Below are 113,976 nucleotides of genomic sequence, written 5' to 3' on the forward strand. Positions count from 1 at the left end.
ACCATTGAACACATTAACACTGGCATATTCTGAGACCTGGTTCTGTTCCACCTCTCTATACCCTGAGTTAGCAATGACACCAACTCAGCTCAAGACAAACACCTCTGAGTATTAGTCTGCCCAAGTTACCAACAGCTGGAGACTACAAACAAGCAGGTCATAGCGTTGCTATGCTACTTTAATAGGCACTGGACGTGTTGTGGCCCACTGCAGAGGTGGATTTCAGCCCTTCTCTTTTGAAAAGAGAGGTGTGTGGGATAAGCAACCTTAACAGTTTGGCTCTGACAGGCTCAAACAAATCATCGACTGTTCATCCATTCCTCATTAGCTCTCCAAATTTCTTGACACGCTACTTTTATTCGGTGAAAGGACTCTGATTTTCCTATAATTTATGCATTTGGTCACTTCGTCATTGTTCAAATATGTATTTTTTTTGCACACCTCTCTCATCACTCCCTAATCTGTTTTACCTCTTTGATTACCTTTAATTTATCCCCACTCTCTGTTTTTTTCCTTCCTCTGTCAAAATTGGCTTACTTTTTCTTTTGTAAAAATGATTTTTCCCCAGTTATTCAATTATTGATTTTTCAGTATACCTTTTCATGACAGTGTATTTATTTTCTTCACCTAACCCGTTATTTTTTCCTCTCATGTCCTCTGGCCAGTCCCAGGGACAGACACCTGTTTTTCATACTCTCTCTCTCTCACTCTCCTGCTCTCTCTCTTCCTTTCAGTGAATATATCCTATATATGTATCCTATATATATATATATATCCTATATATATCCTATGCATCTGTCCTTTTACTGCCAGCCACCCTTGAAAAGGAATGCTGGGCAATCTGCTGATCTGCTATTCAAATAAATAACAGATGTCTAAGTTACTCTGAGGAGAGTTTGTGTTGTATGTGTGTGCTTCACTTTGTGCACATTTTCTCAGTCTTTTGAGTGAGCACTGAGCCTGCTATCCTGTAAAAGTTATCAGTAATATTCTTGGTGCGGTAGGTCTCAAGGATAGTGCATCCAAGGATGATTCAGAGTGAGGCGCTGGTATGAGATCTTTACTAAATATCCACAATGTCCACATTTCACCAAGAAAGTATTAATAAATAAAAATTCTGAAACTAATCTATCCACTGTAATCTCATTCCATTTCATTGAATAGGCTACTAACCAAAACTTGGCCGTCAGGCAAATACCAGAGAGCTGGACACAAGTGTGGAGCAACTGACGAGCTTTCAAATGACAATTGGGTTACAGTACAAACTGGATTCTCACAGGACTCAGATAGGATACAAACAGGATACTCAGAGACAGGTGGGGCTAACAATGAACAGGATTACCAGAGGACAGAGTAGCAGGACGGAATTCTAGGATCAGGTAAGTAAACGCTCAGTAAACACATTAGGAGAGTAGACTTCACAACAAGCCAGTTAAACAGAGGGAGTTATATAGAGGGGGAAATCAGAGGGAAACAGAGTGAAAGCAGGTGAGAGGGACGAGGAGTGCTCAGACTGGTGATTAGTAAACTGCTGAAAGGCTGGGACTGGCGAGGGAGGAGACGAGGTCGTTACATTGGCTCAGACATTTTGTTTTTATGGTCTTAAAGAATGTTCTCGATTCAACTCTCTTACGTCACATGTATTGGATTGGCATTGTACATAATTTGAGAATAATCTTAAATGACAAAAATAACCTGACAAACTGTTACCAAACGATTATTTTGTGATGTGGTTTATCAGGTAAAAGTATTTGTGCCCATATTGAATCAGTTCCACGTCGCTGAATTAATCATACGAACATGTCCTAACATAAGGTTCACGGTGCTTTTTATGTTCACGCCGCTACCACTGAGCTGCGTAAAGTTGCTACTACTGACTTAATGTAACTTCACACTCTGTCTATGGAGTGTACAGTCATTTAAAAGTCACTGTCTGTATAACAATTACAGAGCTGCCCACCCCTTTAACCTCTACGAACTTCCATACTTTGGTCAACATACATTGACATCACCTAAATACAAATATACAAATACAGAGAATATTAACATGACCATTATCTTCATCGTTTATTTGGTGAAATGATTGGTCTTCACTTCTCGTATACGTCACAGCTGTTGACTCCATTTCTGAACGCCTTTAAATTTTAGGCCATTTCTACCTTAAACACAAACTGAAGTGCTAGGGACTGGTGATGCGTTTTAGGTGCCCAGATTAAAATTCATCCCACAAAGCAGGATTCACTGTTCACAGAGTGAACTTTGAGTTCAGCAAAGTTATTTGTGTAACAATGGTAGCTCATTTTGTGAAATGGTGTACATCACAATGGTAACTTTCACTCCATTCCTAGCCTGTGCCAGGACAATTTGAAGTAAACATAGCTCTTAGCTAACCAAAAGCTGAATTCTTCTTCATAAAAATCCTAAATATCTTGGAACTCATATTGAAGTACATATAGTGCTCTCTTTAATTTCATTACCTTGGATAGCAGTCTGTATCTTAATGTACTGTGCAATAACCACCAGCTGCAGACTTTGGGTCAGAAGTGTGGAGCCTTGTTTCTTAAAATAGGACAGAAAACACAAAAAACACCCAAGATTAGTAGGATTGCACTGACACAATATTTACATTTATCTGTCATTTCACTAACACCGAATACACACCTGTCAGAAAACACCAGAGAGCTGGACACAAGTTTGGAGTTTTTGGAGATTTAATATAAGTTAGGCAAGTTCAAACTATAACACAACAAGGCAGGAGTCCCAAAACAGAATGAAACACAAACAACCAGAAAAGTAAACAAAATATACACAAACGGAAATACTGACTAGGAAGCTTAACTAAGAATCAAACTGTAAAAGAGACCGGGAACAGCAAATTCTTGGACAAACCAGAGCTCAGAATACACGAGGGAAAGTGTAGACTTCACACTGACTGGATGAAACCGAAGGGTGTGAATACACTGAGAAAAATCAGGAAGAAACAAGTGAAAAAAGGTGTAGAGGATGCTGATTAAACAGGCCGGTGATTAGTAGACCGGCGATGCCGATCTCTGAATGGTAGAATTCGGAGGAGAAGGAGGCGTCGAAGTCATCACAACACCCACATTCCTGTGTTGTCTGAATAAGCTATGGTTTGCCAGACTTCAGCTTCAAAGCTCGAGGACATGATAAAGGAAATCAGAATTTTGCCAAACATACTGTGAGTTAAGCATTACAGTGGTTTAGCAGGAGAGCAAGAAGCTTAACAGACTTGCAATCAGATAAGAGTCCACTGCATACAACTGACTAAAACATGACCTCTTGTTCATTTACTACCCTGGGGAATTGTGTGATCCTTACTTGAACAAACCCCCATGGATAAAAGTGTCAAGAATAAATGAACAACACTGATACTGAACAGATTTCTTTTATTTCCACAGAAATCAAAAAGTTTGAAGTCTTGGATGAATCGACGGCATTGGAAAAAACAAAACATCAATAAGTTCCTTTTGTGTTTTCTAAAATGACCCGTAGGTATGTAAATGCCATGTTAATTGGTTAACCACATTGGTTATTAAGGCAGATGCCTTCTGGACTTTAACATTTATGGCCCTTTCCTTGTCCTATTAAATGAATAATAATAATAATAATAATAATAATAATAATAATAATAATAAATAAAACAGACAGAAGACATTCAAACATGGACTTTTACTGCTATGAATGAAGACAGCCTTCAAAATGCCATGATTCTTTTGCATTGTTGAGAAACAATGTTCTCTCCATTTACAAAATTTGTTTCACAAAAGATCAGTCAACGCAATCATTGTCATAGCTTTGTACAGCTAATAGTATTCAGTAAAGTTTAATAGTGTTAAATGTGGACATTTCATGAATAAATGCGTTTCTGTGAGTATCTGGGGAGTTACTACCTCACAGTGTACATGTCTGTTATCTATACTGAAGACAAAAATTTAACACAGAGAGTGTTGTAAGAGAAACACACAGAAAAAAAGACGAGAAACAGAATTTCTTTTTTCATGGTTAACATAAATGTCAACATTATTGGCATTAATAGCGTAGTGAATGATTCTCACACAGAGTACAGTTATTTCTATGTCATGTTCAGTAACAAAATAATAATAGTCTTTTTTTTTCCTACAGTTAACATGGTTAGCATCAGCATTTGGCACAATGCACAGCATCGTAAGGACCGACAAACTGAAAAAAAAAGAGGTGAATGCATTGATAGAATCGAAGAAACTGTGTAGAAGAAGTCCAGTGTTCACAGAGACTGAGGAAAGAATATCTCACAAACACAAATGAAAAAAAAAAAGAGGTTTTAAAATAGAGTTATATTTTCTGCCAATGCTAATATTTAATCTACCAACTGTTATGAGTCAGACTCTCACCTTTTTTTCCTTTGATGCATTAATAACAATACAACCTTTTAGCTGTGCATACATGCTGTGTGAGACTGAGGACAAAAGCCCTATTCCTCAAGGTCGACGGCACCATGCCCATATCCAGACAGAATGTAACACAGTGACATCATCCTTGTGTGTCTTTGTGCAAGATAGATTGTTCTGTAGTCCAACAACTTGAAACAGTGAAACAGTCCACCTTTCCTAGACTCAAATATGTCAGTTGTAGCAGCGATTGTTTTCAGGTCTTCATTGTTTGGAGTTCTGTTACCAACCAAGCACTAATCAAGCCAGTTTGGTTGAAGTGGTGGCGGGAAGGTTTAGGTTAGTCCTTACACAATACCTTCACTGCGTTTACTTCTCCACACCACCAGGGCTGTCATAAGCAATGTCACAAGGATGGGCACCGCAATGAAAGGCCCCAAGATGTGGTTGGGTGGGTCGTGAAGTTGTCGGCCAGTCAGCGAACAGTCGTGGAAGTAATGCTGGTGTACGCGCACGAAGAACTCATCCACCAGGCGGTTGGGCCAGAAACAGTTCATTTTCAGTGCCACCAGGAAAGTACAGTTGGTGAGTTCCCCATAAGATCTGTTGGAAACCGAACACATGCAAACAGGTGAGCATGTAGCATTTAAAGAAGGCTGTCACATTATTGTGTATTTCCCGCCATTGTAAAAGTTGCTGGATTCACTTTAAATAAGCTTTAAAAGACCAAATTTAGGCCAAGTGCTGCTTATTGCACTGTGAGGTAATTCACTAAGTGCAAAGGCAAGCCAAAATGTCCTAACATAGAAATGTAGATGGATAAATATAATGACAAATGAATCCTCTATTGCAAAACAGATGTCTCTGTTTTGTGTCAAATATACTATGATACAGTAATTGCATATGATGATAACAAGATCATGCTTTTTGACGTAATTGCAATCTGGAAGCTCTGCAGGAAGTATCCGTATGGAGTAAAATAACAATTCACACTCAAATACACCATAGTTTATTACATGTTTTCAACTTTGAAGTCTAAATGTCTCTTACAATAAATAAATAAATAGATAAATAAATACATTTCTCTTACAGTAAAGACCAGAGTTATGTGTGTTTGTATTTGTACGTGCAACCATGTGTGTGTTTTTTTCCATTCAGCTTAAATGATTTCTCTGCTGAATCAAACAGGGGCTTTGATGGAGTGAAATGACCCCCGCTAATGAAAGGAAGGACACAGTCTGTTCTATAGAATGGATAGATCATTCGAGAGATTCTCTCTTAACAGGTCCCTGAGTGAGTTGCTAGAGCCAAGCTCTCACTCTCTCTCTCTCTCTCTCTCTCTCTCTCTCTCCCACAGAGTGCACTACTTCCCCCAGGCTCTCCATTTATAAACCCCAGTGCTGTCCTCGGGTGAGATGCCTCGAATGGCTGGGCCAGACTTTTAATCGAGTGCTGTTTTCCAAGTTATTTTTAGATCTCCGGTGGGCCATCCACCCCCACCCCCTTGTCCATTTCACCCAGTGAAATACAGTTCAGGCAGGGGAATGGGAGCCAGAGTGCAATCAGTAAAAGACAGAGTAAGGCAAAGAGCGTACCTCATCTTTTCGGCAAGGTATGGTAACAAAGGTTTTCAGAGTCACCCATTTCCATTCCCCATGACAGAGGAAGGAAGCATGAGAGAGAGTGGGTGAAAACACACTACCTGTTGGAGTGATTTTAATTTTTACTGTTGCCATTCACGCACAATGAACTTTGAACACGTATTTTTCCATCACATGCCCCGACTTTACGTTTCTCTTATGAAAGTAAAAAGTCACAATGAGTTGGCACAAAATAAGACTGATGTTCTGTTCTTTCGTCATTCAAGGAAGTCAAAGAGAGACTGGCATTTAAACGTAAGCTTTTTAAACACATTCAGGCTACAGATCTTGAAAAACATACAACCTACATAAAATTCAAGGTAAAACAAATATCAAGCATGTCAGAGACTCATGTCAGTCAATGTGAGCTACTGTGTGCAAAATAAAAAGAAGTTCGACCACAGTTTCCACTGAAAACAATGACGTTTAGAGAAAAACAAAAGCATGCGTTTTATTGTTTTAGCTACAAATCAGCAGTTCCAAGATGTTATCATTTATTCTTGCTTCACCATGTGAGAAGCAACTAGCTCTGCGTGCTAATATTAGCAGTTCCACATCCTGGGATTAATGGAAATCCATTAAAAAGGTGAGTAAAAATAGCATATACATGCTTCCATTGCCTTTAATAACAGTTGTGCTTTCATGGAGTTTAAAGCCAAGGTCACTGGGCTCTCCAAGCATCCATGTTCTACACTGGGGCATGCAGCACAACACATCTAATTAGAGAGCAGGTGGAAGCCCTCTGCGGGTCACAGGTAACAGGCTAACAGCCTCCTATGCAAGTAATCCAGCCAAACGTTTTGGAAAGGCCAAATGTATATATAGGTCCTTGTGCACTGCTGTAGAAATGGAGTGAGTCGGTTGCGTTTCATGAGAAGCCTGCAAGATTACCCCCTCGCACTAGGAAACAAATAGCGTGCTAAATGGAAAGAGGGTTTGGTAGGGTTACAGGGGGAAATGTGTTCAGACGTGAATAATGAGTCACACGGAACTGGACAGTGATGTTCTACATTTGATGTGATGAGAGGTTATAGCATTTGTCAGTAATTTGGTCCGTGGGAGTAGGATAGTCGATGTTACATTTTTTCAAAACTATTTAGCACGTTAATCATTTGTTTCAATCAAGGATAAAAAGTTATATAATGGAGACAAACAAACACGGCAAAGTAAACTCTGTGCTTTGGCAGACAAATAAGAGTAAAAGGAACAGACAATGTTTATAAAGCACTGAACCTTTCTGAGTACATAAGGTCACATTACATAAAATCAATTTAAAATATAATCAAACATCAAAGAAATCAATCTGAAGAGGACTTAGATTCTTATGTAAGATGGTAGTAAAAGATAAGACAGTTAAAAGGGGAAAAAAAAAGTCGTTCTTATAATCACCATTACAGGGATTTGCTTCAGATGTATTTGGACGCTTTGAAATCTGAAATGACTGCCTGTGCTCTGATTTAGGATATGATTCAACGGTCTGTGCGTGTTTGTGTTTGTGTGTATGTGTGTGTGTGTGCATGTGTGTGCGTGGATGGAGTGTTCGACAAATTACGCATCACAACTGAAAGATAAGGTGTGACATGCTTTTTTTGTTTGGAAATCTGCTTAATTCACAACAACACATTCATACAACAAACAGTTTCTACACAGTTTCTTATGCGGACACAAAGTAAATGTATATACATTTGTGTATCGCCTCTCTGAATAAAATACTTCTCTGTGTAATAAAAAAAAAAGAAAGACATTTTCATTGAACTAATACCAGACAGGATAGGTACAGCTGTGGCAATATCTTGCCCATTATATCAGCATGTAAAAAATGATCCACTGTGCTAAATGAATCTTGGATATCACTGCTTTGAATGTTGGAAGTCTCATTATTGCTCTGTCCACCGTTATCATTTAATTGGCCGCTGAACGCAGATAAGAAGACAAGAGTATTAAGATGTCCTATCATATATTTCCTCTTGTCACATCTGTAAGCAAGCCAGCCAGCACTTCTCCCAGACCGAGGCCCTCAGCTAATGCAACAAACACGTCTCCTCACTCACTCTGTCAATCATACTGACAATTTCCTGTTTACATATTTCACAAGTATCTTGATTACATATTTTTCACTGCAGTGGTCCAAAAGAAAAGTGAGGCGCAAATCAGAAATGTCTCTGTTGGTCTTGTCTCTCAGTGTGTTGCATAATCAAAGCAGCATTTATTTAGCCCTATCCAAAGCAGAGTTACATGAGAAAGTAATAAATTGTGTGAGTGCTATCACCTGTTGGATATGAATATGCTAAAACTACATGAGACTAAAGTCAAGTTTTAATCTAATAGCCTACGTTTTAAATCAGCCTATGCAGGAGAAGTCTACATTCTGGATAGTATGTCTTTCCGATATCTACATACAGGAACAATTTGATAAGACTTAATGTTGTCTCACAAACACCAGCAGTGAGCTTCGTGGCAGCCGTCATCTCGTGTCTAAAACGGGCGAGTCCGTGGAAGTGCCAGTTTTTCAGTAGCGAGCATGTGGTGGGGAAACGCACTTTAGCATCATAAGTCATCGGATTGAATTTCGAAGTGGCTTAACACCACTAAATATAACTGGCTAGGGTGGCTAAGGAGAGCCAGGGACAAACAGCAATAACTAGGAGTCATGACTACGGCACAGCAATGCTGCACTGTCATTTCCCATTATCTGAAAAGAACTGCCCTCATCTGTTATAGCCTCTGGGTAAATCCTTATGTATTGAACAAATGGTTACTGAATCATTTTTTACTGCACATGCTCTCAGCATTGTGGTCTTCCTGGTTGTATTACTGACACAATTCACAATAAAGTGTATCTAAACTGGTGTGGTCTGTCACCAAACCAAATATACAACAAATTTCCACATCTTAGACTTAACTCATTTGGAGTTATATTAGTTTCCTTTGAGGTGAGATAAATACAGGCAATTTTTTTTTTTTTTTTTTTTACAAGCTGATGTGTCATTCATGCTCAAAGTCTTTGTTCTCTCAATCTTAAGCAGAAAAAGAGTCCCTCAACAGATTGGCCTGTCTTTCATGTTTTACTCAAAGAAAATACCAGAGAGTAATTTTCCGCAGTTTAATCTAGGATTTCTCTATCGTTCTTGAAAAAGTGTATTTCATTTCACAGTTGGACCAAGTCCGCGAATGGTTCCAGACATTGAAGGATAGAATGTCTCAGTTATTTGGTCCTGCCTCTAATCCCTATCATTCAGTGACAATATTACATCCGTGCTTTGTCACTAAAACCTTTAAAAGGTAGTAACAAATGATGTGATAATGTTTACATGCCACCACCCAACAGAGATATTTCAAGCATTTGCCCACTGGACAGAACTAAGTCACTATTATAGTCATACAGTCTACAGTCAACTGAAGCTTGTATGCCTGAGAGGACTCGGCTACTGGAGACAATTTTTATTTCTCTCTCTCTCTCTCTCTCTCTCTCTCTCTCTCCCTCCCTCCCTCTCTCTCCCTCTCTCTCTCTCTCTCTCTCTCACACTCTGTCTCTCTCTCTCTCTCTCTCTCTTGCTATTGCTCTCGGTCCCAAAGTCATTATTGGGACTATGTGTCACTTGGCAATACCAGCAGGAGGGTCGTTTTAGAGACTGTATTTTGTGCATTTGCATTTCCGCAGACAGAGGAACCAGTAGGAAATATACCACACGCATTTGGCTTGCATTGTGTGAGACGTACGTTCAGTTGTCTTGATGCACTGAGAGAAAACAAGCTTAAGCTTCAGGGGCGTGCCTTTATGAGTGACTCACTATATTCCACTGTTAAGAACTGAATGTCACCTGATTAAAAGAAAGAAAGAAAAAAAAAAGAAAGAAAGAAAGAGCATTCGAAGAAGATCTGATTAAGTGTATTGGAAAGAACAAATATACCTAAATAATTTCATAACTACCTATCCATGACTATCAAAATATTGCAAAATATCGCACATGACTACGTATCAGTACCATCTGTTGGGAAATACCTGTTCTTTAAGTTGCCTTATCTTTAATCGTTCTTGTAAACAAAGAAAGACAGATGCTTACAATAAATGCAGCATACTTAAATGTTTTTAAGCCAAAAATAAATATAATATTCTCCAGATAAACTGATATGTTTTGAAGATCAATTTTATTTGAAGGTTTGTAGAAACGGCCAAAGGTCTTAGCTTTACTTCATTCCAGCCATCTCCTTCTTTCTCTCTCTTCTTTCTCACTTACTCTTTACCAAAAGGGGAAAAGAATGTCTGCTCGCTCTTAGGGGCTCCCAGTAGAGCTCTTTATTTTACTACCTCTGAAAACATCTTGATTTTTGCTGTCCTCAAAATAGTGTGTGCAACGGACCCAAAACTCATTACTCTGACACACTCTCACACTCGCTTGATTATCTTCACTCTCTGTTCCTACCTGGCTGTCTCACGACATCTCCCTCTCTCTCTTTCTCGCTCTCTCTGTCTCCTCTCTCTCATTCTGTCTACAGCCACCAACTTTCTCTGGTTCTGTGTGTGTGTGTGTGTGTGTGTGTGTGTGCGTGTGTGAGTGTGTGTTTCTCTCCTTCATTCTAAAGTACTTCTAAAAACAGAGCGACATTTCTTCATGTGGGCTCACTTGGGATGCTGAATTATAGAACACCAAGATAGGGAGCGTGTTAAACAAGTACTACTCACTTGTAGACCAGATGGTGTGCAGACACGGAGCAGAGTCTCCTACTTGACTGCCACCAGAAGGGATCCCAGCTGAACCCTTTGAGCTGGACTTCCAAAGGCTGAGAAGACTTTCACGTCAAGGATCAAAGCCAGCCTCGCAGGAAGCTGATTTCTTATGACATCTTTAAAAAAGGCATTGTACCAAACAAACTAGATATATCCCTCAACGTCTGAGCTCTGAGAACACCGTTGTTCTGGAAACAAGCACTAAACACTCAGTGTCACGTCTTGATCGATTGTTGGCAGGTTTAGCCACACTAGAAGGAGAGAAATGGAAAACAGTTCTTTGGACTCATCACCTTTATGATTCAATCAATGAAAAGCCAGTAGGAGAAGAGTCTGGGGACAATAATAGCTTATAATAGCTTCTTCTAGCGAATCGCTGACAAACAATCCAATCGTGAAATTATACCAAGCTGAAAAGATAGCTTCTGTAATTCACACTTTCTGTCACACACCTGAAAAAATTTCTTTATGAAGAATAACTACGGCTAAAGCTTAACTATGCCTACAGTTGCACACTCAAAAAAAAATAGATTGTTCTGTCTCTGAAAATGCATCTCATATGGTAAGTTCACCTTGGTTCAGTCTAAACTGTTAGAAAACATGGGATAGAAAGCTAAGCTTGTGTTGATGCCTACATACTGATGTTTCTGCACTATGAAATCCCCCTGATACAGTGCTGCATTTAGAGGAAGAACTGCTACCACTGCCATCTCAGCAAAACCGCAGTGACTTCTCTTGCAGTTTGACATGTTTGTTTTCCCTCTTGGTCATGCCAGAGTGTTACGAACTCCTCTGAGAAGTAAGGAAGAAGAGTCTCTAGTGTTGTGTCTGGGGGGCAAGTGAACACTATGTAACACAGCTCACACAAAAGAGACCAAATGCAGGACAGGGAGATTTTTTTTATTTATTTATTTTTAGCTAGAAGCTTTCCCTATGCGGTAGTCAGATTAATGTGCCTTCTTTTAAGACATGGTAAAATAAATAAATAAATTAAAAAAAAATCAAACAGAAGAGGAAGAATTTAAAAGAATCCACCAACTCCCCCAAACTTCATCCACTTTTGTATATTTGATTTTGTGTTTCCTATGTTACAAAATTTGGCATTTTCAAAGGACCTTTTGAAGAACTGTTTGCCTTTTACCTACTGTGAAGACTATTTGATCTAAGAGATATGTTTAAAAAAAAATGTGCGTACGTCTTTTGATCTTTCATCTGTAATTCATAAAAGCCAGCTCTGTCTTTCCATCTGTCCTTAAAACTGTCCTAGTCTAGTTTGAACATGTTATCACCTCTGTGGGGAGTCAGCCAGCCTAGTGCTGCATCACTCACTGTGGTTCTGCCCTATCCTTTAACGTTGTCTTTCTCATTTGGCTGTGCTTCTCTAGCCTTGTGTATTATTGAGTAAGCAAGCAGATGACCTCATGAAGGGAGGCCCTTAAGCCAACAGCTATGCATACTTTAATGAGCGCTTTCACGGCTGAAAGAGGGACTTGAACCCGAGCCCAGCCTCCACTGCCACGAGCCTCACAGACTGATTCTGCACATCAGTCAGCGGGGTGTCTAGCAGGACTGAGCTGTGATGATCACTTGCAAGGGGCTTTGCAGTCTCTCACAGGGATCTCACGCAGGTTTTTCCTCCTGCACTTGTAATAACTGCACAAAACCCAGTCTCACACACCTGGTTCCATCAGTTCCATTTTACCAAAGAATTCATTAGGTGAATCAGAGGATGGAACGAAATCTTACAGGGAGATAGATCGGGGGGGGGGGGGGGGGGAACATAAAATCATTTTGTGTCCAAAGTGTAATAAGTAGGGGGGAAAAAAACCTAATAAGCTTCCTCAATTCCAATTCTGCCACTCACTTCTCACTGGTGGCTCAGATATGTGACTCTTAATGAGAACTCAAAGGACAACAAGTTGCCAATTTGGCTGTTCCTCACAAACATACAGAGAGAGAATGCCTGAATTGGTTAGAAAAGGATGCTAAGCCAACGCGGTTGACAGAGTGACACCGCATTGACAGAATGCTAGCGTATCCAGGTGTCAGACTCCCAGTAGAGCTGGTCTCTGGTTCGGTAATAAGAAAGTAAAATTGCAGTATTGGCACTGACTGTGTGGTGTGGTTGTTGAGAGTAGCCTACTTTCAAAGTGTTTAGCAGCATACAGCTGCTTTTCATGGATTTTTCTTTTGTGTAGGAGAGAATTAAGTGAAGCCAAATGAATCTATCAGATGCAATGCCGTGTCAGTCATGCCAGTTTATAAATAAATGTCACACAGTATCAGTAACAGTGAGAGAGAGAGAGAGAGAGAGAGAGACAAACAGACAGACAGACATCTGTCATTCTGGATGACAGGGCTTCTGTTTGTCCTCTGTGTATTTTTGTTGTTTGTTGTGTAGCAGTACTATAAGCACAGAGCAGACACACAGTGTCTTTAACACCAGCAGTCAAGGTCAGCTCTGTCTATCACCATGTATAGAACTCATGATTAGTCAAAAACATGACTCATTGTGGAAAGGGAGGCAAAAAAAAAAAAAGAACTGGCTAAACAGGCCAAACTTCAAACGAAAAGGCACGCAAAGGCAAACAGGCAGTGTTTCTGAGCTCAGGCTCAGATGTAAGTGACAAGGCAAATTAACTTCATTGACAGGAATCACGCATTCTTCCCCACACATCGCACAGTGCATGCATATAGCAGGGACACTGACTCAGGCACTCAGCTGACAACAAGTATAACAAGTGTTTGTTTGTGCCTCTCATACTGCTTAGCTGAGGAAAAACTCAATTATTATCAGCCAGTCACTTTATATCGCATCTGCAAAGCCTTTATGTGCATGTCCAGCAGTTCACTGGTATATCAAATAGATCTCTAGAGAAACATTTGATAGAAAAATAGTGACCCATTCAGTTACCAAGCTCTTGCAATTGCTGTATCTAGAGATGAAATTGGAATTACGTCCCCTGAATGCCCTAACATCTAGAAAAATGCCATGCCTCCTGTCTCTAATAAACACGCTGGTTTGCTGGCGTGATATTTTCTCTGCTTTTCTTTTCAGCACTAATTTATTGCAGCAAAAGACTGGAATAAGGATAGCTGTATGAAATTCTTCTCAAACAAGTGAGTTGAATGTGACTGTACTGACTCATTATGAATCTTGCCACAGAAGCACAACACCTTGCCCAAAACACAGCCATTATTTATAATTGCAACAGTCTAAATCTGATGCTATAGAGTTGACTTCACAAACACATGCCATGCGGGGAACAAGAGGGAAGAGGAAAAGCAAAAGAAAACCTGTTGATTACACAGTACCAGTTGACAGAGCCTAAAAAGAGTGAGCATCAACTTGGCAGCATCTCATTTCTTAGCCGAGTATGACCGATACCGATATCGATACGAAAATATTTCTAAAAGCAGAAGCAGAACAAATGGAGCTGCACAACAATGCGCTCAATTTGGTGAAATGATTCACTTCATTTTACGCAAATTGTTCGCTACTTTGACTTAGCATTAAGTACAAACAAAATTTTCCTTAGATCTTGCACCACTGGCAGAATTGTGTGGGTATGCTGGTTGGAGACAAACATGGCCTTGGGCGCAGATGACAGGGTATGAGTTACTACACCAGCCCAGTTCTGACAGCCGGGACACTAGTGTCACTCCTCTCTGATTTGACTAATGCAAGCCGCTCCAGATAAGTGTCAGGCGAAAAGAGTAGATCTGGCTTCATAGAGTCCTCATAATCATCCACACTGTTTTGAATCCAACCTTTATTTAATCAGACAGGTCAGTTAAGTACTATTTTATTTACAAAAACGTCCTGGGAATATGACCACTGGCGAATACTGAGAGAGTGCAGGAACCTCGCCTGCTTTGCATTAACTGATGCATTAACAGCACTCCCCTTCCGTCATGTAATTAGGAGAGATGGGCATATTAGTAGAAGCATCCCAGAGACAGTGCTTCCTTTAGGGGGAACAATTCCAGAAGGCTCCCTACCCCTCTGCTACACCATTGTAGCAAGAGGAAACCCAGAGTGATTCCAAGCTCCCTGTCTCCGCTCTGAATAGCAGGAAATGTTGCCCTTCACTGACCTTGCTGTTCAGAGCAGAATTATGCACGCAGGAGTTTAAACTGCAAGGTGGCTTCTAAAGGCATGCTGCGGGCTCTGCGGTTGATGAGAGTGTTTCTGGCATGAAATGTTGGCACAGAGCGTAACTTGCCTGCTCCTGCTGACTTGGGTTCATTCTGGACACATTTCAAAGGCTGAGAGTGACTCTTTAAGTGGCAAATCTTTTGAAACCTGTCTGAAGTTGAAAAGCAAGGATTCCTCTGCAATAGCTTTAGCAGAGTTTGCATAAACTATAGAGTATCCTAAATAGCCACCCTGTAAAAATCGAGTTTAAAATCAAAAATCACTTGTTTGGTGATATTTACTTGGTTAAAAAAAAATTGTTACATCTGAATCCAGTGGTTTGGTGCTTTTCTTTGGAAATCTTTCTCTGTGGATTTTTGATTCTGATGAACTTTCAGTAATGTTTGATTTTCAAACATTTGAAGGCCACTCAGGAACATATCAATATTACCAAAATAGTAAGTGTTCATTTAGAGCCAGACAGTTGTGTCTGGACTGTATTTAGAGTTTGTACTCACTCTACTGTGTCCTCCCAGCTACACCAGTGGCGCTGGTCCAGAGCTTCCATATCCAGCTTAAACTTGGCGAGACAGAACTCTTCAATGGCATATTCATAGGTACCTCCACATGCCATGGACAGGGTGGAGAAATATGCTGCAGGAAGAGAAGATCACTGAGTAAAGCCTGTTCTAACATTCCTCTCCAGTTTCTCAGTGTTTATACAACTGAAAAGAGGCACAGACACTCCAAAGTAAAATACGGCATCTAACTATGAAGTGACAACAAAAGCTATCAAGACTCTGGACCTTTGAGAAACCCTGATGTACTTCGAAGGGGAGGGGAGTGTGGAGAAAACCTGTCAGTGAGAAGTCCATCAGAATTTCTGATTGGTGTTTAAAATGAATAACGTTCCTGTATGGTTACACATAATGGGATTTATACATGTAATTATCGACTACCTTTTGAGAGCCTTTTTTCTAAATGTAGCACCAGACAGACTCCGTTTCACTTATTAAATGAACAAAAACACAATGTCTGAGCTTAAAGAAGCATCGATGCCACAGACCAAGCTAAAAGTAACTTGTTCTAGAAGGCAATAAGAATAACTGCACATGGATCAGTTCTGGGTCAGTGCTAGCAAACCCTCCAGGATAAGGAGACTGTCTCTTTGGTTGAGCAGCAGAGTGGAAGGGAAGAAAATAACCAGTAAACAAAGAGATTAGCATTTAGATACTATTTAACTGAATAGATGCAGCAAAACATTCAAAAAAGTTACAGAATTCCTGAGTAATGAATGAGAAAATGTGTCCTAAATTTAAATAGTCTATACTCTGCTGAGCTCACTGAGATCTTCAGTGTAACTGATTATGATGCTTTCTGTACTTTTCAGCTCTCTGAATTAAGATGGTTATTTTTAAACAGTCTTTTTGTATGAAATAATCTTGAAGGAGGAAACGGTGGGAAAGACGATAGCCAGAGTTGAAAATTATAAGCGGTAAAGTCTAAAAAAGAGGAGAGGAGAAACAATGAATAGTCCTTTAATTAACTCTGAGCACATGGCTTTAATATGCAACACTCAGCACAATAGCCTTTCAGTGGCATGCCTCAGTGAACTCTCGTGTCTTTTAATGTCTCTGCTGGCTTTCTGTTCCCACCTTTATTGCCTTTATTTGTTTCTCCAACTGCTTCATGGCAGTTGGGTACAAATGTCAATGAGGTAACTGGGCAATCGGCACATATGTGGCTCTTCAGACCCTTCATTGCCTCAAGCCACAGAAAGAGCTGTTGTTACAAGGTTAGTAAAAAGTCACAGTTAACCCTATCAATTTTGTGGTGCGTGGCTTCATTTGTGTGTGTCATGTGTTTGGTTTGTGTGTTCCTTGTTAGTGTGAGGGAGTGTAGGTGTAGGCTGAGGGGTATGATGTGTAATGGTCAAGCCAATTTGCTTATGAGAAATTTGTTTATGCGAGCGTGTGGACAGAGGGTTGCAGGTGTGTATGTTCAACCAAATTTGTTTATGCAAAAGGGCACTCGGGGCATGGAACGGCGGAGTGTACGTAGCAGCGGTGTGGGGACAGATGAGCAAAAACTGTAAGTCTTATTTACAGTCCAAAAACTGTGAGTCTTATTTACAGTCCAAAAATACATATCAAACAATCTCCTAATGCTACAGCAGTGATAACTGTGGGTTGCATAATTGCAGAAAAAAAGATGTTACATAACATGATTAATAGAAGCATGTGAGGGTCTGTAAAGCATCCGCAAAACACCATGCTCTATGAATTTTGCATCTCTGCATTTGTCTGAGTTATAGGGAAAATTAAAATTACAAAACCAGAATCGGTATCAGCAACAGAAGAGCAACTTAAAGACCATACTTGTATACAAAGACAAAAAAGGGATACTTCAGAGCATGGGAGTGTATTTTACATGAACAGTAGTGGTAACACATATTGAATAACGGAAAAAAAAATATAGCTAACAGGCTACTCTCATCATTAATCTTTTCTTTCAACACATAAATGAGATCTTCAAAAAGGTATATTAGAAAAATGTTATTCTGCATGAAAAGGTCATCTTTTCTTTAATCCTGACTTCTACAAGTGGTCAAAGCAGTTTGTGTTAAAGCAACAATTGGCCTCATTGGATAATTCTATTCAGTCCAAGTGAAACCCTGCCTCAAGCAAAGTTCATCACTGGTTTCAAAACCCGTCTTTTTTGCATTTAGCTTTGACTGCATGCATTAAACTGCAATATTGTCCTTTTATGACCCTGATCCTGTAGTTTTTTTCAGGGTGAAACTGAGTATTCAAACAAGGATCTCACCATACTGTTTGACCTTTGCAGTCATTGACTATGAAATGTTCCCTCTATGTAGCCCTTTTTTTCAACTCCCATGTTTCCTCTGAGTGGGTGTAACACCAATGATAAGATAAGATAACACTTTATTGATCCCCAGGCAGGGAAATTTGGGGATCCGAAAGCATGTCACACATTTCTAAGTAACTCCACAACAAAAACAACTGCTTATACTGATATATAATATGTATAAACTGGAGAATCAATTCAACTTATTAAACCTGATTTTAAAAATTAATGATAAAATTACATGCCCAAAAATAAATAACTAATTAATACTTTTTGAAGACCAAACACAATTCAACATCTATTCACTGTCTCACTGAAACCTATGCAAAAGAAAAGAATGCTTTTTATCATTTTTCTGTCTATATTTTTTTATTTATCTACTTGCTGTAATATATCACCTGACTCACCATCACACAGGGCTGTTGCTATGGTTCTGCGTCAGATGAAATGCAAGAGGACCTAAGTTCAAAATTAATTTAACAACATTCAGAGCTGCAAGTTCTTATCAAGATCGGAACCCGTGCCCTGTGTTGATTTAATTCACTTTCCAATAATAAGAAGTGAGTTTTTTTTTTTTTCTTAATCCACAAGTACATTTCTTTGGAACTGAAAGGCATTGTTGTAAATATCAGGGCAGCCACATTTCTTTATGCTAAGGGTGAAATGGGAAAAAAAAATCTATATAGGGATTTACAAACTGAAAAGGAAAGGGTAAGATCTGAAATTCGGTTACAAATTCTTGGAGTCCAGGATAAAGTGAAGACTGTTTGAATTCTTAAAAGAATAACATATGTACAGTCTGAGATTACTAATGAACTTGAAAAATAGTGAGTTTGTCACTTTCATGGTGTCATTCTCATGACGACAATAAACTGACATTGACAGTCATAGACATGCACATGTATCAGTCATAGGACTTTTAACATACTCATATAGACTTAATAGAAACTACATCAATCAAAAAAAGACATGTAGAAATTTATTTGACTTAATAGAAAAATGTATTAATCAGTAACAATGAAAAAAATAGAAAAGATTATTTAGCTCAGGTTTAAGTAACCACATTCTAATACACTGTATTTACATGTGCCTGTGTCTGTGTGTGTGTGTGTGTGTGTATTTATGCATTTGTGAGATATGATATGTTTGGCTTTTTTCATACGTTCAGTGTAGCTGACATCTAGATCACAGTCAGACTGTGTTACTCCTAGCAGTTAGTGGATAATGCTCATCATGAAAAGCTGTGAAATGTGTCAGGCTAAACAGCCTGTAATGTGGGGAGAACAGAGTTCAACTTCATGCATGGATGGGACCTGATGCTGTTCGATAATGACAGCACACAATGCACAATGAGGTTAGCATGAATTTTCCACACCAGTCACTGGCCAAGCAAATAAAGGGGAACTAGCCTCAAGCCTTAGTGAAGCTTATCATGTGTACTTTTAGCAAGCGATTAAGCCTCCACATTGTCCTCAAAATGACTGAGGGAGAGAATGAATAATGAAGCGGAATGCTACGTCCCAAGTTACTTTCAACGACAGTTTGTGCACTGACTGTGGATGATGATGCATGTTGTGAGTTGCATCCTCTCGGTCCTGAGGCTTCTTAAAAAGCCCAAAGTCATCTGAGAAACAGGGTCGCACAGCTTGCCATTTATTATACTTGACTGACCATGCCCTGCACTTAAATTCAGAAACTGGCTAATTTGCAGAATAAGGGGCATTGACTCATTCTCATAATCCAGCATTCTTGTATATTAATAATATGCAATCAGTTTCATATTAAGGCTGAAAACTCAGTAATCCTTCACTAATGATATATATATAATGTTCCTTTGAAGGTCAAAGCAGCTAATATTGTTACCTCTTAATTTGACTCAGTTTAAATGTAAATTACTGCAGTACAATGAGTCATGAATAGTTTCTGCACATCTATAAACAGAGAGAGAATCAGTCAATGGCCTTTCAAGCAAAGCATAAGACAAAGGCATCTGCACTATTTCAACAAACAATCTAGTTCTCTGTTCTCACTGCTCAGCTCCCAAGGCAGTACTTGCTCATGTCATTGCGAAAAGGCTGGATATGGAAATTTAAAAATTATAGAAGATTGCTGCATTTATGGAGTTTATTAATTATGGGCTTCCCTTGGAGAGAGGGTGAAAGCCGCAATTGTTCATGAAACAATAGTCAATATAAACAGTTTATAATGGACGTTTGGTTGTTTGGTTAAAATGCAATCTTTAGAAATTACTTTCATTTTTTCCCCAAATCATCACCATCCTTCACCAAGTTCTGTGTGAGGAAAAAAGAAAGAAAGAAAGAAAGAAAGAAAGAAAGAAAGAAAGAAAGAAAGAAAAGTTATTCGGCCCTTGGCAAGAGGGCTTTTTATCAACTCAAAACAGTAAATAATTTGGAAGGACACATTTTGCAAACTGAATGTAAATAATTTCTTTTCTTTTCTTTTCTTTTTCATGATCAAGCCTTAAAACCCTGTGTCCTATACAATTCAGTCTGATTAGACTTGCATATCTTATACATTGTGTTGCTATCATACTGAGTGATGGCTAAGGACCTTTTTTTTTTGGTCTAACTAGGAAAAACATTATCTATTCAGTTACTGCCTTGTTTTGCAGCAAACTCTGCCGTTGGGAGAGTCTATACCTCAAATGTAAGAATATCATGTGTGAATAATGGCAGAACAGGATGGAGAGCCATCACAAGGAAGTGGGCATGACTATAGGAAAGCTGAGAACATCTCATCTGTCAACTGTCTCTGTCTGTCTGTCTGTCTGTTGTGCTCTAACTGGCTGTCTCAACCACTAACATTTTAGACAAATGTTGGTGAAATCGAAGATGCTATTTAAAATTGTCAGATAAAATGTTGTGCTAAATTGAAAAGATAGCACACATTTTCGCAAAACTCCTCTGATGGACTACAGTGTCATATCATTTCAATGGATGACATAGCCTGGTCATCAATTTGATACTGTGCAAAGTTTACTGTAATTCTAAACTTTTGATATGATATTATTTCAAACTATTCTGCTTGGCATTTCCAGAGTTTTTTGGGGGCCAAACAGCAAAGCTGCGTAGACACCCATTGTGTTTCTTCCTATTCATCATCTTCTTCTTCTGGCTAGAGTGTCTATGACAGCTCCTAGAACTATATGGTAAAAAGTCGTGAAATTTGGCACACTGATTGGGGACACTTCCCTGATTCTTTTCACCAAGTTTCATGTCTGCATCTCGAGCGCTCTAGCGTCACCAACAGGTCAAAGTTGGAGGTGCATTTACGCATGTAACTTTTGAACCATATGCCCGATTTTAAAAAATGAGGTACCACTGGAAATGAAGTACCCTTGGATTCCTTAGATCAAGCCAGGAGTTAAACGCCATGACATCAGTTTCCACCATACTGGATTTTCTGTCATGTTGGATTTTACGAAAAAGTTTAGAAAATTTTCACAGGCCACAAAGTTTGGCACATCTTACCCAATACTTGCAAAGATGATATTCAGACCAAGCCTCACAACTTTTCTCACAACCAAGCCTCCAATTAAGTTTTGATGTGTTTGCCTGAAAAAAGTAATTGTTGAGTGTGGTTGTATCTTGGGAGATCCCAAGACAGAAACAAAAGTGTTTGTCCATCACAGTCAATTGAAACTGCAAACAGGAAGTGAGTTCATAACTCTGCAACGGTTTGATGTATCAAGACCAGACTTGGCACATGGACTTGGGACTCCATTTTGAGGAAGCACAAAAAATTCTGCATCATCCGACCACTGGGGGGCGCTGCAATAAGCAAAAATGTCTTTTGGCTAATAACTGTTGATGTGTTTGCCTTAATTAACTGATTCATATGTCTGGTGATACCGTGGGAGGTCCAAAGGTTGACACATGGCAACTTGTCATGTCAACCTAATTGAGGCGGCCACCATATTGGATTTTACCGAAATGTTTACAAATTTTTCACAGGGCACAAAGTTGGCCCACTCTTTACCAGACTTGGCACAGATGATCTTCAGACCAAGTTATCAGATGGATTTTTGATTTTTGAAACTGTTCATCCGTAACTGGCAATCGAAACCAGCAGCAAAGCCACCAAACAGGAAGTGAGAGCATATCTCAGCAATGCTTTGATGAACTGACACTAAACTTGGCATATGGACTCGGAACACCTTCCCGAGGATGTGCAAAAATATTTGTATCATTTGACCACTGGGGTGCGCTACAACAGGCAAAAACAACTTTTTGCCTAGTAAGTGTTGATGTGTTTCTCTTAACAGAAGTGATTCTTGTGTCAGGTCAATTGACATAAAACTTGCTATCAGTGCTTACAGCCATGCTTTTAACATGATCAGATCAAGTTGCCATGGCGATTCTGCCCTGCTGGACTGTTTGGCCCCCTCATCGCTGCTTGAAGCTACATACACACACACACACACACACACACACATATATATATATACAGAGAGAGAGAGAGAATTTTTTAATTTTTTTTTTTTTTTTTTTTAAGGCAAAATAAGCTATTGCCTTTTGTAAACATCCCCTTCCTTTGAACTCCACAGCCCTCAAATAATCTTTCAGCCTTTTTAGTGAGTCTCTAAAGCTATTAATCCAATCCAGCCAATACATGTTTACAAAAAAGTTACAAATTGTAATATGGCATGTTAGGGTTAAAAAAGATTCACTGAATGAAATATTCTAAAACAGCCCTCTGATGTTTCTGATGAATGAATGGCAAAATGACTGCACTATACTATGGGAGAAAGAGGAGACCTTGACCACTCTGAGCACTCCACACTCATTCAAGTCTTTCTTACACACACACACAAAGAACAAAAAAAAAAAAAACCTGACTGTCAAGCCATGAAGAGACGGTACAAGATAAAATAAATTACCACAGTGAGTGAGTTATGGGGTAAGGCCCTACCAAAGTAGAGCATATCTTGTTTCTCTCGAAGATTTCTTCCAACATATTTCACCTCCTGCACTTGTACCTTAAAAAACTTGCATAGCATGTGCACTCATTTGTTGTACTGGGAGATGAGGAACAGGCGTGTAACAAGGCCCATCAATTTGTTTTTTCAACTTGGGAATAACAACTGTTCAGTTGAGCAATGACTGGATCATTATTTCTGCTCTGACCACTGCGATTTTTCATCTAAGTTGTACTAGAGTGTGTTCAGACACTACATGGTAGACTCTACACGGTAACTCCTTGTAAAAGTCTATCGCTGTTTAAGCACTATTACTGTTTTGTGCACATCTACTGATTTGCTATACCCTGTGAACAATGTGTCACCATGTGCTACTATCCAGTGATGCCATACTACAGAAATGACACACATACAGAATTTTAAGCAGCTGATCATTTTACTGACTGTGAACATGCTGTCTAATGATTAAGAATATGTGATCGATTTGGACTGATTTGCTCTCCTATGAACGGTTGACCCGTTCTGCATAATATAACTGAATAAGTGGCATTGTACCATTGCTCTGGATTCTCTTTATGAATACACTTTATTTAATACATTCTATATTTTATTTTTTAAAAATACTGTCCACTTCAAATGTGTATTTGTAGAGAGACAGGAAACGATTTCCTCTCATGCTTCTTTCCCACGGCAAAAAAAAAAGTAAATTAATTAATTAACAATTTGTCTTTTTCATTGCTCTCTGTGGTTTCCATTATAAATAATTTCCTTCAATTCTGTGATGAAATTAAGGCTGCTTGAATGCTGGCACTGGTTGTGTAGTCACAGAGGACACCAACAATTTGAAATTTATTCTCTAATTTGCTGGAAAAACCGATGAGTCCAGTAAATAATTGAGAACAGCAGTCTTTGCAACAAGATGCATCATCTTAAGAGAATAAAACAAAAACAAGCAGACTTGATTTCAGTTTGCGGGTTAATGAAACAGATTTGATCAAATTAGTGGTAAAATCTCAGCAAGGATCATTTGCATAGGCCTGCACAATGTGTCTTCAGAGTAACAAAAAACCCAGCTGTTTCAATGATCAGTCAGTGTAATTAAGCTAGTCCAGCAGAATTCACTTCTTTGTATATCTTCCATGATTTTATTCTCTGTAAATGCAATTATTACCAATTTAATTACGCTTATTATAAGCATATCTGGATAACATGACTATATTATGATTGAATAGTATATCGTTAGATTGTCAGTAAGTATGCGAGTATGTAGGTGAAATGTTTTAGGACCAAGACTCAATAATCTCTTTGAACATGTACACATGCCTATAATTTGAAAGAATTACAACTCACAAGCATGTTTTTTTCCATTGTTTATTATTATTATTATCATTATTATTATTATTATTATTATTATTATTATTATTATTATTGGGCTCTGGGATCCATGTAACTAAGCTTCATGGAAACAGTGCCTCATCTCTTAAGCTACATAGGAAACAGAAGAAATCCCAGTTAGATCAGATCACTGCCTGAGCACATGAGGTTTTGTCCCTGTGTATGGCGTAGATGAGAATCAAACAGGCCATCTCTAACACTGCGAACAAAAACAGCCCAGGGCAAATTCTGGCACAGCAAATAACTGTCCGTGCAAATGCAAGCAAAAATACAGTGAGCAACATGGTGCCATCAGATAAACATATGAGTGAACAACTAATCTACCACACTGGGAAATAAGCATTTAGAGAATCCCTTGTAGTTAGCACTGCAGTGTTGTGGTGAATCAGTATCTCTTTAATCTCAGTTCTCTGAATGCAGAGTGACTGGTATTTATTACTTATTACTTGTATATATGTAACACACACACTCACTCACACACACACATGCTCACAAACACACATACATGTGCGCAAGCACATACACACACACACGTGCGTGTGCGCACACACACAAATACAACATGTTGCTGCTATTAATCACATTCTCTGTCTACCTCCTATCTCTCGTTTACACACACCTGTGTGCAAACACACTGAACATTCATACCAACTGTGAAGGATAATTGATGCTGCCTACCCTTTGTGATGTGGTAATTACTGGGGCTCTAAATGTTACCCATTTCTGCCGTTCTGGTGATAGGTCACTCACATCCATTATTTTTGCGCTGATCCCCATTAACAGGAGAGCATTTGTTGAGGGTCACTATGACTCAGAGCAAGATTTAATTGGCACCCTGTGCTCTAATTTGTAGTAGCTGGCATTTGAGGAGTGACTGGTTTCAGCCAAAACACCACCAAACAACCAGAAATACATGACAACATTGTTCTACACTCTGTGAATCACTGAGTTCCCTAAATTATTAAATCTAAATGTATTTATAAACGGGGGAGGTAAATTGAGTTCATACTGAAAATTAAAGGAGGGATTCAAAGACCAGACTAACTTGAAAGTGCTGATGCTATGCAACTGCTGCATAAGTGTAGCCCATAGCACAGAACACACACGTAAAGGTCCATATCCCACACTGAACCTAGCCTGTACCTAGACATATAGCTAATTCCCTGTTTTAAAGCTTACATGTGGCTGCCCTGACAGAGAAGAATGTTAAAAAGTGAATGTCAGAATTGCTATCTGAAAGCTGCCGGTGATGTCATCCGTAGGACAGTTGTGCAGCTGTGAGATACTCTCTCTGGCTGTGTGGGCCAGAGGAAAGAACCACTTTCCCCTTAATGAGATAAAAACAGAGCTCTCACCATGATCTCAGACAACATCCAGACAGCCACATACTAGATACGTCTAAGCTTACAATCTGTGAAAAAAAAAATGACACCCTCTTTTGCATCTCTAGGGTCCATTCTTTGCTTGACAATGCTGCAGCACAATTATAGAGACAGTAAAATAGTTCAGCGAAGGTTTTTCATTTTAGAAGAGCAATATAATTTTAAGTCTAATGAACCTAAACCTCCAGAAACCCCTAATGGAGATGTTAGAAATGGATGCAACTCTCACTGCACTGACACTGTACCATCCTTTAGAGAGGAGCACAAGAACGTGTTAAGTGACTATAGGTCTCACGATTGTAACCATGAGATTACTCACTTAAAGGATGCTGTCTAAAGAGTGTTGACCATTCTCACGCTAATACAACTGAAAGAAATGCCTTTAAATGGAAAGCAAGTACCACTCAAATTAGGGAGAGGGAAAAGTCTGATGAGACGATAACAAAATTCGAAGGATGCCAATAAATCGGATGGACCTTCAACAACCTCCAGAAACGACAGTCCTCAAACCCCAGTGGGACGGGAGACTGGATGTATTCACTGCCATACTAACTGAACTCTTGCTGATGAGGGGGATTGTCTGAGCTGTCAGTCACAAGCTTGCTCTTGCAAGAAAGAAAGGGGGACAGATTCATGTTCCCTCTCCTTGTTTTTCTCCCTTTGGACAAATTTATACTCTGGTGCCATGCCACAGAGGATCTGCATAATGAATAATTAGTTAATGCAGGGAGGAGCCGGAGTTCAGCATTGTGAAGCTACACCTTGAACATCCTTCCTCTCCATTTTACACAGACATCTCACATAGGGTCTAACATGAAATATTCATTATAAGCCTAGCTAACACCTGCTTGTGTAAAGTAACAAACACCACATCACTTCTGTGAAAGCGCGTAGAGAATGACAAATGGTTCGCTGTGGTTGGTCTCCAAATACAAGCTGATTTTTCCCTGTCGTTCTCACTCAGTAGTACGGATAATGGAATCAATATGAACGCTTGTACCATGGAACCGTTATACACGTTAAGTAATTTTTTTGTCTCCTAGTTTCCTATTTATAGCATGCACTGAAGATGGCTCAGCTATATAGGAAAACTGCCTTCGGATGGAAGTCAGTTGGGACCTGAGTTGATGTGTTCTTGATGGCAAATTAACAACCCCCAAAGCGTTTTGGGGCACTGCTGCAGTGGTTCATGTGTGGCTCCATACTGCTGAGGAACTAGCTGATGAGTGCAACTGCCAGTCTCACCACGACTTAAAGACATTTGGGAGATACATGGAGAGGCAAAGGGTTTAGAACATTGATGTATTGATCGATTGATTGATTGAAATTCACTCGATATGTTTCAAGTGACTAATGTGATTTCATTAGCGGTGTTGACAGAGAACAGCATTGCTATGGAGCAGTTCTATTACCTTAAACATGGTTCAAAAATACATTCCTTTGCCTGCTATTTTTATCCAATTGTATAATTGGCTCCAGATATAAGCAAGGATGTTGACGTGGTCTAATGTTTTGGTTCTGTAGGGTATAAGATGTTGTCCAGATGTATCTGACATGTTGCCGTTCGAAAGGAAACTGAATATCATGCTCCCAGGGCTGTTTCTTTTTGTAACACTTCAAAAACAATTCTTTCAAGATGCATGATTTGTCTCGTTTATGATGACCTTTTTCCATGTCTTTGTATTGTTCAGGCCTGACAAATTCAATTAACCAATAACGCCAGAGTGGGCCCAACTCGAGAGTTGCCCCAAAAGTGAAATATGAACTTGCCCTGACAACTAAAAATAAATAATGTATCCAACCATTCATCTACGCTTGGTAGTGCTGTCCGACTCCACCCACTGTCAGCCCTTCACATTATGTAAATCAACCAAATAAAAAGCCATCTTTAATCAAGAAGAGCTATTGAGATTATTCTGCTTCCCTTCATCTATTCAAATGGTCTCTCTGTTGTGCACGTTGTTCTACTTGTGTTTGTTAGAGCAGAGTAATTGTGAGAGGTTGTGTGTGTGTGTGTGTGTGTGTGTGTGTGTGTGTGTGTGTGCATGGGGGTGCATGCGTGTGTGTGTATGTGTGTGTGTGTGTGCGCATGGGGATGCATGCGTGCGTGTGTGTGGTGTGTTTGTGTGGTGTGTGTATGTGTGTGTGTGTGTGTGTATGTGGAGTGGAGGCTGTTGTGGGGTTAACAGTCCAAGGCCAAAAAACTCTGGGGAGTTCACCGGTGAAAATGTCCTGGCCTCCCAATAATGCAAGCTTTGTATATAATGAAAAGACTACTTGACATTTCTCACCCAGTTGGCGTCATTGCCACTATGCCACCTTTATTCTCAATGCCAGCAGTGGGCTGCCATGGTGACCTCAATGCCTGCCCTAACCCTCCTCTCTCATCACTACCTTAACAGCAACATTTCATTGCCTGAGCGGTTACTGACTGCAAAGGAGAATAACAGGGTGAGCATTAAGGGTCCATTCTTCCATCCATTATAGTTCAATAAATAGACAGATAATTAATCTAATACTTCAGCATATGTAAGGCTCTTAAACTGACAGTAGAATACAATGTAGTCTGTCTGATTTTGCATGGTCCTATTTTAGATAGCTTATTTCATTTTGTCCTCTTTTTCTGGCACTCCCACAGTAAGTCATTATTCATGAGGAAGGCTCCTGAGTTAAAACGCTAATTTTAATTGGAAACAATCTGCAGAACATCACACCAGATCAGCCAAAGTTCAACTGGGAGATGATAACACAGCTGAATAAACACATAGTAGAGAGCTGTTTCTGCTAGAGTAATTTGCTCTTTGAAATTGAATTACATAGTTCAGTCATCTGTTGTCTGTGGAAAAAACAAGATCACTCAATCACCCAGACATTAGATTTTTTTTTCTCATTCTGGAAATACTACAGAGGCAAACATTGCTCGGTCTTGACAGAATATTCTAAGGAAGTAATGCTTCTCTCTGAGCCCAATTTCAAACCTTCCTCTCTGCAGTTTTCAGCCCACAGGTATTCCAAAACCAGGGCTGTGAACACTCCAGAAGCTGAAGAAGAATAGAAATGGTTAGAGGAAAGAACCCTGATTTGTTGAATCACTGCCTTTCTGAGAGGGAAGGAAATGTGTGCAGCGGAGCATAGAATCTATCAGCAGTCTTTCATTCCTCCCTGCAGCCCAGGTAACGGAGCAGCTACTGATGCTGCAACTCATGGGAAACAGGCATACCAGTGGACAAAACACTGACCTGAGCACTGACCTACTAGACAGAAAAAGTATTTCTGTATTAATGACTTTGTTGCACGTCCTTAACTGTCAAAAATACAACAGGTTCATCTGCTTAATACAAACACACATTCTCTCAGCTACAATTAAAATCAGAGCCTTCAAGTTGAAAGAGTTGACTGGGCTAGAGAAATATTGTGTTGTTGAATAATCTGAGTATAGTTAATGCTGTGGTCCCATGTGGATTCCGAAAACAAGAGGCGCATAAAGATCCTTATTAGACATATACCTCAGCAAGCTTATTAAGGTAACTATGAAGTGAGCTCTCTGCCAGAAAGTAGCCGGCATGCATTATTAATTAGATAACTGAACATCTGTGGGAGGTTATTCCAGTTTTATAGATTTTTTTTTTCCTTTGAGAAAATTAATAAGCTCCATCAGCATACCGCTGACTTTTCTTCCGAGAACAGCACCTTTTTAAGAAACAGTTATCGTGGATAAATAAAACAACGTCATCTCTTTGTCTATTATTTTGAACTGTTCTTGTTTTGACGTAGGCTATTGCAGACGACACGTCTGACAAATATTTACGTTTAATTTATTATAGGCTGGGCACAAGCTATTTTGAGGTTCCACAACCAAAGTTATAAAAGCAGTTGCTCAGGTTCTGAAGCCAGCAGGTTACACACAGACACAGACACAGACACACAAGAGAAGTGAAGAAGAAATCAGTTTTCCAAATATACTTGACTTGCAGCTGTGCTTCAAGTACCTGTCGTTGTAAAAGTGTTTTATCAAATGTTCTGTCGCACGGTCAGTGTTTGAATTTTTCTTTGTTTGATTTGTAGGTGCCGTCAGAGACGTACGTCTACGGCCACTCCGTCTTCAAGCATGTAGGATTCATTTTACATTATTTGTCATTACTCAACCCTGAACAATTCCGCAAAATCGAGAATTATTACTTAACCAGCCCAGTCTAGTATTATAGAGCATTGGGCATGCTGGCCAGCCTGCAGATTTAAAAAGCATCTCGTTTCTGGGTCAGACCAGGTTGACCTCGAAGGCATGTATGTCGCTTATGGAGTGCAAAATATGAGGATATGTAGGATAAGGCTTACAATAACTACACGGTCAAACTGGTTCTAAAAACTATATGTCAGTATGAGTTAGTTAACAAATCTGAAAGTCTTGTTGCATATCCGTAAACAATCATTAGGAACACAGAGGGACAAATGTAAGTTTGTTGCAAATGCAAGTCTTTTCCTTTTTCCCCTAGCACGTGTTTGCGTGAAAAACCTAAAACTAATCTGCACGTGTGCGAATGATAAACAATTTCTCTCAGCTAAATGTCTGGATAAGAGATAGTGAGGAATATGCTGGGACACGTCCGGCGGTTTAAAAAGAATGTGAAAAAGTTATGACATGTCAGGTCCTCAGGTTGCTTTCATTTCCCTTTTAGAGAAACTGTTTCGGACACGGGAATGCCACAGATAAATTAACTGATATTAAAAATGTATCATTCGTTTGTCTGTCTATATTGTATGCCACAGACGTAGTTTACGAACGCAATACTTACCTGTCACCAACCAAACAACCACATATTTCGTTGACCCTGAAGCTCGAACGTCCGTCATGATCGTTTTTCAGTCTCTGTACACAGTCTCACGAGGATTTGAAAAACAAAAAAGATTTTTGATCGCTTCTTTGGATTTGTTTTCTGCTGTGTCCAGCTATTCAGCAAAAATCACCTATCCATGCATAAGCTGAAGTTTCATGACAACGAAAACGTGTGTCCCCACTTGACTGTGGCTCTTATGGCTAAAATCAGTTCAAGAGAGCGCTGACCGTCAGTTTACCAAAGCGCAAAATCTCCAGAGCGCAAAATACAGTGTCTGAAATCCCAAAGACCCGTCCCACAGCCCTTTGCTCACTGCAGACCCAAACATACCCCACACATGTTACGTATTCTTGTCATTAATAATGTTGAAACCGAAGCAAAACAAATAGCAGAAGATCTCACAACATCAAAATTCCACTCAGTTTTAACGCCTGCGCCCTCGCAACATAGAGTGTGTGGCTGGCTGGCTGTGCCTGTGAGTGCCGGGGCTTGGGCATGCGTCTTCTATATCCAGTTTCAAAGGAGGGACGAGATGTGGTACGGGAGTTAAAACACAAGGTTGTGAAGAAAGAAAGGTCCTCTTGTTTGACAGCAGGGTCTGTGGAGAATAGCAATGTTCGTAAAGACCAAACCTGATTAGTCTATGTGCTATAAAGATATTTAAGGTACAGTGGTTATGTGAACTGATGGGACAGGTGACAGCTGGAGCGTTATTAACACGAACGTAAGATAAAAGGAGACGAGCAGTGGAGGGAGATTCAATTTTAGACACTTTCGCAATCAGTGCTGCCCAGACAGCAATTTCGAAGACTGACAGCTTGAAGAATAGTTTCGGCTTCACTGAATGAACGTATATATGTAGTGACGTAAATACTTATTTTAAAAGAGAGAAAGAAACTTATCTTGAAGTCTTAGATATAGGCCTACGAGTTGTCTTAATAAGCTTAGAGTTGATATTTAACAATCTAACTAAAATAATGCATTTCTAAGTTAGCTAGCGAAATTCGGACTGGGAGATACACATTTTAATAACGTCATGCTGCATGACACAAAGTAATAAATTGGTAGGCAGGTAAAATTGCTGAAAGTTTCTCCAGCAATAGCAGCATCCGCAAAAGTGCACCACTACCTATTGCCTCAGCTTTCATGTGTAACTACCAAAGACAAGGGTATGCACTTTTAATTGGTCTTTAGGTCGTCTGCACCGAATAGATTTTTCATAACCTGCAGTTTTTCGTGCTAAGCAGTGTCGATTCTCAACAGTATAATATTTATCAACAGCGCACTTGACAAATAATGTCTCTCATTTCAGCCCGTTCATGAAAAAAAACAAGCTACTGTAACACAACTAGCAACCATTACAGTATCATCAAATCTCACCAGCACTGTCTATTATTAATTTTAAGATAAAGATAAAACATATTAAACTGCCAGTTCACGTGGAGTAAAGTACCAAAGCTTCAAACTGCATTACCTGTAATTCAAACTGTAAACATTAATACTGTAATTAGTAAGGGCTCCTCATACTAGGAGATAAATGTCTTTCATTTATCACGTCATCCAAACATTGGGGATTGAGTCCAACTGAGGACTATTTCCCAGGTAAAGTCAGCCTCTAATTGTGAGTCGTGAGCAAAAAACATAAAGATTCTGGACCCTCAGAACTGGATTTGAGGAACCATGTTCTACCACAACAGACAGTGTTAAAAACTTTAAGTTGGCTTATATGCCAATAGTGCCACCATGTGTTCAGAGATGTACAGTACAGAATCAACACTAAGAGGTACCACTGGTAACATCTCTCTCTCTCTCTCTCTCTCTCTCTCTCTCTCTCTCCCACTCATTCTCTCTCTCTCTTTTATTACCTAAGAGATGAGATGACTCCAAACATTTACGCCTGCTGATGACTCAACACACAAGATTACACAGCATTAACTGATGTCTTGTTTGGATATGAGAGAGACTGGATTCTGTTATCATAGCATATTAGTAAGTACTCTGCCATGTATGTTTATATAGTGAAATATCCTTTACTGCAGAAACACTGTTTCCTTTTCTCAGGAAGCATCAGCATTTGGCAGAGTTATTGACAACGTTCCGGTCACTATTCTCTTTCACGTTCTCTCTCTCTCTCTCTTTTTCTTGACATAGACAGCCTTGAACTATTTTGTTTTTTCAACTCGGTTATCTTTCCATCTCCCTCACTACACCTATGCCTCAGCTCCTCTGTACCATTCAGAGTGTACTTCAGTTTGTCCTCATACTCAGTGTACTTTATCTCCAACTCCCCTGCCTGTGAGTTTAAAGTAGAAGTTTGTATACTTCTTCTCTGTTAACTCTGGGCTGCTTCCATTTGCCTGTCTTGTTTTACTTGTCATTTCTTCATGCAAGGTTTGATTCTCCGCTACATTCTCTTTTTATCTGATTGTCTTATCACATCTTTTTATGTGCCAGTGTCTGTGTAGATGTTTAGTTTGGTGAAGTTTAGAATCTCATTGTGAATTCACAGTGACATTTTTAGCAGGCCCCTGGGCCCGCCCCCAGAGTGTCAGTTATAACCAGGTGACCTCCTGTCCACCTCTGTTGCACTGATGATAAATTTCTCTTATCCTCTGTCTATGTTAAAAACTTTACATATCAAAATGGTGTTCTCAGAAAACAAACAAACAAACAAACAAACAAACCTCTCGCCAGCCCATTTTGTTCCCCCAAGCACAGTGGTAAATTCAGTCAAGCATGGCATTTCCTCTGTCATGCAGAAAACAAAAGGAGCTGGAGTTTGAAATGCTGCATGTACTTCAACCCGTCAAGAAAGAAAGAAAGAAAGAAAGGGAAGAAGGAAAGAAGAAAGGAAGGGAGAAAGGAAAACGACTAATTTACACAGCACAGATTAAAGAGCAACTACATCAAACTTACTCTCCATAAAAAATTATGACCATGTTTAAAGAAACTTGTAACACAAAGTTGTCATCAGCAGAATTCTGCCATTTGTTTTCAGAGAAAACTCTCCCCTCTACATCAGAGAGAAGTATCAATGACACTTCTGAGGGACATAAAAAGAAGTGCTCCTTAATTGTGTTTCTTTGTAATAACCTTTCACACAGCATTGCATTGCTTGTCCTTTGCCTGGAAGCAATATGAACATTTCTGTACAGCATGAACAACTGTACAAATACACAAAACGCAGACTCGTTATTCCCCTCTAACAGGACTGATGAAGTTTAGACTCTATATGTTTCTTGTACTCTTATATTGTTTAGGATTTGAGGAGTGTATCTTCAGTTAATTCTAACAGATATAAAAAAAAGTCCAGCTGTTTCCAATATAGTTCCACAATAACTTTTAATCTAAAGCTAAAAACGCAGACAGTCAATTTTTATGGTTAGAATAGAAGCTGCGATACTGTCTGTAAAAGCAGTTTTATTACTAATAAAGGCTTTTATCAGTCCATCTGAACCAGGCTGATTTTGCCTGTGTGTGTCTGTGTGTGTATCACCTTCCACTCCAAATCTTATGTTGGAAATTTGTCAGCTGTTTTATGTGTAACCTCTTCCCGTGCAGCCACAAGATTTGGGTTACAGTTATTGTTAGATCCTCAAAGATGTTACTGGGTTCCTGTCTGTGTGTGTTTAATGTGGTAGGTTTTGTGATACTGTGTGCAGCAAACCTCTCAAAGAGGATTCCACTTTTCTTTCCTCCCAAATTTGGTTGTTATTCTTAGAGGTGTGAAAACATTACTGCAGTTATAACAGTAGGAAAGTGGAAGTCCCCCAGGGCTTTATATATGACAATATTAATATATACAAATTTGTACCAAGTGTTGTGTTTTTGTTCTTTTCAGCAGTGATGGAATTATCAGAAAATTAAGTTTTTATGTTCAGTCAACGAGGTACAAACAGTCACTGTTTATGCTTGGAAGATATTTTAACCCACATTGTTGAGAATGGCAGTCAAAACCACTTTAGGGAAAATGTTCCGGAAACTGTATATTCTACACGAACCACAGACACATTCCTAAAGGTATCTTAGTTTATACCAGCATCACACAGCATAGACAAACTTCATTTCAAAACAAATACTCAATGTGAATTTGTTTAACTGTTAAATTAATTGGTGCTGTTGTACTAAAAACGCAAAAACCTTGCAAGACAGCATACTTCAAATACTGGCAAGTTTAGGCATACAACAAACATCCATAATATTTAGACTTTTGACAGAGTTAATAATCTTTAATAACATAATATCTGTACATTTATGACAAAGATTTACATTGTTTGCATTTTTTTTTAATGATTAGTTTATAAACTCCTGAATACTGTAGCAATGCCAAGCAAGTTTCAGTGCTAACTCTCTCTGGGTTTCCTTAAAACAAAAGGACTGATGTCTTGGCATTTCAGTCAGACTTAACTGAGCACCCAAACTCAAGAAGTCATTTTCCCCATAAATATTAGAGTATGTGCATACATTTTTTAAAATACAGTCTTCAGTTCAGTTTGTGGCACTATAATCATAGTGGAATGTTCATTAAAAGAAAGCTGTCCATGCTCTGTCAAACACTCAAAAAAAGTGACATGATCCAGTGTGCTTGCTTCTGAGTGTGAAAACATGGGCTTTTTTTTTGGAGTCATTGAACAGTCATTGTAAGTTTTATAGTAGATATATATATGGGTTTCTCAGGTCCTGCATTGCTCAGCTTGTGCAGTTTTTTTCCTCTTTTGCTCTTCAGCAGTTCACTCCAAGTCCAGTCCAGTGATCCGGAACCATGAGGAAGTATTTGTCCATAGCCTCACAGAAGCGAGCTCGGTACAGTTCTGGAGACACCACAGTGGGCATTTTCCCTGTGGAAGAGAAGCACTCATCTTTAAAAGTCTTTCAAAGAACAGGATGTTCAGGATGAATATATACGCACACAGGCTTCTCAGCTGAGATGAGACTGATACAGATGTTTTTTGGTTTTTTTGTTTTTGGTTTGTTTGCTTTTTGTTTTTGTTTGCTTGTTTGTTTGTTTGTTTATTTGGCAAAAACTGAGACGAGGGAAACATGTTATTTTACCTTGCCCACCAAGAATGCCTGTGGACTTTACCACCATCTCCAGCTTTTTGTCCCACGTGAATGTCCGGATGTAATCTGGTGAGGCGAAAGGAACCGAGTCTTAAATGTACAAATTTATCATTAAACATTGCCAAACAGAAAACTTGACCTTAGGATTACATAACCTAGGAGTGATTAAATATAAAGTGAAAAGGTATACTGGGAAGATCTCACAACTCCACAAATCTAAATTTTTCAAAGATTTCAAGGACTGCTGTTCAAAAAAAAACAAGAAGGACAAGACACGAGAAGTTCAAAGCCTGTTTGAATTTGTGAGACCACTCACCTATAATGCCTACCACCAGCTGGTCCGTAGCATCATCACGGCCCACCAGCAGCGAGTAATCAATGATGAGGTGGCTGGAGAGGAAGTAAGCGTCGCTGAGGATGGCAGCCCGTAAGATGGCTTTGCAGTGGGAGCGAATGTAGAGTGGGTTATCATGCACCAGTTTGAGCAGGTTCTCATCCAGTAGCACCACCTCACAGCTCTCCTTTCCCTGATCTGTTTTCACGTTCCGGTTCCTCAGTGATCCTTTCAGGTCGAACACCTGAACCATTAAAAGAATCTCTTGTTATGTTAGATAAAATTGTTCAATCAGACGTTCAGTGAACTGCATGTTCAGTGAATTGGACATTTCAATGGGTCCATAAACTTCCTGTATTTTACGGGCTGAATTAGCTGAGCATGTAATTTCAGTATAAGCCACTTGTCCTTAGGTCAAGAGAACAGAAAAAGTGACAGAGGAATGACTCTCAAAAGTTATCAACCATTACACTCCAACACGATCTGATCCACAGTGTCTTCATTCATCTTATATTGATCAGACCTGTTAAAGCTGTAAGTGCAGACTACTTGAAGCATGTACTCAGAGAAACAATGACAGACTCCCAGCAGTCTTTACGGAGAGCACTATAGCTGGTCCTTTCCTTCAACTGAACATTTGTAAGAAAATGAAAATGGTTTGGGAAGTCATTTAATGCTTAGAGCCTCAACTACTAGCATGACGGTTCGACTAAAGCTTTCAACAACTTTTATTCTTCCAGAATCTAATCAAACATAGATTGACTGGTCACTGAGCCGCAGATATTTGGATGTGAATGTCGGTTTAACGTAATTTGAATGGTTTCCATGCTTGTATGATTTTTGGCCACAGGAGTTAGTATGAATGGCCGTGACTTTTCTCAGAAAAAAAGGTCAGAGATTAAAACAGTTGTTGTGTGCACCCAGCTTTCTTAACAGTTCAAGTTCTCCCATTTTATATCAACTCCCACACAATGACACAAACAAACCTGTGCCATCTTGCGACCGTAGAAAAGATTCTCCATGACTAACAGATCCAGCTTCTTTTCTGTGTTGTTCTGTGAGTTCTTGTAGCCGATCCGGTACACTCCCAATATCTTGGCCAGGGCTGTGGGCCGCTGTAGGTTAGAGGACGGTAATAGGAGTTATGCTGTCTTAAATTCCCCTATGTGATCTGTTATCATTTCTGACACAAAGTTACACAAAAGGAAAATAACATTTTAAAACATCAATTTCCTGAATTTGAGATTTAAACTACATTTATTCATTTAGTAGATGATTTATCCGAAGCAGCTTCCAAGACAAGCAGAGCACAAACCAGACATTTAGTCATTAAGGAGTTGTCTGTTACATAAGATAATAGTAAACTTGAATGTTCTCTTACTAAGTGGACATTTAGCAATGAACACTCCTCTTACCTTATGTTGCACTGCCCCTGTGATGTAAGTGAAGTAGTGTGGAGCAAAGTCCAAGAAGGACTGCACCTCTAGTCTAGGCATCTGCTTCAGAATGAAGCGATCGTCTGAGAGAACGCCAAGAGAGGAGGAAATAATGAGACCATCAGGGTCATAGTACAACCACTTTGAAAAAGTAGGACTCAAGTGAACAATTTCTTAGAACACTTTAATACAGACAAAGCTTGGTGATATCACCACGTGTCGTTTTTCTACCCCAGGGCTGGAATTCGCGTTCAAATGGTAAAGCAGGTGAGTTTAATTTGTTAAGTTAGAATAAATACACTGAAATAAATCTGTCATGCAACAAAAACCCTATACATCACAACAATGACTAAAGTGATCTTTCACATTAATCAAGCGAACGATATGACAAGGTAATCACTTAACTTTTAACAGACGCAAGAACCTCTGACTACACAATCTGTTGGGAGGACAGTTTAAAGGTCACCTTCAGTGGCATAGAACACAGCTCCAGACTTTCCACCACGAGCCTGCCAGTTGACACAGTGAGAGAGTGAGCGCACAAAGTCATCTTCTGTGCTCTCCATGATGTCCTCACGCATCTTATGGAACTCTTCAGCGTAGTATATCCGACAGTAGAACTTGGCATTGGGGTCAGAGAACTCTGAATCATAAATACAAAGATAAATTAAAAAAAAAAAACAAAAACAAAAAAGAAGTAACATATAAGCAAACATAACACATCTCTTATACATCTGAGAGATAAATTTTATGCTCACGCAATTCAATGTGTGGGTTCACTGTCTGCTTCTTCTGCTTGTCTCCACTTTCTGGCTCCTCTGCAAGAGACAGGAAGGGTGACAGACTAAGAAACAATGCAACAACAAAAACAACAACAACAAGCAAAACATTATTGTAACACCTAATCTCTAAACAGACAATATCTGTTTCACTTATTACCTACAAGGTGCTCCAGAAAAACAACAGACTAAACATCCATTTAATCTCATATTGAAAGGTGCATTTCAATCTTGGATGGTTTTTTTTTTTTGATGAAATCAAAGAGAAGTCACTCACTGAGAGGGTCAGAGTCCATGCTGCTGCGGCCTATCTGAGAGGCACTTGTCTCGTTGGGCTTAGCTGGACTGTTCTTTGCTCTGCTCTCCCCGGCACTTCAGACACAACAACCACAGACACAACGTATGTGAGACCGACGAGATTAGATACATAACCCTGACCAATAACATCCTATGATCAATGACTCAATATAAGAGCTTGAGGTGGTGAAGATAAGGTACCTGTTGGTCTGGTTTGTCTCTTCGCCTCCAGTTTTCACCGATGTCTTTGAAAGCTCCTCCAGGGCAGTCTTATACTCTTTACAGCTGATAGTCAACACAGAATGTACCAACGTCAAAGGGACATGCGAATATTACAGTAACATTTAAGCTGGGTAGGCAGAGGAGAAGGAGAAAGGTTACCTTAGTGCAAATGCAATGATGGAACTGGGTTCCTTCTCACACACTGCGATCGGGACACGCTCATGTTCAAACATCAGGTAGTGCTTGTCTGGGTCACTATTAGAGCCATTGCAAAACGGTACATGGAAAAGTCATAAGAAAAAAAAAAAAAAGGTGACAAATTTAACAGGATGACTGTCACCTGCGATAACATTTGAACCAAAGTTAGTTTTTCATTTTTTTTTGTAATTTATCTTGGTTGAAATGAAGGTTAGGTGGACAGAACTAAGACTAAATTAGTTTCAGCATCTGAGTGATGTACTTTATAACATTTGCGGCTGTACTACAGTAGTACTCACAAAGGAAAAGGGATAGGGTTGTAACTGTTTCCTGGTAACAGATTGGCTAGAATCGTTTTCATGGTGGACTTCTCCTTGACTTGACTGTCATTGGAACCCAAAAGATGGCCGTCAAACACATCTGAGGAAAAAAAAAAATGCAGAATGATGAGGAGAGCCAGGCTAACTCTACTTATAGACAGAGACACAAGGAAAGGGCTGGAGAGGCAGAGAGAAGGAGAGAAAGAGCGAGACTCAGAGAGAATGAATGTGCATGCGAGCGCGTGTGTATTTACCCTCTGGAATGCTGACAGAATCCTGTTCTGCAAAAGAGGGTCCAGATGTGACCATATCTGTGCCCGTTTCTCCTGGTGAAGGCAGCTGTAAGGATGACCCAGAGCCTGAAGGCATGGTACTGAGATGACGATCCTCTGAATATTAACACAGAGAGAGAGAGAGAGAGAGAGGGAGAGGGCAATCAATCAACCATACACACCAATCAGAGACAGATGTTGTTTCCACTCATCTATGTTCCACTCACCTTTCTCACCGTTCTGAACCAGAGGGGAGGGGTTGCGGGGTGAGGACTCAAGAGTGCCGGTCTGTTAGATAAATAAAGAGACCAGTCATACATATTATATGCCCTACAGGGACTAAAACACTTGCGTTCACCGCATTAAGAAAATACTTTCAAATTCTACATTTTTCAAACACGCACACTTTTGAACACCTTGAAACAATCAAACCTATTTCTAAATTATGAACAGTGTCTGAACTCAAAGTGAAGTGAAATGCATCGGCGCTGGCTGCATGAGAGTGAGGAGCTAAATGCTGCTCACATATTCATTTTCTGATTGCTACATCCAAAAAGACACGATATACACAGCGGACTAGGAGCACCTCACTACACTGATTTGACTTTGGGCCGAGAGACACTAACCTTGCTGTCATCCGTCTGCCTATGTCTACCAGGACTCGGTGGAACCGACAGACGTTTCCTGCCTTTTTCTTGCTGAAACAGCTCCTGCAACCTGGGAGAAAAACAAGAGTATGTTATGAAATCTAGAATTAGTGTGTGTCTGTGTCTATGTATCCACCGAATGCAAACCTTTGGTCTAACCTTTCACAAGACACAAATTTGCTAATGAAACACTGTAATATGTAGAATCAAATGAGTTTAAATCAGGGCAAGCTTCAGTTAGGGTTAGAGTATGTCACTGCAACTCACCTGGTGTTCCAGGACTGAAGGGTCTCACACAAGTTTTGCTTCCTGACAACAACTGATTCCAGCACAGCCTGCAACTGCTGAGGAGAGTCCGATCCACAGACCTGGAGACGTGCCTGCAGTTTCTCTATCCAGCTGCGCAGCTCAGCTTCCTCCATCTGGACACAAAAGCACAAATTCAACCAAAGTGTGTTTGGCTTTTCATTGACCCAAATACAACTATGGGATGCACAAAGAGCTCAAGAGATCATTTTTTTCACTGATTACAGCAAATCTCAATTTAAGAACCTACATCTTTCTGTGCAAACAGATCCTCCATCTTTTCCTCGCGAGTCTTGCTAAAGGTGTCTGTCTTAAGGGAGGTGAGACGGTCATCTATGGCCAGGTAAACCTGGGTCACCCTGAGGAAGAAGAAAAGGAGAGTCAGGATTCTCCAAGATTACTTTTCCAAAGGAAAGAAACTATTGCTTTTAGACAGTGCCCAGTCTTACTTCTGGGAGAAGTCTTTGAGGTCCTGCTGTAGACTGGATTTAGAAGGGCCTTGGTTCCTGATGAAGATCTTGGGAGGGGGCAGGCACACCTCAAACAGTCTCACTGGGATGTAGCTGAAATAAAAAACAAACAAACAAAAAAAAAACGCTAAGGACTGTGAATAAATACACACCAGTGAATAGCATAGCATGATAGATAAAGGAAAAATTAATGGAAAATGGATTAGCATTCAAACGGGGGTATTACATGAACAGTTGGATGGACAGATGGATGGATGGATGGATGGATGGATGCAAGAAGGTTATAGAGAATGACTGAATGAAGCAGCTATGATCCACCCCCAGGCAAATGAAAAGAATCCATGCGCTTTGAAGATACCCACCTGAAGGAGGCCACCATCTGATTATAGGAGAAGTACTGGTGGTAGTCTTTGTGGATGGAGTGGCCACAGGGTTCAGCATTGGCACGACGTGTGTACTGGTGACCGTAGAAGCGCATCTCCAGGTATTTGGCAAAGGACATGGACCACGAATCATTAGAAAGGGGGACCACTGGAGTAACCTGATGACAGAGCCAAACACAAGACAATGGATTAACATTCTGTGTTTTTCATGTCTATCTTCAGAGGCATTGTGTTGTATTGTCTCATATATACAAATAGTTGATATTCTGCTAAACCTGGTACAGAGGCTACTGCTATTTCACTTTCATTCATGTCCTACTCCCAAGAAAACGTGAAGTCAGAGCTAATATTTTAGCAATTGGTTACACTGCCATAGTGGTGTGAAGGCACTGTAATCTTGTTGTTACCTGCTTGCAAATGCGGCACCAGGAGTAATTTAGGATTGTATGCTGGTATCCAGGCACAGGTGAGTCAAGTTCCTTCAAAACAATCTGTATGCAGCCGTTACCATGCACAAAGCGTCGGATGTGATGCACCATTGGAGTTTCACAATACATACTGGGACACTGATAGGAAGGCCTGATACCCAGGAGATAGAGACAAAAAGAACTTCTTAAAGCCAACATAATACCATTCACAGCTAGTGTTCTGGGATCACTAAAAACATTATGAATTCAACATTATTACACCATTATGCTACCTCTGGAACAATTTTCTCACCTGAAACAGTATCTTTCCAAAAACACGCCAAGAGTTAAGTCATTCTTGCCATAGAACTCCATTGTCACAATCCTATTGTAAAAGATAAATAACATCAGTATTAAATCTTGAAATAGTTTGTACAAGAGTACATTAAGTACTGGGCTCATGAAGGTCCGTGTGCTGGGGCTGTGGGGTTTACCAAGGACTGACGCAGGGGTTGGGTGCATTATTGGACTGTGCAGATGAGCTACTGAATAGCACACATAGCCGCTGGTGATTGACTGGATTCAGACAGTCCAACTGCAATGGGACAAAATGCAAACAAAAGAGAAGACATTGTGAGTTTGCCTGAAAACTGGATAATCAACACATGCAATATAAACCCAGAGAAACCTTCCCACCTTAGCTGTCCATGTCATGTCATTCTGTCCTGGGGCCTTCTCCTCCTCACTGTCAGCCTTTACAGGAACCTTTCCCGACTGGGACTCACGACCCTGGTTAGCACTGAAAGGATCGACATCTTTTTGACGTATTCGACCTCCCTGAGCACGATAGTCAGCTAGCATGCGAGCTAAGTCCTGACTACTGCCCAGTTGCTCTGCTATTCGGGCACTGGTGAGCCTGTGCGATGGAAGAAGCTGGAGAGCTCGTGGAGGAGGACCAACACCGTTGGATATCCCCCCTGTAACTGGGGATGGATCCTTTAGCAGCTGCCTCTTGCGCCTTCCATCCAGTTCTTTAAAGTCCTTATTGAGTAGTGGAGAGAGGTAGACCTGTTCAGGGAAATAGTCGCGGCTGGGGCAGCGCAAGCCAGGGGGAGTGAGAAGGAAGGGTTCACGGAAAGTGATGAAGGGAGAGATGCACAGGATGATGTCCTTCAGCTCCTGTTTGAAGCAGGCAGACAGTGACTGGAGCCGGTCATCTGAGGGAGCAACTTGCTCAGTCACGAATAAGCCTGTATCGTCCTGCAAAGGATCACGAAAGAGAGGAGCAGAAGGAGCTGGAGTGTTAGAGCCAGCTCTGTTGCCACACAATAGGGATCCTTCCTCCTCTCCACCTCCCTCTAAATCACTTTCCCTTTGAGTTTCAACATCTTCCTTTGATATCTCACCCAGATTTGACATAAGTAAAGGTGGGGACACGGGTGGAGGTGGATTGGAGGGGCAAGACACAGGTGTTGATGTCTTAACCCCTTCGCCCTCTGCCACAGGAGAAGAGGTAGTTGGATCGGTCTGGTCCATTTTGGGGCTTTCCATACTAAGTGGAGGTTCTGACTCAATCATCTCCTGAATCCCTGGTTCAAAAAACCCTTCTTGGGCATTATCAGTGTGATCCATCTCTTCCTCATTCCTATTCCCCTGCCTTGCCTCCTCTTCCTCTTCCTCTTCTCCTGTCATACTCTCCAGTAAGCAGGGGAAAGAGGAACTCTTAGCAAGACTGGGAGGCATGGCAAACTCGTCCATGAGAAAGGAGATCTCCAACTGTGAGTGGTAAGCCACACACACCATAAACACAATAATCTCCTTCACACGAGCCAGCTCATACTCTGATGCACCGCGGAGCTTTATGGTACAGCCCAAGTGTGGGGGGCACCCCTCGAAGAACATTAGAGTCTTCATCTCATCTGGGGTATAGAGAGCACAAGCATTAAAACTAACACTTTACTCCTCGTATAATTCAATGGTTATTTACAACTGGATGAAATATTAGCAATCATCAACATGCATATGAAACAATCACATGTACAATGTGAGCAATTCTTGCCATGGCTTTCAAAAGTCATCAAAAAAAAAAAAAAATAAATAAATAAAAGAGGTGTCATAAAGAATTTTCCAGAGACGCAGCTGGCACTCACTATTGGGTAGCTGAAAAGAGTTCAGATAGAACTTATGACAGGTCCCCAGACGAGGCTTAGTGAGTAGCTGATCCATGGACATGACCAAGTCTCCTTGAGTCATTCGACTTACTCTGTCCAGGACTTGCTGGAAAGACCAGAGAGAGAAAGAGAGAGAGAGAGAGAGAGAGAGAGAGAGAGAGAGAGAGAGAGACAAAGAGAGGGAGAGAAGCGTAAAAACCACAACATAAAAGCAGAATAAGTAATACATCTTTAAGAAAAAAAGGGGGGGGTAGGTCTAAATGACATCAATCAGAAGCCTGTCGAATGCTGAGGAGGCAGTACTAACAGGTTTGACGTTGATGACCAGAGTGATGCCATGCTCCAGTAGCATGTCTTGAGCGATGCGTGACACGGTCTTCTCAACCAGCACCAGATTTGGCCGCACATCAACAATGCGCTGCACGTAATTCTTAAGGAACTCCCGTTCCTAAAAATGGCACACCACCCATATTGTTATAACATTAAAATGGCAATTATAAGTCAGACAGAGTTTGATAAATGCTCTATGGAACACTGTGCAAGATTTAAATAAGGGGAGGACAAAGTAAGTGCGGTCTGTGGCCCTACAGTGGTTATGGTGGCATAAGCTTGAGAAAAAAAAAAAAAAAAAAAAGCACCTGCAAGACAATGGGGTCGATGCAGGTGAACTTGGTCTCCTCTCTGTAGAGGTACTCAATAGAACATCTGAGCAGCAGAATCTTGGGGTTCTTGATATAAGAGTTCATCTGTGGTACAAAGAGACCGGATTCAGAATAAACACAACATGACGACAGACAGTTCTATGAATCCGCGTGAATGAGCAATTCCATTCCCTTCTGTTTCCTAGCACTTACCTTTTTATGGGCAATGTTTTTGGTACAAACAAAGCCATTCACCATGGCTGAGTCAAACTTCTTTCCTCCAGGAATCTAAACAAGTAGTAAAAATCAGGATAAACAGTTTGTCTAAAGTGAGAACGTGGCTGCAGACACAAAATGATGTCTTAGCCAGTTTAAAGCTAGTGAAATGAATCAGATTTGTGAAGACGGATTTAGGTCCCCAGGGCTCTGACCTTCTTGATGTGGACCAGCTGGCGGATGTCCATGTCATCATCGCAGCTGCGTACGTCCGGACGCACTGTCTGAACCACTTGTCGCACAACGGGAACAATGATGTCCCGCCATGAGAGGGACAGAGACTCGCTGTAGAGCAGTTGCTGCAGCAGAGCCATCATATGGTTGTGGTTGGCTGAGCTGAGAGGGGGAAGAAAAAAACAAAACAAAACAGTGTATTCACATTAACGCCAGCTCCAAAATCAATGTTTTGTTTGTTTATAGAACTGTCTAACCATTTTAAGGAAGAAAGCTGTTTTGCCATAAACACAAAAACAAATCAATGATAGCCAATCTGGAAGTGTTTTGCTGGTATTAACACTGTCTCAGTAGAGCCGAGACTCACAGTAATCTCTCCATAGCCTTTCTCTCTCCATTCTCCTCCCTCAGCTGGTCCAGGGAGCTGTGGTGCCAGCCCAAGGGGGTAAAGAGCATCTCTTTTGGCTTCTCCTCCACTCGCCGGTTAAACAAAGACTCTAAACAAAGACATGATAGGAGGACATGCTAGAACGGGATGATATTTCATTAGGCAACATTAGAAAAATGCAAAAGGTCCATGGAAAAACTGTACCTTTAATGAACGCATCACTGATAGCAATATTCGGGCCACCGTCTTCAGAGACCAGGAACTCAGCTGAGAGAGAGAGAGCGGGAAAGAGAGTCCAGTTACGATTGCACTAATATGCTTTTAAGAGAGAATGTTTTAGATGGTATTAGTCTCAATCTTTCGAAAAACAAACAGATGAGAAGTGTTAGGATAAAAGCTGCATTCAGATACCATAGGGTAAAACGATAACATAACGACTTCACGGCAAGGTCAGATTTCAGCCTCATGCTGGACTGACTATGAGTCATGCTTTCGGGTCAGTATGAAGGACACCAGGCAGGTGTTAGTCCTGGGTCAGTGGAGGCAAACAAGGACGGCCAATGGGCCTTTTATCCTCTCCTCACTTTGTGTGTGGAAGGCTGGTGTGAAGGGGTCAGGAGGCTCCATACTTTTCTGTTCGGCCGGGTGTGGGGGCACATGGGGGTACTTGGCCTGCTTCTTGATATGGAAATTGACGTTGTCCTGCTCTACGTTCAAGTTAATGGAAGCAGCCGAGTCGCTATCCACAGCGGACTGAAAACTGCTCACTGAGGTCCGTTTACTGGGGCTGGCTGAGTCTAGTTAAAGTACAAGAGAAGTGAGTGAAAAGCAGTTACAAAAACATGATTTGAAACTCTGAGTCTTTCGAGGCCAGTGAATACTCACTTGGCAAGACATATTCATTCTCATCTGCTAGCTGCTCTGTGTCACTGTCATCGAATTTGATGTCCTTGAACCAGGAAGGTTCTGAATGCCCCTCTATGGAATTCACGCTGTCACTGTCTGGAGATGGAGTCTCTGAGAACTCAGTGCTCTAAAAGACAGAAATTACAAGCTCCACATTCATTACTGTGCTCAGATCCATCATGGTCTACAACATTACATGAAGTAACAAGAGCTAGTTTCTGATTATTTCAGATCAGTGTGCTTTCAAGATATAGTCTGCCCTCTGTATCCGCGGGCTCCGCATCCGCATATTCAAACAACCGTGGATTGAAAATATTTGGAAAAAAAAAATTCCAGAAAGTTCCAAAAAGCAAAATTTGAATCTGCCGCGCGCCAAGCACTAATGCTGAATCCATGCAAATGAAGTGATGTGTAGGCATACCCTGCTGTAGCCTCCTGCCATTTAACAGATCCTCAGTCTCTCTCTAGCACTCGTTGTTTAAGCACTGTTTGCCTCACCTCTCAATCACTTACTACTTGTGTTGTGTATATTTCTCTTCCTCTTTCACTACTTGTGTTATGTGTGGTTTTTTTTCAGGTCATTAAATGAAAGCAATCTGTAAGAGCTGAAAGAAAGAAAGTGCTATGTTGTTGCTTATGTGTACTATGTAGTTGGGCCTACGATGAATGTGTCTGTATTGTACAGACTTTTTTTTCTCGTCATTATTCCCTAAACAATACAGTAAAACAACTATTTACATAGCATTTACATTGTATGGGGTGTTATAAGTAATCCAGAGATGATTTAAAGTATACGCGAGGATGTGCGTAGGTTATATGCAAATACTGCGCCATTTTATATAAGGGACTCAAGCACCCGCGGATTTTTGCATCCACAGGGGGTCCTGGAACCAATCCTCTGCTGATACAGAGGGCCGACTGTATAGCCTTGTGTAATTAGAATTCACCTGAAGAGGGCGATAGAGAGCATATTCGTCACGGAAGAGCTGATCGTGGTGGGTTACACAGTCGAGCCAGCGTCCATCCACCAGAGCCTGTCCAATAGCTATTGCTTGTGCTCTGCATAATGAGAACAAATGAGCCAAATGGTAACTTATTTGATTTTCAGCCACTACACTTCTCCCACTCTATGTTCAAGTTAAAGCAAGAAGCCGAGTTTCTTTGCTAATAAAGACCCAGCTAATGATGGTAGATCCAGTGTCAGTTATATATACCTGGTTGAGATAGTGCCATTCCGCAAGAGCCAATTCACCAACTCTTTTCCCACAATGCAGTTGGGGTATGTACGTAGCCAGTAACGGTGGTCTTGGAACTCCATGCCAGTACTGTTGTGACAGATTTTCTTCCATATGTCTTTTAGCTGAGATGAGTCCTTGGAGAGAAAAAGGAGAAACAAAAGATCCAGTCGAAATCTCATTAAAAAATTTCATGCACACCTTTACCAAACATACTCCAATTCAAGTGCAGACATGAGATTTAGTTACTGACAGTATTATGTCAGTAACAAACTTACACAGGCTTAACTTAAGAGCATTATATGCATGTATGTTATAAATGTAAAATGACAAAAGTGATAGAGTGAATACCAGCAGGATCTTCCTCTCCTCATCGCTGTGGTCGGGTTTGGGCAAGGCTCTACTGGTCTGAGGGCTGACTGAGCTGTCATAAGAGGGTACCATGGAAGAACCTGACCGGTCCAGGGACAGGTTGGTCACACTGGCTGATCTGAACAAATTATTGGGGGGGGAGGCACAACTATTAAAATGAATTATTTAGTGCATTTATTAACCATTGCTCTTTAGATTCCTTAAAGCTGCATCAGCAGCATCAAGTTCCAATTTTATAGATTTATTTTTTAATTATTAAGACGTAGAGAAAGAATAAAAGGTTTTATAGCTAAAAGAAACAGAAACTCTAACGGTATAAAATCCTGAAAGCTCACTATTATGCACAAACAGAACACACACATACACGTACCTCTTCCGTGCTGGTGATTTGCCCACATCCTCTTGCACTGTAGTGAGCCTGGTACTTAGGCCACTGTTCTGAGACTCCTGATGGATCAAACTTGGGTACACACACGTACACGCACAAACACACACATAAGTACGCATTCATACATGCACAAACATACACAGACACACACACACAAATATAGCCATATTAGTAAAACAATTTTTGCAACTCACAGCTAATTGTCTATAAACTCAATGATCAAAAACAAAAACAAATTTGATAGTACAGCAAAACAGCACCCATGCAGAAAGTCCACATTCATTAGTAAGACAAAGGCAAAAACACTCAGACTCACTTCTTCCTCATCCCAATGGGAGTTTTTCTATGCGTGGAGAGAAAGGAGAGAAGAAGAGCTTTGAAACAGCACTGACAAGATATGAGCAAGAGGAGCAGATTGATTGGATCAAAGGGCAGGAGCAGAATTCTACAGAAGGGATTTATAATAGCCGTGTCAAGTGGTCAAGACTGACCAAAAGCATGTAGACTACACTTGCATATTATTATTTTGTCGCCTCATGCTGACAGTCCTGTTTTGAAATCTTTTAAACCGTTTGAACAAAAACACACATATAAACTGAACTCACTCTCTTAGACTCTTGCATTACCCAATTAAGTACTCGCGCGACAAAATTATCAATGATTCTTCTTAAAGAATCTGAATCCATATATATATATATATATATATCTATATATATATATACAGAATCAGCACTGAGGTAATGATCACCTAAAGCATGTAAAATCACTAAATACTCTGTGAAAAGTGGTCAGGTGAATCATTATGAGATGGCATCACGCAGACACTGCCTATACAAGCCACTCCAAACAGAGCAGGAAATGGGGAAAAACTGCTGGGAAGTCCCTTTAAGTCCATGGCTTCATAACTGGAAAATCATATTAGTCAACTACACAGTGTTGCAATGCAGCAAAAAAGCTAAAATTCGGAGAAGTGAAGCAAGCGCCCATAAACAATTATTAATAGATGTAATCTTAGATCCCACTGCAAAAGGCAGATTTTACTGGGCAGGAGAAGAGTAAAAGAATGCATGTCAAACTGTAGGTAAACAGGAGCTGGAGAAACAGCGGCATGGAAATATTCATTTTGACAAGATACAATCTAGAGGAGAACAATGAGTCAAAGAGAGCAAGACAGATTGCGGTTTCTTGACTCTTTTCACCTTTGCCAAGCCAGGTCCTCTTCTAGGAAGATGTTACGACTTGCTTTGCGGCCGCCCACAGGGGTTCGTGGCTCGCTGGGCTCCATTACACACACAGAGTAAGGGGAGTCAGACAGCGCACTCAGATCCTCTCCTATAGAGCCCGAATCAGCCGAATGAGCATAGCTCAGCGCAATCTTCCGACAGTACGTACAGGCCCGTAAATCACCTACGGAGATGGAAGGGAGGAAAGGGAGTGGACGGAGATAGAGCGATTTAAACGGATTGGACCGATATGACGACACGCCCCTTTCAAAAATGCACCATCACATTAGGTCTACAGTAAAGAACTTGCACCAGCAACAACAACAAAGACACAGCATGTCACGCAGATTCCATCCGGCACTTGAGAACGGGAAGGATTTCAACCAAAGTGCTTTGAACGCTTACAGTGTCTAATTGGGTTTTGGAACTAGCCTAATTTTGTCAGTGTTAATGTTATCATTTGCACCTAAGAGTCACACTTACAATACTGCACAAAAACGACTCATCCTGAACCATGTTAGAAACAGCGATCCAAAGAGGAAAAAGCATCGCCTATTGGTGAACTGAGCAGTTATGTCTCAAAAAGGTTAAAGTTCAGTTCTACAAACCCACACAGTTTGCTAACACAAGCACTTACAGGCACGTGCTTTTACACATCACCATTTCAAAAATATTATAGCCTTTTGTTCCTCACACACACACTAGAAACCACAAGCCACAGCACACAAATCCACACAAAACACCATGCTATGGGCGTTCTTACGCATCTGTGCGTGTGTGTGTGTACATTGTGAAACTCTTCAGCGGCTTCAACTACCCCCAGAGTTCTGTTCATCACTCTGGGTCTAAGGTTGACTTAGACAGCGACCTCCTCACAAGGCTCTCTCTCCTGATGCCGGACGTTTCTTCACTTGTGTAAAACCCCCAAACCAAAAACACTCACCCGTGTAGCCCATGAACTTGCCAGGGATTTCTTGGTTGCAACAGCGGGAACAGAAGATCTGGCCACACAGGCGGCAGTGGTGACGGCGGCGGAACGTGGTGAACTTCTCGTTGCAGTCGTAACACTCTTTACACTGGCTGTCAGGCATCCAGTACTGCTTTAGGTCGCTGTCCTGCAAACAACCAATGACAGGAGACAGCTGGAGATCAATACACGCGAGTTGAATCAATTCTCGGTCGGTTATTATTGATTAGTATTTGCACAGAAAAATGTTGTAAGGTGCTCCCATAAGCCTTAAGGAGAGTAAGAAGTAAGCAAAAGTCATTAGAGAGCGGTCTGGGGTGAGGTTAGTGTCATATCTGCCTTTTTTTTTTTTGAATACGTGTTCTATATAAATAACGAAAACATATGCAAATCATATGCAAACTAATAGTGCAAATACATGTTTTTTTTTCTTTTTTTTTTTTTTTTAAGTACAGGCACCTTACCTGAATGAACTAAAAGAAAAAAAAAAAAAAAAAAGAAAACACCCATCAGTTCCTAAAAATCCAATCAGGATAGCCATTCCCCATCAGCACATGACCATGGACTAACACAATGATTCACAATCAACAAACTACACTGAAATTATTTCTGTGTTTACTGCTATGCAAGGAGACAGGTTCTCCTGTGCAAACACTGATAGGATGTTCATTTTGTTGGGTTCACAGACCTAAGAACAGATCTAAATGTATCTTAGCATTTACATAGATATCTGTCTTAGATCAGTGGTAATCTGAACCTCAAAACACGGAGTGCACAAGCAAAGTGCGAGTCTTTTTACAATATTACCTGGCTTTTTCCCTCCATGATCTCCTTCAGTCTCTTTAAAGCCGTCCGTAACTGTACGGCCGTGCGTGGGTCATGACTTCCCAGTGGGGCTTCCGATTTGCGTTGACCCTCTAAAAAGACAAACACACACATATACACCATACACGCGCACCACACAGACCCACACACACCACACAGACCCACACACACACACGTAAGCCACAGGCTATACTACGGTCAGACCACGAGGTGTGTATCATGCTGATCCAAGAGCGCAGAGCACACCATGCAACTCAAAAACCATCCCAGAACAGAGACCACCAGACCCATTCTCAGACACTACACGAGCCAGTTCAAAATGCGGATCCATTTCACTGCAAGCCTTCAAAACTGACAAAGACAAATGACTTAGAAAGTTTTGCACTTAAAAGATGTTGAGTCATGTGAATTGTTGTGAATCTGTGAGGGAGGTGGAAATTCAAGAGGTAAAGCAATAGTCTACGTCAAACAAACAGTCTCAGGCACGAGCATGTTATGGTGTAACTGATGCACATAGAGCTCAGTAAAACCCAATGCAAAAAAAAAAAAACCCTTCTGAGAACTGTATGGTTGTGTGCTAGACTAGATTGTAGTTGATGGCAAATGCTGCTCCCCTCAACCCCACACTCCACACACACACACTTAATAAAATGTTATTATGACATTTGATAACACACAGTGGTTAGACTCAAGCATAACACCATTTCTAAGGTTCATCCAGTACACAAGACAAAAAAAAAAACATGAATAACCCTCACCTTCCCACTCGACTGTGAACAGGAAGAAAAAAAAAAACAAATCAAAACAAAAACATCAACAGATCTGTGCACTTATTACTCAAACGAAGGATGCACTTCTTGTTGTATTAATCCTACACTAAGGCACCGAGAAAGCACTAATTGTAGCTGTAGTCAACATAATCCATGCCACTAGCTGTATCTCAACCAAAACAGGGTGAGATGTTCATAAATCCACGTGGTTCTCCATGGCTTCAGATCAGCTACATGAATGGTTAAACTACGTAAATACTAAGTGGACAAAATCCTACCCTCGTATGTGAAGAAGGATTCTCACTAATGATTGGCTAATTTTCCACAACTGTCCTTTTCCATAAATGGCAACCTTGTGATACTTCTTCTGCTCTTTTCTGCTCTGAAGTTGGTCTTGTAGGACCATCTGTGAGATTCAAAGTTTTAAATGAGGTTTGCTCAGAGTCTGAGCAGACTAAATTTTCAACTGGTTGTGGTCACTGCTCAACCTTTGCCACCTGAGCTCTCTAATGAAGACTCAACTGATTACATTATCTCATCAGCTTTGACACGCTGCATCATTAACTTTTGAATGGGCAGGGAGAATTTGGACAGGACTGAGTAAACAACAGTTTGAATTTCTAGCAATAGTTTTACTTAAATGAATGATTTTTTCTCTGAAACGGTGACCACAGCCATCACATCAGCTTTGATCTTTGATTTATTTTCTTCAGCCCTGGCCTAAATAAAGACACTGATCTATTTCCGGCACAGATATGTCTGACTGGCCTTTGTTATTCAACATATTGATAACCCATAAAGCTTAGCATACAAGAAACATAGGGCGTGTTGTGAAATAGTCAAAATTATAGTTCTTGACTTTAGCCAAGCAAAATCTCGCCTTCTATCAAGTGATGCAGGAAACAGGTATCACTGACGCTGGGTAATAGAAAAATGTGTCGCGTGAGCTCTGTTCCAGAAAAAGCGCGTATGTTCGTGTCACCTGAGGCAGTAGATGTTCGTCTGAGCAATTCAGGGTGCTGTTTCCGGTGACTTCCAGAGCCATGGATGGAGTGGGAGGGGCTAGACCAGCTGCGTCTCTCATTCTGCGGTGATGTTACTGCCGCCTCATTTTTTTCAGTCCCTGAAGAGGGTCTTCCTTCCTCTAGGTACAGGCCAAAGGAAAATCGGAAGATTGAAGCTCAATGTCAATTAAAACAACCGTGGGTCAGAAATGATAAGATGATTGGCTAACTTGTTGAACCGCAGTGTGTTGAGCCCAGTGATCTTCAAAAGACTGCTTTGTATCACCTTTAACAAACTCCACTTGTAGCTTTGTATATCAAGGTCCAGACTTACCAACTTTTTTTGCTGGTGCAATGTTTGCACCTGTTTTTTCTAAAAGGAATAAAAGGCAGAAATTAGAGATAAACCAAGATGTTTTTATCTTTTGTTTTACCAAAAATCGTTACTTTATGTTCTTGTTGCAATTTAAGTTTATTTCTTTACAGCTGACTCTTAATGCTTATGTAATATGAAGAGATCAAGTGATTACCCTCCCGAGATTTGTAAGATGCTGGTCTGTTATCAAGAAAATTCAGCCCAGTCTGGTCAGAATATTATCATTTAAGATGAAAGACTTGCCGATGCAAGTTTAATTTCAATTTATTTGGTAAAAAATAAAGCCTACACAATTATCAGATAATAGAGACCTCTTAAAAAAATCAACTGAAAGTTTCGCTGAATTTATCTAACAACTTGGACAACCTCTTTTAACTTCATTACAGTTTTCTGTAATTGTAGATGCACTAGCTCACTAAAATAACTAAATTAGATAATAAAAAAAAAAAAAAAAAAAGAGAAGTAATTGAATAGAGGGCTACATGTTTACAGAGATAAGAGCAACGCTGACCGTTTTCTAAATATTTTTTTTGTTGACTTTTGGCAATTTGCATGGACAACCAATAATAGAATGAGACTGGAAGCACATGATTCTATGTGAGCTGAGCGCACTGTACTCTTGGCAACACTCCAAACTCTGTCACATGACTTCATAAGACCGTTGGCCGCGTTCCAAAACTGCATTTCACAAAATCTTGAACACAAGGAGACCTCAGTGCTTCCACACATGCTTTTTAAAAGCCAAAACCACATGAATGCAAAATTGTTTATCCTGGAAAGTTCATCTAAAACATTCTACTTTCTTTTGTTATGAAAACTGAAGATATTCCTGCACAAATGGTTTATTATGTAGAGACATTTTCATGATACGTATACGCATGCTGTCAAAAAATAAACAATGTGTTCTATTGTTATTAAAAGGATTGAAGTACTTCTGTGTTTGATGCTCTAGATTAAGCATAGACATTGATTCATAAATACATACATTCATTACAGCATGACTATCACATGAAATGGCAGTCTTATGAAACTACGCGTGAATCATTTGAGGATCTCGGCTTAACCTACAGAAGATACCATGTCACTCAGTCACAACAAGATGCTATTGGAGATCGACTTGTTACAGGCAAAAAAATGAAGAAAAGTAATTGTATAACTTCATTCCATCCCAGGACAAAAGTTGTGTGAATTGGATGCATGTAACTCCAGCGACCAGCGTAAAGGTCTGTGTTAGGGGTGAACTCACAGTTGGGCTCCTGTGCTCACCTTTGTTGAATCGGAAGAGACTGACAAAGGAGCTGTAGGCTGAGCGGAGCGGGGGCTCATCCTGTTCAGGTGTCAGAGGTTTGAAGTGTGTCAGGTGGGACGGGCTGGCAGGCGAAGGGGGCGGTTCGGATCCCCAGTCCAATGTGGAGGAGGAAGATGAGGACTTGTCGTCGGCAGCCATGTCACTGCCCCTGTGATATAGGCATGACAGAACTCAAACTAGGGAGTGAAAGCCTTTTTCAATGTTTTCTAACTCATTTGTCAGGATGGTTAGAGAGAGCTTAATGAAGAATACGCTTTTTAAAATAAACACAGCTACCCTGTCAAGTTTTCTGTAAATTGCGGTTTTGCTGTAAATTCTAAATGATTATTGGGTGGATCCTCTGAATCCAATCATAAGAGAGTTGGCTGAGCATCAACTGAGCCATTCTCACATGAGAAATAACCACAGCATTCATTCACTGCTCTTGCCTTCACACCTAGGGAAAGAACCAAGTTCATTTATGGTCTATAGACAATAGTCAGGAAGCACAGAGTCAGTGATCATGTGAACCACACCACAAGCGTCAAAAGTCCACGGATCATAAAGGAAGGCACCTGATTTTTGTGACTACGACTGTGCGCAAAATAATCAATGGGAAATACGCGGACGACAAGAGAACAGGAGAGTTATGACAGGCAGATCACGTTCCCACAACAGATCTGAAGCGAGTGCAACAGGGGAGTGTGGATTGAAAGAATGTTTTTAAAAAGCTCTACTGTGTTCAAGCAGCGAAGGAAATTCTTCGCTTCCTCTTTTCATACCAGATATTGATGCTCCCGTTACTGGAGCCTTTATTCAACTAAAGTGTACTGCGTAGTAATCAAGCCATTTACTCCAGTTAAATGATGAGTACAGAACCTGTTGCTTTCAGTCCTTCAAACTTTTTCATGTTTTGTGAAGTATATATAAGCTTCAAGAGAAAAGATATGTATTTCACTGTATGGTGACTCATAATTTATACTCTTTGCAATAGTCGATTCATGAACAGCAGCCCTTTTCGACACAAAAAGACACATTCAGACAGAAATGAGATTTGCAAACCTAAATATCAGCTATTACAAAGGGAAGTGAAAGACTTACCGCCTCTTAAACGCTACAGAATTTAATCGCAAAGTGCACGACATACTTGATTGAGCTACAGGCCTATCTCTGTCGTCCCACAACAGCACGAAGCTTAAAAAAGTTAATTGACCGTGTCTGGTACTTTCAGTTACTTATGAATTACTAGTTCAGGCGTAAGAAAGCAATAGCCTCAAATACCGTAGCAGTAAACCTCATGTCATGTGACAAAAAAAAAAACCTTACCAGTTGGTCCGAAGCTCGTGCTATCTGGCTATTGAATTTACATCAACAGTGATACAACCCTTTTTAGAGTGACTTACGAATAATGTGGCGGAAGTTTCCGTCTTCCCTCCTCTACGCTAAGTTTGCCATCAGTAGTTATCTTCACAGTCTTAATAATGATCCGTTAGCTGAGTAGCTGAGTACACAGCGATTTGTCTCTCATTTCATTACTGATACTACAGTTCATCCCACAACCACAACTTAAATAGAAGTTAAAATGTATCTGTTCTGTGTTGCACTACTTAAACACCTTGAGATCTTTTACACATATGGGCTCAAAGCATTTTTTTTTTTGGTTTTTACATTTTTTGTGTTTGTATACTTCTGTTCATGTATCCTTGCTGTAATGTGTTTAGTCATTGAAACAAACAAACAATAAACACGTACATACAAGCATGGATGCATGTATATATAAATACAACATGTATGGGATGTTGTCGACTACACAACAATACGATTTTATATACCTAGCTCATTGCTGTCTCACCAATACATCTTCATATCTCGCTCAAACTTGAGTTTGAGGCGGCAACATACTGGTACAAAATGACACAGGGAATATAAACAGGGAATATAAACCCTTCATTAAAGGACAGGCCCGGTTCAAGTTACAGGTCAAAATCATTTCAGTTTGTTATTGTTCTGCTCAGTTAGTATCTCACAGCTGTCAAATAAGCTAAATCGTTAGCATGTCAACAGCAGGCCACACATGAAGACAGACAGACAGCAAGAGCAAAAATGTAACCAATAACCGGAGCTGAATTCACCACATTACCCGTGTTGTTGTCTTCTTCAGCATCTTCGTGTCATCCGAATGAAGGTTACGTGTTGGTATTTCTGACGAAGATGTATCACGAGCGCAAAATTTCAGTCTCTCATCGCTCCAGTCTAGTTTTCGTGGTATCCAGTTGAAGAAGACCAAAACAATCGAAGTCGGAGTGGTCGATCTCTGTTGTCGTCACAAATTTAGGCATGACTTGCCATTCTCGAAAAATGCATCTGTTGCTCTCTTATTGTCGGAATCAGAATGTTGCTGAAGGCTATGAAACTGGAAATGAGTGTATAAATATTCGTTGGTTGTCTTTCAGATTTTAAGCTACCACCCCATCTCATATGAAATGAAAACTGTAAAACTTACATGGTTTTTTAAACACCTTAGAATGATCACCTTAGGCTTACCCCACAACTTAAGACACTTGGCTTCGCATAATGGCAACGCTGCTTTTGACTCGGTTACATGCTCCTTTGATCTTAATCAGCGATTTTTTTAAAATAACAACACCAGGTGCTCATTGTTGTCTATAGTTCCCTTTCCACCTGGGTTACCTGAGTAGACGTCAATTGTTGGCAGCTCAGAGATTTCTGAGCTTTAACGGAGTTCACAGATAACCCTTAAACCCTTGGCAACTTTTAGAGATGTAACGACTCGTATTTCTGCATCGGGATGTGTACAGAGTGTACAGTTCTATTTACATGCACAGGAGCACGGTGTCTCTCCAGACTCTACCCGGATGTTGTTGTATTAGGTTACAATGTGGGGGGTAACTGGTAAAAAATTAATGGTAGTCAGTTTAATTACGTCTATGGCATAGTGTCTACGTAAAACTTCTTGAGTTTTTGTTTGTTTGTTTTAACCAATGGCACGCCTGTACGGCTATCCTCCACAGGGGCATCTGTGCGTTGCTCTGTACTCTGTCCGCAATGAAATTACCCCAACTTTCGCTACGTAACATTCGGTTCCCAAACCTGTGGAAAGGCCGGTTCTCGAAAGACACCAAAGCAGCACTGCCTCCACACCGACACCGGCACCAGCACCAGCAGCGTCCTAGTTAAAAAGAACTATAGGCTATGCATCTCGCTGATTTCGGGTGCCGTTGCAGTAAAGTCTAAGCTGCATTCTCTGCACTGTCCCCCAAGCTCGTGTGACTGAGTCAACGTTTGCTAGAAATTCTCAGTCTAAACCGAAATCCGAAAAAAATAGTCTTTTAAAACTATACACTCCTTTTTCTTTCTGCATTATTTATTTATTTTACGTGAACAGGTTGATTGGAGCGCTCACCCATTGCAACAACCTGTATGTGGCCGGTGACACGGTGGTTACTCAACGTAAATAAGGTCATGGAGCTACAGTACATCACTGTTGGGCATCTATCTCGGCAAGAGCTTCACCCTGTGTGTAGTTTGTATACTTCAGTATACGAGCAGCTGTAGCACAGCGGTTAACTACTGCAAATAAATCAGGGTGTTTTTTGGTCAGTTTGAAGTGAAGAACGAAAAATGTTGACTCTGCCACTAGATGGCGCAGAGAAACGCATTTGGTGTTAGAGTGAGTTTATGGCATTTCAGGTGGAAGTCTCAGCTCTCCGCTTCATACAGTAACTGTGGACTTGCATCTGTGGCTATCCGTCAGAAGAGAACAAAATGAACGGAGTCTAAAATTAATTAAAATTAAAATGAGCTAAACTATAACTGTCGAACAATATAACCTCCCGCAGATTTTATGTTGTTTCACTTGAACATTTTGAGAACAATTTATATCCTGCTGCAACTTCAAATGGTTTTTAAACTAACTGTCAAGAGAAATGTTCGATTGCATGTCATGCTCAGCAACTAAACCTTGAATTACGAATGCTGTGTGTGTGTGTCTAAACGTCTTCAAATTCCTCGGTCACACATTTCCGTACTCTTGATCGTGCTCTATTCAATGAATGAAACGTGCTTAAGGATCACCATGCCTTTCACAAACACACATAATATATGCTATGAAACACAGACATTCTGTAGATTAAAAAAAAAAGGTTTTATTTCAAAATATTGTGACATTCAGATACAGAAAAAATCTCAAACTGTGCTTCGGGTTCCAGTGTGTATGAAAATTACGAAATACATTCATATTGAATGCAGCTTAGTGACGTAATGACAGAGGGACAACAAATGTTTTCAGGTAGGGTTCGCGAAAGAATTCAAATTTCATCATTATTACTTTAATCTTTCAAATGAACTAATACCTCGCATTTTAAAGGGTGACCCTCACGTTGTCATAGTTTTGATTATTTTAGGGGATCACGAGGCATTTCACTAAGGGTGTTGAATACAAACTGTCTGAATGGTAGCTCATGAGAAAGCTAGCATGCTTACTCTTCAGGAAGCTCGTGCTTATAACACATTAAGACATTAAGACCTTTACCACACAGCAGCTGAATATTATTTATGTACCGTGGTTTCGTAAGAATGTGTAATTCACATTCTGCTGTTTGATCATTTGGTGTAATTTCACTGCTAGATAACGTTGGAGCCGACCGGGGTCATGCTAATTTTACCTAACCAACGATAAAAAAAAAAAAGTTGCCAAGAGAAGCAAATTGACAACGTTCTGTACGTTGGGACTCATATACATATGATTGGAACAGTTCGATGCATTTGATATGAGAATCTGTGTGCTCTAACGACAGAGAAACGTATTCCCTTTAGGAATGGACATCATCGTTCAGAACATTGGACAACTCCCCTCAGATGTGTTTGCAGAAACAGTAAGTTTGGCCAGGGCTGCTAAATTATGCAGAATGGCTGTTTATCGAAACATATAGCTGACCTTTACACAGTGTGTTGGCTTTTGTCCCCAATATAATATAGAGACAGAGACAAGAATTTAATACATTCCTCATTTATTCACTAACGAACTAATTTTTACTTTTGAACAATGGTTGGATTTGATGATATCTCAAGTGGTGATCTTTGGTGGATATGTTAATCTAGGCTCCATGAAAAACTTTCATATCTTGTCAGTAGTTCATGCTGTCTCATGATAAGCTGTCACTGAGGCTGCAGACTTAATGATCTTAATCTTTTAATCTCTTCAGTGTCAGCAGATTCTGGCTCATCTTCAAGGGCAAACCAGAGCTGTAGATGTGGCTGAAATTTGCGATGTGGGTTTTTCCATTTACTCTCCCATGTATTTTTCCTTTTAGATTGAAGATGTTAATTCACCTTAGCACATTTTAAAAAATGTCTTTTTTCATGCTATAGAGGTTTCAACGAACTGGAATAAACCTGGGCTGGAAAAGTGTTCAAGATATAGTTAGACTGCTGTCACTTAATTTTAGGTAAAGTACATCCTGTTTTGGACTTACCACAAGTCTGTTTTGATGTTAGCTTTGATATTATCACTCTGTCAATTCAAAGCCTCGCCTAAATCCAGATAGCACACGTTTTATGTCTTACATCCTGAAATGACAAAGTCTATGACATACTTACACCAGATGGCTAACATGTAACACAGTTCCATTCATGTGATGTCCAAGTGGATGTTTAAAGTGCCCTCTAAAATAAGCTTTTTTTTGTGGTCATATTGTTCATATTGTAATTAATAACAGATCAGCAGCGAAGACGAATCACACACCAGATCTGCTGATCACTGAATTAAGAGAAAGCAGCAGTCATTGGACCAAACCAGCATTACAGGTTGTGCATCAGTTGTGGTCTGAGCATGGTGCTCTTGTTCAAGCTCACCAGGAGGTTCAGGCCATGTCCAGCATTGGACAGGTGAGTCACACACCCACCCATAAGAGTACCTCAGTTTCTCAGTCACCTACCTTGTTTGCACAGTATTTGTATGGTCATTATCAGTGCACACGGTTTCAAAATAATAATTAAAAACTGGATATGACAAAGTGACCTGTACGCGTTCATAATAAATCATTTTAATGTTTTAGCTGGTGGACCTGCAGTGGAAACTGGGGATGGCTGTGAGCTCAGACACATGTCGGTCTCTCAACTCTCCCTATGTCTCTCTCGTGTTGAAGATTGCTGACACATCAGGAGAAATATCATACAAGTCCTTCGAGATGACAATTCCACAGTTCCAGGTGGGCTTCAGTATTCTTTTGTTTGTTAAGCAGAAAGCAATGTCAAGTGTACAACACAAATGCAAATCATATAACGCCTGTTTCTTTCTCTCCTCATAGAATTTTTCCAAACAATTCAAGGAAATGGCATCAGTTTTGGAGACAGTGTAAATTGGTGATATCCTAAAGGCATCCTGAGCATTGCTTTGAGGACTTGACCATCAAGTCAGTGTTAATGTAAATGTTTACAATTAGCTGTTTAAATTTGTATCTAGTAGCTTTGTCACTCAGAGTTCAAAACCAGATATTGAAGGGGGCGGGGGGGGGGGGGGGGGGGGGGGGGGGGCATGATCACACCTCAAGAATGTCGGTTGGTTCTCGATCTTTTCATGTTTGTACAATTTTTGAAATATGTTCACTGTAGTTTCCTCAACTGCTATCTGGAATAAAGGTAATTTAAGAAAAAAACAAAGAGGTTTACTATGACTGTGACCCAGAGTTCTCTGCAATGGAAGAAAGGAGGATATGCAGTAAGCAAGGCAGCATGGCCACCATGTGGCTCTAGCGGGGTTACATGTGTGGCATGGTTTATCTATTTATGGGAGAGAGGGAGCGCACATCTTGTGGCATCTTGTTACAGGCCAAGCACTTGCCACAACAAAGATAGCTATGTTAGCAGAAGACAGCAGCTCTGTCATGTTAACAGAGGAGAGGTCATCTGGACATTGGATCATCTGAGAAAAAATCTTTTTTTTTTTTTTTCTTTTCCAAATATCAATTCAGTTCATCTTTGTGAAAACAAGTATGAAACACATTAAACTGAAAGCATGTTGAGAAGTGGTTAGATAAGTTAGTCTTCCATGAATACTGTGTGTAAAGCTATAAAATATGAGAAAAGAAATACATATGAGAAGCCATGGTGACTTTTTTTTTCTTCTTCGTATTTACTGTAGATTTATAGCAGTGAATGGAAAGTGTGTTTACAGTAGCAAACCTTTGGTGGACATTCTTCCATTGGGAAGGGATGGGTGTGTTGCTATTAGAGACACAAATATTCAATCCCATGCTTGTCCACTTCTCTAGAGCTTGTGAAAGTCATCTGAAAAATGACTGATAAGATTGTGTAACACAGAGAACAAACCTTAGAAATGTGGGTGTTAAGCCAGGATTTCTGTAGAATACAAAGAATCCCAATATGAAAATCTATCCTCATTGATTGGGAAACTGAAATACCACAATTTATATAAATATGGTTGATTAGAATTATGCACAAACTGCAAATCAAACAAGACAATAAAAGAACAGACACTGCTTAAGCGGCTAGGAAAAGGACAGATGATGCCCTACAGGGTCTGTAACTGTAGGCTATGTAGATTTTACATATATTGGTAGCTTACAGGCTACACATAAATTGTTTTCTTCTTTCTAACTATGCGGCAAATAACCAAAGTAAACGACCTCTGAGGAAAAACTTAGACACACACACACACCTGCGCTGTGGAGGTTGTACCTGTATGTTAAGCGTCCCATATACGCCCACTGGGCTTGGGGACAACCCGCGATGTGTGTTTAGTCACGTGTGTTTTCTCCTCCTACTGCGGGGACATTGGGGAGTCTGTTCCTTGCACATGAGATCGAGTGAACGCCTATCACATAACCACAGCCACTCCTCCTGGAGCTGTGGAGCAGACAAGGCTCAACACCTTCTACGAACGCGAAGAATACTGAGTAAATAAAGCGGGCATTATATGAGCTAAAAGTGAGGTTTTACGAAAGAAGACCTACATCTAGATCTCTGTCTTGAAAGAATCTGCCCATCAGTGTTAAAAGAAAAAAAAATGCTCCGGCTGGAGAAAAAACTAAAGGAAGAAGTCTGATGATTCCCTTAGACTCTTCTTGAATGTTTACACGTCGGGCTTTAGACGCCACGTTTTTGCTTCAAACTTCAGGACTGTGCGGCCCTCCACGTCAACAAACTGAAATACTAACAGACCTGTTAAATGGATGATTACGTTTAAAGACAACTTAACCGATGGCTCAAGTAAGAGGACAACAAACGAGACAGCTGCCTATCCAGCAAAACAAGGCAACCTATCCCTTTTTTTCTAACTCCACGAGTGACGCGTGCTGCAGGCACATTTGTTGCAATGACTTTTCACTTCTAAACAAGCGATTTTCACAGTGAAATGGAGGTTTGATTTGTGATAAGTAGTTGTTTATGCTGCTATGTGCAGTCATTTCTAATATCCCCGTTTCTTTCCGTGTTCACTAACGCATCAGTCTAATTTAGATCGGTTACAATTCGCCTAGTGCTGGAGAAGTGAGCCTGTCTTTGTCTTCGAACTGCAACGAGATGGAGGGTCACAATGACAAAGGGAATAATCCTCCAAAGCCAGATAAAAAATTTTCACTTTGGTACATGGGATGGTCCTCCTTAGACAGGCGGACAACACTGCCGATGCTGCCGTGGCTTGTTGCGGAGATTCGCAGAAAAAGTGAGAAGAATGAAAGTGGTCCCGCGCAGGCCAGAGAAGTTCAGCTGTTACTTATACCTCCTCTCATCCGCTGTGTCCCCGCGAACAGCAGCAATGCCTCCGTCTTCATTTTCGAACACAAAGCGCAGTTCATATCACGGTTCATCCACAACAGTCATGACCTCACATATTTTGCCTATCTGATCAGGAACCAGCCTGAAGATCCCGAATCTGAAATGGCATGCCATGTGTTCAAGGCGTGTGACCCAAACCAGGTATGTAACCTGCAGAGTTATGCTACCACGCTCTAACATACGAATGTCCCACTTGGGTAACTTTTCAGTTACGCTTCTGTAGTGTTCATTAGTACGCAGTTATTATTTTCAGGTGTTCTTTGTGTTTTACGTTTGCATAAACCAAAATATCGCACTCCAGTCCATTTTGGATGCGTATCAGTTGTTTGTCAACAACGCAAACACAGATATTTAGGTCACTGCTGCGTTGAACGAGACACCCTGATATTAATTTTACAGCCCAGGACACAGACTCAGTTCAGGTCACCGCCCCTCCCCCCGCTGATTCGAGGGACTTATGAGATATGACAAACAATAAACCCTTGCAAAACAAACTGCTTTTGAAAATAACATTTTCCTGGATATGGTTACGTTTGCATGTCTGTATGAAGCCCATGCCAAAGGGACGGCGCTACTCCTATGCTCCCACTAACCATATCTGCAGATATCGATTATAACTCGACGCATGTTATGTCTCACCGCCTCACCCTGCTCCAAGAATGACCATGCTTCTCGTCTCGGAATTGGATTTATGAATTCTGAGCTGCTCATGGTATTACTGTTTAAAACAAACCCTTGAAGTCTCAAATGCTGAAAAGATTATTATAACTGATGAAGAGACATGGATTCTTTTTCTGTCTGTCTGGGGGGGGGGGTTAAGGAGGGTAGGGGCAGGTAGTGGAGCGTCTCAACAGCTGTGTAATTTATAGAAATTACTACTCAGGCACAGTATAACCTCTCTGTAGAATTCATAATTACTTTGTAATTAGTGTGTATTTTTAGAGTGGTAAAGACTAACAGAAATGTCACTCTCTACATTAAAGTAGGACAAGGGTTTGAAAGGTCTGGAAATAGAATCCTTGAGGAAGAGAAGTGTTTTATCAGTATACCCTCCTGACATTTTACGTATTCAAAGAACCACACTGTGTAAGTCCACAGATGCTGCCATTTAGTCAAAGTTCATCGTTTTATGCGGAAAGTAGTACAGAATCATTAACAATGACATTTCAAGAAATTAAAGGACGCTTTGGTTGAAATTTGAAAAACAAGGTCGTGGGGGTCAATTGGGCCTTGATCTACATCTCTCTCAACTGTCTTTGTCAGCTACTGCCAGTGTGTGTGAAAGCTTAAGCTGTGTTTATTCATTGGCAAACTGAGCCTGCCGGTGACTGAGCATGTGCAACAGAGAAACATGTTGGTGGAGGGTGGCGGGTGCACAGAGCACTCCAAAAGCAACACCAGCAACTCTCTGTCTTGCTCTCTCTTGCATGTTGTCGTTATGCAAGAAAAACTGGCTTGATGGCAACACGTGCCAGATGGACCATGAGGAATTTCTCCTCTTATTTCACTCTTTCTCTGTCTCCGTTTAGCATGCTGAATGCCTTTGTTCAAAGAGTAACCTTCAAGAAACGAATTTTGAATTGCAGTGATGTGAAAAAAAGATTTACTTGGAATTATGCCCAATCATGCCTCGGGTCCATTATGGTTTGAAACTGTAGTCTGAAATGGTTAGGATCAGACGTTGCTATAATGTGGTCTATATTTAGAAAGACACTTTGGAAGCAGCGTTGTTTGATTGAAATAGAAAAGTTAAGCAGGTAAATGTGTAGTTAGCAGATTTAAGATTATAGATGTTATCTGAGCTGTGATTAGATTACGTTATTAATATTTTCAGGTGTTGTCGGATGATTTTTTTTTTTTTTTAAGAAGGGACGTAACCAGCCTGTCTGCAGTCCTGCGTTTAGATTTAGTACTATGCTGGTTAAATTGCCTCAAGATCAATGAAAATTAATCTTGACCTTTTTTTTTTTTTTTTTTTTTAAACAATATTTAGGCTAGATGCGACAAATAGATCTATGAAACCTGAAATGGAATGTATGCTGTAATTATAGCTTTGTGCAGAATGGATTTTTGAAGTATAAATAGTCTTGGTTTATGGGAAACATAAGCCTCAAGGGAAATATCGTCAGTACTCCTATACCCTCTCTTTTCCTAAAGTATGTTTGGCTAGTCAGGGCCTCAAGCATATTAGTGGTCTGCTCAGTGCAGATGTTGTATGGAGGTTTCTGGAGCAACATGGTCAACCACCTCCCAGCCACAACAGCTTGGTATGGCTTTGTACTCAGCAACTCCCCACTGATGCTGGAATCACTCCGAGTGCCAGGAATCCATAAATAGAAGGTGATGTATTTTTTTCATGGCAAGCCGTGTCACAGTCGGATGGTGACCCTTAACATGGAATTCACTTTGCTACACTTGTGTGATTATAGTTTGGGGACTTTCACAGAGAACCCAATGATGCGTGCGACCAAGTCATAAGTCAAAAGATGCAATTCTACAGCGAGGTTTTCCCTGCTGATGCTGCAAGAACATGCGTTTATGGTCTTTTACCTTGAAACTCTGCGTGGTATTTTAGAAGTTTGGGGTAATGAATGTTTTTTTTTTTTTTAATGAGCAAAAGCAAGTGTAAATGCGGCTTAGGTAGTGTCATAAGAGTTTTCACACAACCTCTGTAAATGTTTTGCGCGTTCATGGTGGTGGAAAAGAGCCTAATTTCTTTGGTTGCATAGGCATAGCTTTAACTACAGTTTAACTGCTTTTAAAATGCAGTTTCTGTTGGATTTCATTTGGTTTCCAAAAACTCAGTGAATCTCTTCATGCTGCAGTCTTGAGCATGGGGTTGTGGTCATTCAGACAACAACAATGACTGGCAAACAGGTTGAATAAAAGTCTCAGGCCGACCCAGTTACCTTTCACTCACTTCCCTTTCTATTCTCTTTTCTATTTGTGCCTTGGTAACAAGTGCCTTTCCTGTTTGGACTGACCAGTTCAGAAATTCTTATACGTCAAGCACTATGGTCCTCAGTGTCCCAGTATTCACTGATTTGTAAAATTTCTCCAAGTCTTTGTGACCATTTGTATGTGTCTTTGCAGCACTGAAAAAAGAGGATTTTGTGTTTATTTATATAACATTGAAAACCTGTTAAAAATCAGTATAACACTGAGATCAGATGTAAGCGTGTTTTGTCGGGAAAAATTGCATGAATCTCAGAAATAAAAAAAATAAATACTTGTTCTCTTATGAGCTTGTTATGCAATTCTCTTGCTCAGGATAAAATGAAAGGAGATTCAGCTATTGAGCTATGCACTTTCAGGTGTCAGGCAGTGTGATTTTGATGAATCTTCTTGTAACAGTTGCGTGAAAGAATGGATTTTTATTCCCAGAGAAAAAGAACCTCTATGGTAATCACGTGTAATCTCCTGTGAAATAACTGAACTGTAGATGATTTGCAGCAAATGATGAGGTCATAACCACATTTAACTCACAAATCCAGGCATTTTGGTTCATGCAGGGGATTGATTCTTCACTTGTTCTGCCTGCTTTCAAATAAATTTGAAATAACACCGCCTTTAATTTGGCTCACTTTACGTTTTACCTGAGGCCAGGTTTGCTTTTCTGCATCGCAAATACCCTTATCACGTTTTACCATAGAAGCATTTCTCATGTATTCGCCGACTGCATGGAAATGACAAGGCATGACTTTGTGTAGACAATGGACGTTTTGCAATTCTACGACTCACCCAAACTACACAATTCTCATGTTATTTTTAGGTCGCTGAAAAAGAAGAGGAAAATTGTTTGTTTTAAATTTACCTTTTCTCTAGGTACAGTCAGTCAGCTACAATATTGAGCTCCAATGCCGAGTGTCATTTTTGTTTATATAGTCTGGACCCAGTCTCTTAGTTACCACTGTAATGTAAGTTTAAGTTTATCTTCCTCTTAAAATGCTTGATAGTACTTTGCCCTCAGCACATTTCTGTCTCTTTTGGAGCCACATATGCTGAAACTTGTTGCTCATCAAAACTCCCAGGAATCCACCAACCCTAACCGCAACTCTTGTCAGAAACCACAGACACGACCAGCAATTGATACATGTGACAGACATATAGGGCAATTGCTGGCCATAACGTTTTATATTCACCTGGTACAAAATTTCACACGTTGAAACTGTTATAACTATAAAAACCAGTTGCCTAAACAGGTTGAACAGTGTCAAGCAGGGATCACAGAAACTCTGTCTCATTCAGATTTTGCCCAATAAAACAACTGCCATTTTGTTACAAGTCCAGCTGCTCTTAGCACTGATTGAGACAGAAGAGAATGGGGATCATGAGAATGAAGTGTGGTGAAACCCAGAACAGAAGTTCCCTCAGGGCACTGTTGAACCTTATGTCTCGTACGTCTTGCTCTGGGTCATTGCCAGGCTAATGTATTGAGTTTACTTCAAATAATTCATCGGTTTAAATAGTGGTGTGCCATTACTCTTCTGATAAATAATTCACTTTGTTTTAAAGGTTTAAGACCTTCTACTTTTAGCACAAGGAGAATGGTTGAAGATAAAGTTGTGTGAGTTATACCCATGGTTTATGCATTTAGAGGCTGACAGTGATACCATCCTCTCTCTGCAGACCTTTAAAGCAACCCTCATGTGCCATCTTTAAAGTTAAAGCTCTATAGGCTAGAGGTTGTGTGCAGCTTAGTATATATGTTGTAGGTTTTCTGAATGGGGACATGTGGTTGGCATGATTTGTACCTTTTTGTTTGGAAGGTTAAATAGAACACATGCGATTCTGTGACAGGACAGTGCTTGGAAACTTTATATTACCCTGATTGTAAAAACACTGTGTGTGTGTGTGTGTGTGTGGGTTTTTTTTTTTTTTTTTTTGTCCGGCTCTGCGTTAGAGATTTGCTGGAAATCTTCAAGTGTTCCTCAGAAATATGCTGCTGCCAGTTACAAACAAGTGGCCACACCCTTTTTCTCAGTGTTACAAGTCAGTTCTTTATGAGTGGAGTGACATGACTGTATTTTCTTCTGTGCAGGATCTCGAGAGGGTTTTTTTTGTTTCCCCTCTGCTAGAGTGTGATTTTCCATAAATATCCCATGAGAGAAGTTTTTGTATGCTCTGTTCCCACACTGTGAACTCCTGAAGGGACTTAAAAACTGGTACATCTGAATAAAGTGAAATAATATGGTTGAGATGTGTACCTATCCCATACTAAATAACAGCATCCTCAAACTATATAATATAGGCCGTGTTTTTGTTCATTCGGCCAAAATTTGTGTCAGTCCTTTCATATGCTTTTTGTATATTTTAAGCCATTTGACAATGGTATGTATTCTGATTTACAACATTTTCAAAGTGAAATGGTAGTAAGTGCTTTGCCAATAAACAAATAAAATGCACTTTTTTCGTATTTGTCAAGCAAGCCCTTTGACATATTTATCATAGTTAAATACATGAGTGTGCTAGAAACATAGAGTTGAGTTTGTTTTACTTTCCATTGCACCCTTGAACAAGTAATCCATTTGACCTTGGTTTGGAACAGTGTGTAGTTAAAAGAGCTAGTGTTTTGCTGCTATTGCCGCATAAATGTTATATCTGAGAGATTTAGAGAGGAGGTGATTGAATTGGCTACTGATTGAGTGCTTCCTCTCACGGATCCTTTCCACCCTATATGCATTCATCGTTTCTGTTACAAGTCAGTGAATTAAAAACAATGGAAAATGACCACTGCCAATGACCAGTGATCTTTCACTGGGTTTTATTCACTCTTGTAAAATGTGTTGGCAGGGACTACGCCCACCATGCAGCCACTGTGTTGAAGCAACATATTTCAACTTTGATTCAGTATCGCTCCGTTACCTTCACATTATTCACTTGACCGCTTAAGAGAAGGAGAGAAGTTTGCACACAACCAACTGAGAAGAAATAAATGAGGAACCTAGATGTCACACCTCCATCCCATCTGTCTTCGAGTTGCTCTGGTGCCTTCGTGTCTCTGGTGCTGTATTGCAGTGTTGCCTTTTTTTTTTTTTTAAAGACCTGAACTGCACCCTGGCTCCTGGCCTGAATATGTCACACACTGTTTGTGTTCAAACAGCAAGACCTGTCATGTTCATGCAGATCAGTTTTGTTTAGTGTATCCCTGTTTGTCACACTCAATCCTCTTGGGTAAAAATTTTTCAAACCTTTAGAAGCCAACATGGTCACCCTTAGTGTCCTCTGTGGCTTTGAAGATGTCATTATTACTGCTTTTTACCTTGCTTTTGATTATACCCTATTGTAGCTGTTGTAAATTGTAAACATCATGATTTATGGTAATCTGATGCATTTGAAGATGTTTGTGTTAGTTTAGAACTATAGCCTAGAACAAGTTAGAGGAGCAAAAATCTACAGTAGATCAGATTTCGTGTTGTTGTTTTCAGGGATCAATAAGTGAGTGTCACATTGCACAGCACTTAGATGTGGCCCTTGTTTAACATTGTTGAAGATATCGTGACGGTTTGTGCCATACTGTTTTGTAACTGAGATGTATCTGGTATATTATTGATTTGAGATTGCTTAATTCTGTAGCTATGGTATGTTACAGCTTGGAGAGTGCAGTTTTGTTGTTTCATCTTAGAAATTTTTGGTTGATATTAAAAATTGTTTAATGTAGCCTAGAAGGCACCAAGAACTTAAATCAGGGTTTTATTTGCGCTAATTTGGTTGTTACACAAAGTGTAACCCTGTACTCTTTGCCTCCAGGTGCCAGAGGTAATCAGCAGCATCAGACAAGTTTCCAAGGCAGCCCTAAAGGAGGACAGTAGACCCAAACAAGACAGTGATGAATCCTTCTACAACTCCCAGAAGTTTGAGGTGCTGTACTGTGGCAAGGTGACAGTTAACCACAAGAAAGCACCTTCCACCCTAATCGACGATTGTATCGATAAGTTCCGTCAGCACGAGGTGGAACGCAAGCGTCTACGCCTCCTCAATGGCCAGCGTGGTTCCACAGAGACCCCCGTGGATTTCATAATCGGCGAAGACCCCCTGAGTGCTTCTCTGAATGAAGCTGCAGAGACCCAGACTGGGCCATCGGATGTGCCGTTGGATTCGGGCAACGAGAAGATTAACCCGAATAGCAGTCCGAGCATGGGAGGCCTTCGTGGGACTTTCCCTGAATGTATCTTGGAGGACTCGGGGTTCGAGGAGCAGCAGGAGTTCCGCACACGCTGCAGCAGTCTGGCAGGCAGCCTGCAAAGGAGGCCCAGGGAGGCGGCCAGCATGGGGCCCGTCCGCAGAAGGCACTCTAGCGCCCCCAATAACGTACAGCCCTCTGACGCTGACAAGAACCGCACCATGTTGTTCCAGGTACACCAGTTCAAATGAAAATCACCATGATAATAAAAGGACAAGGCTTGCTAATGTCCCATAGTGTCTGTTTTGCTATGAATTATAATTCTCAAGTTCAAAGGCAAAACCATGTTGGTACAACTTATGCACAAGACAAATAATGTGCAGAAGCAATGACACGGTTCACGTGCAGTAGCTGCCATTCAGCTGCTATGTTACTGCTTCAGAAAAAATAAATAAATACTGCACTCGGAGCGATAAATCAGGTCTTCGGTGATTGCAATTTAAGATTTTTAAGTCGTCAATCTTCATAACCATGATCTTGAAGTGGTAGCTGTAGCAGTAGCAGGTTAGACATGCATACAAGTTTGTTAGTCTGCAGTAGCAATCAACACTGTTTGTTATTCAATCCTTGCCTTAGCTTGGCATCTCTGATTTTAGTCATGGGCCTTATAAATCACTGTAATGCTGAGATGCTGTCACTGGCAAAATAGGTCTGCTTCATGTTTTGGTCTAGAGCAGAAATGCATTATGCCCGCACAGGTCTAGTAATCAGTCCTGTACTCACAGTAGGAAATGAGCACATGGGTCAGTGGAGCAGTCAGAGAGCCATTAGTCAGATGACCACCCTGAGTAATTGTCTTTAAAGAGACTGGAACAGAAAAACTCTGTAACAATACTTTCAGTCGGTTCCTTTGATGAATTGTGTCTATGTGTGCGTGCTTATGAGCGTGTGTGCGTGCACGTGTATGCGCACATCTGCGTGTGTGTGTGTGTGTGTGTGTGACCTCTAAGCTTAGTGATATGAATCCATGTTTTTGAAGATTGAAACAGCTCTAGAAATAGCAGTGAGCAATGACACTGGACAGTTTCCATCAGACTTTGTTGGCTTCTTTTCATATCTATTGGGGATTTCACCTTTGTGAGGGATCTGAAGGTCACATTGGCAATTAGCTGCTTTTTCTCCTGTAGGTTGGACGGTTTGAAGTAAACGTCATTAGCCCTGACAGCAAGACAGTGGTTCTCGAGAAGAATTTCAAAGACATCTCCTCCTGTTCTCAGGTCTGTTTTGTGCTGGATTTACTATGTTTGACCTGGGTCTGTTTACATTTAAATTGATCTTTCTCCTTGTCTCAGTGTCATGACACTCTCATAGCCTAAGCTTTTCAAGACAATAATGGTTTCTAGTGAAGTGATCGTAATGAAGACTGAAATCAGCCATGCATGGTCGTGCATGCTTGAATATCTGTCAAAAAAGGATTCAAACTATACTTTTTTTTTCAGTGCCCTGGAACCTTTTCAGAACATTTCCATGTTGATCCTATTTTCCACTTGATAGATTCTGCTTTTAAGAAGGAATTTGTTTGTTAGGAGGCTGTGTGATTTGCTTTCAAGGGAAAATGTTTTTCTGGGTTGAGTCACCTTTCTCTGCATGGTGTGTTTATTTATTGTCTTTTTGCTTTGCTTTACATTAAACAGTGCTGTCTGTTCCCAAGTAGGGTGTAAAACAAACAGATCACTTTGGCTTCATCTGTCGTGAAACCGCAGAGTCTGGGCCCAGTCAGTACGTGTGTTACGTGTTCCAGTGTGCGAGTGAGTCTCTAGTAAGTTTCTCAGTGTTCTCCTCTCCTCTCCCCTCCCCACCCTATGTCACATGGTCTCACGCCTGTAATGCATTATTTATCATAGCATAGAGGAGGAACAATGCTACTGCCGTAGTTGTAATGCAAACATAACCTTTGATATACTAGTCACACCAATACATTTAATTAGATAAATATTGTAGACATTGCATTAATGTTATTGAGACTGTGAATAAGTATTCCAGAAAAGTGAAACATTTGTAGATTTCAGACATTTCCGTTAATTTGGTTACTTTCATAGTAATGAGAGTTTCTTGAAGGTTATGGTTTGCTTTGAGGTGTCCTGTATGTATAGCAGCACTCTAGCATATCCTGCAAGATTTCTCTTGCTATGAATAAAAACATTATGCCCTGCAGTTAGTGAACACTCCATGTGATTATATTACCCTAATGTCCTCACAGCATTTTGGTATAGTGAGATTAGCTGCATGTCACAACATCCTGTGACAACATACACATGATCTCTAGTTAATAAACTCAAGGAAGACTCATCATTTGGCATAGTATCTATCCTCCTATTGTTCTTTGTCTAACATCATAGATAACATAGGAACCTGGGATTCAGAGCACGTGAGCACAAACCGTTCTAATGAAGTTGTCAAGAATGATCTCCCTCCATCACTCTCAATCTCTTTGGCTGTCTCTCCTCTCTCTCTCTCTCTCTCTCTCTCTCTCTCTCTCTCTCTTCCTCTCTCACTCTCACTCTCACTCTCACTCTCTCTCTCTCTCTCTCTCTCTCTCTCTCTCTCTCTCTCTCTCTCTCTCTCTCCCCCTCCCTCTCTCTCTCTCTCTCTCTCTCTCTCTTCCTCTCAGGTCGATGAGGTAATGCTCACCATGAAGCAGGCTTTCAGTACAGCTGCAGCTCTCCAGAGCTCTAAAACCCCCATCAAACTGTGTGAAGCCTGTCCAATGCATGACTTGCACAAGCTCTGTGAGAGGATTGAAGGTACATTCTCCTCTTTAGCTAAATTTCCCTTTTCACCGACATAAACTGTAAACTGCACAAGTAAAATCGATGTCTCTCTTGCTCCAGGTCTGTACCCTCCGAGGGCAAAAATAGCCATTCAGAAATATCTCTCTCAACTGAGTGACAACGAACAAGCAGATATTTTTGAGCGTGTACAGGTACAGGGATTACACACGTAGAACCATGAACATGCTTACAAAGGAATAAGTGAAATTTTTGTTGTATTAACTGGTTTGGAATTTGTGATTTTTATAGAGGATGAAACCCAGTTCTGACCAAGAAGAGAATGAGTTAGTCATATTGCACCTCAGACAACTGTGTGAGTCTAAGCAGAAAACCCATGCCCATATTGGAGAAGCCCCTCAGGTAACAAACACACACACATATACACACACACACATACATACTTGGCCCTTCTGTATCCTGCTGCATGCTCCCCCGCCACAGCAGAGGTGACACTGTAGACTTAACAGACCTGAAACGTTGTGTATTGTTGAAACAAATGATAAGGCTGCTCTCTCCTGTGGTACGGCATTAAGATACTTATCCATTTTCTGAGAACTTTACCTCAGGGAAAACTGTCTGACTGCCAACTTTCTCCTCTGGAGTGACAGATAAAAATGGGAACGCTCTGAGACTGTACCAAATATAGTGTTTTTCAATTAGACCAAAGTCTACCCTTTAGCCTAAAAGACATTCTTTCACCAAAGTTTCTTCATCACTCTCATTGCATAGTAATGTTCACCGTTTAATTGCAGGGAGGTTTAGGGACACTGGCGATTTTATTTATTAGGCTTTGAAATGCAATGTATAATAATCAGCACAATGTTTCATGTAATGTGCCACAAATGGAACTGTCGAACTGTAGAACATTTCCCCTCAGGGAGATTACGTGAATGATCATTTTAGTTGTCTCGCGAACAGTTTTTTCTCTGCCTTCAATCCTTTAACAGAATGCCCCTGCTACCTCTGCGACCTCAGACTCCTCTTCCACAGGTGGGCGCTTCAAACTGGACGTGCTAAAGAACAAAGCGCGTACCTCCTTGACCAACTCCCTGGAGAATATCTTCTCACGGGTATGTGAAAGGCCTTGTTTGTCTCTCATTGTTAAAGGGATTTGAACTGACCCATTTCTGTCCTTCCAAATAATACCTTTGTCTGTGGCTGCAGTATTATTTGAGAAGTGTACCATCTGTCCCTTTGCTCACAAAGCAATATCTCAAAAACCCAGTATGTGTGTGGATAAAGCCAGATAAGGATGTGTTTACCAACTGCTTTTGTGAATGTGGCTCAGTTCACCCTGCTGTTCGAATGATCTATCTTCACAGTGCTTTCTTAAACATGACTTAGCTTTCTGTGTGTGTGCGTGTGTGTATGTATGGGGGTGTGTGTGTGTGTGCGTGTGCGTGTGCATGTTTGTGCGTGCGTGTGCGTGTGCATGTTTGGGTGTGTGTGCATGTGCCTTGAGAAAGTATTCAGACCCCTTAACTTTTTCAGCATATTTTTGTGTTATCAACTTAACTCAAATGTTACATAAATCAACACACATAATGACAAAATGAAAACGCGTATTTGGAAAATTTTGAAAATGTATTAGAAATTAAATTTGGAAACCTCTCCAATGTTGTCTTGGATGTGTGCTTCAGGCTGTCATGCTGAAAGGTGAATTTTTTACCCTTATACAAGGTTATGTAGAGCAGTTTTTCTTTAAGGACCTCTCTGTGTTTGGCTCCGTCCACCTTTCCCTCAATCCCAAGCAGCACCCCAGGCCCTGCCGCTGAGAAGCATCCCCACAGGATGATGCAAACGCAACCACCATGCTTCACCTTAGGGATGGTATTAGCTATGTGATAAATGACACCTAGTTTTCAACAGACATGGAGCTTGACTTTCAAGCCAGAGGATTCAATTTTTGTGTCGTCTGAGCAGAGAATCTTTTTCCTTGTGCTTCTAGAGTCCTTCAAGTGTGGCAAACTCCAGACGGGCTGTCATATGTCCACTTATTAGTGGTTTCTCTTTAGCCATTCTACCATAGAATCTTGATGGCTGGAGTGCTGCATAGATGGTTGTCCTTCTGGCAGGTTCTCCCATCTGTACACTGGGTCACTGGGTTCTTTGTCTCCTCCCTGACCCAGGCCCTCTTGCCTAAGTACTTGGCTGGATGGCCGGCTCTAGGAAGAGTCTTGATGGTCCCAAACATCTTCCATTTGACAACAGTGTAGGCCAGTATGCTCCTGGGAACATTCAGAGCATTGGGAATTTTTTTAATTCCCTTTACCAGATCTATATGCATTGGCACAATCCTGTCTTGGAGCTCTTGATGGCTTAGTTTTTACTCTGCCATGCACCGTGAACTCTGGGACCTTACATAGACAGATATACACCTTTGTAAATCATCTCCAATGTGAATATCAATGTAAGTGAAGTTGCCACATGCGATCTTTAATCAAGTGCAGTAGAATATCTCAAGGATGATTAGAAGAAAATAGGATACATCTGAACTCAATTTGGAGTGTCCTAGTAGAGTGTCTGAATACTTATGTGATCGAGAGATTTCAGCTTTTTATTTTTAAGAACCTTGCAAAAATTCCTAAAAATGTGTTTTCACTTTTAGATTATGGGGTGTTGTGTAATGAATGATAGCAAAAAATGTCTGTTTAATCCATTCTGAATTAAATTTATAACACAAAAACCATGTGGAAAAAATGAATATTTTCTGAAGGCATTTCACACATGAGCACACACACACACACAGACATACTCACACTCACACTTAAGACACATGTATACACATGTTCATGAACGTTATATGAGCGCCAGGGTATACATCATCATGGACTTATGGACTTCAGTCATGTCTAAGATCACAGGTTCTGATATTTATGCCAGTCTTAACATTTCTAACATTTAACAACAATACACAGCACTAACTCATAAATGCATATTGACTAATTAACTTACAGGAGCCTAAGATACATTAATCCCTTGATTCTGGTAGAATGGTGATTCTAACCTCAGCCATCTCTCATGTCTAGGGAGCAAGTCGTATGCGAGGACGACTGGGTAGCATGGGAAGCATGAGCAGTTTTGAACGAGTGAGTATTCATCTACCCATTCTCTCTCTCTCTCTCTCTCTCTCTCTCTCTCTCTCTCTCTTTCCTGCCCACACCCCCTTTTTCTCAAAAAGTATCAGGAGAATACCAGGAACTAACACTTACTCACTGTTCACTTTCAGGGAGATATATTCTCCACTACCAAGAATCTTTCTCAGCATATGTCTTTCCATGGTGTCAAATGGCTCCTAAAGCAAACACAAGCGGCTAGCAGCTTGCTGACCTGTCGGTCTGGCCCAAAGAGCTCTCTTGGTAGAGTATGTCTGTCACCCTCATGTGGAATTTGAGTTGGGGTTGTGATGGAGATCCCCAGGAGTACAGGACCTCACTGACGCGGCTAGCAAATCATTGTGAGACCCTTCACTTCAGTTTGCCCTCTCGTGACCTCACATGGCCCGGGTACAGCTGTGAATGTGAACCTGTTTTGCTCCGTGTTGAAACACTTTTACTGTTACTATTATGTTACGCTGTGTGACAGGGCTCGTTCATGCATCAGCTCCACAGAGCCTGAACTGGTATTTCTTGCCCCTCCAGGTGTTAAATTGCAGTTTCACCAGACTGGCAGACAAAGGGAATTTTTTGTTACTTGTTACTGCACTGATTTCAACACATTTTGAAATGGAATTTTTCTGATATTTTGGATGTGTTCAAAGCTTGATTATTCAGCAACCTAGACTTGTTATTGGACGATAATCTGCCCGTTTCTACCCAGAGCCAATGGCATGTGTATAAAAAAGAGCCGGCAATTATTAACCGATTCTTTATCATCTGACTTTGATGACAGAGTGGAGTAAGCCACTTCATTTCCTTATTTTTAAGAGTTAAACAAACACAAACGTGCCTGTCTCCTGCATTAGAGTGTGAAGAACAACAGTACAATGCTGTGTTTGCAGTACATATTGGTTCAGATAATGATGATTTGTTCTTCACAGTTCAGCCTTGAGAGCTCGCAGTACAGGGGGGGTGTTTTGCAGCTGCTGCTGGTTTCCTGGCACTGATTATTGGGAGATGAGAGCATGGGTTCAGGATATGCTGTGCAGGCCAGGAAGCAGTGTGCTGCACTGAGAGAGGAAAAGAGCAAGAGAGAGGGAGAGAGGGTTTTCCTATGCCCTGCTCTATAAACATGTCCAGGTCTTCTGTTGTGTTCAGATATCCTCCTCCAACAGTTATGTTTGTGTGTGTGTGTGTGTGTGTGTGTGTGTGTGGATGTAAGCGTTTGTGTATTGTGTGTGTGCACACACAATGCCTAGAGTCACAGGACATACCCGTTTAGCATACAATAGATCAGAGACCACGAGTGTGCAGTCACGCTGCCCGGAGTCGAGCCATTTCTCCGTTAAATCTGGGCTTTAGTGTGGACTTAGTCAGACTCTTGCAGGTGAGTGGAGAGTTTGAATGAGTTGGAGGTCATGTATATTGGCAAACAAATTCGTTGTTGACAAACACGGTTTGTATGATTTTAGTTTTTAGATTGTTGTGGATTCCTTGCACTCTTGCATCCCTGACCTTGTGTTTCACGTGTTATGTAGTTCTGAGTGTGTGCTGTTATCTGGGGAAAAAAAAAGAAGCTTGTTAATATAAAAGAGAAGTTTTCGATTTAAATATACATTGAAAAATGTACTATTGCTCAGTGTGCTATTTGTCAGTAGCAGTTTTAATGACCTCAGCCCTGTGGTACTGGGTTCTCGAATTAACCAAGAAGTTCCTGTTTAGGATTTGGGTTGCTTCCTCTTACATTTTCGCTCTCCCCAGCAGGACAACTCTCCTGAGGATTCCCCTCCTGGTACACCTCATTTCCTTGACGACGACCCTGATGCCCCACAATTCCGTCGCCGTGCTCACACCTTTAGCCATCCACCAATCAAGAAGAGGATCTCTTTCACTGACGTTCCATCCACACAGACCTCCAGAGCTCCTGTGCGCAGACAGCAGTCTGTGGCCCCAGAACTACTCCAAAGCAGGTAACACATCTGTCCTGCCTGTCTGTATGTGACTGGACAATATCTGGATGACGTTTGTGAATTTGTGGAGCCAGTCAGCCTTTTAGGAGCTGGACATCTGTCGGAGATCTCTTGTCCAAAATGAATGTCAGCTTAAACATGACACAGTTCTCTTTGGCTGCATGAAGTCAGAGACCTGCTAACATGGCTTCAAAAGAGGAAGATTGCCATAGTTTTGGGAACAATAATGAACGATACAAATATTGTAATTTTATTGTTAGCATGTATGCTAACATTGCTAACAGTGTAAGTTTTGAAGCATGTTGTTCTGTATTGCTGAGCTGAATACTAACTTGAAAGAGTACTTGAGTGCAACCAAATCCACCAGAGCTGTAAAGCAAGACATTCCTTTTAATATTCTCCTGATTCTGTCAATGAATTCATGTTCTTGAATTTTAGGTACACAGGTCTTCTTGTAAATGAGAGATGGGGGGAAATGCTTCAAGAACTACAGGCTGATGGTGTTAATACAGTGCAGATTCGAGGCACACTTTCATGTTGTGTGCATACATGTTACTTCCCCTTTGGCAATGCCACACACGGCAGACGATACTCTTTTATATCAGTGATAGGTAACCACATGAACTAAATGTCTACCCGTGTAAATAAGACAGAAACTAAAAGCCATTAGGGACAACCTGTTTAAATTAAGTACTCCATCCGAATGTGACTCTCATACAAAAGAGTTCTATTAAATCTCCTTGTTGGACTTGTTAGCGCTGTCCATCACATTCAAACTTTACAGTCACCCCCTGTAAACACTCCTGAACATTGTCATTAGCCTTAACTTAGCTGCACACAGCCGCGTGTTTAGGCTTTGCCCTTGTGCCGTGCGTTTGTTGTGAGCCCTGTTATGTTTTGGCTCCCCCCAGCCCTGACGGCATCTCCAGAACGCGCAGCCTCTCTGAGTGCGACTCCTCCTTCAGCCTTCCCTCCTCCTTCTCAGCTCCCACTTTCCTGAAAAGTATTTACCAGGGCTCATTCAGCTCGTTGGCCTCCCTCCCAGACAGCGGGACCCTTAAGAGGTGAGAGGGGGGGTGGTCTCAAATTCCACTACCCCCCCACTTGGGTCAGAACCACTCAGAATTGTCAGCCTTGTATGGGGCATCGCTGGGCTGGCAGCAATAATTTTCTGTGTCTGTCCTACCCGTTGCCTCAAATGTCTTAAATCTGTGCTTCATCATCTCCCTCAATGGGAAAGAACTGTTTTTCGCTCTAGCTGCCTTTTTCTTTTGTTATCTTACTCCTTGCTGGACTACTTGTTAGCGTCTGCTGAAACTGTCTAAAACAGCACCCTCAGAGCCTCTCTATCTCGGACTGCATGCTACTGATGTGTCTTTCCTCACTAAATAATGTGACTAAGTGTCAGCTAATAGTCTGTTACACCTGTTAATTCTCATCAGTGGAGTGTTTATGTCTCTTTACAAGTATGGCTCCCTACTTTTCACTAATTTCACGACCAGCAAACTAACTGGAACTAGATGCTAAAGACTAACATGCAGGTTTTTTCACTGTTATTTTTGCATATACCCAAGTGATTATCTTTTTTGCCAAGTTAAATTCTTTTGTAATAGTAAGACAAATTTTGGTGCATTTATTGAAAATAACTAATTTTGTAATGTAAAACTGTATCTTTTACTCATTTTATCCCCTTACAAGCTGAAATGTGCATGCTCTTTCAAAAGTTTATTCTCAGTTACTCACCATAGATTTACTTTATGACAAACAGTGCACCATGTTTATAATACGCATCTCACACAATGGAGAGAGAGTATTGCCAGCTCTCTTGCGTGTCTTAGATGTAATAAGTAAATTATCAGCTGTCATAAAATTGTTGTGTTTATCCAGGTTGGCTTGTGTATTGGTGGTTAGACTGTGTACAGATAATCTGAACTGAAAAACTGAAATGAGATTTTTAGTCATTTTCATTGATGAAACATAAAAATGTCCTGGGATATATTGTTGTCTGTAATGACCAAAGTAACTGAAGGGCTTAGTGTTCCACTTCACGCCATGTACCAGGTCTTCCTGAAGATGTACTGAATAATGAGTGCTCTGTGGCCTGAACATGCTTAACATGGGCTTTAAGAATATCCGAAAGTCTGCAAGATTCATTGTTCTTCAACTAAGTTCCAGAAGTTACAGACCGTTCTCCACTGTTGTTATTTCTTATATCAAACTCCTAGACCTCACATTAAGGAAATGTCAAAAAGATTGACAATCATTATGACTCACATTTGGTCATGTAACATATAAGTAATAAAATGCTTGAAGTCAGTACTACATTAGCAACGAGAATTTCTAACACAGGTGTATGGAAGATAATGTGGAAACATAATACTTAGGAATGCAGTGTTTGGATTTTATAATTCACAGAATAAATACATTCACTTGTCATCACAACACCCTGGCTTCTCACCAGTATTCAGTTGGCTGTTGTAATAAAGGATAGGAAAGGTTACCTGCAGTTCAGTGTAATTAGGAGTGCCCTTTCCCATGTCCTTGAGAAGGATACAATCATGGGTTGCCATGGGGCATCGTGCTAGAATGGGAAGGATACAGAGACGCCCCCTTTGAGAAAATGACCTTTTCCAGAAATTTCAGCACTTAGTGTAGCATTGCTTGACTTCATTCTAATCTAAGTCCACACAAATCAAAATGGCCTCCTGGTATTAAAAGGCCTTTTTTCTGATTCTTTTCATTTGTTCTTCTAAATGTATTCCTAATGTGTTCCTAAACTGTCTGCTCATTGTGGTAACATTTGAAAACTGGCGTAGCATTAAATTTTGAAAGATTGCACAACAGAACATCCGAGAGCTTTCTTGATCACAGGGCTGAAAGCCTCGAATTTCCGTCTCCCATACAAGAGTGGTCCTTGACCTTGGTTTGGGATTTACTAAGATTGGCTAGGGAGATATTTTTCTCTGTGTTCCGTTGAATGTTTTTTCTCTGTCAGACTACAATAACCTCCAACTGAAGGCTCCAAAGCATTGCAAAACCCACATAAGTTCAGAATACATGTCTGAACCTGGGCTGTTTGAGTGTCTCCTCTACAGCATGGACACATTTTTAAAGCTATGCTTGTATGGGGGTTTAGTGAGGTGGACTTGCTTGTCTGTCCTCAGCAGTACCTCTGTAAATGTGAAAGAAAATGGTATGTGTACTGAAGCGTCTGCTTTGGTCATGCATGTGTTAATTAACCCTCCGTTGTTTCCTTAATTAGAATATCCGTTGATTGATTCTCAAGGGTGTGCATTTGAAGTTGAGCGGTTTGATTTTTATTTCCCCCGAGCATATGAGCGGCTGAATTTTACATTGAGACTTCAGTTGAAAAGTACATTTGAGTTCTGAAATCCCATTCACTATTAAAATGTGTGTTTAGATATATTCCTGCATGGGTGGTTGTGGAGTCCTTTATTTTTTCTGTATCTTTCATTCACTACCTCTTTGTCCTGAGTTTGTTTGCAGAGTCTCTAAGTCGTGTGGTTAAGCTACTGTAAGAGCGACAGACCATGCGCTTATAAATATCCTAACCAGCTTCCCTAGCCTAACCTTAACCTTCTCCTCACAGGATTTATGCATGTATCTACATGAGCAATGCTGTGTCTTGTTTCTTCTAATAATTCTAATAATCGCACCACTACTTTAGGTTGCATTAGGATAAAAATATTGCTTTAGTTTGTGTTATGTGGGTTTGACTTAAGAAGAAAACAGTTAACCAGCAGATATAGTTAACCCCACCAGTAAATGAAGTTATGTGTAACACAGATAAGCCACGTATCAACTGTTGATTCTTTCACATTGACAGCTCAGAAGTATCCACGATTTGACCACAGTGATGACATTAGACTACTCTATGAATAAACTGTAAATGAAAGAAGTGCTGAAAGCATATGCTGATTCATCGACTTGTAGACGCTATCTGTTAACTGACTGTTGTGTGTGTGCGTGTGTATTCCTGCGTGTGCCGTTCAGTAATGGAGAGGGCAGAAAGCGGACTTTCTCGGGGTGCAGCAACGACTCTTTGTCTGCCGTGACTCCACGCAGAATCTCTTGGCGTCAGAAGATCTTTCTTAGGGTTGCCTCGCCTATGAACAAAGCATCTATGCAACATCAGGGTTAGTACAACATTACTGAACACACACACACACACACACACACATATGTGGAAAGACACAACTTGTGCCATGTCCTAGTTTTTATTTACAGTCTACAGTTTTTCTTTCAGGGTAGATCTAAAGCCATTCCCTTTGCTCTAATGTGTTACTGTTTTTTTTTTTTCAAGGCCCATATTTAGTGTTTGAGAAACCAAGCCTCTTGTTCTCTTATCACACAAACCCTCCAAGAACGAAGCTAAACTCCACAAACCGCTTTTTCCTCTTCACGTTTTCTCTCTAAATTTGTTTTAAGTGATGTTGTGTGGCTGTTTTCAGACCACATGGATGGACGCGAGCTCTTGCCTCTCTCCCCTCGTGCCTTCGACCAGGGCCAGGATCCCCTCCTCAGCCTCCTGCCCTCTGAACAGCCCCCAAGTGGGGAAAGGACCGGCCATCGCACTCCAGCCGACTACAGGGCGTTGTGGAAGAAAGCCATCCACCAGCAGATCCTACTGATCCGCATGGAAAAAGAGAACCAGCGTCTGGAGGGTTGGTCTCTCTCTTTCTGTCTGCTTTTCTCAGAGAAATACGCAAACAAGATGACAGTTTACACTCTTTATCCTCACATCCTAGCTGCTGGGCTCTGACTGATTGTAGTCATTGTAGTGCTTTGCTTCTGCGCTGTTTCTACAGGTGTACAAGTTTGAAATGGGATCACCTACTTTTGCCCATCTCAGCCACTGTTTCATCCTTGGATGTATTTTTAGAGTCAGTTACACTTGTCCTTTTTTTTGAGATTTGAGAACAGAGCTATATTTAGGTTAAAAAGTTGTGCCCTCTGTCGTAAAGAATGTATTTTTTATCGTGATCACTTCCGAGTGGTTTTTTGTTTAATTGTACAGTCAAGGGTTTCAGTACTTTCAGTGTTGTCACACGAACAGGGTGAGCAATTAATATTGAAAGGGGCGTTTCAGTTACAGCAAACAGTAATTTTGTAAAAATGTTGCCCTCTGTTGGTTAAATTGTGTTTAGTCAAAGTATTTTGTTTTAAGAGAGACTTCTATGGCATGATCTCTCTTTTTTTTTTGTCAATTTGTTTGTCTGTTTTTCTCTGATCCAGCAATGGATTAATTATTAATATTTGTTTAGTGTAAATAGTGAAGAAGGGCTTAAGTGAAGTGTTTTAAATGAGCAGTCGGTAATGTCCGCAACTAAGCCATTATTATCCGTCTCTGACACCACGCTTTACAATGAGTGAAGTTGGAAAAACAACAACAGATCATTAGCACATTTTTATTAAGCTTTTTTTTTCCCCTCTTCTTAATCACTTGCCAACAGCAGCAAAAACAAAAAGTAAACAAACAAGATAATCAGGGAGCCTAGCCAGCCTGTAGCTGCACTTTCACTCCCTATATTTTGTCGTTTTTTTTTTTTTGGGCGCAGTTTCTCGACCATCCTGGGGGCTGGTTGGTCTTGAAAGCATAATGATTACCTTGTTGCATAGTGAATCTCAAGAGGTCAATAGAGCCATTTCTTTTGCCCGGCTCATTGATTTTATAGGACTCTGGCTTAAAATGGTGCAGTACGTCCTCACTGAGCCTTGAACAACAAAAACTAAAGTGTGACACCCCTGCTGTGAATTCAGTCTTATTAGTTACCATGGAGACTAGGCTGTGACTGCTTTTTTCGCCGTAGTGGTGAGAGTCAGCCGACACAATGACTCATCACTTTGACTACTCTCCAGATATCGTTTAGCTCTACTGATCTAGCATCAGCTTTTCCTAACCCTTTTCCCTTAGTGAACCATTATTACAGTGTTATCTAAACTGATCTCAAATCACACCAAGGTCTGATGTTGCTCTCCTGCATATCCACAGCCAGTCGGGATGAGCTACACATCCGGAAGATGAAGTTGGATTACCAGGAAGTTGGCCAGTGCTCCAAGGACATCCAGGCCTTCTGGGAGAAGAAGCTGAGTGTGCCCTGCAGGACAATGGCTCAGTGGGACAAAGAGGAAATTCTCAATGCTCTCTGCCAGGGTGAGAATAGGAACAGCTCCTCATCCGAAGCTACGCCAAGCCTACAACACAAATCAAATCAAATGAAATATATTAGTATACATCAGTTACCACTTCAAACATTTTCAGTCAAAGTGACTGGAAACAAAAATCTCACTTTTAATTTCTTATGCATTTAAATGTTCTTTTCCTGCTGTTTTGGTTTGCCCCAGTGTAGCCTTGATCTCTTATTTCCCTTACCACATACTTGTTCTAATGCACAAAAAATACTATCTTATATCCTTCAGATATTTATTTTGGCACCCTTAACCTGGACGTTAACTACCCTAAAAATGAGTACGCTGTCAGTGTTAAGTATGTGACTAACTGTGTTGAGTGTATGCGTTTGTCTAATGTGTCCTGTGTCATACATTAGGTGTCCCTAAAAGCAGACGTGGTGAGATCTGGCTGCTTCTTTCTCAGCAGCATCGTTTGCGTCACCGGCTTCCGTCCAGACAGCAGGCTCCAGACACGCCCTACCAGGACCTTCTCAAACAGCTTACAGCACAGCAGCACGCCATCCTCGTAGACCTAGGTCTGTATCTAGGAGCGCAAAGTGCTGACCTCAGATCAGACCCGTGTACCCCTTTTCCTTTTTTTTTTTTTATCCATAACCATGAAAACCCACAAAAAACCCACAGTACCCAGAACAGCTGTTGTGGGTTAGAATGTACCTACTGTTTGATGCATATATGTATGTGAGTAGGTCAGTTCGGTCAGGGAACTCAACTGAAGATCCTGTTGTGCCATTATAAAGCAGTTGGCATCTCTTCTCAAAGAAGTAATACTTGCTGATTTGGCTGTGCTTGGCTGCATATAGAAAGAGAAAAGACTTGACTGTTTCATGTACATGATGTTCAGTGCTTTCTGTGACAATGCTAAAAAGGGACCAAACCGCTAAGACACTGACTTCTGAAAAGCAATTCATCGACATGTTTGCAATATCTTTTGTAATTTGTTCTTAATCTTTCCTTAGTAGAACTAAAAACTATTTTTTTTGTGTGTGTGCTTAAGTATTTCTCTCCGTGTCTTTCTGTGTTTGTGGCTTACCGCTTCCTCGCAGGCCGGACCTTTCCCACACACCAGTACTTCAGTGCCCAGTTGGGTGCCGGCCAGCTGTCCCTGTATAACCTACTGAAGGCCTACTCACTGCTGGACACAGAGGTGGGCTACTGTCAGGGCATCAGCTTCGTGGCCGGAGTCTTGCTGCTGCACATGAGTGAGGAGCAGGCCTTCGACACACTCAAATTCCTCATGTATGAGCTAGGCTTCCGTCGACAATACCGACCCGACATGATTTCATTACAGGTATGTTTGTGTGTGTCATTCTCAGGTTTCTCTGTAGAAGACTTATTTTGGATTAGAAACATCAGGGTTGTATTTTGGAACCGAAATGTTCTTTATTTGCTGTTTCTAATGTCTGTAGAAGTAAATTCTATCCGTAACCACTTTGTTACAGTAAACTTACACATGTACGCTATATGTAATTACCAAGTGATTGTTATAAACAGTAGAAAAACTCAGGGTAACAATGTTGACACACGCAGAGGAGGTGTAGCCTCTGTGCTGCACATTTATGGAATTGTTGTGAAAGTTATCACAGTTTTCCAGAACATCTTAAGTGTTTTTGTAACACTATACCAGTATCTCAAACATACTAGTGTGTACTCTAAAAAAGGCAGTAGGTCAAAAGCGGGTGCTCTGGTTTTTGTAATGGTGATTTGGAATGATAAACAAACTTGGTTACACAGAGATGAGACCTTTAAACATTAAATGGGAGAAGATGTGTTTTCGCCTGTTGTCCCGGAGGCGAAGAGTTAGATCGGTTAAAGATTTTTAGAGATTGTGTCCACCTTAAGACATGTTACTGATTTTGTCTGTGAGATTTTCCTGATGAATTTCTTACCTGTTATGAATAACCTCATGGCATATCTCAATCTCAGGGTTGGATGTAACACAATAGATTTAACCCCAATCATTTTTAAAAAACACTAGACTTCATGTTACACAGGTTATTTTGAGCTCTATGAAGCCTCCCTTTACTGGTATGTCTCACAGCTGTGCTTTGAACAGACTAAAGTAAATAAGACACTTAAAGAGACTACACACACACACACACGCAAAGACACATACACACACACACACACACATCACACACACACACATTCTCACAGTTAAACAACTCCCATCCCCACCTCTTGTTCAAACTTCCAGAGCTGTTCCCTCTATTAGCATTGCTCCCCTCAGCTGTTTCTGCCCTGTTGTTCTTCAGAGGGCAAAGGCTAATGTTTAATCCTCCAGCGCTGCAGTTGCTGTAGCAGTCTAGTCTTGACCGCTTGAGACAATCACAGCCGTTTCTGTCCGTCGGTCCGTCCGTCCAAAGTCTGTGCCGCTTGACCGAGCCTTTTTCTTGGTGAACGTTCTCCCGCAGATCCAGATGTACCAACTGTCTCGTCTGCTGCACGACTATCATCGCACGCTGTACAACCACCTGGAGGAGCACGAGATCTCGCCCAGCCTGTATGCCGCGCCCTGGTTCCTCACGCTCTACGCTTCGCAGTTCCCCCTCGGCTTTGTCGCCCGTATCTTCGGTAGGGTTTCCACAGTTCTAGAAAGGCAGTGATGTTTGTGAGCTTAGGGTGTGTGTGTGTGTGTGTGTGTGTGTGTGTCTTTTTTTTTAATTTGGTTTGAATTTGAATTGAGTTTCGTAAGTAAATGGGGATTTTATGTAACTACAGTGTAGTAAGTACACCTGACAGTGTGGGGGTTTTTTGGACTTACGTATGTATGTTTTCTGTTGTGTGTGTGTGTGTGTGTGTGTGTGTGTGTGTGTGTGTGTGTGTGTATGCCCTGTGTGGCAGACCTCCTATTCATCCAGGGCACAGAGGTGATATTTAAGGTGGCATTGTGTCTGCTGAGTAGTCATGAAGGAGAAATATTAGAGTGTGACAGCTTTGAGAGTATTGTGGACTACCTTAAGACCACCATCCCCACTCTCACCCAGAGCCAGATGGAGCAGACCATCTCTAAGGTACAGTACATCTGACTGTGTGTGTGTGTGAGAGAGAAAGAGTTCAACGAATGAATTTGAATCCACTTTATGTCTGGAAAGAGAAAACCATGTCAGAGAGAGAGTGAGAGAGAGAACCACACCCTGTCAACAATGCACTGGTCAAACAATGCTGACATGGCTTTGAAGTCTTTAAAGTAGGAAATCAGCAACGTGGCATAGTACTGTGTGGCTGCTTGTTTCAGGCCTCTTAACCGAAAACTGTTCATGTTTGCAAAGTCCTTCCATGTGTGTTTTTGCATATCATATGACTATAGTTCTCATCTTCTGATCTCACATGACATAGTTTTCCTTGAACCTCATCGCGTGTCCCAGATTCTTGTGTCTTGATACAGTTTGAAACTGACTTTGGTAAATGTTGTCAGGTTATGGAGATGGACATCTCAAAGCAACTCCATGCGTATGAGGTTGAGTACCACGTCCTGCAGGATGAGATGGTTGACACTCCTCTTGTGTCTGAAGATTCTGATAGGTTGGAAAAACTAGAGAAGTCCAATGCTCAGCTCAAAAAACAGAACATGGATCTTCTTGAGAAATTACAGGTATGTGTTTCTTTTTGTATGTGTATATATATGTATGCGATTTATTTTAGGGAATATTGGACTTTTTAACCATAGCTCCATCCCATGAATGCTTCTCAGTATGGGGACACCTGATTCAATGCATAATCTAGTCAAGAAGAGCATGACTTATTGAATTGCGTGTGTGCGTGCGTGTGTGTGTGCGTGCGTGCGTGCGTGTGTGTGTGTTCACGCTGGAGGTATGGAGCATGTTGAAATGTTTTAATGGCCGGCAGTTCTACTTTTTGCAAGTAGGTGGCAGCAAAGCACAGTCAGTAAGTTGATCATTCAGAGAGTGTCTACAGTATACAGATATCAATGCCAAGAAATTCAGAAGTTTTCTTGGCTCAGGGTAATATAAGCGCTTCCAGTTCATTTCATACTGTCTTTGAAAAATATTGTCCACATCTGTCTATTGGTTAAGTCTGGAGGAACTAGCGTCTGAGAGATTGGATGCATTGTGATTTTTTTTTTTTTTGGTCTCCAGCTCTTGCTGTGTGAGTTGGAGTTTTCTCGTAATTTTGAGGAAGATTGTGGTACTGATCATGAGCTGTAGCCCAATAATTCAGTATTCAGAACTAAATATAAGAAAAGAGTTTGTCTTTTCAGTATCCCTTTTCTGTGACTCGTCTTTACTGCTTACGTTGTGCTCGACTAATGTACCGGTTCAGACTCCTTTATTATTATGAGTGTTAGATTATTATGTTAGAGCATGGGCTAAATCATAACTAAAAACCCCCGCTGAGTCCTGTTAAATTGTGTGAAGATAGTACCATGATGTGTGTGTGTGTGTGTATTTTTTTGAGAGCTTCTTGTGTTTTTTGCGCGTCCCCTGCAGGCTGCTCGGGTAAAGATCCAGAGCCTGGAGACCAGCGTTGAGAGTTTTCTGTCACGAGAGAGTAAGATGAAGCATCTGATTCGCTCGCTGGAGCAGGAGAAGGCGTCGTATCAGAGGACCATCGAGCGCATGCGAAGCTGCCTCCCGGCCGACGCCGTGGCCGACGTGGAGATGACCCAGCTGAAGACGGGAACTAATGGCAAAAGCAAAACGGCGGGCAAGAAACCATGATGTGTAAAAAAAATGTCCAAATGTTGGAGGTTGTACTTCCGGTATGGAGCGCCCCGTATCCGACATTCCGTATTTTGGGTCGGATATCGGAGGTCGGGGCAGGGCTGAGTTTGACTTTTGAGTTGTCAGTACGGGGGCGCGCGTCGTCTCCGTCATGACAGAGTTTGCTTACATTGAATCACAAAGCAGACAGGATTGTTTGACATTACTAAGTCCAGATGCGATTGAGACTGAGGATGGATAGATACTCTGCTGTCAAGGTGCTGAATAAATTTGCTTCACAAGACAGGAGGACTCTCTCAGTTCAGAGGGGTCTATTTCCTGTCTCATCTTTGCTTTCACTTCACAAAGCTTTACTCCTTTTTTTTTTAACCATAGTTATAAAAAAAAAAAAAAAAAAAAAAGAAGAGATACAGCAGCTTTAACACTGGGGAACATGACATCACGGGATGAGATACTGTGGTCTCCATGTTTTGAAAATACTTGAATATTCGAATGTATTTTCTTCCCAAAGATCAACATGATTTTCTATTTGAAAGGAAAAAAAAAAAAAAAAAGAAAACACTGACATCTTTTTGTGTTTTGACAACTGAAATCGGTAAAGGCTCTTTTCTTGGGCTCTTCGCTCTGAGTATGTGCTACAGGATCTCATGACTGAACTCGAGAAAAGGAAAAGTGACTGTCATCTGATTGAGAAAACCAAATATTTACCAGGGAGAACCTTTACCGAAAGTGCTTCAGAGTTTATACAGGAAGTGAAATGTCTGCCACTCAGTTTCCGTTTGAGCCTGATTCTAAGGTCAAGGCAGAATGAACCTGCTTTCAGAACTCCCACACTAGACTTTTCATTTCTTTTGCAACTGAATGTATTTGTCATATCATCTGTGACATCTTCAGGCCAAAGACACTTAAAGGGATTTTTCCTGTCAAAATACTGCCATCGTAAACAAGATATATAGCGTGATATGTATGCCTTTGAGTGCAGTTTCAGAGTGTGTCTGTGCAAGAGAGAGACAGATTGTATTCTATACAGAAACTCGTAGCCTGTGACTATTTCACCCTGTCACACTGAATGATTGCTGTACTGAAAAACAATGTTTAGATGTTCTACATCTCACAGCAAAAAAAAAAAAAAAAAAAAAAAGAAAGAAAGAAAGAAAACAACCTCTACAGCCCATTGACAATATACATTTTGATCTCGTAGTTGTTGTTTTTATTTGGTTAGATATAAGGTTAAACTGCAGAAAGCAGTTTGATTTGAGAGGGTTATGACTGATTAGATACATGTGTTTTCAATGTCTCTCATTACGATTTTACCTGTTGGCTGTTTATTTATGTTACACATTACCAATCCTAAAGCACTCTCTCTTGCACTATCGGAATCAAATGCAGCTTTATAAAAAAGGAAAAAAAAAAGTTGTGAAACACTGTATGTTATATATGTTGTTTTTATGTGACTGTTACTTTGTTGGTGGGTCTGTGTGGGATCTTGATCAAAATCAATGTTTTACACATTTATAATCTTATAATCTGAAAATTGATCGTACCATACATTCAAATGGCCAAACTAGCTGATTGTGCATTGTGTATGTTACTGATTCCCATGGTGCTATGGGATGTTATCATAGATATTAAGGTCTTTCAGAATGGATGACGTTTTTTTTTTTTTGTTTTTTTTTTCTCCCCAAATAATTTTACATTTCCATGTAGCATATGGAATCACATATTCATGCTCCTTTTTTTTTTTTTTAAACATTTCTACACCAACATTTAATAAGCTCCTAGGTGAATGGCATGCTTTGTTATGTTAAGCAAAAAAAGAAATAATTCTCAAGCAATCAGTCAGTAAAAGAAATGACCAAATATCTCAGTGATTTAAGGCGTAACTCACCAGCCTACAGTCAACTGTCTTTTTGCGGGGGTTTTTTTTCCCCCGCATAAATTTTTCCCCTCAGGAGTTTCGGTGAGAATGCCACATCTTTCACCATTTTGAATGATAAATTCTTTTTAAAAATCATCTTTTCTCATCTTTTCCCTTTTTGCCTTTCTTCTTCCTCTTCTTCTTCTTCTTCTATGTTGTTACAGCTTGATCACAATAGACATGCAACACTTTTGTTGTGTATATATATATATATATATTTCTTTGTTTGTTTGTTTGTTTTTGTTGTTTTTCTTTTTCCCCTAAAACAAAGGCTTGGTTTTCTCAGCGGTAATATGTGTTGAGTTTACAAAGTGTTTTGTAATTAGGAAGATCAGGTTGGTCAAAAATAATGGAGGCAGCATTTTGCTTTTTACACCCACACAAGAAATCATTTTAGTCTACAGCAAGAAGTAAGACAAGTGTCAACTCTCAGAAGCTTATTAAATATGGAAATGACAGCAGCCTAGTTTGCAGCATCTGACTCGTCGTCAGATGTTGGTGATGCTGAGCTTTTGGTCTTGTTTTGTCCCTGAATTAAAGTGAAATATTAAGCAAAATGTCAGTGACTAAATTTATACAACTATGCGCAAGGTTTTGAATAATCATAGTAATTACCATTGCGAAGACACTGATGTGTGAAGTATGCTGAAGGTTGTAGAATGTATTTCCGATTTTGTCGAGATCTGTTGCACGTTACTGCTGTTTACATTATTGCTTCCCATCTCGCAACACCAAACAGAAGAACTTTTGTATTTTGGAATCAGAGCTGAAAAATAATATTTAGCATGAGGAATGCAGTTCATGAGTTCCTGTGCTGTGTTGGTGCCTCTGAATCCTCATATCAAATTTCATTTTTTCAAAGTTTGTTTCTACAAGTGCCAAAATATTTTTTTTTTCTCTTGTCTTTAATATAATGACATAATAAGGTGATCTATCTGAGCTGTCCGGCAGTATGGGAAAATCTGTGTGGTGGGTTCAGCTGCTGTGAAGTTTTATTCATTTCAGTTCTTTCACAGTCACTGTGCTTAGCATTGCATTGCTTTGTGTTCACAACTGAATAACTGACATTGTGTGTGGTTGAATTATGTTTTTGCGTTCAATGTGTCTTGAACGTTTTCAGCATTGCCTGTAGGGAACCATTACCTCTGCACTTCAATAAAAACAAAACAAAAAAAATCCTTCACGGACTTTCTACATTCAAAGATTTTCTGTCTTTTTGTTCTAGTCATTGGTTCTTACAGTGTAAATAAGTGTAGGCCATTATCTTCAACTGCAAGAGTTATGTATTTTTTTTTTCTTTTTTAATTTGTCCTGGTAATTTTGAGAGTGCAAGCTGAAAACACAATCCCTTGCTGACATCACCCAGTGATGATAAGAGTCTTCAAAGACAAACAAGTAAATCTTACCTTGTGTCAATGACATTTATATTTGAGGTGGGTGTTTCATTTTAACAAGTCTGATCTGAGTATTTGCTGAAATACATTTCTGTTTTGTCAAAACCCCTAGACATGTATTTTGTCTGTAAACACAAACACATACACATTTGGTTACACCTAACACCTTTAACATCTTTTTTTATCATTTATTATTAGGATGAAGAACTTTGATCCAAGAACACAGTGTCACGGTGGATTTACATATTCTGCCTTCAGGAGCAAATGACATGTCTTAAATAAAACAAATACAAGAATACAAAAGTCAACAATATATAAGAAATGCAGATTTTTTTTTTTTTTTTTTGGATAAACATATCTGAATGACCATTGTTTTATCTCAGTGATTGACAACCTAGAAAAACCATGCTCCAGTTAGAGTGTGTTTTATAATTATGGGTCTCAATCAAACCACATGAACCATAGTTACCTAAGAAGCAACTTTGCGGTGATAACCCTTCTCAGAAGTTCAGAAAAACACTTAAGATGAAAAAATTAACAACCAAATTTCAACAAGGTTGAGACATTTCACCAAGTTCAACCAACTCAACCAAGCCATCTAAGGTAAAAACCACATGCTCCCAGTTCTTTATTTTTATTAGACTGTGCTTTGTAATGAAGACATACCATACTCTCAGAGTGTCACGGCATTGACTATCACACTCTTAAAACAAAAGGCTGCATTCCATGCATATTCCCAAATGAGAACACTTCCTGTGAAGGAAAAATACCGGGATGGATATTGAAATCTGCAGGGGATTGCTGCACGGAGAACTTCCTTTGCGAGACCTTATCTGGGTGGACATAGCATGGAACAAACAGTTGCTGAGATACAGAATCATGACTCTGGCTAATACTTGAAGGGCTGCTATAAAACGTTGGACAAGATATTTAGCTAGACAACAGTTGTTTACCCGTAATCTCTTCCTCACACAAATGCCTCTCATCGTAACATGCAAATTGTAGAATTCCGTCATTAAGTTCTAAGATAGTGCTTCCTCACAACTTAAGAAAAAAAAAAAAGGTTGCAGTAACTTCGAAAACCTGCTGGTGGAGACTGATAAAACGCTCTGTGTGATGTAACCTTGATCACTTTTTAAACACTCAAAATTAATCTTCAAATATCTATATCTACACACACAGCTACTCACCTTAATGATACCTGTTCTGCTGACACACGTAAGACAGCATGTAAATGTGTTCTACTGCATTTGTATGCAAAATAATTCTGAAGGAGCCCCACCAATGTCTCATCCAAATTTGAGAAATTATACCCTGTAATACTGCATGAACCCTAATGAATTTCTAATTTGTATGTTTTAGGGAGCTCCGTGATTTTGTGGTAGACCAGGAATAATTACGTCAGACAGTGTAGACAGTAATATAAAACCATGAAGAGGTCAGAGACACAAAGTTAGGAACATTCCATTTGTAATGGTTTCCTCAATGGAACTGGAGGACTTCCACTGAAAGCTCCCTCATCAATATGCATTCCTATAAGAAATCTATAGGCCTACATTCAAAGTCAAGGAGGTCATGGAGAAGCACCATTCCATGAAAGCAAATGTAACACTTGCTTGGTCCTCTCTGTTCACAAGAATTAACAGCAGTTGGATGATACACCGCTATAGTCCAGGCGATATAGACCTAGGGATGGATGGTCCGCACTGGCAAGTTCAGCCAATCAAGCATGTATTAAACAAAACATGTTCAAAGACAGAGTAAAGATTAAAAGTTCCATCTCCTGCGGAGGATCCGAAGGGTAAGGATCCACAAATGTGAACATCTTTGGGATGAAACCCATGTAATGAACCATGCACAAGAACCAAGATGGTCAGAAAACAGTCCTCCTGGTATAGACACCTGCACAGACGTGGTGAAAGCCAGATAAGCAGATACAAAAATGATCATATGTGAATTTAGGTCACCTCAGTAGTCCCCCTTTCACCGAAAGATGATAAAACTCAAGCAGTTAAATAAAACTTTTGTATTTCCATCCTGATGACATTTCTCAACACACCTGCTCACCACTGAGTTATAGGAGTTGGACCACGGATGAGATGGTGAAGAGTTAGTAGAATATTTTTTGGGTAGGTGTATGGCAGGGCAGGAAGTTTTGCTAATTATGTACCTAAGTTTGTCATCAGCCTTTCTAAGGTGATGAGGTAACATTAGACAGTAAGTAACCTACATATAATCAAAGCAGCTCAGCTAGCTACCCAGCTAGCCACTGACATATACCGTTTTGCCGAGCTATAACGGAAGACTTCTAGCTTGCAGCCTTTTGTTGCTAAACATCTCACAGCTTAAAAAAAAGGAGAAAGAAAAAAGCAATGCGCCTTTGTTAGAGAAAGAGACCTATATAGAGCAAAATAAATAAACAAAGACATGCATAAATGCAAGATTAGACCATAGTTTATGTCACTGAAATACATCTGAGATTGCCCCAAAAGTTGTTGAACTAGCTAGCTAGTTAAGCAATACGGTCAGGCAAATGAAACAATATCTTACCGTGCTGTTTTTAAACACTGACATTTTAGACTTGTCCTCTGAAGTGGTGGTTATAATTGAAGCAACAGAAAGGTGACATATTGTCAGTAGTGACAGTATTATATTTATTTGTAGGGAAGTAAATTGGAACATGATTGGGAAAGTCGTGTTACTGTTCCATTAGGACCAGTAGTGCAGAACATCAGCATAGTGCTGGAGAACTGGCCAAATAACTGAAGGATTGTGGATCCAAACCTCAAACATGAAAGCTCACTGTTCCTTTGCCTTTGAGAAAGCTTCTTAATCCCACAGTTTCTCTATAAGCGTGTGTGATTTGTGGTGTAGACAGTAATAACTCTACATTCCACTGGATAACAGTGTAAGTTAAATGACTGTAAATGTAAAGCTGAAGATGCTATCTTTGTTTACAATTCATGACTGGCAATATGGATTTATAAATTCAGTGAGATAGTCCACATACTCTGCAGTCATTTACAAAACAGCCTGAACAAATAAATTTCTGTAGCTATGAGATTTTTTTCTCCCCATGCAAGTGACGTTCCTGACTTTGATATTATCCACATCACAGAAGCTCAGCGACACAGATGCAACCAACTTGGACACCAACTGTCAATTATTAAATTCATGAAAAGCAACCAATCTCCGCTCAAAACAATGGACAAAGACAAAACAGAACACACTGTAACAGGGAATGACAGAAAGCACAAACTCATCCTTTGTCTGTTACATGAGTAAACACTAGTGGTCACTGTTGTGTGCTACCTTTCGGTCACAATTCAAATTGTCCAAGTGTGTGTGACTGATCAAAGGAATTTAAATGTTTTATGTAACTGCCTTTTTCGTTGTTTGTTTGTTTGATTGTTTTAAAGAGGGGGGACACCCTACCTATCATATGCAGTTTACTTCTTAATAATGGGACATTGTGTCAGTTGAATGTGGTAAGTACACCCTTCAGCTCTGTTAACTTTTCATTGAATGTGTGTAGAGTTGGGAAGGGGAGTGCAGGATCAGGGTCACTGTTGTGGACAGAGTCAGAGCTGACAAGCAGTGTCAGGGGGGTTCAAACGCTGAGGGAGCAGGCCTAGGAGATGGAAGTGTGCCCCTGCCTTATAAGGTGATTCTCACTGCATAGCTCGTGTTGGAGTCCAGTGGTATCTTGCACAGAAAGCAGACGGTGGAAAAAAGCAGGGTGGGCTCAAAGGAACTCTGTTGTGATTTTTCAAGCAAGTTATTGTATTTGTCGCGAGCTCAGTGTCTTGGGAAAACCATGTTCGTTTACTGCCAACTCATCACGCACACATGCTAGTACTTTTTTTTTTTCTTTTAATGTACGTACAAAGAATATTTTCTGAAGTTTTCGTACAAGGAGTATGATAGCTTTTAAATCATCTTTGTTTTGATTCGTTGACGATCACCTCCTAGTTTGTCTTCTCAAAACAGTCTCTGCTGCAGCTCACATTTAGGTATCATCTCCCTTTTTGTTACTAGAGTGATGTCTTGATAATTTGCTGAACAAACTGTACTGAAAATGACGTCTGTGAAGGGATGTCAGATGAGTGATTCAGAGATGGTGTTCTATTTGCGGGTAGTGAGTTGGGGGGGGGCAGGAGACGTGGTCGAGCTGAAGACAGCTGCAGGGGGCTGGCAAGCTGGAGACCCAGGTGGGCTGCGTCTGGCGTGAGAGAGCAAAGCAAGTCTGCCCGCATCCCAGAGGGGCTTACACATTTCCCTCCTCAACTACCTCCAGTATCCCTCTTTTACTGTATCCAACCCCCTTCCCCCAAACTCTATGCTTTCTAGACAAGAGCAGCTTCACTTGATGTTTTCATTGTGCTGATGCACATAAGATATCACTATTTTTGATATATTGCATTGTTGGATATAAGCATTTGATGTGAAAGAAACTGACAACAGTTTGCTGAAAATGCATGCCTTTTCAAAGTAGACATCAAGCACCCAAATACTAACTTATCCAAATCAAATCATTGATCAAATATCTCTGTATCATACTTTTCAGGCCAAATTAGGAGGATGAGATAAAGACACAAAAACAAGAACAACAGAAGCCTTCGTGACAGAGGAGAGTGGATTTTGATTGTAATCAGTATTTGCGATAGCATGCCCATCAAAGCTGTCTCCAGCCTCGGGGGCCATTTGCAAGGCGCTCTTCTACTCACATCCACAGCTGCCTGGTAAGCAAGGCTCTAATCCCAGGAGAGTGGCTGCTGCATTCCCTGGAAAATAACTGGGCTTACCTGATACAGCACAGAATTAATCTCATTCCCTTTGGGAAGGTAACAAAGCCCAGCTCTTGAGGCTCTGGAGAAGGGTTGGGAGGTGGGTGGTGTTTGCAGAGGAGCTGGGGCAGCCCATCTTAACTGGACATCACTCCTGTCTGTCACCCATTCCACCACTGATATCATACCTGATTCAAGATCTACAAAAAATGTTACCCCGATATATTTTGCTTTCTTTTAACAGAAGTCTTAAACATTTTGAATGGTAATACTGCATATGGCTAGCTTTGGTTTTTGGGCCATAAGCGGGTCATCATTTATTGTAGGATATACGGAGGATATATGGATGGGTTTTATTTTATTTTATTTTATTGTATTTTATTTTATTTTATTGTTTTTACTCTTATTCTCTCTACTACCTGAATGTTACTCAGTCTGTCCTGTGTGACGTTATGTTGTGTTATGTCCTATTCTGCTTTTATCACATAGGAATTACCTCCTGGGAATCAATAAAGTTCAATGTAATCTAATCTAATTGAATTAACATACTGTTTATTTGTTACATATAGCCTATGACCTTTTGACCTTGTCTCTAAGGGGATAAGAAATGTTAACAGTTGATTTAACTCATAAGTTGGCAGAGGCATTTTGAATGAACTCACTACATGTTGTTCACCAAGCACATCCTCATGTTAAGAAAGAAATCTTTGGTTGGGTTCAAGAAGCTTGCTTATATATTGTCGATCAGACTTTTTCATGGATTTTTACTCAGTCAACTGGATAAACATAGCAAATCTGAACTTTTGTTAAGGTGGATTTTTTTTTTTTTTACGGTGTATGCATAAATGAGTGACATTGTGACTTCACAAACAGTATATTTCCCTCCAACTTGTGACATGAGAGGCACCAAACAATGCATATCATCTATATATTGAAAGGGTCTCAGACATTTCTGCCGTATCAAAATGGCTTGACAAAGTACAATAATACCTGTACAAGTTGGTTTACTTTGCATAAATGGAATCCGCTACGCGAGGTAAGATGTCAAGGGGAAATGTGACAAGGTGCCTGGAGACAGGAACATTGGAACATTTTGGCTACCTCTCACAAAATCAAATTATTTATTAGTCAGAACAGATAATCTCACCCATTGAAAAAATGAGGTCTGTTCTTTTGTAAAACTTCCTTTCCAACCTCTTGAAGGGAGGAGACCAGCTCTGGGGGATTTCTGGAGTCTGATATCAGTGAAGATAGTTGTGGGTGTGAGGCAGGATTGACATCACACACATCCTCTGTGGACACACACGGGAGTTGCACATGCACTGTTAAGACTGTGGGCAGAGACGGAGTAGGATGACTGTTCAGTGCTCTGACGTCAGCAGTGAACTCAGTGAAACTCAAAACAGTGTGATGTGTGTGAGTACTTTGGATCCAGCAGAGCAAACATGCTTCGAGGGGGCTGCTGCTCTTGTGTATCTCTGATGGAAAACATGGCTGTGCTCAGTGATTTGCTCTTCTTTCCTCCCTCCAGAATAGTAGTTGTTCATCTCATGAAGTGAACTTTGATTTGAACCATTTAGTCTGTGATGTACTGTGATATTACACTTAGTCTACCAGTACAGCTTGCTTCTCGGAATAGACCTCAGACACACACACACACACACACACACGCACACACATACACACACATTCAGCTAAACTGGGCACACCCTTATAAAAAATCAGTCCCCACCTCAACCATCTTAGACCAACAACACCCCACCCTTTAATCCAATAACAAACAGGCCTCCCCTTCTACATACACAAGAGCACGTGTGTGCACACAAAGATGCACACAAATCATAAGGGCTCTCTAAGTTCACTGAGTACAGCATAAGAGAATAAAAGCTTCAGTGGACTCTGCTGAGGGTGTTAGCTGAGATACTGAAATGAGGGGGAGAGAGAGAGAGAGAAAGAGAGAGAGAGAGAGAGAGAGAGAGAGAGAGAGAGAGAGAGAGAGTGAGTGTCAAAGCTGTCAGGCAGAACTTTCCGGAGCCAGAACAGGCTTAGAAGCACACTGCTCAGGCTCCCTCAGGTTTCAGGCGTCTGGCACATGGCCCACACTCGCACACGGCTTCACCGAACTCGACAACTCTGTGTGCCTGAGGAAAGAGCCAGTGGCGCCTGCAACGATTAATACGTAGAGCTAGGGAGAGGGCCCTGAGAGGTACTGCACAACTTAGCATTGCAAAAGTACAACACTAAGTAAACTAGCTGCTGTTTATTTGGACTAGGATAGGCATCAGCCATTGAGCTCTCTCATTACTGCATGTTTTCTTTTACAATACTTTTTGACAATAGGACGTTGTCTCTTTTACCTGACACATGTCTATGACCTCATGTACAAACTCTCCGATTCTAAACCAACTGTACACAGAAAGTGCACTGCAGACCTTAGTCTTGGCGCTTTTATAAGGACATTATAGGAGAGTTGTTGTGAAGGGGGAGAAAAATTTATCAGTCTAGTAATCCATCGTGATGTATTTCTCTCAATCCCACCCTGCTTTGAGTCTCTCAAGCCCATCCTCATTAACAGATATATGTGCTTCCAGTGGTCTCACAACATCGAATGCACAAGCACACATGGGCTTTAGTAAGCTTTGATAACCGACAATGTGGAGGCGCTGTTTTCTACTGCGCTTCAGTGGAGACCCGGTTGTCTCACTCCTCCACTCCTGAACTCCCGTATCTCTATATTGCGTGGTTGTGGAGGAGGACTGATTTCCCACTGTGCTTCATTAACCTTCCTGAGGTCTCATCAGTTCAGGATACATAGTGACAGAACCAAACTCTCCTCCTATGGCTTTGCATGAGCAATGTGATAGGAGGCCTCTCAGCGTCATGGCGCGTAATTGCCACCCAAGGAGATTGTGAACCGCTAGCTTTCCTGGGCAATTACATCGTTTTGTGGATGTTGATAACAGGAGGTTTTTGTACGGCTTAGAGTAAACACGTGTTAGCAGCGTACTGTTGCTCTTTTAACTATTTTCCTAGATGGTGGTGATAAGAACATGCAGCGTTTGCTTAGGGGTTCTACCTTAGTCAAAATAATATCTAGTTGCAGGGTTGCACTGTACAAGAGTGGTCATAAAATTTGGCATGTAATGGTATTGATCCATCTTATTCAGAAGTGCAAAGTATAGGTTACAGACATGTTTGCAAAGGGAAAGTAAATGAAAATTAGGCAGCTGAGGTGCAGTGGAAGGGCAGTTACAATACAAGCCAAGCCCACTACATAGAGTTTCCTCTAAAAGGCCATATAAGTGGCCAGATGTAATTCATGCAAGCATGAAAAGGAAAGGGAGAAGACAAGATCTAATATGGAGATTATCTGAAGTGTGTGTGTGTGTCTGTGTCTGTCTGTGTCTGTGTGTGTGTGTGTGTGTTTGTGAGAGTTGTGTATGTGTAAGACAGTGTGTGTGTGTTGGCTTTTTTAATGAGCACATACCCCAGCCCACTGCTACAAGAGCGACTGTGAGAGTGTCAACCCTAGTGGACTGAGGATGTGGAAATTGAATGGAGCCTTTCAGTTCTGCTGCTCGTCTCCCCGGGGGTGAGAGACTGGTTACCATGGTTATCTTGGATTCCTGCAGCTAATGGGTGGGAGTTGTGTAGCTCCAGCAACCTGGCCTGTCTAGGATGGAATAGATGGCGAGGGCTGAGGGGTGGGGGTGGAGCAGCGGTGGCAGCACTCTAGGGCATGGCAGGTCACACACACACACACACACACACGCACCCACACACAAACGCACGCATGCACACACGTATGCATATGCACAGGCACATGTACACACACACATGCACACACACATGCACACACACAACACACACACACACACACATACACACATACATACAGACTTGCATGTGACAACTGCTACCTCCAATCAGCAGTAACATTAAATGGAAAAATACATGAGAAATAAAAAGCGATAACATAATTTAGCAGAATGACGTAATAAATCTCTTTCATTACAACAAAGCTGCAGCTATAATATCTAGTGAGACAGAAAAGTAAAACAAAAATCCCCCCCCCCCCCCCCCCCCCCCCGTTGGCACACAGCCCCCTAGGCTGTTGAAATGATCTAAGGCTATGGAGGAGACTGAACAAGTTTTCTCTTCTTTTAGATTTTGAATTGTGTGTGGATCAATGTTAATAACAACAAAAACAGTAATAATAATAATGATGATGATGATGATGATGATAATCGTCACCATCATCGTCATCATCATAATCATAGCAACAACAACAACAACAATAATAATAATAATAATAATAATAATAATAATAATGAGAATGTGACAACAACAGGCCTTTTTTGCGCCTCTTTCAAAGCAGGTCATTTGTAACCATATTTCTACAGCCGGCAGTGTATTTTCCTAAATTGTGTCCTCTGCTTCTCTCTCTTTCTCTGTGACGATGCAGATGTCTTGGCTCATGTTACACTTGGAAGACTAAGTCATGATGTTGTCTGGACCCCACAGACAGGAACTTGGCTCCAGAAATGAATGAATCCAGCACTGTTTCTGCCTGGAAGAAGAATGGAGGACAAAATTTGTCACCTAAATTAAATGAATGTTTTTCTGTGTTAAAAAGTCACATTGCAGAAGTTGCTTGTCCTGCCACGACATTTCAATGTTTGTATATAGAAAGGAAGTTTGTGAGCACAGATAGGCAAAATGTGTGTGTGTGTGTGTGTGTGTGTGTGTGTATGTGTGTGTGTGTGCGCGCGTGCGTGCATCTGTGCATCTGTGTGTGTGTGTGTGTGTGTGTGTGTGTGTGTGTGTGTGTATGTGTGTGCGTACGTACGTGTGCGTATGTGTGCGTGTGTGTCTTTTTAATGGTCCTCAGAGTGTTGTGTTATTGTTATTGGAATCAGCTCAGGCTGTAATGAGCAATGAAAATCACAGACCTGTAAGAGTCAGTACTTAGTGAAGAATGTGGGCCAGGCTTTAGAGAGCTGCTGACCAGTCGCAGCAAGAGGGGAGATTTTGTTCTTCCACTCCTCACTTCCAAATGCTGACCTCAGCCAAAGAGTTATGTAATCCAATAAACGCTTCTGACTTTATTACAAAAAGACCAACGACTGCTCTCTCAGACAGCACTTTTTTCTTTTTCTTTCTTTCTTTTTTTTTTTTGATTTGTTTGTTTTTGGCATGGTAAACTCACAGACATAAAATTATGGTAGTGGTAGAATTAATGTTAAATATTTATCAGGAGAGATGATGAGTCTCTGGAGTTAATCATTCTTACTACGAGCATAGTTTTCTCATTGCTTTTTAACCTTGTGCACGGATTTTTAGTGACAGTTAATCATTAATGCTCAAATCTTGTATACCTTTGGGGTATTGTTAGTCAGAGGAATTCAATTAGATGACATGATTTAGTGGAGAGTTAAACTGGAGGTCAATTTACAATGAGGCAATGAGATTGAAATGGATTTGGTGGTTCAGGGAGGTGTTAACAATATATTCTTTATCTCGTCACACGAGGCCTTTTGTTAAAAATCTGCTCATTGTAACTCTGCTCTGCCACAGCGTATTGTAAATGCTGACTTTCAATTTTTACACAGTCCGTTTGAAAAGCACAAGAATCCCAATTGGCTATTTAATCATGGTAGACATTGTATGATTTTGCTGGGTCTCAGTGCAGGTGATGGACACATTGTTGTTGTTGGGGTTTTTTTTGTGTTTTTTTTTTTTGTTTTTAACCGTATTCCTGGCAAAAAAAAAATAGAACAAATAATAATGAAAAGGCTTGTATTAGATTAACTTTGTATGTATGAGTTTCTTTGTATGCGTGGTTTTCCTTGGTCCACAATAGCTGTGAAGTTCGATGATTACTTAGATGGTCTTGAGTCCTGGCCGCTGTGTGCTCTCACTGTCCAAGTATTTCACTTAGTGAAATGAAACTGTGTTAATTTCATTCCTTGTTCTGCTGTGGGGACTGAGGGATGGTCTAAGTCTACACCCAAACACCCAGAGGGACTGCTCAATGCCAACAAATTATATTGGGAGAAGGGTTTGTGATGTTTTTTAAATCTTTATGCACTTCACTATCCACTAGCTAGGGAATTTGAAATTGCTGTATTTTGACCGTTTACATATGGAGGTAGTGCATTGTTCTCTGTCATTAGAATGATTTCGGTTTGGTCCACCCTGTTATGAGTCAGTTCACCGCTGCACAAACAAATTCAGCTATGACCCACAATAGGGAGAAAAACACTCTTCTTTTATTGCTGAGACCAAAAAACTGCTGTTAGACATATGAATGTGTGCCTGTTAGAGACAAAGAGAGAGACTGAGGAAGGGAGAGAGGGAGAGAGAGAAGAAGAGATTATTAATGCCAGCAGCTGAGGCATCTGAAGCCACTCTACTTTGGCAGTTTACACATGGAGGTAGTGAATTGTTCTCTGTCCTGAATATGATTTTGGTTTGGCCTACCCTGTCATGAGTCAAAGAGAGAGAGAGAGAGAGAGAGAGAGAGAGAGAGAGAGAGAAAGCGATTATTTATCAGGCTCCAGACGTGCAAGTCTGTTGTATACCTGACTCAAGGGCCTTGTTATCCAACCCTTTTTGCCTGTGTGCAATTTTAGGAGTTTTTTCATGAGCACTGAGGGTGTCCTAGCGCTTCCAATCAGACGGGACCCACTCTGCCACTTCCAGTCTGGGTCTGCAAGCTTAAATGCACTCTGCTCCCCACCATCCTCAACACCCGTCCCCCTCCCCAAATCAAATGAGAGGAATATGATGTTGCTGCTGAGAGGCTCAGACTGAATAATTGATGTCTTGACAAGTGTGGAGTCAATTTATCCAGTGGCACACTTTTGGATTTTTATTGTGTGACTGATCAGTGGGAAAGAGACAGGGGACTTCAGAGTGTGAGCTTTCTGAGTTTCTCTAGTTTGGATTTGGCTGACTAACTATGTCGTCTCAACACTGTCCAGATTATCAAGGCTTGGTGCTGTTGTAACTCCTTTGCTCTTTTGCTGTCACTTTGAATTCAGACAGGAACTTACGAAGATGCCTTGTGTAACATCACTGTAATTTGAATCAACTCACATACATCCACTGATATTTTAATTGCACCTCCAGTTCTGTAATTTGACGATATTTCAAATGTCTCTCAAAAGTATACATGCGAGTGGAAAAACCTAGAGTGTACAAACATATGAGATAATGTGACACTAAATTCCTGACAATATTGCAACATATTATACTCTGTCACAGATAGATTGTTAATCTGAGAATTTGTGAAAAGATTTAAATTTGAATGCTGTCCCAGAAACACTAGGAAGGCTGGAGACATAGATCCGCCACAGCGACAGGTACAATGGGTTAGATGCCATTTGAATCATCTGAGCTTCCGTTGTAGAATGTTCTTCTGAAATGAAAATTTACATACTTGTCATGTGTACACGTGGTACAATAGACACAGACTTTACTACATTTTTTCATGTTACATTTTTGTCACATTTTTTGGAAAATGCACAAATGGAATATTTTTCATCTCCTCAAGAAAGGAACACAAACCGAGGTAGACCAAGAATCAAAAGCTGTTACATAGAACTTGGAGCGATAATGGCTTAACCTACATTTCCCATGTACAGGATTGCACCGGTATGCATCTCTACATTGTCAGCATGCCAGTCAGTCCTTGTTTTCTGATTAAAAGAGAAAAGAAAAAGGAGAGAATGGTTGGAAAGCCTTGGAAAGGGAAGCGTCTGGAACGCCCCCTGCAGGGTCTCGTCTCCAAGAATGGAAGTGTGCTAGAGGAGTGTTTATGGGCAACTTTTGGCAGGAAGAGAGCAAGACCTCTGCCAGAATAATGGAATAACTCTGGCCTGAGATAGAGCAGGAAATATCCTCAATCAAAAAGAAAGCGGTTGAGTTTTTAGGCTTGGTTACAAGTAGACCATTAAGGTGAATGAAACTTTTCACAGTTGTCCTTGGACATTCTAGGAAACATTTATGTCTAAGACGTCTGGTTTTTCACAACTTCCAAACGAAAGGTTCTCCGCAACATAAGGCTAATGGAGAACCGAAGACACTCATTCTCTCCGATAAATATGAATGTGCCTTAATGGGAACATAAAAATATTATGAAAATACCCCCAAACAAATTACCCTAGTTTTACTGATTACACATTGTGATTTCATTATATTTCATTTGTTCTTTTCCATTCTAAAGTGTGTTTTACGAGAAAATGCTTTGTGGTGGAATGGTTTGCCAACAAATGATTCATTGCAATGCACCGTTTGTTTCCCATCCACCTAACAGTCAGACTTAACTATATAAGTCCTGTGAGGGAAATCGCTCTGAATATGAAGTGTTGCTATTTCTCCTCAGGCGATGGACTAAGATGCCACGCACCTTCGCCCACTCCCCTCCCACGCTGGAGCAGCCACACAGTTGGGGCAGGATCTGCGTGCAAGCTGCACCCTGACAGATAAAGAAAATCACATTGATGCACAAGGGGAGGAAAAGACTTTGCTGCTTCAAGCGACTTTGCCCCTACACATTTGCGTCAGGTTAAATGAACCAATATTCACTATTTGCCGGGGCATGGCGAATGTGCATCATTCGGGCACCATTTGTTTTTGTTTTTTTTCTTTTTTTTTCCTTGTGTTTTTATGTTTTTTTGTAGATGTTTTAGGTTCAGTGGATTGTTTGCTAAAGCTAATCGCCATTCAAGAACTGTTCCTTGACAGAGCTGTTGAAATTGTGTCGGTGTATTAGTAGAAATCGTGAAATTCTTGAATACTTGATCTTAAATTTGTACACCCCTGATGGATCGCTTCATTTTCCTGTCATATCACCTTGCTTAAGAAAAGCGGACAACTGAACCTACATGGGATAGGAGAGTGGGTGTGTGCTTGCTTCGCAACACTTCTTACCATCCTGTGTAGGACAAATGCCATTAACATTCCAGAGCGGTGTCTGTTACACTCTGTCTAACCCCTCAATACAATCTCTAACTATTGTTCTACTTTTTTTTCTCACTGACCAAACTCTCCAACAGACCTGTGTGTGTGTGTATTATCAAGATTAGTGGCTATGCACTATACAAGGGTGTGCCTGCTCTCGTTCTTTCCTGCCTTCTTTCTTTCTTTCTTTCTTTCTTTCTTTCTTTCTCTCTCTCTCTCTCTCTCTCTCTCTCTCCCTTTCTTTTGTAAATGAAGTCTGTGTCTGGTTGTTTAGGAACCTGAGTCTATGTCTCTTATAGCCAGTGAAGTGCACCCTCCGCCCCTGGCACATCCAACCCTCCACTGCAGCAGAACATTAGATGGAGAGCCATTCTGCATTATTAAAGCGAAGAGCAGAGACAGAAAGACAGACACATACACAGAGAGAGAGAGAGAGAGAGAGAGAGAGCAAGGCAAAGAAAGAGAGTGAGGGAGAGAGAGAGAGAGACAGAGAAAGAGAAAGAGAGAGAGAGAGAGAGAGAGAGAGAGAGAGAGAGAGAGAGAGAGAGAGAGAGAGAGCGATGTAACACCATAGACAGCACAGGCCTATTTCTACCTGAAAAGTGACACTGAGCTTAGCTAACATGCCCAAACAGACCCACAAACTTTCTTTACCTTTAGTTTTCTATTAGTTTCTGATTAGGAGAGTAGCATACACGTAGGGTTTTCTATTCGGTTCTCTCAACCACAGGGATAACAATAAGACACATGAAATGGAGTGGGCATTGCAAGTTTTGCGTAGTGAGAATCAAATAACAGGCAGGTCAACCCAGCCAGTAGTTTTCCTGGAATGAAAGGAGAACATGAAAATGTGAAAGGTAATGAGTGACAGAGGCTTTAATGATGCTTCTCCATAGGCACATTAGATTTTTACATGTGATTAACCCTTTGCCCTTCAACCAGAGTTCTCAGATTTTTGAGTGCAGCAAGAAAAATTTAACAGAGACATTGTCAGAAATCAGACATTCAACTCTGTATTTATGACATTACTTGAATAGGTGTGATTCTTTGGCTCAATACAGACAACCTTCTGCACATAAACTATCAATGCAGCATCAAGATAATTCAATATACTATTGAATTATTAATCAAAGCAAATTCAAAGCGCATATTGACAAACTTTCTACATCAACACGCAGCAATGATGCATGGCATGCAAATGAAACAGCTCAAATGCTGAATTACATGGAATTCTTTGAAATTGCTCAGGTATTAAGCAACAGACTGAGTGACCAAAGGAAAGGCAAGCAGGTATTACAACACTGAAATATAATTCATATTTATTTGCGGCTCTTACTCTTATGTTCACTGATTTCTTAATTCTCCTCATAATTCACTATAACAGGGTCAGGTACTTTGAATTTTGAATGAATTATGCGTACACATATATATACCACTGATAGCCAAATAGAGAGCAGCACATTTGATAGTAGATCACAGCTGAACACTTTTCACTTGGAAGTGCAAAAGAGACAGAGGAGGAATATTGTCCCTTGTTGCTCTTCAGTCTACACCTGGTTACCCTCAGCATGGCATCTTCTGAGCCCCTGCTAGACTGGCATGGCTGCTGGTGTCACAATTTCTCTCCCATAATGCATCACTGACACGCTGTCAGAGGAGTCTGAGTGTTTCATTGTGTGTTGTACAACTGATGATATTTATGGAAGAAGACATGCAGGATTAAAATTCAAGGATGATGAAGAGAATGTCCAGGGTCTTTTACCTTGCATTAAATGACCATAATGCATGTACCAATGACTTTAAGGTCAGCAGTAGCACTATGATGTAGATAGGTCCACTAATTCACTGAAATATATTATTAAACCAGCCAGAGAAAATTAAGGTACATGTTTGAATGAGCATATTAGAAAGTCAGGACAGCTATATACTTAATAGAATTTTTTAGGGGATGTCACCCATGCTCTTGGCATGTCTAGAAAAGTATGGATGACCGGATAAAAATGCTCTGAGCTGTTGGGCTGATGGTGTTGAGTCATGGAAACAAAACTAGCTTGGAGTTACCAGGTTACAGACAGTTCTGTCCTCCACCTACCAACCCCGGGTACCACATCGTCCGACTCAACATTCTGAGCTCGCCTAACACATACAGACGTGCTTTTTATAAAATGCATATGGGTTTACAGGGTCATTTGGAACAGAGCCATGATCTTAATCAAATAGTTCATAGTGTCAGTTTATAGCTATAGATTGGGATGATGTATAGGTACTTGGCAGGTTGCTTGGTGCATTAAGCACGGGTTATATGTGGGGAAGACTAGAATGGCCAGGCAATGAGCCTTTTTCCTGGCTTTGAACCCATAGTTCTTGGGAAGTTAATTGACAGAGAGCTGTGTGGCACTAATTTGAGCACTCCGCCAGGTAAATGTAGTGAAACCGACTATGAAGGGTAAATCAATGTGCTGCCTCACCCGCCTCTCTCTTGAGTTCTAACAAGGAACCTTTTAGTCAGGAGAGCCTTTCCTTCAGTGAGCATTTCATTCTTTCTAAAGCTATTTTTTAAATCAGGAAGAAATGTGACATGGGAAATAGCTGGAGATATGTATCACATTTTTTAAAAAATTGTGTATGCACGATTGTGACTTTTTTTTTTTTTTTTTTTTTGCAGCACAGCACAAAAGCACAAACCTCACTCAACGCGCTGAACACGACGGCATGTTTTACTCGGTCAAACTGACTGGTTCACTTCAAAACTAAATTCACCACTTTATAATATTGGTTGACTTGCACCTAATTAATTTGTGAAAAACAAAGGCAGCCTCAGAGTTCGCAGCTGAGGTCACTCTGAGGCTGAGGTCCAGTTTGTTCAGAATTTTGGTCACAGAAGGACAAGAGTATCAAACAGGGTGGTCTTTCCATCCATGGGATGAGGAAACTGAACTTACCCCCCCCCCCCCCCTCCCAATCCCACCCCCAACTCTCCAGCACGAGTCCATGGGTGGCTGAGCATGGAGCCAGAGGCGTAGGTTCTTAATAGGGCTCATCCTTCTATCCTGCCCATTTCCATGCCGGCTTTTCTCACTCTCTTAAGCCTCTAGAGCCTCTCTATGGAGAAACCTTCATCCACACCAATTTACTGTGGCACAAGAGGGGGCCACAGAAGCCGTTACGCATCATAGTAGGGGGCAGAGGAGAAAAAAAGAGTTTGATAGCTGATAGCTGAGATTGTGTGTTATCATTATTATGTGCGTGTGAGGGAATACTCTTTGCTAGCGTGATTGCTCCCCGCCTGCCCCTCCTCGGCCCATGTTTCCTCTGCCCTGGGTTCCCACACTGGGTATGGCTGTGGGTAAGTTATTCAATTAGAGGTACATTATCGAGGTGACTAGCTCCCCACTCATTGTTGATGATGTTGTGATTGTCCTGATCTGCACTCCTAAGTATCCCAGGCAGCCTGTGCTGTCTCGCTGGCTGCCAGTGTGGATGTGCATGGGTGAGAGAGAGAGAGAGAGAGAGAGAGTGTGTGTGTGTGTGTGTGTGTGTGTGTGTGTGTGTATGGGGGGCAGGGGGGAGCAATGGGCATTTGTCAGAGAGCGAGTGAGGGAGCAGAGGACATGAGAAAAAGAAAGAGATGGATAGAAGGTGGGGAGAGTAATGTGAGTCTATCAGAAATGCCTGACTGGTTTCAAATGAAGCTCTTGGTCCCTAGCCTCATTCTCCCCCTCTCAGTAATGCAAGAGGTTAGAGCATTATGTCCTTCAACAGAACTTATGTAACGTTCTTACCTGTCCCTCAAACCATACCGTTTCTCAGGTGCAGCACAGCGCAGTCAGATTGCTCTGCGGCATAGCCGAGGTCTTTTAAAGAAATGACAGCTGTCAGTACAATGTCACTGGTTCAAATCAACAGCAGAACAGTATATTCCCATGCATATGGGTTTTGCTTCCACAAAGTATGTCATATAATTAATATTTCATGGTGCTTATGACAATGTTATGAATTCTTCAAGTCAGAATATGCAGGTAACAGGATATTGTATGTGTCACCTCATTCGATTGGAGGCATGTCCCTGTTTCATTACATGGGAAAATGGGAGGAGCCTGTCCTCAGTGGAGAGCTTGGTCTCTATGGAGGAGCTACTGCTGCTGAAGCTATATGCTGCCCCTGCCAAGCCAAGACACACTTTGCCCAGTTCAGTTCATTCTTACCCACAGATGCCCAGAGCAGCGCCGACCCGGGTGCCTCATCTGCTGTGCAGAGAATACAAATAGGTCAATGTTGCAGAAGAGGAGGGTTCAGGAAGCCCTGCCAGATGAATTCCTCTGTCAGGCTTGACAGTGAGAGCCATCTGGTGCAAATGTGGGGGAAGTCGAGCACAAGGCCGACCACCCCTCCCCTCCCCCTCCCCCAACCGGAAAAGCTGAGAGGCAACTAAAACGCCAGCCACACCCCCCTGTCAAAACTCTGTGCTTGCCACACCCACGGTGTCTCCTTCTGGTACATTTCTCTACTGTTTTCATGAAGGCTGCCTTTCTGTTGCTCTCTCACCTCTTGTTAAACATTCTAGAGCCCTGACATGTTCAAATGACCTAACATGACACGCATTTGAGAGAATTTATTTTTTTTTGTTATTTATCAGAGCGTTCTTGCATATCACAATCAGAGCAAGAGAGGGTAAGCAACTTAAAATAACATATGAAGAGACCCAAAATGAGCTATAAAACACAGTGCTAACTCTTATGCCACACTGTATATACAACTGCAATTTCTTTAAAAAATTGCATATTACTCATTCATTTGGAAACCATGTGAGTACTGAGCCTTGTGTACTATGTGGAATGAGAGCAGAATCTCTCCATTTGGTCCACATAAATTTATTTTACATTTCAAAGACAATTTTTTTTTTCTAAATGAAATCAAAATTTATGTCCAAAAAATGAGTACTTGTTTTTTCCTTCCTTTTTTGTCTTTTCTGGACATTATTAAAATAAGCTCATAGTCTGTCTGATCTGTGTGTTAAAATAAGAACAAGGTCAACTCTCTGTGATGTAATCACATTTCTATATCCAGGAAACGCTTTCGCCCAAGAGATTGTTTTGTATACCTCTGTCTAAGAGCAAATCATTTACTTTGGCCACAAATCAAATCCCACTCGAGATGAAGTGTAACTCACTTTGGCTAAATCAAGCTCAAAATAAGGGGTTTCCAATTATTTCCAGTGGTCACTTGGTCAAAACAACCCACAACTCTTGTAAAAGAAAACAAAACATTCCTAGCATCTTCAGAGATATCACTTTTCATTCTTGACACTTTGCACCGAACTGAAGACTCAAGGGCTAATGAAAATGCAAGAAGTATATCGGTTCAAATTTATTTTTACATATTTTGGTGGTGGAATGCGTACGACTGGAATTTATGTAAATCTACATGATCTGGATTACCAATTTTGGCATATACTGTATGCAAGAAATCCCCAAAGTCCTGATGAAAATCAGAACGTGGGTGAGTTCCTGTGAGCATGTAAGCATACATTAGAATCATTGACTGTGAGAATCTAGTAAGTTGTAATAAACGTGTAAATTTGACAGGAACATTGTCACACGTCAAGAAGTAAGGACAAGTTTTTATGTCATAAGTTAAAGTCTTAAGGGATTGCTTTATTAATTAGACTTGCTGATGGAATTTTAAGCAAAAAGGATGCTTTTCACTCGGTAGAACATGGTACTCGTTGTAAATTATTACCTTTTCACCAGCTTAAGGGAAATGAAAGAGCAATCAGTCCGTAACAGTGATACTGTACCTTCTTCTTTTGGGCACGCTGTGATTACCGAGAGGTTCTTGATCACAAATTTATTTATTTATTTGCAGCTTCTTCTTCAATTATCGGCATCACATAAAAAAAAAAAAAAACACAATCGTGAGCGCTCTCTGTTTAATATGCTCATTTTACTCCCACTATCTCGCTGTTGCTTTGCAACACATCCGTCTCCATGATTATTTAAACTGGTGCCAGCAAATTACTGTGACCCCTTTAATTTGGCTTGTGATGAGGGACCCTCCAATTCTCCACAGTCCCTTTTAAAAGCAGAAAAGTAGCAAGTGAAAGCAATGTTGTTGCCATGGCTACCTGCTGGCAGCCTCCTCGGTGTACCAAAAGCCCCCACAATGAACAGCACTGCCTGTTCTCAACCCCAAGCCTGGGTGGGAGGGGTGGAGCTGCATGGAAACAAGGAGAGGTCTCTCTCTCTCTCTCTCTTTTTCTCTCTCTTTCTTTCTCTGTATTCCACAGAACCAAGGCTGTTGGCTGGTGAAAGAGCAACAAAAGGCTCAACAGAAGCCCAATGTTGTCTCCTCTGCCTATGTGCTGTGCACTGCGCTAGCACTGTACAACAGGCTGTTGATGAGTGCCAGCACCTGTCATGTATTTGTATGTTTCCTTGACAGTTGCTTAGCTACCCACTAGTTTAGGTATCACACTGTACACCTGTAATTAGATGAGTATGGAACTGCTTTTTTTTTTTTTCTTCTTCTTCTTTCTTTAATGTTTTGTTTGCTACCGACCCTTTGAATACAGGCAGAATATGCGGCTCTGTAATTCTGTTAGTGGGTGATGTATTGAATTTTTGTGAATGATTAAATATGGATTTATTCACACTAACTCAAATGATCCTGGTGACACAGGCACTTGATATTGACTTAAATGTCAGCTCCACTTGTGTTCCGTCCAGCCCTGCTAGGGGGAAGATGAGCCAGGTAAGAGATACGTTAGGAGTACATATAATACCTTGCCCACTGCTTCAGGGCATGCCAATATCCCTGTTACTTTCACAGTTGTCCTTTTCAAACTGGATCTACAGTATGTAACAATTATTTTGTGTGATAATCCTCACGTATTGAAATTCCATTATGTCAGTCGATCATCCTATAGTGTGTGTGAGGATGTGTGAGTTTGTGCTTATGTGTGTCTGTGATTTCAATTTGACTGTACAAGTGAATTCTCCTGAGATGCACATATTTGTACATGATAACCAGGTTCTATTTCTTGTGCAAGTATTTGTACCTTTGTCAGCTTTGCAGTATGTAATTGTGTGTGTGTTTGTGTATGTTTATCTGTGTAAGAGAGAGAGAGAGAGAGAGAGAGAGAGAGAGAGAGAGAGAGAGAGAGAGAGTAAGGGGGAGTGTGAAATGGAGACGGTGTTCATGTACACAAATGAATCAGGGGAGAAAGACAGAGAGAGTGCAGCACGTACAGTATTTCAGTGTGCGTAGTTTGTGTGTGTATATATGTATACGTGTGTATGTCTCTGCAAGTGTATGCGTATAAGCGTGAGGCTCAGCATGAAGATGCCCCTGTTGCTGCAGATGTGGTTGCTATTGGACACAGAGGTGCTGGTAGTGTGGAGGTTGCCCCCGCCCCCGCTCCTGCCCTGCAGAGACTGACTGACCTTGGCCTGGCCCAAGCACAAAAGAGCAGGGTGCCTGAGGTCCAAAGTCAATGCAGCTAGAACTCTAATAGTGCAAGAGGACACACACACACACACACACTTACCACACATGCTCAGAACCTCCTGGCCCCCAAGCAAACACATATCCTGTAGATCTGTAGATTCCGGACTGTAGAAGAGCCCTGGAGAATGTTTACTCTGGAAAGGGTGAATTTAAAAAGACGAAACTCTCACAGGCTGCCTATGGATGCGAGACTTTCAAGTTTCCATTTACCTGTGCATTA

At 40.7% G+C, this 113,976-nt stretch overlaps 4 protein-coding genes across 7 annotated transcripts; 2 read left to right on the forward strand and 2 right to left on the reverse strand.

Moving 5' to 3' along the window:
• Positions 1 to 3,667: 3,667 nt before the first annotated feature.
• ramp1 (receptor activity modifying protein 1) lies at positions 3,668 to 30,770 on the reverse strand. Of its 2 annotated transcripts, none has more exons than XM_030786870.1 (3): positions 30,273 to 30,770; positions 15,414 to 15,549; positions 3,668 to 4,991 (listed from the first exon to the last, which is right to left on the reverse strand). In XM_030786870.1, exons 1-3 carry the CDS (start codon positions 30,328 to 30,330, stop codon positions 4,736 to 4,738), a joined length of 450 nt encoding a protein of 149 aa, XP_030642730.1. In that variant the 5' UTR covers positions 30,331 to 30,770; the 3' UTR covers positions 3,668 to 4,735. The 2 variants fall into 2 exon arrangements, with proteins under 2 accessions (XP_030642730.1, XP_030642731.1); XM_030786871.1 differs by lacking the exon at positions 30,273 to 30,770 and adding an exon at positions 20,465 to 20,568 and having other exon boundaries at positions 15,414 to 15,543.
• Positions 30,771 to 34,904: 4,134 nt separating this feature from the next.
• On the reverse strand, positions 34,905 to 54,619 carry pikfyve (phosphoinositide kinase, FYVE finger containing). 3 transcript variants are annotated; one of them, XM_030786263.1, is made up of 41 exons: positions 54,429 to 54,619; positions 53,121 to 53,159; positions 52,765 to 52,926; positions 50,995 to 51,104; positions 50,164 to 50,335; positions 49,197 to 49,404; positions 47,980 to 48,069; positions 47,589 to 47,727; positions 47,217 to 47,374; positions 46,950 to 47,061; positions 45,982 to 46,129; positions 45,681 to 45,893; positions 45,301 to 45,363; positions 45,076 to 45,205; positions 44,690 to 44,870; positions 44,472 to 44,546; positions 44,256 to 44,363; positions 43,925 to 44,065; positions 43,597 to 43,723; positions 42,143 to 43,365; positions 41,941 to 42,041; positions 41,760 to 41,831; positions 41,447 to 41,618; positions 41,019 to 41,197; positions 40,636 to 40,749; positions 40,437 to 40,545; positions 40,148 to 40,302; positions 39,860 to 39,950; positions 39,461 to 39,521; positions 39,216 to 39,350; positions 38,941 to 39,061; positions 38,603 to 38,698; positions 38,423 to 38,506; positions 38,202 to 38,296; positions 37,904 to 37,963; positions 37,612 to 37,788; positions 37,125 to 37,228; positions 36,696 to 36,824; positions 35,692 to 35,953; positions 35,367 to 35,441; positions 34,905 to 35,152 (listed from the first exon to the last, which is right to left on the reverse strand). In XM_030786263.1, the coding sequence occupies exons 1-41, from the start codon at positions 54,607 to 54,609 to the stop codon at positions 35,037 to 35,039; spliced, it is 6,288 nt and encodes a 2,095-aa protein (XP_030642123.1). In that variant the 5' UTR covers positions 54,610 to 54,619; the 3' UTR covers positions 34,905 to 35,036. The 3 variants fall into 3 exon arrangements, with proteins under 3 accessions (XP_030642123.1, XP_030642124.1, XP_030642125.1); XM_030786264.1 differs by having other exon boundaries at positions 45,726 to 45,893; positions 52,765 to 52,930; positions 53,116 to 53,159; positions 54,429 to 54,609; XM_030786265.1 differs by lacking the exon at positions 53,121 to 53,159 and having other exon boundaries at positions 45,726 to 45,893; positions 54,429 to 54,609.
• A 4,116-nt stretch (positions 54,620 to 58,735) lies between these two features.
• Positions 58,736 to 60,936, forward strand: commd6 (COMM domain containing 6). Its single transcript, XM_030787128.1, has 7 exons — positions 58,736 to 58,759; positions 59,287 to 59,345; positions 59,676 to 59,741; positions 59,842 to 59,918; positions 60,189 to 60,357; positions 60,528 to 60,680; positions 60,780 to 60,936. The coding sequence occupies exons 1-7, from the start codon at positions 58,750 to 58,752 to the stop codon at positions 60,828 to 60,830; spliced, it is 585 nt and encodes a 194-aa protein (XP_030642988.1). The 5' UTR covers positions 58,736 to 58,749; the 3' UTR covers positions 60,831 to 60,936.
• A 2,076-nt stretch (positions 60,937 to 63,012) lies between these two features.
• On the forward strand, positions 63,013 to 89,229 carry tbc1d4 (TBC1 domain family, member 4). Its single transcript, XM_030786278.1, has 20 exons — positions 63,013 to 63,408; positions 70,018 to 70,623; positions 71,578 to 71,667; positions 72,105 to 72,209; positions 73,062 to 73,194; positions 73,282 to 73,373; positions 73,471 to 73,581; positions 74,169 to 74,291; positions 76,251 to 76,310; positions 78,081 to 78,289; positions 79,201 to 79,353; positions 82,304 to 82,446; positions 82,762 to 82,974; positions 84,303 to 84,464; positions 84,859 to 85,017; positions 85,546 to 85,790; positions 86,914 to 87,073; positions 87,344 to 87,513; positions 87,918 to 88,094; positions 88,951 to 89,229. Exons 1-20 carry the CDS (start codon positions 63,013 to 63,015, stop codon positions 89,179 to 89,181), a joined length of 3,738 nt encoding a protein of 1,245 aa, XP_030642138.1. The 3' UTR covers positions 89,182 to 89,229.
• Positions 89,230 to 113,976: the final 24,747 nt, after the last annotated feature.

The sequence above is a fragment of the Chanos chanos genome, chromosome 10 (genome assembly GCF_902362185.1).
Source record: "Chanos chanos chromosome 10, fChaCha1.1, whole genome shotgun sequence".
Taxonomy (NCBI): domain Eukaryota; kingdom Metazoa; phylum Chordata; class Actinopteri; order Gonorynchiformes; family Chanidae; genus Chanos; species Chanos chanos.

Coding starts and splice junctions, on each gene's coding strand:
- ramp1 (XM_030786870.1), bottom strand. CDS start 30,330: ATGACGGACGTTCGAGCTTCAGGGTCAACGAAATATGTGGTTGTTTGG. Junction 15,550..30,272: donor GGTTGTTTGGTTGGTGACAG/GTAAGTATTGCG, acceptor CTCTTCCTGCAG/CATATTTCTCCACCCTGTCC. Junction 4,992..15,413: donor AGCTGGGAGGACACAGTAGA/GTGAGTACAAAC, acceptor GGTTTCCAACAG/ATCTTATGGGGAACTCACCA.
- tbc1d4 (XM_030786278.1), top strand. CDS start 63,013: ATGGAGGGTCACAATGACAAAGGGAATAATCCTCCAAAGCCAGATAAA. Junction 63,409..70,017: donor AGGCGTGTGACCCAAACCAG/GTATGTAACCTG, acceptor CTTTGCCTCCAG/GTGCCAGAGGTAATCAGCAG. Junction 82,447..82,761: donor AGCATCTATGCAACATCAGG/GTTAGTACAACA, acceptor GGCTGTTTTCAG/ACCACATGGATGGACGCGAG.
- commd6 (XM_030787128.1), top strand. Junction 59,346..59,675: donor CAGATGTGTTTGCAGAAACA/GTAAGTTTGGCC, acceptor TAATCTCTTCAG/TGTCAGCAGATTCTGGCTCA. Junction 59,742..59,841: donor ATGTGGCTGAAATTTGCGAT/GTGGGTTTTTCC, acceptor TTCATGCTATAG/AGGTTTCAACGAACTGGAAT.
- pikfyve (XM_030786263.1), bottom strand. CDS start 54,609: ATGGCTGCCGACGACAAGTCCTCATCTTCCTCCTCCACATTGGACTGG. Junction 47,062..47,216: donor AATGGCACTATCTCAACCAG/GTATATATAACT, acceptor CTCATTATGCAG/AGCACAAGCAATAGCTATTG. Junction 45,364..45,680: donor ACCAGCCTTCCACACACAAA/GTGAGGAGAGGA, acceptor TCTCTCTCTCAG/CTGAGTTCCTGGTCTCTGAA.